This window comes from Melitaea cinxia, chromosome 12 (genome assembly GCF_905220565.1).
Source record: "Melitaea cinxia chromosome 12, ilMelCinx1.1, whole genome shotgun sequence".
Classification (NCBI taxonomy): domain Eukaryota; kingdom Metazoa; phylum Arthropoda; class Insecta; order Lepidoptera; family Nymphalidae; genus Melitaea; species Melitaea cinxia.
In genome coordinates this window covers 13,304,693-13,448,871 of record NC_059405.1, presented here as the reverse complement: position 1 = coordinate 13,448,871, position 144,179 = coordinate 13,304,693, and the positions used below count along the sequence as shown (strand labels likewise).

The window sequence follows — 144,179 nt, the reverse complement described above, 5'->3', positions numbered from 1 at the left end:
AATAATATCGAACACAATCAATTATTTTTTATTACCTCTCATCAGTATTGAGTGCCGATACGGTCATATATTATTTTTATAGCCTTTCACCTAGATTTACGCTCGAAAGCTTTAGTATCCCTAATCCACTTTTAGAAAATAAGTTGTATTAAATTGAGCAGTTACTTTTATAGTTCATTCCTGTCTAACTTAATTACTTGTTTACTGTAAAGTACGGCCGTGAGGCCGTATCTTTAAAAGTCAATTATGAGGAATTAAAGATAATTGGTAATACGCTACGAAAGTCGATCTTTGATACTGTCAAAATATAAATAACATTGTAAAAGTATGAAGTGGAGATGCGTCGCGCCGCTCCGGCGATTTCGTGCACTTTTTCATATGACGAGTCTGATTTCTAAATAATTTAAATACGCGCACGAGATCTCTAATTAAAGCCATTCGGAATTGGACTCGTATCGTCGCGTGATGATTTGTATAGCTCTTATAAACGTCGATATTATTCATTAAATTCGTGTGCAACTGACCTAATAAAGCTTTGAATTCACTTAGTAATTACAAACTCGAAATTTCTTGTTTCACTTTTTATTATTACTTTCATACCTATAAAAAATTGTAAAAATTTATTGAATGCACTTTTTTAAACCAGCCAGTTATTTTATATTTTTAGTCATTGTTATTAACGTTGGTTTTCAATTAATTTCCTTTATAACTTTTTAATATTTATTTAAAAAAAATTAAAAAATAAAACAAACTTTTTTGTTATTTTAAGCCAGCCAATTAGATATTTTTATTCATTGTAAATTATAGTTTTGAATAAAGAACGAATGCAAAAAAAAAAAAAAAGCACATCACTTACGATTTCAATGGCACAGTAACGGAATCCGATATACACACAAAACCATGTCACTACACTGGTCACTGCGACGCGTGCGTGGCGAGTAGGAGCGCGGGCGCAACTGAGCGATGGGACCGCGACCAGCTTTCTGTAAGTGATTGCAATTTTTCTTGTTAGCGTTTAGGGTATTGATGCTATCTTCCGCGCTATAGAAGTGTAAGCACTGGATCTGTGACGTTGGTGTGTTTACCTTTTTTTCTCAAATGTCATTGTACTTTAAACACATATTTGCCTTTAACATTATGTGAGAAATGATTTTTTATCGCATTTTAAAAGTAAGAGAACATTTTTTAGAGCTTCTTTCTTTTATAGTTAAATCAACAAGACCTTTTTTAAATTTAACTTGAGTATTTTGTAGTTGAGTATCATAACATTATTGAAAATGCCAATTATTTCATCTAACTTATTATCCAAATAAGTAAAATTAAAATAGTTTCACTTAATGTCTTTTTTCTATTGTTTTTACCAGTAAATTAAAAAGCTAATTTTTAATCTTGAATACAAATAGATTATCTAGAAATCTATAAATTGGTCTGAAAGATAAGAATATATTTATTTTCTTAAATTATATCTTAATTTTGAAACGTTTACGACAGTTATACTATAATTATACTTATAAAAAATATCAAATAAGTATAACATCATAATAGCGCCATAGTCAATTTCCATTATTATCTGTTTTAATCATAAAGACTTCAACGCGTACGCATGCGCAATAAATACATTTTCATAACAAGTTTACTATATGAATACGTATAATAAATAAATTTAAAAAAAAAATCACTACGTCATGTAGAATACAACTGAAAACACTCAACGAAACACTTATTTCTCACTTCAAATCTATAGTGATTCATTCACAATACACACCTTTAACTGCATTGAATACGTTATCACACTAATCACTTATACGCCACTTATCGAGTAGCAACGTTAGCCGCACAATAATTAAACAATAACAGACTCATTATCTACAAATTATTATCATATTTCGCTTCAGCCGGTATTATTCTACTACTGGGCATTGGCCTCTTTCCCCATGTAGTAGAAGGATCAGAGCTTAATCCACCACGCTGCTCCAATGCGGGTTGGCGGATATATTTTCTACTATGAGTAACGATCGCTATCAGTTGTACGTGATAACAACCGGGATCAACGGCTTAACGTGCTCTCCGAGGCACGGTGGGGAGACCCACAAGGACTGCACAAACACCCAGACCACGGCAAACACCTGTATGGCCAATACAAATGTTTGTCATATGCGGGAATCGAACCCGCAACCGCCAGGCGCAACAAGTACGATCCATGGCTATGACCGTTGCGCCAACGCGGCGTCAATCATATTTATAGGACAACAATCCCGCCAATAGTTTACAAAATGGTGACTTGTCATTTAGAAAATTAGCATTAACTATTCGGAAGATGGTGTCACCATCTTTATGCTCTTCCGGTACTTCAACAAATAACAATTACAGTAAGAACACTACAATCTTATAAAATTACAATCAATACAATCTTATAAAATTCTTAGAAGTATAAAGTTGAATGATAACAGTATTTATTTGGTAACTATCCTGCAAACCAGATATTTTAGATGGCGACTGACTTATCGTAAAATAAGAGTAATATCAATACAAAATCCGAAATTACGAATTTAAATGCCAAAAATCAGATAGATAAATTAAGTGCACAGTAAAAATATAAACATAGTTAAAAACAAAACTTTTTTAAACAATTATATATATATCGAAACAAATACGTTAAAAATACTAACACACACTACACTGTGATTTTTTTAACCTAATTACAACGGAATAACAACGTCACAGAACGTCAAATGAGATACAGAAAAGCGGCACTTTGAAGTCTGTAAGAATCGTAAGTATCACTACAAAACCTCAAGATACTGTTACCGAGGCTAGATTCTCGAGCGCATGATATCGTCGTGAAACCGTTATAGACTCACAATTATAACAATATGTTTTGGTTTACATGAAAGACGCACGACTTTGATTACTAATTTTGTAGTTAATATTTAAATATATCTATTTTTGAAGTTATACTTCTTTTAGCACGTAAGGGAAAATGGGGTTTTCTCGGCATAAATATAGAAACTGTTTGTAACAAAAAGCTAGACAACCTACGCAGGCTCACATTGGCGTTGTGTTGTTCAAATTTGTCGCAGTAGTTATGTTTTATAGATAAAAAGACAATAATACCAGACTGTTTAGGTACTGAGGTAAGGCACAGCAGGAAATTTATTGCTCAAGATATAGAGCAGCCCGACTGGGGTAATACCTCAATCTTAAAGAATATCACAGCAAAATAACTCTGTTTTCAAGCTGTGTTGTGTTCCTGTTGGTGAGTAAGGTCCTGGAGAAAACTTGGAATGGGGTCTGCAACGCGCTTGCGATGCTTCTGGGGGTGCAGACGTCTACCCAACTAGAAAAAAGGTCAGGCTCAACCAAATCATGTATTTGGACCGGATCAGGATAGAATGAGGCATGCCAGATCCGGCAAGCTCTATCAGGACCCGGTCAGGTCCAGACAAGGATAGCCTGATGTAAAATATAATCAAGTATGGTAAGGCATACTGGATCAGGACCCCGTCCGGTCCAAATAAGGACAGCCTGATGTAAAATATAATCTGGTATGGTAAGGCATACTGGATCAGGACCCGGTCCGGTCCGGATCAGGATAGCCTGAAAGAAATTACGCAAACTGAGCCTGAATCGCGCTATTAATATTTTTAAGCGCACTAAGTATATATACAGTTATCAGGACAGTCTAGCAGGACGTCCATTTCTACACAGTGGAGCAGTCGTAAGTAATAGAAAATAGTTAATTATTAGTTAAAGAATGGAAGTTAATAAATAAAATGTAATTAATAATAATAATGATTTAATAACATAAAAATAAATAAAAATAATCAATATTTAAAGTAAAAACATAAATAAATAGCATTATTTATTTATGGTGGAAAAAATAAACGGAAATAAATATCATAATAATTATGTTAAGTAACATATTTATGATATCAATTCGCTTTTTTTTATTAAAAAAATTTGTAATACGCATGTATATAAATCATTATTTAGTAAATAAGCATTATATAAACAAATATTGAATCTATACATCTATACATATAATACAATGGTAAGAAAGTCAAAACTGTACATTGAATATTTTTTTAAAAGAATACTTGGGGTGTGATCTACAATCGATACCGAAGCCAAAAATATAGTTTTTAGAATTTTTGTCTGTTTATCTGTTTGTCTGTATGTATGTCCGGGATAAACTCAAAAGTACCGCATGGATTTACTTCAAATTTGGCACGAATATTATTAAAAAGTCGGGTCAACATATAGGCTACATATTATCATGCTATCACCTACCGGAAACGAGCAGTGAACCTTTATTTCCTCAACGCATTCTGTAACAACGTGTAATCTAACGACGTATATTTGAATGTTATTGTTATTATGTTAATAACCATGCTACATAAGCTAGCTTCACACTATAAAAATCACGCAATATAACTAACTAAGCCAATAAACATAATTAAATGAATATCAGTAGACAAGACAATTTCAAAGCAGCGCCATCTATGAGATTTTTCTGTAGATATGAAATGTCAAGAAGAAACGGGTAATTGAATGTTATTTTAAAGGTATAATCGTAGATATTTTTGGTGCTTTATAGCGTACACGTAGACGACGTCGCGAGCAGCAGCTAGTAATTATAATAAAATGGTAGGAAAGTCAAAACTGTACATTGAATATTTAAAAAAAAATACTCGGGGTGTGATCTACAATCTATACCGAAGCTAAAAATATAGTTTTTAGAATTTTTGTCTGTTTGTCTGTTTGCCTGTATGTATGTCCGGGATAAGCTCAAAAAGTACCGTATGGATTTACTTCAAATTTGCCACGAATATTATTAAGAAGTCGGGTCAACATATAAGCTATATATTATCACGCTGTCACCTACGGGGAACGAGCAGTGAATCTTTATTTCTGCAACGCATTCTGTAACAACGTGTAATCTAACGACGCATATTTGAATGTTATTGTTGTTATGTTAATAACCATGCTATAAGTTAGCTTCCCACTATAAATAAAGACACTCTGTAGTATATTTGGTATCAGCATTGTACCCGTGCGAAGCCGGGGCGTGTCGCTAGTACCAAATAAATTAATAAATAAGTGAAATTTAGTTTAAATTGATAAATATACGATGCTGTCATGTTTTATTGAGATATAAATCCATTGACAGTGTGCGTGCGGTGAAAGTGATACCGGTGATTAGTGCATCTCGCTGGATAGTAAAAAATCATTTGCCTCACTTGTTATCAGAGTGGACAGGTGACACCGTTGATTAACGAGGAAGTGCAGTTAGACAAACGATAAAGCTCTTACAAAACTTAAAGGAAACCAATTGTTTGCAACTATAGTTCGATTGACAACTATAGTTCGAAATATTTTACTTGCTATTACAGGACTATCGATCTGAATACAGTCATGTAATTGTAATCATAATGATACATGAAGTTTTAACAAAAGACACGGCTAAATTAAAGCGCGAATATGTTGTATATTTTAATTTTAAAAAATCTGTTCAAGAAATGAGATAGTTTTAAATATACAGTCAGTGACGGTAAGCGATTACCGTAGCCTCACTTCAGCCTATTGCAGTCCACAGCTGGACATAGGCCTCCACACGATCTCACCAAAAATAGCGGCCTGTGTATTTGAAAGCCAGCAGTTGGATGTTTATCCCGCCATCGGTCCCCTTTATAAGTTCCAAGGTGGTAGTGAAACTGTGTTATCACTTAGTCGCCTCTTATGACACCCACGAGAAGAGAGGGAGTGGCTATATTATTTACTGCCATAACTACACAGCAGACCGTACCGTTTTTACGTGGGGGAAATACATCATGGATACCCTCCGGCGCGAGGGCGCCAGAGGGTTATGTCAGACTCCTACTGACTAAAAACCACCACGTGTGAGCAGTCGTCCGCCTGGGTGGGGCGAGATGGGGTCGCGCTAGTATTCAACACCTCGCCCCGGCGACCCTACCGTAGCCTATGAACGCCTTCTACACCAAGAGCATTACTAGCGCTTTGACAACCCGTGCCATCATTCCTCCTGCTTTGCTAATTAATTATCATAATTCACAGGAACACAAACTTACATTGTAACAGTATTATTTTTAATAGTAAATGTACTTATATATCTCCAGACTCGGAGATGGAATCAAGGCAGTAAGATTGGAGCGGGAACTTTGTTACTACCAAAGGCGACAACGGGCCGATTATAAGCTCCTTCTCCCCTTTATCTTATACATAATTTAGCAGCTCATCTGTAATACGCAGAGTCACTTATTCATTTCTATATAAAATTACCGACCAAATAACATTTTTTTATAACACTTACACAATTTTCAAATCTATTCTATAAATTGATTTCGAACAATTCACACTGAGAAGCATCGATTAATAGCTCGGATCACTTTCACTCGCGCACGCGCACAAGTGACGGTGATTTATCGAAGCCTTCGTGAGTGTAAAGAAAAGCTTAATAGCTTATCCGTTTCGCTACAAGACAAGGTGGGATACGAGCTTGAGCGCTAATAAGCAAATCTTTATACTTCGACATTAATATAATTACACGTTATAGATGATTGTTGGATTTTGTTGCGATTATTGTTAGCGTAAACTTACTAATTAGAAATACTTTAATACTAGCGTTACTTACGAGAAACAATCTTTGTATAGATAATTATCTGAATTTATTAACATTTTACTTCGATACTAATTATTTAAATAAAATTTTACTTTTAATAATAATATTTATAAAGTAACTAAAACTTTAAACAAATCTAAAAGATAAAGTTGTATTGTTTTCTTGATATAGAATTAAGAATTCTATTTTCAAAATTGTTCTAATTACGCATATTGATATTTGAAATAATGGCCCGTTATTGAAGCTGTAAACGTTCAAGATGTGTAATTATTATTAACGAAGAATATAAACGTAAGAATTATGAAAAATGTTTAAAAAAAATTTCTACGTATTGATGCCTTAATTTAGTGTAAGCTACATAAATATTAAAAAAAAGTTCTTTAGCTATCCTGTGGGAAATTACTTTTTTAGAAGATGGGTGTTTTTATTGCTTATCGCAAGAAAGTTAAGCCTTAATAAGGGTAACAATAACAATAAGTGTAATAGTAGTATAGAATCACTAAATACCTAATATTTTTATATTAACAGTTATTTTTTTTAACTTATGACGATATAAGAATTATTTATTACTCAATTGTTTTGATGTTATAGGGATTACTCGTATATATAACTTCAAGATTTAATGGAAATACCTTAGGTGTATTTATAGTAGTATTTGTAAAATTGCGATAACGTGTGTTATGAAATTCTGATGATATCATTTAAATGTTTATTTGTATTATTTTAACGTTAATTTATAATCACTAATATATTATTGATCTAATTCAAGAAGAATTACTAACCAGTAACGTATTTTTGAAAAATAAAAGATATGTGCAACAATTACCTCAAACGTCTTTGAATACAAATCTTTTTTTTTATATCTCAGAGCTCAATACATTGTCACCATATTTTAATTACACAAAAAAAAAAAAATTACGCAAACTTCCGCAGTATTCTGAAGGATAAGCAAAAACATTTTTATAAAAAAAAGGTGTGTGCTTTAGACATCACGACCGAAGTAAAACTTACGAAACGTAACCCCCTCTCTTCCTATCTTCACTAACTTAAATCTCCCTCTCAACTTCCATTCGCCTCGCCCGATCACACTTTTCGTAACGCTGTCGTCACGCATTCACCAGCTTACTCCCCAAGCCAAGCGTGCGTAAGGAAGTTTTGCTTCAAAAATCTCTGTGAGAAATCAATTAAAGCATATTTTAATCATATAGTAAGTACAGTGAATAGCTTCATTAGTATTAATAATGCGTCGATTGATCTGAATTGATTATTTCATTGACAGGTTGATAACGTGCCTCTTCTGTTGAATCGTAATGACGTCAACGAGGCCAATTTCAATTTAAATTTCACTTCACTTGCACAGATACGTTAATGAATTTACAATTTTACGGTTAACTTTTAATTTACTTATTTAATTTAACAAAGCCAATCAATTTTTCTTATGGCTTCGAAAGTTAAAATTAATTTTTGGATTATTTTTGAGTGTTCGCGTTTATTGATCTTTTTGATGCGAATATTGTTTTCTATCAATTAATTTTGCAGTTTTCTTAAGTAAAGTTTATTAGTTAGTTCAGTCTTAAAGAGTAATTAATTAAATAACTTAATTACACACAATTCAATCCAAAAACAAATGAGTAACCCTATATATTATTAAATTTAATATAATAAATAATATTTAGTTTATAGAATAAGTTAAGACAACTAGACACTGATATGCCAACATATGTAAAAATGGTTTTATAGTAAAATGTAAAGATTACTCAACATAAGAAGAAACAAGAGAAATTACTAGATTTCCAAAAATATAAAGGTAGGTAAACAGGGTACTTTATATATGATATGCAGTATACAAATGCATTTATACCTACATATATATAGCTTTTAAATATATTTTTTTATAAAACTATGTCTTTGCAAAAATATTAATGATGTTCATAATAAGTTATCTTGAAGCTTGTTTAGTAAAAATTTATATAGATATATTTTTATTTTTATACCAATAAATTATTTTATTTTATTTTTCTATTAATATATATTATTACGGTAAAATAATGAGGAAGGGCAGTAAAATCATCAAAGCGGTTGATACCACGAACCATCTTGTTTTATAAATTCCACTCAACTAATCGTGTACAACAAAAATTGAAACGCACAAAACTATGAGTTTAAATAAAGCCATAAAATAATAATTGGAGCATCAAATAAATAAAATTATTTATATAATTTACATCATTAGCATAAAGCGTGCTAAATGAGACTAAATCTCTCTGGAATACGAATAAGTTGAGGCAGTGAGGAATATAAGTAACACGCAAACGCCTTCATATTATAGAAATCATACGATGTATTCCTTAATTTACATATCCATTAATATTAATGAAACGCGTTTGATGCTATTTGTGACTATCCCACGTTTATAATGAACAGTAATTATTTCTTTTACATTAATTTTCTATTTTTTTCACTTATTGTATGATCTTTGCAGCTTAATAAATAACTATGTAAGTCAAAAACATATGAAGTAGCAGATGATAATGTCGATAAAGACAAACTCTATTTATATAATATAAGCGATTCTTAGGGACTTACCGCGATTTTAATTTTGAAACTTGAGATATATATTTCGGCGACGATGCAAGAGCCATCGTGGACAATGGAAAAATCGGGAATTCCCGTGGATGAAAATCACTCACTCACTTCAGCCTATTGCAGTCCACTGCTGGACATAGGCCTCTCCAAGTTCGCGCCCAAACATTATGGCGCGAACTCATGACGTGTTTTGCCCATAGTCACCACGCTGGTCAGGTGGGTTGGTGACCACAGGACTGTCTTTTTCGCACCGAAGACGCTACTGCCCGTCTTCAGCCCGTGTATTTGAAAGCCAGCAGTTGGATGGTTATCCCGCCATCGGTCGCCTTCATACGTTCCAAGGTGGTATTGGAACTATGTCATCCTTTAGTCGCCTCTTACGACACCCACGGGAAGAGAGGTGGCTATATTCTTTTCTGCCGTAACCACACAGCATATGATATAATATTAATTTGAAAATAGTTTATAGTAATCCTGAAAATTTAAAAATATATATACTATGTTCGTCTATTTGTTGTGATTTATTAGCTATTTAATAAAATAAATATTATTATAGAATCGAAAATGCATAATAAAATCTATACCTTAGTCAATTCAAAGACGTTTTTAGCGCGGTTCCGTAATGTAAATCATGCACCAACTTTTCTTAAATCGTTATACTCTAAAACGAAAAAACATAGTCAGTAAAATAAGTTATCAGGCTCTCCTTTTGCAAAGTTTATGTCAACTATATTGTATAATTGAAATATTAAATACAAGAACAGGTTTAATGCATACCTCGTAAACATGAAGTATGAATACACTAGCAATTTAATACAATTTACCATTTCCTTTGTCCATGTTTTACAATTCTATTTCTTCCTGTATAATTTACTTTGATTATTATATATTCATGCTGAATTTAAGTTTTATTTTGTATCAAATATGCAAAACTTTAAAATAAATACTTTTTTCTAAATAATTGTGTTTGCTGGCAAACGAAAAAAACCGACTTCAATTACATCGACAAGTAATACAACATAAGTAGACGAAATAATAGTCAAGTAACTACGCATTATCAAAGATTACTCCAAAAGTTGTAATCAGATCTCGATGAAATTTAATTGTGACCACATGATAAATATCGGCTTTCGACTAAATTAAAAATCGGTACACCCAGTAAAAAGTTATGTGGATTTTCAAGTGTTTCCTTCTTTCCCTCGATTTCTGTGAGATTCCATTTTCTAGTTTTCTTATCATGGTACCATACCTGAGATATTTCCTTCCCAACAAAAAAAGAATTATCAAAATTGGTTCATAAACGAGAAAGTTATCCCCGAACATACATAAATATAAATATATATATATATATATATATATATATATATATATATATATATATATATATATAAATATATATATATATATATATATATATATATATATATATATATATATATATATATATATATATATATATATATATATATACGGTCGAATTGAGTAACCTCCTCCTTTATTCAAGTCGGTTTAAAAGAGTTATTTGGAGGAAAACGAATGTTTTAGTCGGATTTTGTTTTGAAAACATAAATTATTAGACAGGAGGTGAACTCCAAATTATGACATGTAACTACAGTTAGTGCATTGTATTGTTTGTATGCTCCTTTGTTTGTATATAGTTCCCAATGACAGGGTATATGAGTATTTTTTTTAATCTAAGTCAGTTACTTGTCTGTAACTAAAAACATAGATAGCTTCCATTTATTTATTTATTTACAGAATAAACATATGTGATAAACATATAATTTACATAATATAATTTATGTGATAAACAGTACAACAAAAACAATTAAAAGTTTAACAGTGCACTGTATTAAATGATAAAAACGCATAGTCCGTCTAGTAATAGTGGCAACCATATAAGTAGCTACAAATATAATATGATGAATAATCACGTCTGGTACGGCTCAAGAAGGAAGAATTAGTTAATTATTAGGAATGCGAAACTTACGCTCCACTTTGAAGAATTCAAACTGACCATAATCAAAACAATTACAAACATCATAATCAGTTTTCGAACTCACTTTGTCACAATCTATAAAGTATTTACGACTTTTATAGTTTTTTGATTATTATTTTTTACATATCGGAAACCGCACCACATATCATTAGTTTTACAGCCACAGAACATTTTGTATCTTAAATATGAAGAAAAAAAACAGGCTTTCAAAAGAAAATTTATCTGGGTATGTTACCTCTTAATCTATTTCTAGTTCACAGGGACTATAAAAATGGATAATTGGTAACCGTCAGTGAGATGCTATAAATCTGCCAAGTTTATCGATATTTTCACTATTCTCTCATTTTATGGGATCGTCGAGAGACAGACAGTTTTTATAGACGTCTGGTAAATAAAAGGCACTTGGTGACAGACGATATAGGTCTAATGAGAATCCCGACTATAAATACATTATTAATAGTTACGACTATTTTTTTATACAACTAGCTCGGTAAATAAATGTAAACGTAGTTAATAAGCGGATGCCAGTTTACAGACATCTACAACACCTGACGCATCGCAAACGCGTTGGCGACCTACTCAAGGAGCTCTGACTACCTTACCATAGGAACACAACAATGCTGAAGAGTAGCATTATTTAGCTGTGATCTTCTGCAAGGTTGAGGTACCTGCCCAGTTGCGCTGCTCCAGATTTTGTGCAGGATATTTCCTATAGTACCTACCTCAGTAATTTATTATAGTGTTTGTTCTTACGTCACTGATTTGTTTTCAAATACAAACGTATGCTTCTGACTCCGCCTGTGATATATTAAAACTGATAAATTCATTGTTCAACGTAACGATTTTCACTTATACCTATGAAATAAAAAATTTAATCCATATTCAAAATAAAAGTGTCAAAGAAATTTAACCATAAAATCAGCGATCAAAAATCATAAGTCACTTTCGGAGTTAAACTCGACCGAACTTTAAAAATATATATATATCTGCTTTACTAACCTTCTCATAAATGAGTATCTGACTTTAGTTATCATCCACAAGTAATAAAACGCAAGTTGTCGAATAACTATTAAATTAAATACGCATGATTAAGAATAGCTCGAAAAGTACTCGTCAAACCTGGATCAAATATAATTAGGCCACATGACAAGCACCAGCTTTCGATTTAGAAAAATAATCATTAAAATCGGTACACCCAGCAAAAAGTTATGACATTCAAACAAACATACGACCCGCATGATGGTAAACGGTTACCGTGGCCTATAGTCACCCGCTACACCAGAAACATCTCAAACGCATCGCCGACCTTACCCCCAATCCATTTCAGGAACTCCGGTAACAATATTCACCGCAGGAACACAACACTAGTGAACTATTATTTAGCTACGATAACGAAAAAAGAACTACGCCAGATTTTCAGCAGAATATATCCTACTGTGATATGATACTTCCATTGTTATTATGTTTATATTACAAATATTTATAGTAACTTTTGTGATTCTTTTTTTCAACTTTTTCTTATAACTTACTCAGAGTCGCCTCTGTTATGCCTTAATTAACCCCGGACTATTTATCACACGCGACATCGCCGCTCTCGCGACTGGTTCTCTATTAAAATGTTATGAGAAATACATTAATCATTTTTATTTTTCATAATTTTTTAATTTTCGGTTTTTTAATTCACAATGTTCTAGAATCATTTGAATTTATTTTAATGTTAATCAATTATAGCTTATTATTACTTTCAAGTGCTTTTATATTTATGTTATCGTAATTGGTGGAAACTTAGCTAGATTTTGTACGATTGTTATTAACTCATTTTTTATTAATATCTATTTGTTTCCCAAACATAAATAAAATATATGGAGTCTGTGACTACTGTTTTAATACAATGTGTCGTAGCGTGGTATTTAATAAACTGTTTTTAGATAATTTAATATTCTAAGAGTGGCTTAAAAGTAATAAATAATAAAACATTCGTTTTTGTTAATATTAATGCCTATGTTTTCGGTAACTTATCGATTGATATTAAATATGTGTGCATACATATATACCCATATTCGAAGTGGGATTCGAAACGACAACACTGGAGTGAAAAGAAGGGTCATTCAATATGCTATATTTTCCAAGATTATTATTAACAACTAACTAACAAACTTATTTACATTAAAATATTATGATAAACCTGCTAGCTTTTTCTCCATGTATAACCACCAGATAACTCCGCCAGCCATGATGTGATATAATTATACATTCTTATTATAAAAAGTATAGTACACTTTAATATTCTTATTATAAAAAGTACATCCACATCCATGTGAAATCCTTAAAAAATATATCTACTCTTAAAGGTCAAAAACATCTGAAATAAGAGCCGTCAAACAAACTAATGATAACAAAAAATAACAAAGTTACTTAAAACTAAATTGAATTGTTTCACTTTAATGTGTTATCATAGATACTACTAACGCTCTGTTTTAAAATGAAACAAAAATACAGTTTATATTTCATTTACAAACACTACACTTGCGAAATCATAAATTTTCATATATCAAATTAAAGTAAATAAAGATGTGTAGTAATTTTGAGAGCATATTAAGTAAAACAGATAGGAATATAAATTTCATCTTACACAGACAGCTGTTATATAAATTTATGTTAAATAAATTCAAGCCAAAAATGGTCCGAAAAATCTTGTATAAAATTATGTTACGTACTCACGTTCAACCAGTGATTCCTTAAGATGTCTAGGACATTTTTTAAATTAAAATTGAAATAAATTATCTTTCTTTTTGTCTTTATTAAAGTATACATTTTGAGTTTAATCCTTTATATAGAAAAAGTATTAAGCCCCCAGCATGAACATTAATCATTCAATAGTTTTAACGCAATTTGCCAGTATATACACGAACAAAAAGCGAAAATTCGTTTTTCCTTAAATATCGCATACACCATGTCCACAAAAAATATTATGAAATACATTTAATGTACAAAAATAGACAACAGTTTTATTACAAATATAGATTATTTTGCCAATGACAGTCATCTTGAAATTCGTTAAATGTAACATCCAACTCTTTACTGTCATAACTATTACAGTAGAATTACCTGTACAAGACACGCGATTCTTATTACGACAATCGTGAAATTTTTTGCCGAAAATCGAAACCTGCAATGCATAGATATAGATGCTAAAAGCTTAAAAATTTCTATCAAGTTGTCTTCTATTAAGAGTTTCCATTAACAAATTAGTTACTAAACTACGGTTCGTTCAGTGATTGGTACAATGGTTTAGTAAAAAGACTAGACTTTGCATCAGAAGCCTAATTAAACAATTCTAACGCTGTGACATATACTAACAAGTTCCAAGATATATGCTCTTAGAACTCGTAGCCTAGGCTCTTACAAAGTAAGGTTGAACAGAATAACAACACAACATTTGCATTAAGCCATCATTATAAAGTTATTCCCAGGCATATAATATCCCACTAATTAACATAATACCAAACGTGTGGCTAAGATGTCTACTTAAATTCTTGTGGTATAATTAAAAATACTTATTTACTCAAGCTCGAAACGAGAGTGTCATGTACATCCACGCATTTTGTTACGTTCGACACTAATAAACTTTTAAAGAGGAATATTTAACAATGCTTAAATTGTTTTCTTCATAAATTATATTTAAAACAACATACAGGCATATCTATATAAATAAAGATAGTTCGTTACTATCGGGACAAGGTTAAAAACAGAATTTATATATCCACGAAAAGAAATAGGGCAGACCAAAGTTTGCCGGGTCAGCTCGTATATACATATGTATCACTGTGATAAAAAAAAAACAAAGCTACTTTGTAACCTACCACTCTCAATAATATATTTTTAGAAATTAAAAATAGTTAAAAAAGTATAACTATTTTATATAACAATGACAGTACATAATACGCAATACCTTTAACGTAACAATACTATGAGCTGAGATTTTAACTTGTGGTCACTAGCCAACCAACCAGTGACCACTTTAATACCGAGTTATGATATACCTATATATGATTAGCTTCAGCTCCATTTAAAATTCTTCGTGCAGTGGGAGACATCAGTTGACGCAAGTGACCTGATTATTATGTGGTTTAATTAACTCTGACGCTCGCGGGATTGCGTACAGAAACTTTTTACTAACTACACGTCACTAATTTAAGGGTTTTAGTAATTCATCTTTTTCGTTACTTTTAACATAATTTTTAGTCATTTCGTATGAAGTTTTTAAAACTCTGTATCAGAGATAGATTATAAAATAACTGTCTATATTGGTGCTAGTTAAAGCCTTTAAATTCAATAAGCAGTCATATAAGATTTTTTTAAATAGCCGCTAGTAACATTTCTAGAAACGTCGAAACATTAATTTTAATCATACATTTATTTAAGAATCCAAAACGGTATCGTCTCTACAAAATCTGACAATTTTGGTACATACTCTCATCTTTTATTTAAATCGCTTAACTTTTCTGCTATCCTATTTAGTATTACAATGCTTTTTATGTAAAATTTCGTACTTAGAAAAACAAGGTTATTCTCAGTTATATATACCATACAGTTTATATATATCAAAATTGTTATATTTTAGACGTATTTGTTTCATGTTGTTTGTTTGTATGGATACAACGGGTAGCCAATTTCTATAAATACTAAACAGATTTAGCTGGAACTACATTTAAATGTAGCACACATCTATCATTAATTTAAGCTATAGAATACCGCATCATGACTTTTTATTATACAAGCTGAGTAGTGATCGTTAACAATTGTGTGGGTAAACCCCGACCGCAACAGCTAATGGGTTAAGCAATATGCACTACAAAATATACACTAACACAAACGCGTGAGTGTATAACGTGTGTGTCATGTGTGTCAAAGTAGATATTAGTTTAGTAAAGAATGGTAATATAGAAAACAAATTTTTCGGATTTTATTACGGTTTATTAAGTTTTTTAGATGGCTGACGTTTCGGATACTTTACAGCAACAATGGTAACGTGAGGACTCAGTCCGGAAAAGTTGTTTCATTATAATGAGGGAAATTCGCGAATATTAGAAAAAAAAAACGTAATAACGCTACGATTTTTGAGATTTTGTAAAAATTTCTAATCTGATAGGTAACTATTACCACGATTTCCAAAAAGTATAGAATCAACGAAGTTTACAAGGTTGAGAACACACGTATATAGTGACGTTTGAATTTACAAAATATAATAATAAAGTCTTTAGCATCTATGTATATTAAAATACCAATGAAAAAGTATTACGTAACGGCGCAGCGGTCACAGCACTGGCTTTTGAGCTGGCGGTTGCGGGTTCGATCCCCGCACATGACAAACATTTGTATTGGCCTTATAGATGTTTGTCGTGGTCTGGGCGTTTGTGCTTGTGTATTGTGTGTGTTGTAATTATAATACTATTCTCAAGTAGTGTTGTGTTCCTGTGGTAAGGTGGCCAGAGATCTTATTATTACTAAACTTATAATTATTAATCTGAAAAAAGTTGCTTATACTAAATATCAGGCGCAAACTCTTTTTAATATAAAATGTATTCATTTAAAATATATAAAAATTTACTTTTAAATCATATACGAGTTATTCATTCATTCATTTATTCTTTCATTCAGATAAATGGCTTTCAATGGTGCCAAATGAGCACAGATGATTTAACCAATATCACGTAGAATGGAGAAGACACGAAGGAGATTTAATTGGTACGGTTAAGAATACGGCATCAATAGACTTTTGAAGATCGTAAAAATATACAAATATCATAGCTAAGGATAAACAGTCAATATAATATTATTATTTTTTATTTATTTAATCATTTAATTCTCTTCTATACCCTTAGCCTTCGGCTTTAATGAAACGTAATGGTGCCAACCATTATACTAGGATAGTCGATAAAATCAATATTAATAGTAAATAAATTTCCAGTTCTAAGGAATTCTAGTAGTTTATTGACGTTACTCATAGTCAACATGTACACGTATGTATGTATTTGTAAGTGAGAGGACTCACAAATCTGACTCATAATTTTAATGGACATTGTAAAACTTTCTATTTCACAAAACGATTTGTTGTAGCTGTTATATCGTGTGTCACCCATATAGAGCCTACTTCGTTACAAAGTATTAGTAAAACTATTTTTTTTAATTAATTTTTTTTTTTTGCCCCCAAACGAAAAAAACTTCAATGTACATCGAAAAGTAGTAAAACGTAGGTAGTCGCAAAAATAGTCAATGAAGTGGGTACTCATTGTACACACAAATAAATAAAAATGGAGTGTCTCTTTGTAATATAGTAAAAAAATCAGATTTTACTAAATGCATTTGGACCTATACACGGCACATATACCAAAATAATATTTTTTACAATTTTTATCTGTCTGTCTGTTTGTTCCAACAAAAGAAATTGTTTCGACTAATCTCAGAAACGGTTGGATCGATTTTGACGGGACTTTCACTGGCAGATAGCTGACGTAATAAGGAGTAACTAAGGCTACTTTTATTTTAGATTTTTTTTCTCTTTATTTTATACTAGCGACCCGCTCCGGCTTCGCACGGGTATAAAATATAATTATAGGCTATGTCATTCACTGAAAAAAATGATTAAAATCGATCCAGTAGTTTTGATTTATTCATTACTGCCCGTGGCCCGCACGCGTTAACTTTAGAGTAAAAGTCGGCCGAAACCGCCGCAAATGCTACGTACCGCAATTTAAATCTGTAATATCTTCGAAAATATTCATTAAAATCATATGCTGTAAAAGGCCATATAGATCTATATTAAATCAACAATGTATTTAAGGTATTTAATTAGATAAGGATTAATGCTGTATTTGTTAAAGTCGCTTCGAAAATTAGCCATTATTTGTTGTAAAAAGTACATGACAAAAAAATGTTATTGTGGGATATCCATAAGAGATAGACATAACATAGCGGAGTTTTCTATAGACCTTTTCAATTTGTACAATACTTAGTACATTATTTTGATAAATCTCGTAGGGTTCAGGCTGCGTTTGCAATGTAAGCGGAAAAAATGTAATTATTTAGGACGTCACATTAGAAACCTCAAAAATAACAGTATTTCTCCACTATTTAATGGATGTTATTAAATATATAAACCTTTCTCTTCAGTCACTCTATCTGTTAAAAAAACCGCATAAAATCCGTTGCGTAGTTTTAAAGATTTAAGCATACATAGGGACATAGGGACATAGGGACAGAGAAAGCGACTTTGTTTTATGCTATGTAGTGAAGTCTGCAAACTGTACAATAATTATTTTGTTAAATCCACACGGACGAAGTCACGGGCACAATACATCAAGCTAGCTCAAAATACTTGTCTAGTTCTTGGCTAGTTCAAAAATACTTGTCAGGATCTTTAAATGTGATCATATGACAAGTACCGTCTATCGATTAAATATCGGTTAACACAGTAGCAAGCTACGCGCTAAAACGCGGCTGTTATTACTCAATAGATAGTCCTCAATGATAACTCAGATTGTATCTATTAATGACTTCAAGTAATGCCAGGGTACATTCTGAAATTAAGCTTTCATCCTTCTATATATAAATATATATAGATCGATTCGAGCTCCTGGGGAATTGGGAATAGGGTCGATAACGCGCTTGCGATGCTTCTGGTGTTGCAGACGTCTATAAGCTACGATAATCGCTTACAATCAGATGAGCCGTACACTTGCTAGCCGACCTGGTTATATAAAAAAAATCTAGCTTATTAGAAATGTAAAATATCTAAGGGTCTTCAACTCCTATCATCTCAAAAATAATAACATTAAAAACCATATAATAGCTTTAGTTGAAGAAAAGATACCAATTTAGTTTGTACTTTTAATATCTATATATCTACATAATACGCACACGGTCGTCTGTTCTTAAAGTAAGCAACTTAATGCTTGTGTTTTTTTTTTTTTTTTTTATGACAAATATTGTGTTATAGGTAACAGCCGACTAGTATGGCTACATTTTTTTATCGATAAACATACTTATAAATAATACATATATAAATAAATAAGCGTCTAAATAAATAAGGTCACCCACCCGCCTGCCCAGCGCGGTGACTATGGGCAAAACACATGAGTTCACGCCATTTTTGACGCGAACTTGTGGAGGCCTATGTCCAGCAGTGGACTGCGATAGGCTAATGTGTGTTGTGTGTGTGTGTGTTTACAGACTATTAACAAGCGTACGGTCTGCCCGTTCTTAAGCAGTAACCGAAGACTTTACGGCTACAACCCCAGAAGTATCACAAGACCAGCATTAAAGACAAGTTGATTCGTTGTACTGTTACAATTATAGAACACAGCCAAAACATTTTCAGTACACGACGTTTTTGTTATTTACCCTTTTTTGTATAAAATACGGATCGTATTTTAAGGCGTGATTTTTTGCATATTTAAATAATGTTCTCTGCAAACTACCGATCACGTATGAGGAAAGGGGGCGTAGGTGTCTCGGCGATCTTCGTGACGTAACTTTTTTTCCGAATAAATTAGCACAATAAACCAATACATATAATAAAAATGTAAAGGTTCGCTGTCTGTACATGGAAGATATGTGAAAAAAAAATATTATTGGGATCTTTATCAACGCATTTGCGTTAATTGAATTTTTATCTGTTTGTCTGTGCGTATGTTCACGTTAATCTCAGAAACGGCTTATCCGATTTAGACGTGGTTTTTACTATTATATTGTGGCAAGCTTTAACATTTACTGCTTGTTTCTTGTCAATCGGTTTATAAATAAAAAAGTTGAGCCAATTTAAAGAATCACGTTGCACACGTAAAGTCCCTATTCCACGCAGCCAAATCGCGAGCACAGCTAGTATAATAAATACCTATTTTTCTTTGAATCTTTAAGATAAATATCTTAAAAATAGAACGGCTTTGTTCCCAAAATTACTTCTGATATTTTAAATACTAAAAATTAAACGAGGTCGCTTAATATCGACCCAAATCTCTCTTTATCTGTAAAACATAAATTATAGAGGCGCAGACGAGACAGCATTCCTGGAATAGAAGCCTTCTAGGTCACGAACGCGTTGCCAGTATTTGTCTAATTCTAAACTTTGGTTATCAGCTATTTTATCTTCTGACAATAGGAATTTCGAACACGCTCAAGAAATTTTTTAGATAGATTTTAAATTAATTATATCAATACTAATACTATTTATTTATAATATAGAAATATTTGTTGAACGTTTGTAATGGATCTCAACTCAACAACTGGATCGATTTTAAAAATTCTTTCATCAGATACGCTGAGTGACATAGACTTTTATATGAGATATTTGTTTTGTAGGAGATAACGGAATAGTCAAAATTATTATATACTATTGACTTATTTTTGATACTCTGAGCGTACAATGTCGAATGCCGGTATGCGGATAAATCAACAATGACTTGTCACACCGTTGAATGCTAATGTTTTTAGTTAAGATTCTTTGTACTTTCAATAAATAAATAAATTAATTTAATCCACGCAGACGGAGCCACTAACGGAAAGCTGCCAATTAATATACAGGGATACTAACATTTCCTTCTTAAATTTAACTTAATGTAGTAATCGAAGTCGAGAACTTTTGTGTGCATTGTATTTATTGAGGTAATATTTTGTGCTATTACGAGCATACGAGTATATGGATAAAGCAATATTATTTTATTTTGGGATTATCTTTGTTCTCTCTGTATAAGCTACATTTACAAATAAGCTTATTATTCAAATCCTTAAATTTGTCTAAAGGCATATCTTAAACATCATACTGAACTTCAGTAGCGTGTTGTTACATCTACGTAGCGACAAATTTATAATTTAAAAAAATAATCTAGAAAAAAATTAAGTTTTTAACATGACGAACTAAAAAAATAAAAAAAAAACTAACTATAATTCAATAAAAGGATGATGAAATCAAAAATAACAGATTGAAATTAATTTATTACAAAGTATCAAGCACACTCTTGTAGTTTAAATAACATGACAAATTTTAAATATTAAAATTAAAATTAGGAACATACAAACTTGTCTAAATTTTAACAAATAAAACGTAATTAAAAAAAGCTATAGCACTAGCTTATCAAAGGTTCGAATTTTTTCTGGCACATGGTTGAAGGTTACAAAAGGTCACTTAGCCGATCATGCTCCAAAGCACCACGTGGTTAAGCGCGCAGCTCCCCACGATTTCTAGCAGCGAAAAACAAGCTTTGCCAACTGCCACAGGGTCGACAACCGGAGGCAGGACGTCTGACATGTAGTTGCAATTCAATGACTTCTCCCCTAGAATGCTGGTCCCTTGGGATGCGATACCGTATTCTTTAATACCGGACGCACCATCAGAACCGGAAATATAGGGGTCGGATGTTACGTTAGCTATTTTGCTAGCGTGTCGCCTAATTTTCTACCAAGATATACGTCTCAAATTGTCGTGTTTATTTTCGTAATTTCTCTCAAAATAGATTTCTTAGCGATTTAGAAAACATTCAATACAATTTGATATGAATATCTAAGCAAATATAATACTGGTAATTTTGTCTGTCATTTAAGAGCTATTTTTAATCCTGACCTTTCCTTTTCTTTTATTGAGGTTCATGACTTTTTTTCGCTTTGTCTTGGTTTATAGTAAATAAAGTTAGACATGTAAAATTTAACCTTTGCTATATATTACAGTAATATTTTCAGATACATCTAAGTCAAAACAAAAAGTGGCAAATAAAACATTAAAAAACTTCTGATGGATTGTCGGATCAAGGGTTGTTGCTTAAGACGCAGTGCGAGCAAGATCAAGGTTAAAGCACGAAACTACTGACGCCCTTAAAAATGTTAACTTTATTAATACTTAAATTTATTTATAATAAATGTTTTATAAAAAAACAATAATCAATTAAATTGAAATAATTAACACTTAAAAAGAAATCATCAACCGTAAATACAAATAACATATATTAACCGTACCACCTATTATGATAAGTAATTTCGAGTGAGTGAAGAGGAAAGCTGGGCATTAGTCGTTATCTTGCTAACGAGCTGGTACCTACCTTCACAATCTGTCTCGAAGATATCATCGGAGTGTTACTATTGTCTTCAATTACATCACCTGTCGAATCGAGATTAATGTGAGAAATGTATTCAAAATGACATATGTCAACTTAATGTCTCACCATAAGAACATCTCCAGAACTAGTGTGAAGAATAAAAGCCTCGAATTATCAAATTCATTAAGTCAAACAACGACCCAGTGAAAAACTTTTAATTGACTACATAAAATGGGTTACTTCCACATTCATTAGATTATAATAAAATAAGATAATATTTACGCAAATTATTTTAAAAAATCATAACAAAATTTTACCATCATAATACTTATAGATTTAAAATTTAAGAATAAAAAGAACAAATAGTAGGAGCAACAGCACGCGAGGCGTTTTCGAGTAAAACCGTCACGCGGTCAAAGCTCGCCGATGCTTTAATTGCTCTAATCAAAACACTATCTAGATTCCTAGCCGCTTGTTAGTGTTAGGACGTGCGAGATATCATCGAGGTTTATTTAATAACGCATTCGTGGTACCGCCATACATACAGACGACTCGTAGAATCGTGTTAATCGAAATAATTTAATGTAATTATATGTTCTCGTTTAATAGCAGTGTTTGTTTGAGATCCGCGTCAAGACAATAGCGCTCTGTTTTAATTACTGACACAGTTTTACAGGTCAAATATTAAAGCAAATAAAAGAAGGCTTATATGTAGTAAATATAAGATTACGTTAATAATAATAGAGAACATTTAAAGTGTATTATGGTCATATTTTTAAATACACATAACTTCTTGTATTATTTACCTATACGCACAATTAAGAATTAGTTAAATACACCGATAAAAATAAATAATAACATTAGCTCTCTCTAAGTAGGCTATGTTGCATTTTGAAACATCATTGCACAATAATCAAAGTAACTACCTTTTTTTAAATGCAGATTATATATATACGAGTATGAAAAGGCATGAAACTCTCTTAAAGATATCGAAAATAAAATTTCTTTAAAACATTAACGTTACGTTCTTTAAATCAGATAAAGTTAGTCATTAAAGTGTGGAATAAAAATATATCTTGATCTTGTTTTATAATGTAATTTTTATTATTTGTAAAACATTTCATACGATCGTAGCAAAATTAGAAAACGCTAGTTATTTGCGAAAAGCGCATTCCATAATCAAAACCGTAACTAATAGTGTCCAAACGAGACGATAAGAGCATTAAAAGATGTTTTCTAAAAATCATTAAATATACAACTTAAACAATATATTTCGTGTAATTTATTATTAAAAACGAATATGAAGCACATATATATCCAAAAGTTATTTAAAATATAGTTAGTCTTTGAACTTTCTTTGTCACTTATGTATATTATGATTTATATGTAATACGAAATACTTACCATATATATATATGTATGTATGTATATGTATATATATATATATATATATATATATATATATATATATATATATATATATATATATATATATACAGATATATATATATATATATATATATATATATATATATATGTATGTATGTATAATAACCCGTGTGAAAAGATGTATATATATATAAAAAAATGATGTATATATATATACAAAAAGTGATATATATATATATATATCACTTTTAATTCCTGATATTTCAACACTATATAGGTTACGGGTGCACTGCAGTGAATTTTACTATAAGCGCATTTTGCATATAAATCATAATGTAATTCGTTTAAAAAAAAAAACGATTAACAAAATTAACTTATTATACGATTACTAACTCGTAATCTATGTATAACTTTTATGAGTCTTAAGATTTCGAAGATTTTGACGAATAGAGAAAATTATAACTATATGTGTAATATAAATCAGTTTATCTAAGATTATTCTATTTTATACTAACTGCTTCACTCCTCGAACTCATAGCATGATTTTTAAAACCTATTTAATAAGTGAACTGCGTAGTACAAAAAGAGTTTTTTTAATAATCTGACGAGTCAACCCTGCAAATAGATGATTTAAAATACTAAATCCCTCGTTTATATTTTAGTAGGGATTTTTCTAAAGACTACACAGTTATTCAAGCCCGGATATTAAAGATTTCAAAGCCCTGCCAATGAAAGGGCATAGCTTGATTCGCAATTTCCCTGGACGCGATAAAACGCTTTAGACACGAGTACCTACATAGCACAGTAAATTAGCGTATGATTTTGTAATTTATGTTAGTTTTATACATCTACTAGCTGACCCCCCAACGTTTTGCCATATATATTATTAACCCCCCCCCCCTCCCCATATAATTTGTGGGTATGAAAAATAGATGCTGGCCGATTCTCAAACCTACCCGATACGCACACAAAATTTCATAAAAATCAGTCGACCCGTTTCAAAGGAGTGTTTTTTAGCCGACTTCAAATAAGAAGGAGGCTACTCAATTCGACCGTATATATATATTTTTTTATGTATGTTCGGGGATAACTTTGTTGTTTATAAACCGATTTTGATAATTCTTTTTTTTTTTTGTTGGAAAGGAGATATCCTAAGTGTGGTACCATAATAAGGAAACCAGGAACTGATGATGGGATCCCAGAAAAATCGAGGGAAACCCTCGAAAATCCACATAACTTTTTACTGGATATACCGATTTTGATGATTTTTAATTTAATCGAAAGCCGATGTTTATCATGTGGTCATATTTAAATTTCATCGAGATCTGATTACAACTTTTGGAGTATCTTTGATAATGCGTGTTTACTCGAATATTTTTTCGTTTACGTACGTTGTATTACTTGTTAATGCAATTGAAGTCGGTTTTTTTTCGTTTGCCAGCAAACACAATTATAACTAACATTGTGACACGAGAATTTTATAAATAAGATTAGAATGAGATGTCTATATTTTAATTATTTAGGATGAGCCTAAATAATTAAATTGTAGTCGCTTCAGCCAGCAGGCTACCTTTTACTTCCTGCTCTGCTGCATTAACAACATATGATCATTTTCATATTATGTTACCAAAATAATAATATCTATACAAATAGCTCTGATGACGACAGCTAATAGCTTAAAATTGGTATTGAAGCATACGAGCACACAATAACAAAGATATATTTTGGTAGGTAGTATTTTGCAAACGAATTTGAATTCGGAAACGAATGTGATACCGTGTGGTTTTAGTGGGTAGACTGCCAAGGAGCCGGCAAGAGTCCCACATACCCCGGTCGCTTCCCCGGCGGCCGGGCATAAGTAACGCATTTCCCAAACGTAAAAAAAAGTACTCGTACTATGATTATGATTTGAACCGGTGTCAAGGTGTTAATTAATTTCATTCATATTATTTGTTTATTTTTTTTTTTTTTAATTTAGACACATTTTCTTCAATCTTTATATTTAAATAATATTTTATTATATTTATGCGGCTCTTATGTCTCATATTAATTTAAACGTTAAGGCTTTCTAGTTACAAATCTTTCCTCTGTATTACGTTATTATAAAATTACAAACTGACGTTTAAACACGAAACTGACATTACAAGTAGTAAAATACTAAGTAATAAATAAGATTATGCAAATTACTATTTAATTGTAGAAAATGATATATTACTTAACATATTATTTATTTAGTTTCGAATTCAAAGGAAAACCACATTTATAATTAGCGGACTAAGAACTACATTTCCTTAAAAATCATTATTAATAAAATGTTACCTACATTTAATGCTTGCTGCTATTATTTTGTTACAGATTGTTAATTTAGAATTACGCTTTCTTCTCTTTTAAGGTGAAAGTGGTTGATTAAAAAAAAACTAGAACTTTTTGTTGACTGTTGCGAGGATTTTGTTATTAAAAGATTGATATCATTTCCGTTTGAATTATTACACAATAATTTAGCGAAAGTATTCTGGAGGTACTTTAAGTAAAGTTTGCAATTCATCAAAACATTTAAATCTAATATTGATTTTGTTGATATCTATAACATACCCACACGGTCGTCTGTTCCGAAGCTAGGCAACTTAATGCTTGTATTATAGGTAACAGCCGGCTGATATAGCTGCATATTTTTTATCGATGAATAGCCATACTGGGATATAAATAATCCTTTTATCTATCGAAACCACAACCCCAAAAAGCAGGGTCACTGCAAACTGCGCCATCGGGCTAATCAATCGAAAATGAAACTGTATTAATATTGTAAATGAGAAAGAATGAGAGGATAAATGTTTGTAAGTTACTCTTTCACGCAAAAACTAATGAATTAATTGTAATAAAAATTGCTATTTATTGTTAATTACCTGGATATTTCAGGGGATCGAAAATGTGTCGTGTAATACCGCGAGGCGTGGTGAGTTATTTACATACATGTTTAAAAGAATATTATTTTATGTGACTACTCAGGAGCAAAACAACACTGCAGCTTGCAATCAATATTATTGTGTGGTTTTTAACAAAATGCCGTTTAAAATTTATTAATGTCGGTATGTATAAGAAACACAAAATTTGTGCTCTAAAATGATATTTATTATTATTTACTAGGTATAAAGTAATATCGCTGCTTTTCCAATGTAGTTGTCTATCGTTACGTGGTTTTAAATAAAATATTTTATTTTTAATTTGTTATTTTTTTTTACTTTTCGGTAGTCTAAATTTACGCATGTGTTACATCTAGGCATAAAGTTCTAGGTCGCATAATTTAATGTTTTTTTTTTTCTTTTTCAAAATATGTATGCTACTAACTAGACTAAGGCCAATAAATTAGATAAACTTTTTTTTAAGTGCTAATTTATGCGTATTATCATTTCGTATCTAGGTAAAGTTTTTAATAAGGAAAGTTAAATTCGTAACTCATAAATTACTAGATTTCTACTTTTTTAATTAGTTCTTTAAGTTCTATTTTTTTTTTATACTAAGTCGACAAGAAATATAATAATATTATACGCTAACATTCCATATCTCTAGTGTGATTATTCGTATAGGCGCCTAAACACAGGTGCCGGCAACGGATATTTGTAAATGTACAAATATTTGTTTCCGGGCCTTGATCCTTGCAATTCCTCCCACCCTGTCTCGAAGAGCATGTAAAGCCGTAGGTCTACGTTGTTATCATCTATACCAGATTATAATCGTTACTCATAGTAGTGAATATATCTGCCAAACCGTAGTGGAGCAGCGTGGTAGATTTAGCTCCAATCCTTCTCTAACATAGAAAAAGAAGACTTTAAATCGTTACAGGCTTAACCAAACAAATATTAAACGAGAGTAGAAGAGTAAAAGTGTTAAGCTAATGTATGGAACACGTGTCTCGTCACTCAACGCCTGTCATATCTTTTTTTTTTTTTTTTGTTAATTATAAAATTTTATAAAAATATGAAAGTAAACATTGCGACCATAATTTCTTCGCCTCAGGCTTAAAATAGCGAATGTTCTTAAATGTCAAACAATAATTTAGTAGAAGTGTTTTTTGACAGCATCGAGAAAGTAAGCGTTATTGAATAATGCAAATCAATCGCCATGCAAATCATGGAACGTGTTTTTACATTTATTTATTAATTTAATATAATAATTAGTTATTGCGCGGCTTTTGTAACTAGCTTGAAACTTTTAGAAATTTTTATTGAGGTAGGGCACGGCACAAATTATCTTGCTTAAAATCTGGAGTAGCCTGATTAAGTGCCTTAGCCTTACAGAAGGTCATAATCAAATAATGTTGCCCTCAAGTAATGTGTGTAGTATTGATTAGATTATTCATCATTACAGCCTATACGGTCCACTGCTGGACATAGACCTCCACAAGTTTACGCCAATAATTGTGTTTGCTCGCAAACGAAAAAAAACCGACTTCAATTACATCGACGAGTAATACAACGTAGATCGACGAAAAAATAGTCAAGTAACTACGCATTATCAAAGATTACTTAAAAATTAGTAATCAAATCTCGATAAAATTTATATGTGACCACATGATAAACATCAGCTTTAGATTAAATTAAAAATTATCAAAATCGGTACACCCAGTAGAAAGTTATTGCGGATTTTTAAGAGTTTCCCTCGATTTCTCTGGGATCCCATCATCAGGTCCTGGTTTCTTTATCATGGTACCAAACCACGGGGATATCCCCTTTCTAACAAAAAAAAAATTATCAAAATCGGTATATCCAGTAGAAAGTTATAAGGTATAATACAACGTAAGTCGACGAAGAAAGCGTCAAGTAAAAACGCATTATTAGATATAGCTCGAAAAGTAGTTGTTAGATTTCAAATAAATTTAAATGGGACCAATAGACACACACCACCTTTCGATTAAAAGAAAATTTGTCGAAATCGCTCCACCCAGTCAAAAGTTCTGAAGTAACATACATAAAAAAAATACAGTCGAATTGAGAACCTCCTCCTTTTTTGGAAGTCGGTTAAAAATAACGTGTACTCATGTGTTTTGCCCAGTGGTGACTACCACGCTGGGCAGGCGGGTTGGTGACCGCAGTTCTGGCTTTGTCGCACCGCAGACGCTGCTGCCCGTCTTCGGCCTGTGTATTTCAAAACCAGCAGTTGGATGGTTATCCCGCCACCGGTCGGCTTTTTAAGTTCCAAGGTGGTAGCGGAACTGTGTTATCCCTTAGTCACCTCTTACGACACCCACGGAAAGAGAGGGGGTGGTTATATTCTTTAGCACCGTAGCAACACAGTACGATTTTATTAATTATTAATTAGATTAAATTTATTGGTGGCCGCTTTAAGAGCAGAGATAGTATGATTAGGAACCTGAAAATAAATGCAAGCTCCGACCTCACGCCAATAAAAGGATTTTTTTTTCCTAACATACACAGAGTATAAGTAAACATTTTGAAATAATCAATTTCCTTTATTTAGGTTCTGGATGATTTGAAGTTAATTAGATCAACGGAATTCGATAGATTTATTGCGGCAATTTTCGACGTTAATTTTTAATTTCTATGATTATATTTTCTCTAGATACGACTAGCTTTTACTAATTAAGCATTTAGAAAAACTAGGCTTATGAACTAACGGAAATCCGATGCTGCGTTGAGAAACCTGTGATACGGCTGCCAGGTTTGTCATCATGGGGCCAATTATACTCACTTTAATTCCCACATTATTTTCTCACCAGTGGCGATAATTTTATAGATATAATTTCACTGATGATGCAAGAATGTATCTAAAAGTTTTTGCACCACGATTACTAAGCTCTTAGTTAACAAAAAAGGAAACAAAAAATTATTAACGTGTAATTTGTCGTTTTATGTCATATATTAATTTAATAATAGTGATTTATGCGACTGTTGTCTAATAACGGTTATTACACACACGATTATGGGTTTATTTATTTTATGGTGAGTGTGATAACAGTATCACATGAGTGTTTTAATAACTTATCATCAACAGTTGCATATAAGACATATTCTACAACCATAATATCAATTATCTATAAAAGATTCTGAAACAACAAAGATGGCGGGTATTCGAATAACCTACTTTTTTTACGGCGCGCCGTGTTCTGGTATTGAAACGCACTTGAATGACAATGTTCTTTTTTTGAAATTCATACAGATACCACGCATCGAGCAGTAAGAATGTGGTTGTCTGTTAAGTAAACTTTGCGCAGAAGGTATCGGGAAAAAAAAACATAGGAGTAATATTATAAAAGTACTTACAACATGGTATCATCCGTTTGGATAATATTTTGGTTATTAGGATATTGGGTATTTTATTGTTGGCAATAAGCTGTTTCAGAATATTTTATAAAGGTTTTAAAGCATGGGAATAGATAAATAATAATAAATATCTTATAACATTCACATTCACACAAAAAAGTCATAATCTGCTTAAAAATTCACATCATAAACAGATAATGAGAAAGTAATCTCGATCCTGTCAATAAAAATATTTCTACGAATTTATAGTTTGATATGTAAGAACATTTGCAAATACGAGCCTGAGGCGAAGAAATTGCAATGGCATGTTTACTTTCATATTTTTATAAAATTTTGTAATGAATAAAAAATTAATGATGTGACAGGTGTCAAATTTTGCATTTTATTCTATAGATCATCTCAGATTCTGCCTTCGAAATTTATATATATCTATCGTTTAGGAATTAAGATTATAGTAAGCGTCACGTGATTCGTATTAGTATAGCACAGAATATTCCAGTTTGAAAATAACGCAAAATAAAAATCCAATTTACCGCGAAATTATTCGGAAACAGCATGACGCCACGTCGTCGGAGTTCTACATATTGATCTATTATATTTCAAACCATCTCTCTCCCGCAGTAACCACAACATATGATATTACATAATATTTGGTCAGTAATTATATCCCTATTAAATATCTAACATTATTGCAAAATAATTTTACTGCAGTTATACAGCATATATAACTTAACAATTATTAGTAGTAGTTGTGTAGTTCTCATGCAAACGAAACTGCGAGTAAAAGTAAGCTATAAAATAAAATGAAGCATGTTACTTTGAAGCCTGTTTATTATTTTTTTTTTTTTTTCTTTTTTGTTTATTCGTTTTTTTTTGTTTTTTTTTTTTGTATAGCACGGGAACCCATTTACGGGTGATCCAGGATGCCCGGATAGGCATTCCTAGACCGTATGTCGGCTTCAGCACTTGGGGGTGCAATACCGACCAAAAACCTCTGCGGGAGCCTTCAGCCGCATTAGTTGGAGGGTCCCGGATCTGCAGGCAACAGGATCCCTCCAGCGACAGGCTGGCCTCGGCGAAAAGACCAGACTTCTCCTCCATTGGGACTGACCGGCTTACCTCTGAACAATCCCGACAACGCCATGTCTAGCAGGACCTGTTTATTCTACATGAAAATCAAACAATCAATCATCATAAAATTTCTTTATTCCAGTATTCTTTTAAAGCACTCTTGAATCGTCATTTCAGGTCAGTATTCGACCATAATTAAAAATTTAAATTCAATAAAACCAAAAAATTATCAAAATAAAAAACCTTTTTTAAAATGTTTCAATTGGGCTACAGAGTTTAATAATCAACAAAAGAGGTATATAGAGAGAGTATATGCTTGTGTGTGTCAAATACATATTAGACCGTGTATTTTTTTTTTTATTGATTTAATATAATTTTATGCATAATTTTAAGAAAATATTAGCATTCTGCACTGCTTCTCCTTATAAACTATAAGTTTACGAAATTTCATACTAGTCCGTCCGCGCAATTTTCGTAAAAAGGGGTACAAAGTTTCTTGTTCACGTATTATATAGATAATATGAAGCTAAAAGGTATAAAGACAAAGAAAGAGTATAAATGTGTGATCACAAGTCATGCATTATATAAGTATGCAGCTTTTATCTGAAATATTTAGCGAACAATGAAAATTCAATGTGCAAATGGCTAATTAGTCGTGATTATTGTCAAAGATGTAATGACTTTGGAAGTGATAGAACCTTAAATTAACAAAATGTTTAATATTCTTTAATTATTTTTTTAATGTGTGTTCGACAAGAATGTAGTCTATAAAATACTATTTACTTAAATTTAAATATAACATTGGGTATCTCCACTAAACTGACCAGTAAAGAAAAATCACTTATGTTAACAATTATCATACGATTTTATACGTAAAATTGAATAGAAGAAATTTTAATTAATGTAAAACTACAACGTAACATCTAAAATAGTTTCTAGAAAGCTGATTTATTATTACACGATGTCCGAAAATATATAAAACACATTCTTTATTATACAACTAGTACCTTAAAATAAATAGCTATTTAGCTTTGCAGGTATATAGAATATTCTTTATAAAAGAGGAAAATAAATAAATAACAAATTTGAAATATAAAAGAAAAAATCAACATAAGAATCGGCAGAAATTATTTTTATTCAAACGTAAGATTTCTAAACTAAAACAAAAATTAAATAATTACTTTAAAATAAAAATTAAATAATTACTTTAGCCACTTCTAGACTCAACTATAGCAGTAAATTCTTATTATCTGAATCGAAATTGCGACTGCGAGTATGGTACCACGCTACTGTGGACTGTTTAGTGCATTTTTGGCTTTATCTTGACATTCGTGTGGAATTTATTACGTAAGATACTCCACTCCTTTAGGAATGTGTTGTTCAGCGCAGTTATTAAAACCTAATTGAATACTTTTAATGTGTTTCCTGATTTACTTTAAATGATAATTAATTTATGATGCCCTAAATTATTTTTCTTAATAACTATTTGCTTAAAAAGTGTATTTTTTTTTTTTTTTTTTTTTTTAAATAAAGTTATGTCCACAGGCTTAAAGTGCCCATGCTTTTGTTATTCCGATTTTTAGTTTTATTACTGATCGTTTACTTGTTACACTACTGCAGCTTACACTAAGAGACCTAATTATTCTATCTTAGTATCCCTAATGCAGACGTGAGTCCACCGACCAAAATTATGCTAAACTTAATTGATATCTTACATGCAAAAAGACATAGAATTATATTACGCCTTACTTTAATTATTGTTGTCACTATTATAAAAATTATTATTATCTATGTTTATATATACACTTACTTGCTATCTATAATATATGTACACTTATTGTCTAGCTAACGTATATGTACACTTATGGCCTACTTGGCCTACTTACAATATACACTTAACCTATGTTATTATTAGTATTTTTTTTTTTTTTTTTTTTTTTTTTTTCTTACTCCTAAGTTTTTTCCTTATACAATTTATTCCTACAAGTAAGGTGTGCTACAATTTTAACATTTCGAGCACACCCTCAATGACGGCGGCATCCCTGTGGTGAATCGCCATCCTGAGGCTGTGCTCGAGGATGTCTTAAAAAGTGTTTAAACCATATAGTAAACCTGGAAAAACACAATAACACTACTCTATAACACTACTCTATACCTTTATTATTTATATTTTAATAGCTGAACCGGTAAATATGTAACACTTAATTTTTTATGTGTATCTAATAATAAATAATTTTCTTTTAAATTTTACCTGAATATCGAACAGAAAAAAAAATTGGTGATGTTCAAACTATATTATGGTGACTCATTTTTATCATCATCTTATCTTATATAAGTATTCCGCTAACATAGTCAAGTATATTTCATTGCTGAGGTATTTTCTCACAAAATAAAAAGTATCGATAAAAGTTGAGCTAACTTCAATTTCTCGGCGATGACGGCATCGATTTCGATTTAGGTATCCTATCCACGATGCAATCTCGACAATTTTAACCCAAGGGGATGAAATATATTCTCGTTTAATTTTAAATTTCATACTTTATTTAAATAAGAATTCAAATGAGCTTCATTATAATTAATCTAGTGTTCCTTTGAGTCTGTACCTTATTTAGGTTGTATAATATTTTTTCTTTATAATAACATTTTCACTAAAGTCGTCTTAAATATTATAGCGTATCATTACATAGTATAAAACAAAGTCGCTTTTCGCTGTCTGTATGCTTAGATCTTTAAAACTACGCAATGGATTTTGATGAGGTTTTCTTTAGTAAACAGAGTGATTCCAGGGAAAAGTTTATATGTATAATACATGCATAATATTGTAGAGGAATACTGATAGTTTTTGCAACCGTGCGAATCTGGGGCAGATTGCTAAATTTGGTCATAAATTCATGCCGTGGAAGACCTAAGAGTCTTTAAAGGAAAGATAAACCATTAGGTAAATAAAAACTGGTATAGGCTATACATGTGCATGATGTGCTTATGTATAACACAGATATAACTTTAAAACAATTTGTGGCTTGTTTTTTTTTCTTGTTTCTTTTATATTTATAACTAGGTCAGCAAACAAGCGTACGGCTCACCTGATGGTAAGCGTACGATTGACGTATAGACGTCTGCAACAGCAGAAGCATCGCAAGCGCGTTACCGACCCTATCCCCAATCCCCCCCCCCTCTCCCAGAAGCTCCGTTCACCTTACTCACCAACAGGAACACAACACTGCTTGAAAGCAGTATTATTTAGCTGTGATCTTTTGTAAGGTCGAAGTAGTACCCCAGTCGGGCTGCTTTTTTTATATTGCTAATATTCGTGTATTTCAAGAACTGTTTAAATCATAGTTTTTTTTTATATATATTCCATCGTTTGCTATTTCTCAATCTTTGTTTTTGGACGTAGTTCGTAAAAAACTGCTATGTATAAATACAAAATGTTCGCATATTAAATTGATTATTAATTTCATTAAGAAAATTCAATGCAAATAAACGTCGATTTTACGATATTCGGTTAAAACCGAGAGGTTTGGAAATGTTCCATCGCAAACATTTTGATTGCTTTTGCAGGAATGCGACAGTTTCCACGTCACAGTTAGGGGAAGTGGACTTTAGTAATTGAAAAGTTTTAGTCGTTTGATCATGAATTTATGTGACTATTTAACAATTCTAGTACTCTTTATTAGTATTAGTAGGTTCTATAAAGCCGCAATGTGCAGTACTATTAGTTTCTAACAATATTATAATTTATGCACCATTTTATATGAACAGATATTATTCGTAATTATAATACTTATACATTTTTTTATTAAAATACTAGCTGACCCCGCAAACTTTGTTTTGCTATATATATAATTAACTTCCTTAATCCCCCCTCCCCTCTTATATCTCAAATATGACCTTATATCTCATAATTATATAAATAGGTATGAAAAATAGATGTTGGCCGATTATCAGACCTACTCCATATGCATGATATTTCATAAAAATCGGTCCAGCCGTTTCGGAGGAGTATGTGAACTGACATTGTGACACGAGAATTTTATATATAAAATAACTATCTTTTACTTATTAATAATTGTGTTTATTCACAAGCGAAAAAAACCGACTTCAATTACGTACATTGACAAGTAATACAACCTAAGTAGGCGAAAAAAATTAACAAATGCACTAGTCGTTACTACGATTTTCGAGAGCTTCCCTCGATTTCTCTGAGATTCCTATATCAGATCCTGGTTTCCTTATCATATTATATTCATCATATCATGGTATCACACTCGGGATATCTTCTTTCCAACAAAAAAAGAATTATCAAAATCGGTACATAAACGACGAAGTTATCCCCGAATATATATAAAAATATATATATATACGGTCGAATGCAGTAACCTTCTTTTTTGAAGTCGGTTTAAAAAGAACGTAAGACTGTATAAACATTTAAATAAGTTTTTATTAAGTACTATGTACTAACATCGTACCTACGATTTCCAGAAGTGCATTTGATGTTGTTATTTTAACCACGCCGATTATTCTGATTCGTGTATTCTCCATACTACATAACATTGGCGAAATCATCTTTGCTGCCTTAGCACTGTTGGAAACTATTAATCTAAATGATTGAATCTACCTATCTATTGGCCTTGGTCCGTCTATTGCAGACAATATAGTCAGTGTCAGACAGACACTGTGTCACCTAGGACACTCTTCAGGAAAACGCAGTGTTGCCTAACCTCTGCACCACCCTCTAGATCTCACTGGCTAGGCCCACAGGAACGACGAGTCGATACGTGTGGAGCCAGTTCGGCTGCAGGAGTCTTTCGCATTTTAGAGCTATGCCACTAATGCTTGACGGAGACTCCATTACGGGTTTCAAACTCAGGACTCTTATGATTTGGATCCAAGTGTATCCCTTGGTCGCCTTCTGACATTACACGGCAAATGATTGAATAATCAATGTTAATTCATTTGTCTTTCAGTGCGAAAAATGTTCCTGACAGTGATATAATCGAAGCTGAACATTTACCTTATTACTATTATCGTTTCAATCTCTTTATTACTGATCAAGGGTACGTAAACAGAGGAAGTAAACCAACAGAGTATACAAACATTCAATATTATTTAATAAAAAATATTTACAAAATTATAATAATCAAAATTTAGAATTCTTTTGTTTTCCGAATTAATTATGTTCATGAATTAATTAGAACAGAGTATTTAACATTGAGCCTTTGCCCCATTCAAATTTAAATTTTAAATGTTGTTTGTTTGAACGTTAATCTCGGTATCTACGGGACCAATTTGAAGCCATAGATATAGTAAAAAAAAGTAGATAATGCGCGGCCTTTGTTGTTAGTGAAGCCACAAAACTCGGCTCCTTCAAGTAAATACACGCGCTCACGCACACATATGCATCAAACTACGCTCATTTTCGTTAGTATGTCACGAGACTTCATACAGTAACTTTGCTTATAAAATGCCGTCTTGTGTGATTAAATGGTGCAAAAACAATACCAAAGTAAACAAAAAATCTGAAGGAATATCGTTTCACACGTAAGTACATATAAAACTTTAAATTTATTGTTATTCCAAAATAATATTGAGGTTATTCGGAACTTATAATTTCAATGTCACGAAATGACGTACCACGGGAGTGTTGCCAGTAGTTCTTTTTTTCAATACCCCAAAATGTGGGTAAGTAAATTGTACGCAATCAGAAAAATAATTAAGTTAAAAGTAGACATAATTATTGTTTTTTTTTTCTCGTGTTATTTTATGTTACATAAATTGAAAATAAAAAAATCAAAATATATTTATGAATTATTAACTCGTTTGTTTTATGTTTTAACTTTTTACAATTTTTGAGTAAACTAGGTACCCATATTTTACTATCAAATTTCATGGTTTTAGGTTTCCAACGAATATTTTAATAAGAGGTGAATGGGTAGCGGCTGTAAGACTGAGAAAATGACCACGATTATGCTGGCCATGCGCATAAAGTCAATTTAATACGATTAGTGATTGAAAAATATTTGAACATAAGACTACATCATATTAGTAAAATGCAAACAATGACGATGACTCTGAGTTCTAAGCGACAAAAATTTAAAAAACTTATACAACATAAAGGATTCTAGGTTTAAGAAAAATAGTTAAAAAAAAACCGACTGCAAACTGAAAACAAATAAACAGAGGGGATAGAAAGTGTCCATTCATACGATTATCTTACGAATATATTTTTTTATTATTCTACCGATTTCTTGTTTTATTTTTAGTAAATTTATTTAAAACTATAAACATGTTTTTATTTTCACATACCCATTTTACCTATATTAAATTAATTGTTTAATAAAAATTTTAGGGACTTTTTTTAAAAGGTGTCAACACTTCACTCACTCACACATCTTTAAAAAAGTGGCTTCAGTTTTCTGTTCTAGGTGCGTTATCTACCTTTTTTTACTTGATCTATGTTTGAAGCATAATAATTATAATTTAAATAGCATATTTATTGCATAGAGTTATATAAACACAAACTTATTTACGTAGGCACAACAGGAATAGTGTTGTTCAAACTTTGGAACATTCCAACTAGGAACTGACATTACAGATCACAGCCGAATAAAACTTTTCTTAGATAGTTTTGTGTTATGTAATGTTGCCTGAGTTTATAGGGAGAAAATTCAGAGACAGTATCAGCAAAATAGTATCTAGTATAAAAAAAAACTCCCAGACTCCGATGAAACCATGCGTGTCATCTAATAAGTAAGTAGTAAAGTGTAATTAAAGTTGTTTTAACATGATGGTAATAATACATACATAATAAAGGTGTGATAATTAAAAAAAAACATCACATCAACAACACACATTAAACACAGACATCTTTTAGTAATTTTTTAGAAACAATGAACTATTAAATACATGAAAAAAAATGTTATAATTCCTTTCGGGTACTAAATGTCAGTATTTATTCGGTACTGACATTCACACAACATAAATCTAGTGTAGTCTCTACCGAGTATTACTCTGTGTTTCTGACACGTTAACACGTTCACCGTAATTGGCGTATCGGCATGTCGGGAAAACGTCCAGCAATGACGTTTAATTACACGTAGCCTAAAAGAATCACGACATATGCGAAAGCAAAGCTTTTTAAAGAATCGTTGAACGACACAAAAAGCTGTGTTTCCACATGTCGCAATGTACCGGCTATAGCCAGTTTTTTGCTGTTAACAATAATTTGCGTATATAAGTATATCCATAGAAATTATTGAAAGTTTTTTATGAAAATCAAATCTGTATTTGTTTTTTGTTTTTTTTTAGAAATAAAATAGTACCTTTTATTTCAGCTGTGAAAAAATTACGAGTAAGCGTTGTTGTATCTATGAACAGGACCTACGTATAGTGTTTACAGTCCGTAAATGACTAGAACGATTTCCAAGGTTTAATACCTTAAAAATTACTAATATTTATGATTAATCAAAATTTTATTTTTAAATTATTACATTGATACAAGTAACGTCATTTCTAATCAAAATAAAACACATAAGTCACTGGCATCAATGTACATAATCGAGATGAGCGCGGCACGTGAGCGTAAATGACAGTTATACAATTTACCCAGCGATGTTACGCAGCTGCGTTTACCCAGCTTAAACTTACGATATTATAATTGAGATGTGTTTTAACAAATTGCATAAAAATTAATACAATATCTTTTCTACAATCGTGATTTTATTAAACTAAGTACTTAAACGAATGTACAATGTACATAGTAAATTATCGCTCTTTTTTTTCATTTCATATTTAATAATTTGTTTGTAAAAACTTGAAATAACACAGATAAGTAGACGCTTATTGCATTATATGTATTTTCGTGTATTAAAAAAAAACAGCTGAATTGAGAATTTCCTTTTTATTTGAAGTCAGTTAAAAATACGTTCTTGCTGCACAAAACTGGGTGAAACTACTTTGTAGACTTATTTTTGTACTGGTGCACCTTTAAAAAACATATACGTAGGACCTATCCATATGATCTACTACTGAGCAAACAAAGCCGAGTAAAGCTCGAAAATTACAATAAATATAATAGTGTAAACTCATATACCGTTATACTTATTAACAAACATTAATCGATGATCAATGTAAAGAAAGCAACTTTTTATTTTTAAGCGTCGAGAGTAACATATTTTCCCTAAAAGACGGTAAAGCACTCGCAACTCATCTAATGTTGGGCGGCGGTAGCCATTTAACATCAGAGGGTTCCACTCGTTTGCAACAATGGGCTGTTATATTAAAAAAATGGTTGTTGTAATCAGCAACCGTTAACCAAAAATAAAAAAAAATGCGTCGAGAGTAACATATTTTCCCTAAAAGACGGTATAGCACCCGCAACTCATCTAATGTTGGGTGGCGGTAGCCATTTAACATCAGAGGATTCCACCCGTTTGCAACAATGGGCTGTTAAATTAAAAAAATTGTTGTTGTAATCAGCAACCGTTAACCAAAAATAAAAAACATTAAATTAATTTAAATTAAATAAATGTGCGCAGTGCCTTAGTCGAAACAGAAATACGAAAATGCTGACTCTGAGCTCCGTTATACGCTGACTGAAAAAGCCTACGTCAATGGAACGCAGAAATGCTGTGTTAGGAGCTATTTCATGCTACAGTTAGCAGATTAAAGCTAAATTAGAATTTTATTTTTAAATCTTAAAGACGCATCATAATTTTGTGAATATAATGTGTTATATGTATTATGTGGATGTACCTATTAAATAAATTTTTTTTCAACCTCGAATTGATATGTTAGGGCACAGCAGGAAATTTCCTGCTCAAAATGTGGATCAGTTCGACTGGGGTAGTAGCTCGACCTTAGAGAAGATCACAGCTAAATAATACTGTTTTCAAGCAGTGTTGTGTTCCTGTTGGTGAGTAAGGTGAGCAGAGCTCCTGGGCTCCTTCTGGTGATGCAGGCGTCTACGAGTATAAGCTACGGTAATCGCTTACCATCAAGTGAGCCGTACGCTTGTTTACCGACCTAATTGTATTAAAAAAATTACCATCGAAACACAATTACACAACACAAATTTCAAAACTTGAATTGACAACTGACTTGTCATTGATGATAAATAATGCACTGTTTTATACTAGATATTATTTTATGAGATTCATATTTCAAACATATAATTGTGTTTGCAGGCATACGAGAAAAAACCGACTTCAATTACATCGACAAGTAATACAACGTAGGTAGACGAAAAATAGTCAAGTAAATACGCATTATCAAACAGTCTAAAAGTTGTAATCAGATCTCGATGATATTAGAATGTGACCTCATGATAAACATCGGCTTATCGATTAAATTAAAAATCATCAAAATCTGTACACCCAGTAAAAAGTTATGTTCTGGAATCCCATCATTAGATCCTGGTTTCCTTATCATGGTACTACACTTTAGGATATGTCCTTTCCAACAAAAAAGAATTATCAAAATCGGTTCATAAACGACGAAGTTATCCTCGAACTACGATCTCCCTCCTTTTTTGAAGTCAGTTAAAAGCAAATAGAAAAGATGTTTTAAAAGACTGGCTAATCACTTAAAAGTCATGTTATGGTCAGTATACGCTATGTCGAGCGAAGGCTTTACACATAATATTTTCTCTTATTTATATTTATAAACATCTGTCTGTTTGTCCATTTAGAAATCGAGGAATGTTTGACGCTTCGTGCTGCTTTCGAAATAGGAAATTGAAATAGGAAACCCAAAGATATAATGTTAAAACATGACAAGAAAAACTTTATTGCTACTTTGTATACCTACGTGACTATTTACTATTATTTTTGTTTTAATTTTTCTTCCTAGTAACTTTTTTTTATACACCTATTTCAACTTCAAAAAATAATGTGGATTCTAATATGGCTATGGGACTTGGTTGGTTTGAAAAAACGAATTTTAATAAAATATTAAAATAAAAACTGCGATAGTAACGAATAACAAAACATTGTGGAAATAAGTTTGTAGTCTTTCGACTAATTGGAAGCTCCTTTTCTATATTTGCAGGGCGCGGGCGTAGGTTATACTCGCACTCTTTACAATATTATGTAGGCAGTACTTAAAAAGATTATAACAAAATTGTTACGTCCACCGAACACGTGGATGCGTGAGCGCTCTTCGGCGTTCCGATCGAGTCTATCGTGTGGCAGAGGGAGTAACTCAGAGCAGTGCCTAGGACTTGCGACCTAGGTGTAGGTTTAAGGAGGCCCCCTTTGAGATACGTATCAACGCTCACCTTCACTACTCCGTTTTGTACACGTCAGAATAACTCGAGTAATATAATAAATGAGGGTAGATGACTATCGAACGATGTGCTAGGTGGCGCGATCGTTACATCCGTTGTTTATAAATTCCTTTCTAATTGCGTATGACAGCGCTAGTGTTGACACGGCCATCCTGCTAGCACACGCCCTCGTGTGATGGTCAGCCTGGCGTAGAAGAAAAAGCTACAACAGTGCCTTGTACCACTCAGTCAAACTCAACGTAAAAGGAAGAACTTTACAATAATCTCAATCATAACTAATCACTACAGATAAATACCATAGCCATGTACCATCAACGTCATCACAACCAATACTATAGACTTCGACAACAAGTTACAACCAAACTTACAGAAATCCCCGAGTAAATACCTCTAACACCACGACTCTCTAGCCGAAGAGCAATCACATTACTCTCTCACAACAACGGTCTCCATAGACCACGACCTCCGCCAGAGTTAAACTCACATCGCTCACCCACGGACCTGAGTCTGACAAGTTACACGTCCTCGTGTTTATCTTTGTGTTGTAATGTGCCCTTCGGAGGTTGAACGCTGCACACGTCCACGCGCCGCTCGCTGCGTGCTGCGCCGGCTTCACTGTCGATACAAACGGTCGACAATACAAGCGGTTTTCGGGCAACATCAACTATGTAACGTCTAAAATAGCTGGCTAAACCCTGACAATCGCACGACCTCGTGCGTCCATGTCGTGCATCCGCCAACTCGGCGTTACTTCTCCCGACATATACAACAGTAACGAGTGACATTAATAACTGTTCGGCCATTCCTGACCAAAACGCTGAGACCGTAATGCACTAGCGGGTCGGGCGTACTGGGCCCCTTCATCCCTTCTTGACATAGCGTGGCCCGGGCGTACGTGGCTCCTTCAACCAGCTTACCAACCGTGGGTCGGGCGTGCTAGGCCCCCTCGCCCCTACTCTATAGCGTGGCCCGGGCGTACAAGGCCCCTTCAACCAGCTTACCAACCGTGGGTCGGGCGTGCTAGGCCCCTTCACCCTCACTCTGTAGCGTGGCCCGGGCGTACAAGGCCCCTTCAACCAGCTAACAACCATGGGTCGGGCGTGCTAGGCCCCTTCACCCTCACTCTGTAGCATGGCCCGGGCGTACAAGGCCCCTTCAACCAGCTAACAACCGTGGGTCGGGCGTGCTAGGCCCCTTCACTCTCACTCTGTAGCGTGGCCCGGGCGTACAAGGCCCCTTCAACCAGCTACCCATGGCCCGGGCATACAAGGCCCCTTCAACCAGCTTACTAACTGATAAGAATACAACAGAACGACCGAAAAGAACTAAAATACCGATGTACCCACTAATAAAAGAAAATAAAACGATGATCGATGTACCCACTAATCACCACCAAATATTGCAACTAACTTGCACACTAGCTAAAAACAGATGTATCGTCAGGAGGTGGGCCTATAACTTCAGCTACTTTATGAAATAGCTTCCATACCGGAAGCGAAGAGAAACATTTCTTCGTTCAATGTAACTAACTGAATTAGTTAGATTTTGAAAGTGGGGGCGGATCTTATCCCACTTCTGATGTAGTCTTTCGACTCTTGGAAGCTCCTTTTCTATATTTGCAGGGCGCGGGCATAGGTTATACTCGCATTCTTTACAATATTATGTAGGTAGTACTTAAAAAGATTATAACAAAATTGTTACGTCCACCGAACACGTGGATGCGTGAGCGCTCTTCGGCGTTCCGATCGAGTTTATCGTGTGGCAGAGGGAGTAACTCAGAGCAGTGCCTAGGACTTGCGACCTATGTGTAGGTTTAAGGAGGCCCCCTTTGAGATACATATCAACGCTCACCTTCACTACTCGAGTTATACGTCCCGCCTAGCCAAATTAATCGTAATAGATAACAATTAATTCGTTTGCATAAATTAATTATTGAATGAGTCTAGGTTAAGCTACTAGCGGGATACAACAAGTGTATCGTACCAAGCCAGAGCCAAGACTGCCTTAGCGGCGGTTGCACCGCTCGTTTTGTATACGTCAGAATAACTCGAGTAATATAATAAATGAGGGTAGATGACTATCGAACGATGTGCTAGGTGGCGCGATCGTTGCATCCGTTGTTTATAAATTCCTTTCTAATTGCGTATGACAGCGCTAGTGTTGACAAGTTTTTCTTAAAGTACGAGTATGTAATTTACAAATATTTGATATTTGCATGGCACAGTAGATTTGGTGGTGAATTTCGCTCGTAACTTGATTTTTTAATAGGAAAAACGGTCATGTTCTATAATAAGACCCATATAGTTTTACTGTATTATTAATTACTCGAAATCATAAATGTAAAAAAAAACGATTAGAAGAAATATTATTTTCTTTCATTTGGAGGCACAATTTCTAACGCCTATAAATTTTACACGGATTTATAATCCCGTTTGTCATTTCCGATAATTAAAATAAAGATATTAGAGCGAACACAATTTCCAAATAAACTAAATCGCATGTAACCAATAAAATCCCTCAGAACTAAATATGAATACAAAAGAGAAATACTAAAAGTGTATGAAAAATGAAATATGCAACGTTTCTATTTCAACGGAAAAGTTTTTATTTGCGCCGGATGCTCGCTGTGTTGTTTTGCTCGAATATTTAAAAAAATACGTAATGTTTTATTTTCACTCAGCGCTGTAAAACCGTATAAACGACGCGACTCGTTTCCATCAAATATTATCTGTGAATTAATATGAGTAAAATAAATTGAAATAGACACTTGGGTCGTTTGGATATTCACAAGAGATTTATATTTGATACAGACACTGACGGTGCCATTTTGTTTCAAATTTCAATAATGATGTAGATTTATAGAAAATCTGTGACGTGAGTAAAAGAGATTACCTAATTCAACAATGAGATGCTATAATTATTTAAGAATAAATATTAATTTAAATAATGATAAATGTATTACTGCTAAAAAATGAAGTTAATACGGAGAAGGAAATGTCAAGATGATGACATCAAATCTAAAATCAATTTGGATGAGGGGTTCTTAGCCAGTGGTCAGCGGACCACTAGTGGTTGGTCTGCGGGGTGCAGAGAAAGTCTCACTAGGGTACTTAGTACCCCAACTACTACTAATTATGGATAACTAAGTAATTTCTCTCTCTCCTTTCCATATCCTTCCTAAAAAATAGTTGGAGGCTCGTGGCAAAATTAAGTTTTGACAAATGGTCCCTCGTCACTAAAAGGTGAACAAGCACTGATTTAGACAATTGTTATTAATTTGAAGCATCAAAACTTTTAAACAGGTCACTGTGGCCTGTTTTATCTCAAGTAATAAATAATAACTTTTGCATTTACAGATTGCGAACAGCAATATTTCTTCTTATTCTTACTATTATTTTTAATTTATTTTCTTTATTGTTATCTGTAGGATATCGTTACACGTCAGATAGTTTTACCAGTAACTGATAAAACAGGTCGTAAAATTAACACATACTTATCACTTCAATTTGTAAACTGATCGAAAAATAAACATTTGACGAAATTCTTATCTAATTAAGCGCGAATAACGCCAAGTAAACAAACGCCGTTCTTTTAGGCACATATCCCCTGTGGAAATCTGAAGCGAACTCATCCACTTCCAAATTAAAGAAGAGAAACACAGATGTGTAAACAGTGGAAATTAAATGGCAAAAGTTGCCATTTCGCGCTAAGAAATATAATCTGTCGGCGCTTAAATCTACTGTGTACTTTTATTTTATTTTTTTGAGACTCTTGTTTTTTTAACGACTACAAAAAAGAGGAAGTCCTTAATTCGACTGTATTTTTTATGTATTATCCACATCATAACTTCTTACTAGGTATACTGATTTTGATGATTATTTTTTTTTTTTTAATTAAAAGCTGCTATTGGTGTTTGTTATGTGATCCCATTTAAACTTGATCGAGATCTAACGAGCACTTTTACTGTCATCCCTAATAGCTGCGTATTTAGTTGAATATTTTTTCTTATATCTACATTGTATTACTTGTCGATGTTACTGTAGTCTGTTCTTTTTCGTTTGCAAACAAACACGATTACGATAATCACAAGTAAATTAAACTGCTTTCAAACTGTGTTGTGTTTCTGTTGAGAGTAAGATCTCCTCGGGGGATTTAGGATATAATAGTTGCTTACCATCAAGTAAGCCGTACGCTTGTTTGCCGAATTACTTGATACTGATAGAAATAAGAAAAACACGTTAGCGCTAGCACTGTTTTTATTAGTCGTTAAAAAGGCATTACTCGTTTGAAATATGAAAATTTTTATTATTCCTCTGATTCATTATTAATAAACATTGTAAGTAACGTTTTTGAAAATCCAACCTAATGAACTCACATGAAGATTAGATTTTCGCAAGCAAAGCGAAAAAAAGTTCTCAAAGTGTGTCTTAATTTATATCGCAACTCAAAAAATGTTTGTAGACAAAATCTGTAACTTACTTTTGGTACATATGAGCTTCAATATTTTCCACGCAGGTACTGTTCTGTGGCAGTTTAATCTCGACATGTTACAAAGAAATACGAAAATGTTCATTAGGTACCGCTCGTTACAAATCGTATTTTTACTATTTGTACATTTTTTAACTGATGTACAATGACTATAAAAGAAAAGTACCAAACGCTTCGCTATAAATTGGCAGAATCATTTCTTAATTTATCTTGCACATGCATATATCATCTGGATATTTTTCTTTATTATCGAATATGAGATCTTTATTTTTCACATCATCACATCAGCCTATAACTGTCCACTGCTGGACGTAAGCAATCCCCAAGTTCACGCCAAACATCTCGGTTCTCAGCGATTTTAATCCAGCCATCGTTTGTTCAGTGGGCCGGAGGATGTCCTACACTGCGTTTACCAACACGCGGTCTTCACTCCAGCATACGTCTGTTCCGGCAGTCATAGGTCCTGCGACACAGGGAACCAGCTCACTCCCACTTCAACTTGCTAATTCTGTAGGCGATGTCTGTTACATTTCTGATCCTATCTTTAGGAGAGATTTAAAACTTGCGGACTAGTCCCTTCGTCAGTGTCCACATCTCGACACCGTATGTTAAAACAGCCAGGACACATCGCTCGAAGACTTTTGTCTTCAGGCATTGCAAAATCTTAGAAATGAAAACTCGACGAAGCCTGGCAAACGCCGCTCAGCCCAACTGAATACTCCTATCAGCTTCCTTCACGTTATTTCGATCTAGTTAGATGGTATGGCCTAGGTAAACATTAATGAAACTTTCGATTTGTCGGGAGGAGTTATTTAGGCCATCCAGCATTTGGCCTAGCTCCTCCAACGTCGTAAAATTGACGATATCATTGGTGAAACGAAGGTGAGAGATATATTCATTGTTGACGATGATGCCTCGTTGTCCCTAAGATCTTAAAAACATCCTCTAGCGCAGTGATAACAGTTTCGGCGACATTACAATCCCCTGTCTTAACCCTCGGCGATCTTTTTCTTTTTTAATCCAAGTAGTAACTCGGCGGTGCTTTCCGCTATTTAAGTTAGAGAACCATCGATTCGCTCATGTTTTTATAAAGCAACGATAAAAAAAACGGTTCGTTTTTTCTCACAAATTATAAATTTCGAATAAAAAAAACAGCATACAAATCGGTACACTGAGTAAGTAATATGAGGATAACACACAAAAAATTCAAATTTTGCCAAAAGTACTTTTTAACCTCCTTTTTGAAGCGAACTTAAATAAAAAAATTCTGATAAACCTGGCATTTTAATTTTTGGTTTTAATTAAAATCGACTTTTGTTTAAAATTTGCTCGTGGAACCGCCGTCATTACGATTGGTCGTCAACTTTCACTTTATTCTAAATGACAATCTGAAATGTGAGACAATAAGTAAGTTTTTTGTGAAGCTGTTTCGTGTTTTCTATAACGAGGTCCAACTAATCACAAAAGTAGGACTCGATTGAAAAGAAAAGACAAAATTCAATGAAAAAATATTTATGTTCGCAATCTACAGTTTGTTTAAAAGAAAGTTTTGCTTTATAAATGGTTATTATTTAGTGTCAATATCAATGCAATCAATCGATTTGAAATCAATTCTATTGAAATGAAAAATAATTTTTAACGACACGATCTTCTAACAGCTCAATATTATTTGAATGATTGTTCTAAATTGATACGATTTATACAGGTCAAAAAGCATTTTAAATAAATATCTATCGCGATACACGCTAGCTATTCTAGATTTCAACAAAAAATCTAGTTAGTTACCATTTGCATTTAAACAGACTAATCGTAAGTTGTCTATTATACAAATAAATAGTTCATTCAAATAAAATATTAAAGTTAATTAACTTTTACCTTGAAAGATATAAAATAGGGAGAAATGTCTTGTAATAATTTTTTCATTAGCAAATTAGTTCTCTTCACTTTTTCCAGATGAATACAAAGTTAATTAAATATTATTAATTAACGAAGAGAAAGAAAAAAAAGAGAACCTTTCGAGTACAATACGCAGTCGATCGACCTTTTTTTTAAGTAAAACTTCGTTAAATTTTATTTTAAATTAACAGTATTGTTCAATTTTTTTTATGTTTATGCGATTTTCACTCATTATAATGAAACAATTTTCGTGACAAGTCGAATTATCGAACTCCGCAAAATAAAATTAAAGAATATGGTAAGTATCCCGTTTTAAACAATTCTTTAGAATTGTTGCATTTTGAAACTCCATGAAACGAAAAATGCGTTACAATAAAGAAAAACACATACATGTACACACACTACAATGTATATGAGAGAATGAGATAGAATAAACGAGCAAACGACGCGTTTTGCATGGAGCTTACGACCTTTTTCGCGAGACCGTAATCATCGTCGATAGAAACAAACACAACGGCCTACCCTCCTAAGACTTTTCAGTAATTTCACTTCTTCCCTGTGTGAGTTACACACACACACACACACACACACACACTTTTTTTCATTTTTTTAACTACGCCTGTGCCTTACACCTAAACCATATAACTAGTTACACTTAATTTTGTACTATTTTTTTATACTACAAAGGTGGCAAAACAAGCCTACGGTCCGCCTGATGGTAAACGGATACCGTAACGTATGAACGCCTGCACCAGACCATGCACATTGCAAGCGCGTTACCCTTTTTTTTACGCTGGAAAATGCATTTACGCACCCCCGTCACCCGAAGGCCACGGTAGTCTGAGACTCCCGGCGGGAAATGCAATGCCGGACTACTCACTAAAAACCAGCGGTGCCCTCGTCGTCCTGGTGGGGCGCCACGGGACCACATAAAAGTATTCGCCATGACGCCCCGGACGGTGGGCCTGCCTGCGGGTGCAGGACAGGCCGCCTCCTGTTGTGGAACACTCTCGGGCACCGAGAGCTCTCCGCATGCGCGTTGCCTAAAGGTACTGACAGACGTGCTCAAAAAAAGCATGCTAATAAGCTTGCTTAAAATTAGCATGCTCTGCAAACTGTTCACATTTGCCAGAAATAAGCATGCTTGATTTAAAGCATACTCCTAAATAGGCATGCTCAAAGCAAACGTACGGACAGACGTGCTATTTGGCACCAGGGTCTCGGCAAAAATGGATGTACAAGTATATAGTGACAGTGCTATCCGTACAGAACTTAATAAAATAATCCTATTGCTTGCAACGGAATTGTGTAAGAACATTTTGTTGAAAAATAAAAAAACAAAAAAAGGAGAATTTGGGTTCGTAATTGGATAAACAGAAGAGAATCACTGGGAGCAAGTAATCGATTGTTGGTTTAATTTTAATTAATTACATCAATTTTATTAATTGCATAAACAGTCGTCCGCCGTAGATTGAGACAAAATGGATAATAGCATGCTAATAAGCAAACATGTTCAGACGTGCTCGGAGCACGCCCCCCACCTACCCGCGCCTCAGGTAGCATGCTCGAAAATCAAACGTCGTTTGATTTTTGAGCACGCTCTAAATAAGCATGCTCATTACATTACACACGTGCTACTAGTGAGCACTTGCTCAATAAAAGCATGCTTTCGTGCTAGTAATGAGCACGTCTGTCCGTACCTTAACTTAAACCGTTAAACTCCCTTTAAGCTTTTGTTACCTTACTCGCCACAAAAACACTACACCACTTGTGGGCAGTCTTACTTAGCTCTGATCTCCTGTAAGGTTGAGGTGCTTCTCCAGTCGGGCTGTTCCAAATTTCGAGCAACATATTTATGACTGTGCCCTCTACAGAAATACTTATATCATAAAGTTAAACCACATTTTTTGAAAAGAAAAAAAATTGTTTACAATCATGAACGAATTATTACCTAAAGTGACTTTCATTCTTCATAACCACACATCATACATTAAAAGCCATGAACATTCACCATTGTTAGACATAAAGAGGAGTGAATGGAATTATACCATGAATATATTCATGAAACGGTTAACGAAGATACCAGCTCACTGAATTGGAATGAACGCTTTATTCAATATGGATTTACGAATGTCTGACAAAATAGGTAGAAACCAATAATGATTTATAGTGCACAAAATGATTTAGCGATTATTGAAATTGTTTTTGAAATTTAAATTACTGATTATAGTAATAAAGTTAGTGGTTTGTGTTTATTGTATTTGATATTAGTAATAATAGTATTTTACTTCGTAATTTTTTGATTTATTTATATTGATTTATGTGTCGACTATCAAGGTACTTCAACCTATCGCAATCCACTGCTCGACATAGGCTTATCCAAGTTCGCACCAAACATAATGGCACAAAACTCATATGTTTTACCCATAGTCACCACGCTGGGCAGGCGTGTTGGTGACCGCAGGGCTGGCTTTGTCGCACCAAACTGTTGACCGAAGGCGCTGCTGCCCGTCTTCGTGTATTTGAAAGCCAGCAGTTGCATGGCTACCCGCCATCTTATAAGTTGTAAGTATAGTATGGTAGTATAACTGTGTTATCCCTTAGTCGCCTTTTACGACTCCCACGGGAAGGGAGGGGGTGGTTATATTCTTTACTGCCGTAACCACAGAGCAAGGTAATAGCTACACAATTTTAAAAAGCATAAGATTAACTTTATAATTTGTGACACATTTTATCACTGTTTTTGTTATTATTAGCATAAGCATGCTTTATATAGGTATATCAACTTAGCAATATAACTGAGGTAGGGCACAGCAGGACCTGCTCAAAATAATATGGGGCAGCCCGACTGGGGTAGTACCTCAACCTTGCAGAAGATCACAGCCAAATAATACTGTCTTCAAGCAGTGTTGTGTCCCTGTTGGTGAGTAAGGTGACCAGAGTTCCTAGGGGAATTGTGGATAAGGTCAGCGTTGCTTCTGGTGTTGTACACGTCTATATACAATAACGATATAAGCAACGATTGTGCTGTGTGGCTACGGCACTAAAGAATTTAGCCAACCCCTCTCTTCCCGTGGGTGTCGTAAGAGGCGACTAAGGGATAACAAGGTTCCACAACAACCTTGGAACTTAAGAAGTCGACCGATGGCGGGATAACCATCCAACTGCTGGCTTTGAAATACACAGGCCGAAGACGGGCAGCAGCGTCTTCGGTGCGACAAAGCCAGTACTGCGGTCACCAACCCGCCTGCCCAGCGTGGTGACTATGGGCAAAACACATGAGTTCACGTTATTTTTGGCGTAAACTTGTGGAGGCCTATGTCCAGCAGTGGACTGTATAGGCTGTAATGATGATAAGCAACGATAATCGCTTACCTTTAGGTGAGACGTACGCTTGCTTGCCGACCTGGTTATATAAAAAAAAAGCAATATGCGAACAAATTTAACAAATTATGAATCTAATGTATGATAATAACTTCGAACTACTCATGCTCTACTTGAACAAAGCTATTGTAAATTTAAAGAAACATGAAAAGCAAATTCACGTTCTATTTTCTGCATTTATCGCTGTTAAAAAACAAAAGGCGCCCTTTGTGTAAATTATTTCTATACATGCAAACGTACTACTGATAAAATACATCCAATAAAAGTCTGGTGAAATTATTTTAACTTAATAAAATAAACTAATTTTCTTTTAAATAAAATTAAATTAAAAACAAATATAACTTTTATTCGACTAATAAGTCATAGATTATAAAATTCACAATACAATTAAAATTAATATCTCAAATATTGAGACATGGAAGATACTATTTTTCAATCTGCAATAAAAATAAAAATAAAAAATAAACGCTTCGCCCTCAACGGCCCCCAGTTGGATTTCTCCTGTGTTTGGAGTCCAGAAACACACACAAGAGACAAACACAAACGCCTAAACACAATCAGCAGACGACAAACATCTATATGGACACTACAAATGTTTGTAGTGAGCGGGGATCGAACCCGCTTCGCCAACGCGTCGTCAAACAATTTCATCGAAGCTCTACTTTACCATGGTAAAATTAACACAGTAGTGTAGGAATTCTTACAAAAGTGTGCTAGACATAATAACAATAAATTTGAAAACTTTCTTTCAAACTCCCAGAGGTTAATTTAATTAAAATTTTCCATAACAGCACGTTCGCCTGTTTAAATAAATTAGTTGTTATGCCCTGAAACTTGTTGCCGACAAACCGAGACAGGCGCCAGCTAGTAAAATATTCACGAACGCTCGGCTTCATTAGTGTAAGTGAATAAATAAAATGCAATAAGATAAACAGGATATAATTCCTTTTTTTTATAAATCAGTTTTTTTAAATATCAATTTTATTATCGTATATATAATTTATTGTTTACTGATGCTTAAAAGACCTTAAAAAGCGTAGGAGAATCCTACTAATAAAAGAGGGTTTTATACTCTAGAAAAAAAATTGATTTATGGCCAGTTTCAATACTCTATCTATCTCTAAATTTGCTTACTAGAGATAGAATTTTGACGTTAACTCCATATAAATTGTGTCAAAAATCTATCGCTAGTAAGCAAATTTAGAGATAGATAGAGTATTGAAACTGGCCATTAGATAGTCTAGTTAGACTAATAATTAAAAATTGTAATGCTTAAAGATTTAAAAAAATATGTATGTGTAAACAAGACGAACTGGACCCTAATCTACCATAATGCCATGTCACTGCATGTTAGATTGGCGAAAATACACGTTTTAGAATTTAATTTGCGGGATAAAATGTCTACATTAAGTTTTTCTTCAACGCGGAATCAAATGTGATTTTATAAATAAATTTAGCGTATGAACATTAAGCAGTAATTTGTGATTTTCTTTACGTGTTATATCCTCTAAGTCTCTAAAAAAGGTTTAGACAAAAGTTTTAAACATACATATATGCGTATGTGTGAATATTTTTTTTTTCATGCTTTGTAGATGTTTTTATTTTAGGCGTTTGACTAAAAAGACTAACTCACTTGACTTATTACTTAAGGGTAGCTCAATGTATAGGTACTATTCTAATACTGTCAATTACGACTATGTTTAACTAAAACCTTACAGATTTTTTCTTCTTCCTGTTTATATATTGACGTAACACTCTTGTTGTACTTCTTAAGGTTATTAGATAAGGCTGAATAAATTGAGCAAAAGGTTGTATATATCTATATATGAAATTCACCTTTTGCTCAATTTATTTTATACAGTTGTAAAAAAACTTTAATAAAAACAAGTAATAATACATTTTTCATGGTTTTCAATTTTTTTCAAAATAAACTAATGTTTCTTATAGATTTCAATTGCATAACGTGTGTTATACGTAGATATATTAAGATAGAAATTATAAAAAAAAACTTTAAAGATTCTGGATATATTTATTTATTTATAAACGCAGGCGAGACAAGAAACGTTACATTGTGAAAAAAACTGCATCACCTTATTTCAATTTTTTTGAGAATGAATTTAGGTGAATCGTACGCACCCAATACTATTTGATCGATAACCTTTGTTTGAGCCCTCGACATATATTTTAGTTTAACAAAACAATGTCGTGAAATCGCCAGATTTGAAACAAGGTTACAAAATAGAGAAATTTAACGGTTGATTATCTATAATTAACTAATTAATTATTAAAATTTTACCTTTTAGTATTATACTTTATTGTGTACTTACTATAAAAGTTTGTTTGTTATTATCTCTGACAAGTTATTATTAATAATTCATAAACATTGTATTGCGTGTAGCGTAAAAGAAAAAGTCAATAACCTCTAATTTCATAAATTACACTGTAGTACAAATCTATTTATTACTTAATCGACATAATTTTCACGATATAAAACTAATAAACTATTTAATAATCTTCGAGAAAAGTATGAGCCATAACGAGTTGCGTAAGCCTACGCCCCACTGCTGACTCTATTGAACTGGAAAGCAAGGTCTCCGGTTAACTTATTGTATTTGACAGTAGCGTTCTCATTAGAGCCAGTTAAAACAATAACTCAGGAAGGAAACGATCAGGCTCTCGAACCGCGTGAAAACTATCACGGCACAAAGCAACTACTTCGTTCCACTGAATTTAACATGACTATAAATGAACGTTGCAAAAGCAAATTATTATTAGTCGATTGCAGTCGGTGACAATTACATCAGTAAGATGTTGACATCAGTTTTTACTCTTATGCTCGCGTTAATAGGAACGCAGGCGATAAAAGTAGAACTATCAGAAGAAAAGACTCCTTACGATTATGTAAAAGAACGATTAGAGACCATTGGAACTGAACCGAAATATGGACTGCCGATATCTAGCTCATACGAAGTAGAAGAAAGTGAAGATTACCCTGAAGAAATAAAAGGAGCGGCATCAAATGTTTTGAATACAGTCGCTGGAGTTGGTGGTATCGGACTAGGACAAGGAATAGGACTCGGTGGCATCAACGGCCTCGGTGGAATTGGGATCGGTCAAGGTTTGGGAACCGGTTATGGTATTGGACTCGGTGGCTTAGGAGTTGGTGGAGCTGGTGGTTTGGGAGGCATCGGTGTTAATGGACTTGGGGGAGTCGGTAATTTGGGAATTGGTGCCGGCGGTGTTGGACTCGCTAACGGCGTGGGACTTGGAAATGGTGTAGGACTTGTCAATCAAGGCTTAGGTGGCATCGGAGTCGGTGGAATTGGTCTAGGAAACGGTCTTTTGTACCATCATCCCCTATTAGGCACTCAAGTTGGAGGTGGATACGTAGACAAGAATGCGTACGATGCTGCTCAGAAGAAAGGAGCCGATGAAAACGTTGAGAAAATAGAAAAAAAAGCGGGTGAAGAAGCTAAACATGGTCAAGAAGGATTTCAACAAGCTGCTGCTGCCGCTAAGGCTGAGAAAGGAGAGTCTAGTTTCTATAAAGATGAAGAAGCGAAAAAAAAGGCAGCTGGAGATGAAAAATTCTATCAAGGAGGCCAAAAAGTTGATAAGCAAGGTGTGTTGATATTATTTTGTCTATCAATACTTTCGGAAAATAGCTTTATTCCATAGACGTAAAAATATGAATATATTACAAATTTATATCTTCTTCCCTTTTAAACGCATTGTTATGTTATCAATCCAAACCAAAAATTTCAGGTGCTAACGAGGAACAATTGAAAAAAGCAAAGAGTCACAAAAAAGGGCACGTCAGCAAGGGTTTTAAGTCTTCGAGTAGCAAAAATGAGGAAGAGAAATCCGAAAGTTTCTATGACGAGGCTCACGATGAATCTGATCATAAGGTTGCTGGTCATAACGCTGGATCATTTGGTGAGAATTCACAGCAAGGATTCAAAGGAGCACATGAAGAAAAGATTCTGGACGCAAATGCGCAAGGAAAGGAAGGACATCACGTGTCTGAACAGAAAATTGATGATACCAAAGCCAATAAGGTAAGCAAATGTTTAGTTTACACATTATTTAATACCGCCTTATGCATTCGAACACTTATAAAAATAAATAAAATATTAACTGTATTAAATATCAAATCATACGATTCCGAAAAGCACTACTTTACTAAGAGAAAACAGCCTGTAATATCCCACTACTGGGCTTAGGCCTATTTTCCCATGTAGGAGACGGATCAGAGCTTAATTCACCACGCTGCTCCAATGCGGGTTGGCGGATATATTCCCTACTATGAGTAACGATCGCTATCAGGCGTACATGATAACATGATAACCGGGACGGAATACTTTACTTATTTATTGTTAAAACTAAAATTTGTTTCATAACAAGATTTTTTGTAAAAATAAAATGAAAAGTTGACTAACAAAATGATGTTATTAAAATCTCGACAAAAAATATTAAATATATCGATAAAACAAACGATAACTAACTACATCCACCGTTAAGTGATAAAGAAATTTGCTTTATTGTTTACAAAGTGTAAAGATTGTATAAAGCTGTTGAAAGTTGACATATAAATCAAATCATAATAAGTAATATTATATACATTATTAAGAGCGTTAACAAAGCATTTGCATAGTTATACTTAACAAAACTTTAATTTTCTTAATATGTTATTCTTTTTAACATGTGCAGGAATTATATATATATATTCGTTTCACAACTGTTGTGCAATAAACACAACTCTCAGTTATGTACATTCGTTTCCGTACAAACTGGCGTTACTGTTATGCCTGTTATCTATTACTTGCACATGACTCAAACACTACAATTACGTAAATTTTGTTTATGGGTTAGCAATCTTGTATGGCAATTTTCACGTGATACTTTCTTACAAAATATAATTAATGAAAAAAATTTATTGTATTGTACAATAATACAAAATATTTTTGGTACTATAGGCAAAAAAAATTGACGACAATTTTTTAATCGGTTTTTTTTTAGTCGACTTGAAAGAATTAAAATTTGACAATTTTTTATTTTTTAGGATATACTTCTTATGATATTTTTTTAAATAGCAATATTTTTATGCATTGGTTTTATAGGTAAATTTCGAGGACAATTCACTACTTTTGATAAAATTAAAAAAAAATCTACCCGGGTTGCAAAAATCAAGGGGTAGATTTTTTGACATTAAAATTAAAATTAAAATAAAATAAATCAAGTCATTTGTCGGTAATTGAAAATATTTAAGGTATTTTTATCTCTAATATAATTCGTCTTTCAGGGTGAATTCCTGCAAAAGGGCTTCAAGGAAGGAACAGAATTGTTGGAGAAATTCAACAATTTGGGAGCGCAGGCCGTCCACGGACATCAAGAAGCAAGCGGTGGCTACCAACAGAACAAAGGGATATTGCCGATTCATTAAAGCGAAAATGTAAATTGCCCATTCACTATTATTAATGACGAAATATACCAAATTAAACGATGTTTTGTTTTTATGTTTATCCTTATCGTAGATAATTGTGTTCGCTTACAAACGAAAAAAAACCGACTTCAATTTCATCGACGAGTAATACAACGTAGATCGACGAAAAAATAGTCAAAATCAGTACACCCAGTAAAAAGTTATTGCGGATTTTCGAGAGTTTCCCTCGATTTCTCTGGGATCCAATCATTAGATCCTGGTTTCCTTATCATGGTACTAAACTAAGGATATCCCCTTTCCAACAAAAAAAGAATTGTCAAAATCGGTACATCCAGTAGTAAGTGATGCGGTATAATACAACGTAGGTCGACGAAAAAAGCGTCAAGTAAAAACGCATTATTAGACATAACTCGAAAAGTAGTTGTTAGATCTCAAATAAATTGAAATGGGACCAATTGACACACACCACCTTTCGATAAAAAAAAAATTGTCGAAATCGGTCCACCCGGTCAAAAGTTCTGATGGAACATACATAAAAAAAAATATATAGTCGAATTGAGAACCTCCTCCTTTTTTGGAAGTCGGTTAACAAAAGAACTCAGACCTAAGAGATTAATAAAGACACCAATTTCTTCATTTTCGATACATAAATATAAATATAAATAGCAATTTTCTTACCATTAAATTTTCATATATTATTAATGTTAGCTCATGATTTAATTCATTTATTTTTCCAAATTGATAGATAATAAGTATAGTATGAGGCTGAAGCACAGCCTTCTGAGATAACTTTAGCAATACTCTACTACAAAAATCTATACTTTGCAACATAAAAGAATATAATTTGAATTATTAATAAAATTTATAATTAAATTTTATTACATATTGTTTACAAACGGCTTGATGAATATTATTAATTTAATAATTCAAATAGATAGCATACTTTTTATTTTAATAATATTTTTTTTTATTTAATAGTTACCCTATGGAAAAAATCTTATAAAACATGGACAAATGCAGACCAAATTCTCATACCGAGCTATGAGAGTCTACGAGACTCTTATGCTCTCATAACTTAGTATAAGAATTTGGTTATGAGAGTCTACGAGAACTCTTTATTAAAATAAAATAACACTTTTTATTTCAAACATTTAATCACTGAAAAAACATCATGCAGAATTATTCAAATTAATTGCCACAGTAAAATTATTTATATGTAAATTTTAAAGAAGCTTAGAGCATTTTTTAAAAGGACATTTGTCCGAATAGCCGTTGCAATACAAAATAACAGGCGATTTCTTCCGAGGACTATTGGACGAGTAACCAGACTCAATGCTATATTGACTCGAAGACAACCTAAAATATTTACGTTACAACATTTTTATTACCATATTTTTATGTAAAAAGAAAACCTTAATAAATATTTCATTTTTAGGGTTCCGTCACCAAATAGTATTTTATAAAATACTAAAGCCTCTCAGTTTGAATATTCATCTGTAACAGAGCTTTATGTTTTAAATTGTAAACCAAATATATCACCACTTTTCAGTGTTTAATAAATACAACAATAACATATAAAAATATGGAGAGGTGGCCTGAAATAAACTAAAAGGGGCAATTCATTATTATCCCAAAAAAAAAAAAAACCTTAAAGCTATAATATTAATAGTTAAATATCAAAATGGTTTGCAAAAAGAAACCGTCATTTTCAGCGCATTTCACTGTTTTTTATTCATGTAAATGCAACGGTAATATTAAGAACCCAAAGTGGTAAAAAGCGATTGTACTTCGATGGTAAATGTAAATGCAAAGGTAATAAAAACTTGTCTTAACAAATATCGATGTCCTTTCTTGACGCTCGAAGCTGTGTGCGTAAAGCTTATATAGACACAATGATCGTCGTTAATTTACATAAAAACACATTCATAATATGTTAAATATGTCCATTACTTGTTTTTCCTTAATTTAAAATAAACGCTACATTTTTTTTTTACTAAGCGAAAAGAATAAATAATGTTCGCAAGACAGATATGATTTTATTATATATAAGTGAACACATACATTCTATCCTACGTAGAGATAAATACATACTTGAATACACAAAATAATATAATAGATAGATAATGATGAGGAAAAGGCGATTGGAATTATTTGACGAAATATTGTTTTAAATAGATGTCACATGTTTATCATAACATGTCAGATAAAACGAGACATTTTTTTTTCTTACGCGAAAATTTATAATTGTTTGGTCTGTCTGTTTTTTAAAGCCCTAAAATTTTTAGGGTTCACCAGACATTAGTGTACGGAGCGGATTAATAGATGGCAGGTAAATTTGATGGCACTGTTTAGTTACGGAACTCTAAAAATGATCAAAAAATATCTAAAAGATTGCGAAAACACGCAGGGAACAAAACAATCACACTTATACAAAACAAAAATCATGTATCAATATAATTTATACGGACAATATACGGGAAACCAAACCTAAAACTGTTAATGTAGGAAACAGTCTACAGTCTAGTCACCTGCGTATAATTAAGACCAATATTAATAAAAATATAGTAGCCATTGAGGTAGGACATATCCTGCAGGTATATCTTTCTCAAAATCTGGAGCAGCCCGACTGGGGCTCCTCCAGATTTTGAGAAAGATTTAGAGGAAGACATTCTTCTGTAAGGTTGAGTGAGTACCCTCAACCTTACAGAAGATCACAGCTAAAAACACTCTCAAGCTGTGTTGTATTTCTGTGGTGAATAAGGTGACCCGAGCTCCTGAGGAGGATCGAGAATAAGGTCGCTTGCGATGCTCCTGGTATTACATGTGTCCTTAGGCTACGGTAACCACTTACCATCAAATGGACAATAACCTATAGACACGTACGCTTGTTTCTCCAAAACCTTACTAAAAATTTATATCTTCTATAATATAAAAATGAGTCGCTGAATGTGTTGCTAAGCGCAAAACTCGAGAACGGTTGGACCGATTTCGCTAAATCTTTTTTTAAAATATTCCTTGAAGTACGAGGAAAATTCAAAAAAAAATTTAAATTTCCTGAAAAAGTCTAAAAATAACACTTTTCTATACTCCCATACAAAAGATTTGTGATAATACTTAAAAGTCAATTTGAACTTTAATACCATACGATAAAGTTTGTGTTAGGCGATACGAAGTTCGCCGGGTCAGCTAGTTGATTGATAAAATTCGCATTAGCTTCGCAGGCTCTATGACTACACTATAAAAATACCGTTAAAGATTCTTTAAAAAGTTGCTGTACCCAACCGAATCTGGTGTGGGGGGAGTGAATACGGTTGAGGATATCTTGTTCGATGTATTGGAGCGCTAAAATAAATAACTACGTATTAATTATTTACTTAGTAATATATAGACGTTTAGTGGCAGATGATATTGAGAGCTAAAGATAAAGAAAGAGATCAGTTCTTATCCATTGACAAGAAGAACACAATTATGACTATGCGTATAAATTGTAAAGTTAGGTATACAAATAAATATATTAGGAAAGTTTTGGAATAATGGGTAATAGTTGGTCTTAGCAGTTTTAATTGTCTTGTCTACATATCTATGACTTAATGTCAGCAGATATTGATGTCTTGACTGTGATTTGATTGTACATTTGCTCGATATTTTAACTAAGGGTTTTTAGATTTATATAGAACATGGAACACACAACAACAACACATACATATAACACACCTATTTATGTTGGAAGAGTTAGCATTACCAATATTTATCAGAGCCAAAATAACATAATAACGCTAATAAAAAACTTTAGTATGCACAAATCTCAAAAATGGCTAACTCACAATATCCCATTAAACAATATTTAATTTTATTTATCATAAAGAATTTTGATATAAAAATGCCATGAAAGTATATAATTACATAAACTTAAGATATGTTTACCGTTTTCACAAAAAATAGAACCTTATTTCATTATTGATTGACTAGCCCGTTGGCGCAGTTTGTAGTGACCCTGCTTTCTGCTCCGCGGGTTGTGGGTTCGATTCCCACCCCGAGTCTGGGTGTAATATAAATATTTATTTATATATTTATATATGTATTATTTATAAGTATGTCTATCGAAAAAAAAAATGTAGCTATATACCAGTCGGCTGTAACCTATAACACAAGCATTCAGTTGCTTACTTTAGGAACAGACGACCGTGTGTGTATTGTGTAAATATTTATTTATTTATTTATTATTATTATTATTATTATTCGGGATTGGCCCAACCAAGTTCAGACAGGTATAATATTTGCGTGACATTCCCATGGAGCGCCTAACGGGGTAGCCCAAAGAGAACCCAAATGGTCTCACACTAAATTTCTCAACTAGTGCCAAATAGGCCATGAGTTTCCCATATCGAACCCAACTTGGCAGCCAAAGGAGAACCTATTGGTCTCACGTTCAAATTTCTAGTCAGGTTTATAGAATTGAGTATATAATACTATGTAGTCTAAAAAATTCACCTTACCTGACTTGAACTGAAGTTTGTTGTTCGTTGCTTACTTATCCGAGTCGGTGTCACGAGGTTAGAATGATATGGTTGCTGGGTAATTAGCAAATACAATTTAAATTATCTTTGTTTTCATTTAATTACATATTATTTTATTACATTTTAACAATGGGAATACCCTAAAACTATTTTATCGAATAGTAAACATTTAATAAATTCCTAGAACGTATATGTTTATGGAAAATGTCAACGTGACACGACGTGTCAACAAGATGATAATCTTATATCAGTATCAATATCACATCTTCATATCTTTAGTTATAAATAACTAATCTTGCTAATAGCTAATAGCTAAAAAACACAAAGAATGTAATATCTAAAAAATATCTTAAACTTGTAAACTAATAGAATGGAAAACTGAAGGTGAACATTACATACTAGTCTTTATAAATGATCTCTATTAAAAAAATAAATTTTACATTATATCCTGATAATTTAAACGATAATTGCTCTTTGCAAATACAGAGTTTGTTGACACCTTATCAAGATTCCAAATACACTTTTATTATAATGAGATGAAAATTTCATATCTTACATTATACGGTGTGCTTTTGGCATTTCTCTTATACGTAGGCGTAGTCTGAATGAAGGTAGGCGATATATTGGTCCCTGGCGATATGGGCACATTGAACGGCGATACTTGCTCTAGAAAAACGTAATTTCTATATATATCGTATCAATTTTTATATTAATGTTATTCTCCTCGCAAAGGTCATATTATTACGTAGTGTTGACATTGATAGATAATAATCAGAGAAATATAATTAGGTGAGGAAAGTTATTATCTTTATACTGGTCACTTTACTACTATCATTATACATGCTATGATATAGAACCTGGGTGACCTAGCTTAGCTCGGTATTTTTAGTAAATCGTGATGAAATATGAATAAAATTTTCCGATTTTACCGACATAATAATAAAAAATATGAACTGGTTATTTAAATAAAAAATCATGACTGCAATTAGAAAAAAAAAAAGAAAAAAAAAATAATCGATCTCAGACATGGGGATTTGAACAGTGATCTCGATCGATCCCGACCGCCCGATTTCCCACCTGAGATATTACAACTTTATTGATAATTGTGAAATTTGCTTTCGTATTCTAACGATATTGTAGCCATTTTTTTATCGCCTAAAAATAGGGATAAAACGACATTTTCTAAAAATGTATCCTAGCTATATCGATTTATCGCCCCCGAGATCCCCTGCATACTAAATTTCATGAAATCGTTGGAGCCGTTTCCGAGATTCAAATTATTGTATATAATATCTAATAAATAAAATTCTCGTGTCACAGTGTTTGTAGTTAAACTCCTCCGAAACGACTTGACCGATTCTCATGAAATTTTTTGCATATAGGGTAGGTCTGAGAATCGAACAACATCTATTTTTTCATCTCCCTAAATGTTAAGGGTAGTCCAACCCTAATTTTTTTTTATTTTTTAGATAAATTATAATACAACCTTTAAAAAATACATACAACTCTAAATTTTAAACCCTCTACGATCAACCCCTATATTTTATTTGTTAATTATAAACTTTAATTTTTTTGGCAAGATTTTTATTTTTATTTTGTCATGATTTAGAATAAAAAAAATTATGTTACTCTTAATTTTCTACCTCTCTACGATCAAGCCCTATTTTTCCATCGCCATTTTTATTTTTTATTATTTTTAATAATTTCCTTTAATTATGATTTTTTTCTCAATTCAATTGGATCTCCTGCCTTCGCCGGTCGATAACTGATCAACTATCAATCGATCAGTTATCCCAGATGTCTACCGTTGTCACCTCTCATCCAGCAAACATCACGGAGTAGGGATGAGAATGATAATTTCTTTGTCTACAACGCTTTCGATTATAAGTAAATCCCCGCACACTTATAGTAGATAGTTTATTGGCAAAACAACGTTTGCCGGGTCAGCTAGTATATATATATATTTAGATATGTATATATGCAGAGAGAATAAAGTTAAAATAATTTTTACCATGAAACAATAATTTTTTAATAATACATAAGAAAATATTATACATTATACTTTTTTTTTATCTCATTGAATGTAAACATCCTTTTTACTATCTGACCCCACAAACATTGTTTTGCCATATATGTTATAAATCCCTGTAACTCCCCCCCCCCCCCCAACTTAGCGGTGTGAAAAATAGATGTCGGCCGAATCTCAGACCTACCCGATACGCACACAAAATTTCATTAGAACGGAAGTTCTAAGTCTTTTATTTATATTTAGAATCTTCTCTTATTATTATTATTAGAATCCTACAATTGATACTTTTAAATGTAGGTAAATTTAGACTTCGAAACTAAATAATCTTTTGAAAATTAAAAAAATCCTTGGCTGGCCTGGCTTTGGCGCGTTCTTGTCCTAATTCTAAAAAAATACTAATAAATAACTGTTGATTGATTGACCGTTCTTCTGATGTAGTACAATGAAAATTTTATTTTTGATAGCAGTTACGACTTCAATACCCGTTCGGAAATTATAAATATCTATACTAATATAATAAAGCTGAGGAGTTTTGTTTATTTGTTTGCTTTGACGTTCTAATCTCAGGAAATGCTGGTCCGTTTTGAAAAATTCCGCTAGTGGTAGATAGCCCATTTATCGAGGAAGGCTAAATAGGCTATATATCATTACGCTAAGACTAATAGGAGCGGAGTACACGCGGACAAAGTTGCGGGCAGAAGCTAGTTTGATATAAATCATAACGTTTGTGTTTGTCACTTCTACCAACTTTAGTATAACCAGAAAGTAAAAAAGAATGTTTGGTCTTTTCCTATACAAGAAAAAAGGCTTTGGCCCAATCAAATACTTATAGTCTAATTCATTTCAGATCAGTAAAACATGCTATGGATATAATATCACAATCCTAATCACTTACCAATACAATTGCTATAGAAAACAACAAATACACTGGAAAATATACAAGGGTTCACTTTCACATAGGCGTGGATCATCGTACCTACGTTTTTGTGTCGCTATATTAAACATAATTATAGGTTGTTTTACATCATATTACGATCACCAAACCCGTGTGCCCAGCGTGATGACTATGGGTAACACACATGAGTTCACGCCATTATTGGCGCGAGCTTATGGAGGCCTGTGTCCAGCAGTGGACTGCAATATGCTGAAGTGATAATGATGATGATGATGACATCATATTACAAGCCTCTACATCCCATCAAATCATCCTCATTTGAATTTTTCCAACCGACTTTTGTGCCGCGGCTTATCATAAAACATTAATTTGTATACGCACAAAGTTCGCTCTCGAGGATAAATTACAAAATACCATTTGGTTAGTTGAAATTTTAATTAAATAGCGTTGAATATTAAATACATGACCCGCGAGTGCTTTTGGCTGGTCGCTTTGAACACGTGAATAAAGATGAGGTACAGATTAGCCAGGCCGGGGTGAAATGAGGACGGACATACTGAGCGGCTTTTATATTATAACTAGCTGTACCCTGCGAGCGTTGCTGCGCTTTTTTTTTTAACTCAGAAACCTTTGTGGGCTCATGCTACAACACTTTTTTTTTATATCACTAGGTCGGCAAACAAGCGTACGGCTCACCTGATGGTAAGAGATTACCGTAGCTTATAGACGCCAGCAATCCCCAATCCCCCCAGGAGCTTGAACTTTGCTGAAGATCATGTCATGATCAAACATTTACGATTCTATTAAGGATATACAGACAAACATTCATTTATATGTATATATATATACTAGCTGACTCAGCAAACGTTGTCTTGCCGCTAAACACTATTTAAAAATAGGGGTTGGTGGTAGAAGGGTGAAAATTTAGGGTTGTATGTATTTTTCAACGCCAAATCATAATAAAATAAAAAATAAATAATTTATCGTAAAATAAAAAAAAATTAGGGGTGGACTACCCTTAACATTTAGGGGGATTAAAAATAGATGTTGTTCGATCCTCAGACCTACCCAATATGCACACAAAATTTCATGAGAATCGGTCTAACCCTTTCGGAGGAGTTTAACTACAAACACCGCGACACGAGAATTTTATATATAGAGAATACACGTCGTTTGGATCAGAGGTTAAATATAATATCGTATATTAAAATATTTATGTATTTTATTGAGGTAGGTACAATAAGGATATATCGTGCTCAAAATCTGGGGAAGTCCATTTGGGGAATTACTTTGACCCAATAAAGGATCATAGCTAACTAATACTACTCTCATGTAGTATTTATATTCCTGTCGGCAACGCGCTCGCGATGGTTCTGGTGTTTCAGGCGTCTATGGCTACAGTTACCTGTAACCATCAGATGAACCGTACGCTTGTTAGCAAAACTAGTCGTATAAAGGCATGATCCTATGTAATATAAGCATTCTAATGTAGTAGTGTTTAGTTATTGCAACGCAGGTGTTCATAGGATCTCCATACACCACGAATGTTTGTATATGTCATACAAATGTTTAACTTTTTTTTTTGATCCTCTTTATTTCTGTCGTGTGATCGGATCTCCGACAAAGTAATCACTCCGTCATACTTAATAATAATTTACAAGGAATGAATCCAAACAACTTCAGTGTTGTGTTGTCTTTCCTTATTTGATTTTTTTCATTGTGATTTATTAAATTTAAGTAGTACATAATTTGTTGTTTTGCTAACCTCTGCCAACATTGATCTCATATCAATGACATTAATATTATTTATTATACGACGAGAAAATGATAAAGGGACTTTTTGATTGAGGAAAATTAAATATTCATTTTAACTTCATCTTTTATCTAATCTAGTTATTGTCACAACTAAAGTAAGCAAATTATAATAAAAAAATTTTAACTGAAAATAAATTTAATTAAATATGACAGGAAGTGTTTGGAGTAATGCTTTATAAGTATTCTTGCAAGTAATAACTTTCAAAGGACACTCTCGACGAGAATGAGATTATCTCCTGGGGATAAGAACGGTCCGGATTACGGGACCAAGTTGTTCTCTGAATTATCAGCGTTAACGAAAAGAGCCTTTTTCGCGTTTTATATACTGCTATGTTTAAAAACTTTCGACTTGACACTTTATATAAAATAAATTCGCGTTTTTTTTAATACAAGAAATCTATCAAACATAAGATTAGAAATCCGTCAATAGAACTGTTAAAACAAGAGTAATAAAAGACCCGTATAAAAAAATATATAATTAACATTGTTAGTATTCTTCCATCTTACGGCCCATTTATAATAATCTATCTATGTCTGGGTTTGCCTAGTAAGGATAGGTTTTTGACACAATTTGCATGAAGTTTACGTCAAAATTATATCTCTAAGTAGTAACCAAAATAAGAGGTAGATAGTTTTGAAACTGGCCGTCAGAGAAATGAAACTTTGAATGAAAAATAAATAAAATAAAATATAGTTGTACTTACTTGGTTGACCTTGTTGCTGAGATTCCAATTTCTTTATGATCTTCTGATATTCTTTTAGTTGCATATGCTGTGTTTTACACAGCTCTGTCATACGCTTTAATTCGCTTCTGGCTTTGTAGAATTTCTTCGTCTGTAAAATAGTTGGCTAATTGAACCAAGACTTTTCGACTAAGAAATAGATTCGCGTAAAAGTATTTTGTTCAAAAATACGTTTTACCAAAACCAGAAGAAGAGAGGCAATAAATTTACCATGAAACATACTCGGTATAAATTTTAGACCAAGCTAAACCAGACCAGCTAAAGCAAAAGCAATGTCGGTTCAAATTTATTTGCAACAAAAAATTCACATAAGACCAGAAACATGTTGATAACGTAGTTGCTTTAGAGTTTTAGACCACTCGAGTGAAGTAAATCTTCTTTAGTTGCCCCCACAGTAATATACGAAACGTAGGTAACTCTTTTTATCTTCACTAACTTATATTTCCCTCTCAATTTGCGTTCGCCTCGCCCGATCACACTTTTCATAACGCTATCTTCACGCATTCACCAGCTTACTCCCCAAGTCGAGCGTGCGTAAAGAACTTTTACTTCAAAAAGCAAAACCGCAGACAGAGGACATAATTAAGATACTTTGAATAGATTTTTACAAATTCGTAAGATACACATTTGTCATTATCTTGGGAAATTTAATGGTCAATAAAATATTTCAACCGTGTAAGGAATGTCATTATGGCAAAGTTATTTAAGTGCTGAGTTGAAACCTGGTGTTTAAGCGTAGTTTATGACTGCGTCACACGCGCTATGTTTAAAAAATATACGAGTATTATATTTTCAATTAAAACAAAAGACTCATATTATAAATATTAATAATATGGGTTACGTTTTAGCCTGTAATATCCCACTACTGGGCACAGGCCTCTTTCCCCAAGTAGGAGAAGGATCAGAGCTTAATTCACCACGCTGCTCCAATGCGGGTTGGCGGATATATTCATAATATGGGTTAAATGAAATTAAATTTTCCACAATGTTTATAGTTTATGCATAAATACTAGCTGACCTGGTGAAATTCGTATCACCATATTCTTTTTTAAATCGCAATAAAAATATCGCGGTCATTAATCGAAATACAATATAGCCTATGTCTTAATTTAGACAAAGTTACATATCTGTGCAAATGGGTTCGAACATTTTTGCATGGAGCCTGGCATATCTAGCCGCAGCCATCTTAATTTTACAAAGGACACTTATACAAACAAAAAATGTTATTTAACATGGTATCGTAAAGTGTCACGTTTCCGAGATATTTGGAAGTAAAGATCGCCATTTGTGTCCAAAGGCGATCATTAAAAATCGAATTATTATGCGTGTGTGAGCACTCCATTGTCTTCAAATATTAGCAGCCCCCCAAGTATATTTAGGTATTAATATGTTTGCAACTACATATAAAAATTTTGATTGTTATAAACAAATCTTCATCTGATTGTATATATAGTTAGAATAAGGTTATGATGGGACTGACATGTACTAGTGTATAAAAGTCCCTAAATAAATTGTTTTAAATTTCCATGGTTGTTAACATTATTTGAATTCGTTTCTTTGGGATTTACACCATGTACCTTTTTATATTTGAGGCTCCGGTGTTCTTCCGTGACCATGGCGCATGCAACCGCGCCGAAATATCGGAGCCTCAAATATAAAAAGGTACATGGTGTAAATCCCGAAGAAACGAATTCAAATAAAGTCCCTAAATAAAATTAAGAAATAAAAAGAAAATCATATAATTGACGTTCAATAAAAAATAAAACCTTTTTCGTTATCTCCTTGTAACAGATTATGAATAAATTAATCGCAAAACGTACCTATCAAGTGAATTGGTATTTTTTTTAATTTTATCATTCCATCTAGGTTCTAGGTAATTTAACAATTGGATAAATTGATCTCTAGTTAGTTAATTTAGCTAAATAGACGGTGAATTAAATAAACGGATGTTGTTTGCTACTTAAGCTACCAATTAAGTAATTTGTACATCAAAGACTAATAAAAGCAACCAAGTATGAGTCAGACTCGCAAATAAAAGAAAAGAACGAATTTTTCTTGAGTAATAAATCGCTAAAAAACTTCGAAAAACATGTTTTCGCGAGAAATCTTTTAACTATTCGCTTATGTTTATTATTCATCGTTAAAACAGACAATCAAACATATTATTATATTTAACCTTAGTTAATATAAATTTAAAATAAATAAATAAAATATTCTGTAAAAATTATCTGATGCCTATTTTTAAGGTTCAGTCGTAATAATAGGGTTACATTTACAGTACCCTACAAACCTTGACCAATAGTTTTGTAATTGACGCGGGACCTTGACATTTATTTCTTTATTTTTTTACTAATCCGTTAACTATAGGTGACACTATTAATTAACCACTTTATGTCGAAAATACCTTACATCATTTAGAAAAAGAGCTGATACTCATCAAACTGCTGGATCTATCGCAAGAAAACTCACTTTCATGTTTAAAAAAATTTGAAAAAACTTATAACACCATTTTTGCGCCAGAGGGAAAACATATTACGAAATTATTCGCGTTGAAGTTTTTCAAGTTATTTATAAACAATGCCCATCAGTTCAGATTTTTATAGAAATTATTTATGTACGCTTTTAAGCTTTCACAGTCAGTTATTACTTTTATTTATACGTCCGATAGCCATGCGACTTCATTGAAAAATAGTTTACCGTACCTACAAAGTTTAAAAAAAAAAGTAAAAAAATGTATCACCAGTTACAAATTTCCGTAACATCATTTTCAGACATTATGTGTATTTTACTAGATTATTAAGGATTATGAATTTATTTATACCGATTGTAACAAATACGACAGTAATCGCCGTCTGTGCTGCCGTTGAAATTGCAAAACTTCGGAACATTTTTTAATTAATTCCTCTGGATCTGTGAAATAATCTTGAATTTCTTGATTCATCTGCAAAAATTAAAAATGAATGTTTAAAGTTTCAAAACATTTTTTAAAACTAGACTTAGTGAATACTTACGTCCGGAACAAGTTTCATTATAGAGCACGGTACTCGGCAAACAAGGCAAGTGCCTTCTTTAACACCTGAAAGATTCAAAATATACAGTTATATACTTATAAAATAAGTAAAGTAAAATCAAAACGTATTATGTCTTTTATAAACGTTAAGTGAAATCGACCATTGTGACAAAACAAAACAAACCATTGTTAAGACAATTATTACAAAACATGTGACCACATGACGTCAAATGAAGAGTAATTCCAGGTTCCAGTTGGTTAAAACAATTGTTACAGTGAATCCAATCCATTTTTCTTAAAACAAAATAACTTTAGCCGTTTATAAGATATTTGACGAGAAAACATTGTTATTCGCAAACCATGTTAATATTTTGATATTCACTGCCGCCATTTTATTATTTTTTTTTAATTAGGTTCTTTATGATGCAGAGTAGTCAATACAAATGCCCAAAAGGTATTTTATAGTAAGCAGCTTTAAACTTTAATTTTATTTAGCGTTCGTTGTTAAAAAGTAATTAATAATTTTATATAGTGACACTATAAATATAAAAAAACTCTAAACAATTTAATTAAAACACTATCGTTATTTCTTTAGCTCGTTTTTAGGTATTCTTTTAAATGTATTATATATCAGTGACATTTTGTTACATATTTGTTTCTAATAAAAGTAAAGCTTGTTCTGTATCAAACAAATTTGACAGTAATCAATTCACACAACACATATATATATATATATATATATATATATATATATATATATATAAGTTGTATTTTCCTGATCAAAAATCGGTACATCGTTGCGATATAAATAATAATCAACAAGATATTCCAGTGAAGTAGTATGGATATATAAAAGAAATCTTACAATACACGTCCAGTCGTGCAAACATACGCGCGTGGTCGAACGCCTGACCATGACTTTGAAATATTTATTAGTTTTGATAGCATTAACTTGCGTAAATGTCAACTGTAAATCTACATGTATGTTTTATTAAATAATTTTACTTTTTTTAAATTATTTGTTGTTTTTAATATTTAGTGTGCGTCTTGGCTCTATGCTAATTATCAGTAGTGTTTTTTTATTATTAACAGTATTATCTATTATCCGGGACGCAGTTAACAGTATAAACGTTTAGTATAATTGTTTTTTTTTTTGACAAATATTGTTTATGTTATGTTATTTATATTAGTGTTCATTATATTATTATAAAAAAATATGTGTAATAGTATTCTTTAAAAGTTTCTTTCATTTTACTAAGTTTTTTTATGTATATCTTGTATATTTTATAAACAACGCCAATTCTAGACAAAATATGCGTGCCGGCGCAGTTCTTGAAGGACTGCGAAGCGATGCTCGAAGTACCTACAAAGAGCAAGGCTGTATTGGAATGCATACCAGCAAGAGATCGGTACGATGGATTAATTTTTTTATAATGTTTTTGTCTGAGGTATTTGTTTTTGTTTTAAAATATATTTTATTGTTTATACCTATAGCTTATCTTATCTCGTTTTTGTTAAAGAGTTGAGTCTCATTAATCATTGTTAAAGAACAAAATTTTCATTCTACAAACAAGCCAGAGATTGCCTCAAAATATTATTTTATTTACATCTCAATATGGCGTCTTTTTAAGGCACCTGGTGTTTTTTGCGCGCTTTTAGTATACAAATTAAATAAAGCTGAAGAGTTTTTTTTTTTTTTTTGAACGCGTTGATATCAGCAACTACTGGTTCCAATTAAAAAATTCTGTTTGTGTTGGATAGTTCATTTATCGAGGAATGCTATAAAATATTTTAGTACTTTTTTTTCAAATTAACGCTGTAGGCTTCTACACTAGCTAGTTTTACATATACGAAAAAAAAAAAAATAGTATCAACGGAATACGCTTTTCTGTCCGACCGTTTGTTAACTCTATCCTAATAAGTACCTAACTATAATTCAATTGTTTGATTTCGGTTTAAACTGTTTTTATTTTTTACTTCTCATGATGTTGCCAACGTAAACATTGAAAATGCTAGAAAAAATTCGTTAAAATTTGTCAACGAAAAACATCGACTAAACGAGAGAGACTGATTTAAGTGTAATTTTTTTTTTTAATTTTAAGCTGAAATTAACGTGACGACACTGAGCTTTATTTCAGTGGCTACGTAAAATTCTTAACTGTGTTATTTTTTATTTTGTTTCAACAGTTTGCTTCTACGAAATTAAAGCATTTATGGTACAAAAATATAACACACTAGCTGTGCCCGGGACTTCGTCCGTGTGAGATTTAACAAAAAAAATTATTGTTCAGTTCGCAGAATTATGAAATAATTAAATTCTAAAATAAAAGTAGCCACAGTTACTCCTTATGACATCAGCTATCTGCCAGTGAAATTCCCGTCAAAATCGGTCTAGCCGTTTCAGAGATTAGCCAAAACAAACAGACAAACAGACAGACAGACAAAAATTGTAACAAAAATGTTATTTTGGTATATGTGCCGTATGTACGTCCATATGCATTTAGTAAAAAGCGGTTATTTTAATATTACAACAGAGACTCCAATTGTATTTATTTGTAATAATGTAAAAAAGAATATCAAATTATTAATGACTCATTCATAATTCAAATACTTTTCTAAACACCCAATCATCTTAACATCAAGTTTTTCATATACCCACAACTCAACATTTTCTTCCTTTTTAATATTAAACAATACATTAAAACCGCTATAAAAGTACAATAAGATTAACATTTTGTACATTAAGACGCGAACTGGATGCTAGAACATCTCGAGAAGCGACGAAAGCAATTTGTCAAAGTGACATTTATTGGGTGCTCACTAACTGCGTTACCTTCGAGATTTGACAAGCGCAAATTCATTTCCCGTCCATTACTCATACCGAAAATTGTTTTTTTATGGAGTACAATGTGGCTTTGTGGAAAATGTATGTGGAATTTTTTCATAGGAATTTAAATTTTGGAAGTGAAATATTTGTTTTTCATTTCCTCTTTAATACATTTATATGAGTTGTTTCAGTTGGGGATAAAATCAGACAGATAAAAACTGTTACTTAAAATATGTTATCTATAATCTAGGTTTTTGTAAAAAAAAAAACATAAAAAATAAATAAAAATAAATAAAAATATAACAAATTAAATTAATAAACATCGCCTTAATACATTGTATTTTAAAGCTGTTACACTATCATTTTGAAGATCAGTTTGTTAGAGACAGTTAACTTATATTAATGTATAACTATAATGATGATAGTGATTTATATTTATGTCAGTAGCTACTTAATCATACCGCTTTTAAATCATCGTACCCCTAATAAGTTCCGCCTTTTATTTGCAGATATTTAAGTGGAACTTATTAAGCAATTAGACATATTTTCAAAAAATAAAATAAAAATCGGAATAAAAAGCAATAAATTTGGTAACTTACTAAACACCGTAAAATCGTATTTGCATATTTTATATATTGACTGCTACGTTATGCACACAGCAAGTGTCAAAATGACTAGCGCGAAGGCAATGAATGGTGTTGCACTTTTGTAATTGGTTACTAGGGAGAGAGCACGCGATATCTGTTTTGATTTAAGTATTCATTTATTGTGGGAAGTTTAAAGAGATGGTCCTTATTTACAAGCAGGCGCGTTTAGACGCACTTACCCTATCTCGTGTGCAAAAAAAAAAATCAGAAACATACCAAGTATACAAATATCACAGTACTGGTTTGTGGCTGTTGCGCTGGCGGTTGCGGGTTCGATCCCCTATTGGCCATCCAGATGTTTGCCGTGGTCTGGGTTTTTGTACAGTCCTTGTGGGTCTCCACACTGTGCCTCGGAGAGCACATTAAACCGTCGCGTCGGTCCCGGTTGTTATCATGACTCATGTACACCTGATAGCGATCGTTACTCATAGTAGGGAATATATCCGCCAACTCGCATTCGTACAGAATGGTGGATTAAGCTCTGATCTTTCTCCTACATGGGGAAAGAGGCCTTTACCCGGCAGTGGGATATTACAGGCTGAAGCGATACGAAAATTCTCTCCGGCATCTGTATTACTAACTTAAATAAGTATTACCTACAAATCAAATAATTGAAATGCTATGGTAAACACTCCTCCCTACTTAACAATAATAAATTTACTAACTTTTGTCCATAAAAACAATTTCCAGTTCAAAATAGACAATAAACTGTAACAATAGACATTGTCGCGAAGCCTACTCACACATCTATAAAACTACGTGATCAGAATTTTCATAGACTACACGTAAACTTCATTTTCACAAAAATATAACTCTTATTTCTATAGCAATAAAGACTCGTAAAGTCTCTCTCATTTATAACATTCATACACAATACACAGCCATATCTAGCAATCAGCGTTGGAAATAAATCCTACTTCATCTCAGTGCCTGTCTTTAGGGGCTTCCGAATGTTCTTATCAATTATCCGAGCAAATTGAAATTTGAAGCCCGCCTCGACGTTTACTTATTTCTCATATTTTAGGCATTTTCATAATTTAAGTATTGTTTTATCGATATAATTGCTGCTGATACTAAAACCAAATTTTAGTAGTTTCAGTATACACATAGATTCTTTAAAACAGTTTATTGTTGTTTAAGGAACTATCAATACTATTTTTTTAAAGATGTAATCTTATATATAAAATTCTCGAGTCACAATGTAACATAATTTCAATACTCCTCCGAAACGGCTGGACCGATTTTTATGTGCATATGAGTTAGATCCGAAAACCGACCAACATCTATTTTTCATACCCCTACATTGTAAGGGGGTTAATAGCGTATATGGCAAAACAACATTTACGGGGTCAGCTAGTAATCTATAATATAATATATAATATAATATATATAAAAGCGAAAGGTCACTCACTCATCACGAAATCTCCGAAACTATAACACCTACAAACTTGAAATTTGGCAGGTAGGCTCCTTATAGGACGTAGACATCCGCTAAGAAAGGATTTTACGAAACTCGACCCCTAAGGGGGTAAAACAGGGGTTGCAAGATTGTATGAAAGTCCTATGTTTTTGAAGTAAGTGACTTGAAATTTAAAATGTATGCTCTATAGATGATGAGAAGGTATCCAAATAATGTATCTTTAGAAATCAACTCCCTTTTGGGGTTAAAACGGGGGATGGTAGGTTGACTCACTCATCACGAAATCTCCGAAAGTATAACAGCTGCAAACTTGAAATTTAGCAGGTAGACTCCTTATAGGGCGTCAATTACCGCTAAAAATGAATTTTACAAAACTCGACCCTGAGGGGATAAAACGGGGGTTGGAAGTTTGTATGAAAGTCCTATGTTTTAGAAGTAAGAGACTTGAAAATTAAAATGTATGATCTATAGATGGTGAGAAGGTGTCCAAATAATGTATCTTTAGAAACCAACTCCCTTTTGGGGTTATAACGAGGGATGGTAGGTTGACTCACTCATCACGAAATCTCCGAAACTATAATACCTACATACTTGAAATTTGGCAAGTAGGTTTTGTATAGGACGTAAACATCCGCTAAGAACGATTTTTACGAAACTCGACACCTAAGAGGATAAAACGGGGGTCGGAAGTTTGTATGAAAGGCCTATGTTTTTAAAGTAAGAGACGAAATTTAAAATGTATGCTCTATAGATGGTGAAAAGGAGTCCAAATAAAACACCGTAATCTATATATATAAAAGAGAAAGGTCACTGACTCACTCATCACGAGAACTCAAAAACCGCTGGATGGTCCATCCATCCAGGATGGACAAAGATGAAATTTAGCAGGGAGGTAGATTATAGTTAGTAAACGTCTGCTTAGAACGGATTTTTTGATATTCCACTGCTAAGGGCGTTTGATTGGGGTTAATAGTTTGTATGAAACATATACAGCAGCTATAAGTTCGCCTGCTAGGTTATGTATACTGCAGCCTGAAAATAAAACTAAAAAAGTGGTGTATAGAGAGGTTTTATAAAAATAACTAACAAATTATACTAAATTGTGCCTTTTAAAAATGACTCAGTGTGATAAGCATTTCAAGTGACTGAAATAAAAAAATAATTTGCTTAAACATCGTGATAGTAATGCATATCTTCATAACCACGCGAACATAGTCGCGGGCAACAGTTAGTGTATTATAACAATAAGTCCCCAAAAGTGTATGTGATCGATTCCCTCAAAATTTACTGAACAGCATTTCATGCGGTTTTTTTACCAATGGAGAGAGGGCTTCAAGAGGAAGGTTTAAGGAACGACTAAGCCGATTTTGATGAGATTTTGAGTTTCACTGGAAGTTTGCCGATAAAACTTTGTGACTCACTGATTTAAACGCGGGCGAAGCCGCGGGCACAGCTAGTATTATATGTAATTATGTTTAGACATTTTATCATGCACGCTTTATTTCTCTTTACATTTTGTGCTTTTTCTTCTTTTTCTTCTGTTCTTAATCTTATCCTAATAAAATTATATATACAAAACACTTTCAAAAGAATTTCCCGTATGTTCATAATATAATTGTTAATCAAGATCTAAAACAAATTGAATAATTAAACCAAATAGAAAATTTAATTATCCATTTCAAGTAACAGAATCTGTAGGCAGAAACGGACCAATTCCGAGACACCCTGATTCAATTTGATCTTTAACACGTCCAATCCCCAATTTAACTAAATTGAATAATACGTCCCCGATAATGCCTCATTCTCTTTGAAGCTCGTACAGGTATAAAGATTTTATTATATTATTCCAGAATATTCTATGAAACATGAAGTAGGTGGGCATATTAAACTCCTATGTAAACAAAATAGTGTATGTGTGTATTTTATTTATTATCTCTTTCTTGAGACGATGCACGAGTCTCAAGTCTCAGCGTCACTCCTTAGCGTTTCTGTTTTACATGATTTCACTTCTCATATTTTTTTCATAGCACGGGCCTTATATCGTTTTTCAAACCAGACCAAAATTATCTAATCAAAAATTAAAGTGAAAACGAAATAAGTAATATAAAAAAATCTTGATATATAATTTTCAATTTCTAGGGTCGAATGTTTGTCGTTCGTCCAGCAGCGTCAGGCTGATTTCGTTCCAGTGGACCCAGAAGACATGTACATGGCTTCCAAAATTCCAAACCAGGATTTTGTCGTCTTCCAAGAGTACAGAACTGATGATGAGCCCGATGGTGAGAAAAAATTATATTATCTATAGATATTTTCCATGAGTGTCTCATTATTAAGCTTTTTAAAATTAAATTGGAAGTTGCTACATTCAAAACAAACAATATTATTTAGTACAAAGTAAATTACAATAAAAATTCAAATTAGGTTGAACTTTAAATTAGGTTCTGCTTACCTACAAAAACTGCCAGACAGTTTTGAGTATCATATCGGCAAAATCAGAACTTTTTAATTATCTAATATATAAAATTCTATTGTCGCGGTGTTTGTAGTTAAACTCCTCCGAAACGGCTTGACCGATTCTCATGAAATTTTGTGTGCCAACCAAAAAACCCAATATGGGTAGATCCGAGAATCGAACACCTATTTTTCATACCCTTAAGTTATAAGGCGGATAGGGGGGGGGGGGTTAAGGGGCTTTATAACATATATAGCAAAACAACGTTTGCGGGGTCAGTTAGTAATATTATATGATTTTAAACTATCATAACTATATCTACATGTACAGTTCAATCAATAATACATATGCATTATAGTTACCAAAACTTTATTATTTCCCAATCGTTACAACAAGTAATCAAACTCAATCTTGTTACCGACATTGATAACCAAACGAACTTAAAACGTCCATTGACCTAACAAGTTACGTAACTAATCGAACATGCTTTGAAACTTAGATAAGCAAATTCGTATGCACGAGATATGTTTAATGAGATATAGGATACTCGGAGCAAGACGGGAGACTGACTTCAAAACTTGTTTGACAAATAGATTTGAATTAATTCCGTATAACTTCCACAATGGCTCTTGTTTGATATCATTTACTGATAAACTCACATAATATCTATTTCATTTTGTTAATTTCTGTTTATACCTGACAGACGTTATCTTTTTTGCAAACTGTCAAAGCGTGAAGATTATATAATCGTTACGTTTTTGAAAATGTTCCAATTTTACTCTAGCCGTTTCCAAGATTTCCGCCTATCAATATATTATGCAATTGCTTTTTATTAATATAAATAACAATGCTTTCACTATAGTAGATAAGAAGACTTTTACTATGGTGGATAAACTTCATAATGATCATTGTCGACTGTATATACTAACTAATTAAATTGAACGGCGAACAATACCAGAATAATACCAAGGATTTCGCCACTTTCGTAAAATGGAGAAGATACTAAGGAGATTAATTGTTGCGGTTGAAATTACAACCTCAATTGATATTCAGTATTACAATGCGTCGAACTATTGTCACAATTGTCAGTTTAGTATAAACATTATTCTCCAATATCAAACAGTGTAACAATTACGAAAATTTTGCATGTGATGTTGATCAGATTGAACACGATTATATTTTTACTTTCTCGTTTCTAATAGAAAACGAATCCGTACATAATAAAAGGTATTACAGATAGTGTACATAGTAATTATATAAAAGAAACATTTCTATGAACAGATACGGTTTAACTTATAGGCAGAAAATCACCCAAACCAAACGTAAGACTACATCACATAAAAAATATAAAAAATGTCTATATGTATATATATATAAAATCGATCAATCGTTTTAATTCGCCGACTTTCTTCAACTAAAATACGAAACTATTATACTATAGGTATATTTATCTTACCTTTACATTTAAATATATTCTCTAAAGGTCAATGCATTTGTTACATAATATGATTATCAACTTTCATCCGTGACGTTTGATCAAGTTGAGTAATTTTAATAAGAGAAAGCGTTGGGAGTATTTTTCTTCTTACTATTCATTTCAATTCATTATCAAATATTTGACACTATCGACTTTTAAACGAAGAAGTGGGCAATAACATTTCCTGACTTCCCATTTACTCTCCCACTTCACTCAATTTATTAATGTATTAAATATTAATACAAATAATATTATAACAAAAATATGTAAACTTCTTCTAAGATTTAGTAAAATCAATATATATATAGAACTTAAGCACTGGCAACATTATCGAGTTTTGTAGCCAGGATAAGTACATTGACCGAGCTAGCTGCCAGCTTTTGTTTCTGTGCTAACCTAAGTCTATAAGACATTTCTTTATATTATATCCTTCAAATTTTCGTACACTTCTGTTATTTACCTTTTTTTTTATTTATTTCCTTTTATAGCGAACTTATGTGAATTAGTCAGTAAATGGTAGGCAGTAACTGCGAGCAATGATGCGAGATTAATTTGCTTCAACATTCTACAGCATGATGAGAAAAGTTTATAAATTAAATGCTTATGATTTACAATCGACACAAACCACGCTCTAAGCGCTGGGGGAGACTCTAAAGGCATTCATAGCGGGTTCAAACATTTGTACAAACTCAAACATGGGCACGAAGCGAGATAGAACCCGTAGTTCCTGGTGTTTTCCCTTTTGTTTTTATACATAGTAATTTTCTGACCTAACTGAATGGATCTCTTTTGATTTAATCCTCATTACGCTTATTTACTTGATTAATCGTCAATCTACGTTGTATTACTTGTCGATGTAATTGAAGTATTTTTTGGTTTGTCTAAAGAGCTAATCTTATATCTTTAGTCCATAAGAAGCAAAGTTCAGGCTACATCCAAAATATCAGGTGGATTAGTTTTATTATTTAATAAGCTGCAAGTATAACTTTATCGCCTTTTATTTGTCTTAAAATTTAAACAATATATCACAGCGGTAGGTAAAATAAGTAACGAGTCACAAAGTAACGATTAAAGTTTATTCGCACACGCGACCATTTAATTTATGTAATCATGGTCCAAAACAAGTTGAATATTCATGTTTCGCAAATGTTACTCACAGACGTAGAACGTGTAAATGACATACATAAGGCATTAGGATTCTAACCGCGATATATAAAGTGCTGGGAGTGAATTTGCCTCCTACTCTCTGAGGTACAATAACGCAGACGACCATTATAGGGTAGATTTTCCTGTGAAAACAGTGATATGTACTTAACAAAAGCAACAACGAAGGCAGCATAAAGCCTAAGAAAATAAGTCTTAAAGCTTACAATTTTGTTTAGGGGCTTATTTGTCCGTATTAATACTATAAATGAGTTAGTTTGTAAGGATGGATAGATTTAATATAAGACCATTCAGCTGAAACAAGATATTGAATTGCATACTCTTAGTTACATATTTTGACTGTTTTATCACAGCGATTTTATTGAGTTCTAATTAAAACTTGCCGAGTAAAATTACGAGCCACAATTAGTACAATATAATCATAATAATTCACCATTAAAAAATTGAATATACTGTCATTTGAAATTAATTTTCTCGGTAAATCTATTAAATTATAGGATAAATTCTTATTATTTTGATTACATAATATAGGTGAAAGTAAAACTTTCTCCATTAAGCCACTATTCTCAACGTATTGTTATTTTTTATGTCATGTAACAGGGGCCCAAACAAAGAGTACGTAATGACAGCTCTACACGTTGGGTCAAGGTGGCACAACATTAACTAAAGCTGACACGTTAATTCTGCGATTGTTAACATACGGCTTGTTATGGGCTTAAAACTTTGTGAACTGAACAATGATTATATTTTCACCTACGTGCTGACAGTCATAGGTCTTACGTTCTTAAAACTCGACATACGATTAAATTAAATTCATATTAATATAAAGGATACCTTAAGGACAATCCCTATGAAAGTAATAAAATCAGGCAATGATTGACTTATATGCCCGAAACTGTTATCTAGGTAATATTATACTTATTGATTATTTATCACGTTTTTTTTTTTGGAAGTCGTATATAGTGTCGTAGTCGCTTTTTCGACCAAGCTTTTTAAAATAAAGATTTTAAAAAAAGTTTTCTTTTTAATTAAACCGAAAGTTAAATAAACAATACCTAAAGTAAGTGATAAATTATAATAAATGTTATATTTATATAGTTAACGACAAAAGTTACATAATATAATAAAAATTTACATATAATTCAAACTACACACTTTCATTCGTTTTATTTTATTTTGAAGTATTTATTGAAAAAAATAGCATATAATTAGCTTGTACTTAAGCCTTTATTATAGGTATATTTAATGGAATGCCATCCTAAAATGTTTCAACCACACATATTTGTATACTCGAAGAATTTCAAGGACTAATAAGATTATTCCACGTAAAATACTTCTGCGACGGCACAAACTTAGGAATTCTTATTTACAGAATTACGGTGAGAAATGAGAAACAGAAAAAGTTTTGACATTAACGAATTAGAATTATTCTCGACAATCCCAAGTTATAATTAAAACATTTTTCTTATTACAAAAATATTTTTTTCGTTTAATTAAAAGTTATTTCATTAAGATAGATAAGTATATTGATACAGTATCAAGAAAAGTTATTTTTAAATACTCAGTAAGTAAATAACAATCAAAGCAAATAACAAAGTTACAATACAAAACATTGATAAATATTTATTGGTACTTGTTTTTATACAATTTATAGCGGTTCATTTAATAATACTTTGAGCTAATATTATTTATTGTATACGCATAAATTCTTATTATAATATGAAATAAATTTTATAAATAAAGGATTATAGTTGATTTTTAAATTCTTTTTGAGATTCATTGATTTTAGGTCCATGTGGATCTTAAAGAATTTTTTTTTTATGTCACAATGTCGGCAAACAAGCGTACAGCTCACCTGATGGTAAGCGATTACCGTAGCTTATAGACGCAACGCAACGACGCAACACCAGAAGCATCGCAAGCGCGTTGCCGACCCAATCCCCAATCCCCCAGGAGCTTTGCCAAAGGTTCATATTCAAGTAGGCGCCAGTAAATTATATAACCTAAAACTCTCACAAGAAGAAAAGAAAGAGTTAAAAAGAAAAAATAAAAGAAAGAATTAGAAATTAATATTTTCTATATATATTTTTAACGTAGGTCAGCTTCCTTAAGGTAAACAACTTAATGACGGTGTTTTAGGGAAATCGCGGCTGATATAGACAAACATTTTTATAAACCTATTCATAAATAACTAATATATTAATAAATACATATTACACTCAGGGCGGGAATCGAACCCACAACCTCTTGAACAGATATCAGGAATACTGTGCAAACGGGCCAGTCAGTCAAGTTTCATATCAATTCATCTCATACCTGTTTTAAGGAAAACCTTGTAAAAAACATACATGTTTCGAATAAAAAAGTTGACACGTTGCACACATAGGTACGAATGTATTTGTAAACAGGTAGTAAAGTAAGTGGTAGGTAGGACTCATAAAAATATATCTTCACTGCTATTGAGGAGCAAGCGAGCTATAATAAGCAGATTAAGTTTCTTTAATACTTTTCACTTTAACACAGAAAAGGATTTTGCCGATGTAGAAAATATATTGTTATTTTCTCTTTCATGTTTTCCTTTTTAACCGACTTCAAAAAAACGAGGAGGTTACTCAATTCGACCGCATATATATATATTTTTTTAATGTATGTTCGGGGACTACTTCGTCGTTTATGAACCGATTTTGATAATTATTTTTTTGTTGGTAAGGGGATATCCCTGGTGTAGTAGCATGATAAAGAAACCAGGACCTGATGATGGGATCCTAAAGAAATCGAGGGAAACTCGAAAATCCGCATAACTTTTCACTGGTTGTACCTATTTTGACGATTTTTAAGTTAATCGGAAGCTGATGTTTATTATGTGGCCACATTTAAATTTTATCGAGATCTGCTGACTATTTTTGGAGTAATCTTTGATAATGCGTATTTACTTGACTATTTTTTCGTCTACCTACTTTGTATTACTTGTCGATATTATTGAAGTCGGTTTTTTTTCGTTTGCCTCCAAACACAATCATTATTTATTATGTTCAATAAAAGTTGAAATAGCTTACATATTAGTAGTTTCATGCGTGTTGATTTATTGAAATAGATTTCTTTGAATTCTGGCATAATTTTTTATACGCTATTTTGAACGACTTGCTAAGTAGGTACTTTAAAAGTTTATCGTCTGCAAAAAAATAAGCAAATATGGAAAATATTTACTAAATAATATAAATGTCAATGAAGTCAATAGTGTGAAATAATGAATACTTATTATTATTATTAACAAAAGCGAATATATTCTAATTAAGCAATAAATACATAGAGAAGTTTATTTTCAATTCGAAATTAAAAAATGGCTAGTAAATCAATTCTTGATGTCACATCGAGAGAGCTTGTACGTTTTTATTCTGAGCTGTCTTCCATTCCTTCTCCTACATGGAGAAAGAGGCCTGTGTCCAGCAAAGGTACTGTACAGGCAATACAATAAATCTGCAAATAACAAATGGTTTTTAAGTTTTGCATTGTAAATATGTATATAATATAAAGCATTAGAATATTAACAATAATGTATAGCTTGTTTAAGTTCGTTGATTTTGTTTTGTACTTTTTAAATATTACTTATTATAAATATAATAGAAAATTAAATTAATTTTGAAATATACCAACGTTACGAAGTTTAATTTAATTTATTGAATAAACACCAAATGGACCCTTAATTAAGCAGCTGTCCTTTATTGTATTGCTTCAAGATAAAAGCGTCCAAGGAAATTGTTTATACCAGCAATGATTAACAGAAGTGAGAATATTGTGGTGTTATAAAATGTATAGATACTATGTTACTTCACGTATTTAAAGCTGTTTTTAATTTACTCCAATACAAGGGATTCACAATTTTACTGTATTTTTTTTTTATTTGAGAGCTGCTGTTTGTCATTTGATACTATTCCATTATCAAATTTTGTGCAGTCCTTTAGAAACTTTGCAAGTAACAACATACATTTCGGTGATTAATTTTTCATCTAGATACGGAAAATACGATGCTTAACCTCAAGATTAAGATTAATTTAAGAGACTATCTTTAAAGTTGTCGGTCATAAAATATTAATTACTACTAGCTGTGCCCGTGACTTCATCCGCGTGGAATTCAACAAAAAAAGTTATTGTTCAGTTCGCAGAGTTATAAACTAAATAAATTTCTAAAATAAAAGTAGCCTTAGTTACTCTTTACTATATCAGCTATCTGCCAGTGAAAAGCTCGTCAAAATCAATCCAGCCGTTTCAGAGATTAGCCGGAACAAACAGACAGACAGACAGATAGACAAACAAAAAATTTTAAAAATGTTATTTTAGTATATGTAGCGTGTACATCCAAATGCATTTAGTAAAAAGGAGTTATTTTAATATTACAAACAGACACTCCAATTTCATTTATTTGTTTAGATTCGGAAAAAAATAACATGAGGCATATAAAGTCCGTTTTAAATAAAAGTCCTTTTTGGTTCCACTTCATTTTAGAATAAATAAACAACGTATAAAATAGCAAAATTACATAGATAACAACAACGGTACATACTTTGACACATTCTTCTTCGTCCGTATAAAACCACAATTTCATATGGAAATACTTAGTATTATTTTATATTACCACCTTTACACACTTCTTTCTTTTCACTTTTTCTCTTTATGTTTAAGTATTAAAATTATCAGAAAATAATTAAAGTTTTTTTTATTTCCTATAGCGGAATTTCGTTACGAAGCAGTCATAGTTGTTCATAAGGATCTCCCATTTAACAACTTGGACCAACTTAAGGGATTAAAGTCTTGCCACACTGGAGTCAACCGAAACGTTGGGTACAAGGTAAGTTATTAATACAATTTCTTCTTTAGTTCAAGATTACGAGGAGCCATTGACTTTAATAACTAAATAGAAAATATTAACATTTTTGTATTTTATTTTTACGTCATAACTGCGTAGTCATTAGGTATTTTTTTTATATACAATTGACGACCACCGTTAGGGTTCCCGTTATTGCAAATTGAATGTTTATTATACGACTTTAGTGTGTATTTATCGTTTTAGTTCTATAAAATCCTAATAGATGGCGGTTTGGCATCAAAGTTGCACAAATATCCGATAGATGGCACCGTATTTCTATTTCTAGATTATAGATGGTGCGTTTGAATGTATTATTTATAATAGCTATTTATGTTTTTATATATTTATTTATATATTGATGTTGTTCATGTGGATCTTCTTACCGCACCTCGGAGAACACACAAAACCAAAATATTGTCATAAGAACCTTCTCATGATCGGTACCTACGAAAATTATCTACCAAACCGTAGTGAAGCATCATGGTAGATAAATCCCATCTACTCTTGCATGTAGCAGAAATGCACTTGCCCGGGAGGAGTGTGACATATCAGGCTATTTTATGTTCATTCAATTTTAGCTGATTAATGTCCAATTATTTTAGTTTTAATTAAGCATTTTTTTTTTTGAAATAACGAATTTTTTTTTTTTTTTTTTTATGTCACTAGGTCAACAAACAAGCGTACGGCTCACCTGATGGTAAGCGATTACCGTAGCTTATAGACGCCTGCAACACCAGAAGCGTCGCAAGCGCGTTGCCGACCCAATCCCCAATCCCCCCAGGAGCTCTGGTCACCTTACTCACCAACAGGAACACAATACTGCTTGAAAACAGTATTATTTTGCTGTGATCTTCTGTAAGGTCGAGGTACTACCCCAGTCGGGCTGCTCCATATTTTGAGCAGGAAATTCCTGCTGTGCCCTACCTCAGTTAAAATGTAAAATTGTACCTCAGTTGAAATGTACCTCAGTTGAAATGTAAAATTTACTGCTAAAATATTTCAAGTATTAATTAATATTAGGCGTAACCGAACATTATCCACAATAGTTTCAAAAGGACCGCGTACCAAAACTATTTCATTTACAAGTTGAAAATATAGTTCCTATAAGTTCACAAACTTGTCTTATTCGGTCAATTTTAATGCTTGAACTTTTAGATCCAATGTATGAACTAGCTAGCAATGTAGTAAATAAACAGAATTTCTTCCATTTTTTTTTAAATCTTAATCATCGAAAAATCGTTGAATCCGTAACAATATTTCAAGCTCCCAAACAAAAAAGTTTATTATAATAGTTATACACTGTTATATGAGAAAGTCTAGCTGAAGTAATATACCAATTTTAAATATCTCATATCATTATATCAATAATTCATTAACTATATATATGTCTATGTATGTCTATTACAACTTTCCATTTATATATGTCATGTACGTACATATACTTTTTTTTCATTATTTATTTGTCTAAATAAATTTTATATGTTTAGGTAAAACTGTACGCCTAAACTATCTACATATAGGTATACAATTTCCTCCGCTCAAAGGTTGCCTGGAAGAGAACGCTCATTGGCGATAAGGCCGCCTTTTGTACTTCTCCTGTTTTTTTTTGTAATTTTGCTCACTCTGTGTGCAATAAAAGAGTTTTTATTATTATTATCTCAAAATATAGGATTCAAACAATATACATTCTTATAGATTCCGCTGACGATGCTAATGAAACGATCTATATTCCCAAAAATGAACGACCGTACTATTTCTCCGAAAGAAAACGAGCTTCGTGCGTTATCCACATTCTTTAAAAAGTCCTGCATCGTCGGTACATGGTCACCAGATCCGAAAACTAATTCAGCTTGGAGTAAGTAAAAAATTCTACATATTTAATTAATAAATCATAAATAATCATAATCAAAATGCATATCATTTAACTAAAATAACATTTTGCATGATTACTGAGCAAAATCAAAAGATCCTTTATAAAAAGAAAATTGTGGCAGCAATTGATATATTTATTTGTTGACATAAATCGATCAATTAATTATAGAATCTGGAATCCATCACAACAATACTCATCATAAAAAACTTAGTATAATTGGTTAACTAAGACTATTTTAAATTTCAAATAATTTATACTTTCACCAGCTCTGTAAGCTGATAAACTTCTATCCTACTGCCTGTATCTAATCAAGTTTATTTGAAATTTAAAAGCTTAAACTTAAGATGAGGCAACAGCTGTTCGTGAAAACCATTACTTTAAAGTTAATTTTGAAATAGGCTTGAAGAAAGCAATAAAATATTTAGAAGTTCCAACAAATTTTGCTTGATTCATTTAGAAAAACTAATGATAGCAGCAATTTATCAAACTTCAAGATGGGTTAGAAGCACCAATAATGCTTCAGTGCCATCGTGTAATATCCTCTCTAAACTAAACTTCAAAAGAAATTAAAACGCCTGAACACAAACAAGTTTACAAGAACCTCATTCATCTTAATTTAAACTTAAAATTTACTTCTAGCTACAAAACATTAACTAGAAAATAAAGGACGTGGCCCAGTTTTTAAAAGTTTTGCTATGAAATCATTTAGAGCCATTCAACGAAAGTTTTAGTTTTTTCCACTTTTAGGAATTTAAAAAGACAAAAGCAACCGAACCTCTTAGTTGTCAGTTTTGAGCAGTAATTTAATTTCACGCTGTAATGTCAAGCAAAACGAAAAATGAACGGTATAAGTATAAAGTAACTTAGCGTGACTTAAAGCCTAGTAGAGATTGATGGTTTAGGGCCGATTAGCGGGTAGTCTCGTGTACTTATAACATTTAAAAAAATTATTCATATGAATTTATTGAGTTCATTTGAAAATAAATGTACACATTTTTTGAATACCTACGCTAATTTTACATGACATTATCCTACGGCTCATAGAGACGGAACAGTAACAAAACTGTTGACATTTGATGCTTCAACAATTTTATAACAATCACCTTCTATACCCAAGCTCCGCATCGGTCACAATTTGTTTCCGGACTGGTAATATGAAACCATTCCTGATTTTATCAAAACTCCACTGTTACTGAAAGTATAAACACCGGCAGTGTTACTTAATCAAGAATATATTACCAACATAAAATTCAAAACATCAAGTCACTTCACCAACTGCTGCCCCTTCAAACGGCGTGACACGGTTATTCAGCTTATTTATGATCTTACTTTTTTTCGATATCAGTATAAAAGTAATTTCTCTGATTGAGTTCTGTAATTACAGAGGGTCAATACAATCAGCTGTGTGCTCTATGCGAGCATCCGGATAAATGCGATTATCCTGATAACTATAGCGGGTACGAAGGAGCTTTGAGATGTCTGGCTCATAATGGTGGTGAAGTAGCCTTCACAAAGGTCATCTACGTACGCAAGTTTTTCGGAGTGAGTAATTACAACCAATTTGTTACTCTTTTACGAAATTAACAACGCAACGTCCAACGTTTGTTGAATTTTCGCTTACTCATTTTAATTTCATAAATTACTTTGTGCTAAATAAAAAATGTATTATTGTTATTAATTTTCAACACGTTCGTACATAATTAAAATTTTTTATAATATTCCTAAAATACGTTTTAAAACTTTAGCTCCCAGTCGGCACTATCCCAGCTAACCAATCATCAGAGAACCCTGACGAGTTCGCATATCTATGCGTGGATGGATCAAAGGTCCCAGTCAGAGAAAAGGCTTGTTCATGGGCTGCAAGGCCTTGGCAAGGGCTTCTTGGACACAACGACGTTTTGGCTAAACTGTCACCCTTAAGAGAAAAGATCAAGCAGTTGGCTGATGCTGGTGAGTTTAATATACCTCTCGTTAAGAATTGTCTTCTATATTTCATTTTCCCATATTTCCTTCATGACTTAACCACTGCTCGATTGCTCGATTTGACCTGAGTATTGTTGTTAAGTATATACCTAGATTAAAAACATCACGCCACGACTCATAGGATCGGACCTATTTTATGAGATTATATGTATTTTCTTTAAAGACACCCTATGATAATACACAAGAGCAAGCATAGATAAATGGTTACTCGTATAAAGACCAAAATGGCAAAATATGTTTCAATGTACCTATTTGTATCTATAATAATCCTTAAAACTGAAAAAAAAAACGATTGTACAAAACGGAACTCTTTCTCTCTTTCATCTTCACTAACTTATATCTCCCTCTCAACTTCGGTTCGCCTCATCCGATCACACTTTTCGTAACGCTCTCGTCACGCATTCACCAACTTATGTTTCAAGTCAAGCGTGCGTAAAGAAGTTTTACCTCAAAAAATAAACCCTGTTTTAAAATATACGCAAAATACCGCTTCGTTTAATTTTATTATACGCGATGATACAATTCCAAGAAATCCAACCAACCATTGAAAACGATACTGCTGGTATTTTACGCAAAACTTTATTAGGTCCCAAAGGAGTACTTACACTAGACAGGGGTCTGAATATACACAGTCGTGATGTATGTTTAATAGTTTATTAAATATTTTCAACACCTAAACATGCAGTCTTGCAAAAAACAAGGCCAAGATATAACACGGTCAATATATTATTCTCGTACTTTGCTAATTATTTTTATATATTATCTTCAGCCACTCTGGTGTAGTGGTGCCTAATAGTCGCCTAAAACACCGACATTATGCGGGTTCGATTCCCGCTTGGGATGGATATTTGTATTCGTACAACTATTTCTTTCCGGATTCGATGTCTATCTTTGTGGATCTCCCCACCGTGCCTCGGAGAACACGTTGAGCCGTCGGCCCCGGTTATTATCATAAGTACCTAATAGCAATCTTTAGATACTAATAGTAAGGAATATATCCGTCAACCCGCATTGGAGCAGCGTGGTGGATTAAGCTCCAATAGTTCTCCTACTTGGAGATAGAGGCCTATGTCCAACAGTGGTATGTTACTCATACAGGCTGAATGCATGCATATCATCTTCAATTCAATATTGTTTGAACACATAAAACGAATTTTGTCAAATATGCATGTATCTACACATATTTATGTATACAAATGCTAAATCCTATCAATAAAAATCAATGGTTGTAAAAAGCTAACCGCTATATCTTTCTCTAACTCAATTTAAAAACCTATCCATTGTGTTGTTTACCAAACTGATAAATTGACCCTGTCCTCCCGCAGTACAGAACCATTTAAAATCTGACCCTTTTACAAATGAAATTCAACTTCTAAACCCGTGACTAAATAATGTTGCGTAAACTTTTCAGGCTGATTTGTTTGCCCAAATAAATGTCCCATTTATGAGGATATTTTCGACAACTTAACAACAATATTCAACACTGAACAATACCTCTATTTTATCCTTTCGAAACAATCTCTCGGCAATTTTAGAGGCAATATGCCGACGGCTATCTATCGATAATTGCAAAATTACAAGAGTTTATCGTTCTACAGAAACTTTCCGGGTATAATTAGTTTTGAGATATCAACGAGGCGGAAAATTTTATGTCAATCTATCCCGAAATGTTTAATTGAAGAATTTCATCTGCAATTAAAAATGAAATACATTTCTACCTACGACCTCAAATTTAAATTTATTTTCATATTTATACTTGCTACAAATACCTACTGCTTGAGAGGCATTTGTCCTCGACTTGACGAATTTGGAGTTATTCACAATTCATGTCCTAACATTATTAACTACTTCAATTAGGTAGGTAAATAAAAAGTTCTGAATAATTCAGCCTAAAATAGGACTCCAAAGTTTGTATGAAAAATACATATTTTCTTAAATAGGTAATAAATGATGAGAGATACACACACTTACACACACACTTCATCCTATTGCAGTCCACTGCTGGATACAGGCCTCCACAAGTTCGTGCTAATAATGGCGTGAACTCATGTGTTTTGCCCATAGTCACCACGCTGAGCTGGCGGGTTGTTGACCGCAGGCTTTGTCGCACCGAAGACGCTGCTGCCCGTCTTCGGCCTGTGTATTTCAAAGCCAGCAGTTGGATGGTTATCCCGCCATCGATCACCTTTTTAAGTTCCAAGGTGGTAGCGGAACTGTGTTATCGCTTAGTCGCCTCTTACGAAACCCCCGGGAAGAGAGGGGATGGCTATATTCTTTGTTGCCGTAGCCACATAGCTTAGAGAAGATACAAAATTAAATGTAATTTTCCCGTATTTTGGAACAAATTACAGTAGATACAATAGAAAATGTTTTGACGATTGAATATTCAAAAATGTTTGTTCATGCTAATGTTAGTAATTCTAAATTGGTAAAATCGCTAATACCTAGCTCGTTGGCGCAGTTTGTAGTTGCCCTGCTTTCTGATCCGCGGGTTACGGGTTAGATTCCCGTCTGAGTGTGGATGTAATATATATATATATATATATATATATATATATATATATATATATATATATATATATATATATAGAAGAAATTGCAGATGTAATAACATTTATCAAAAAAAAAGTGTTTACCTATATCAGCCGGCTGTTACCTATAACACAAGCGTTAAGCTGCTTACCGTCGGAACAGACGACCGTGTGTGTATATGTTATAAGGTATTTATTTATTTATTTATCTAGTATGCATACGTAAATAAACCTCTAAATCTATTCATATTTCAAGGTACCAGTTCTAAACCTAATTGGTTTACAAAAGTCTTGGGTCTTTCCGAAAAGATCCACCACGTTGCAGACAACATACCCATCAAACCGGTCGACTACTTGAAGAAGGCGAACTACACAGAAGTTATTGAAAGAGGTCACGGACCACCGGAACCAGTTGTCAGGTATAATGTATAACCTTCACTACCAATATTTTTTAACTTTTAAAATTTGCTTTTATTTGCCATTTTCAGACAATTATTTAGATAACTATTGTTGAGACAATTACAAAAATATCCCGTATTCGTTTTTTCATTTTTTTTTTTTATATCGTACGATAAAAATTCGTCCCCATAAAAACATAAATACTTGGGCATATTTTATGTATCTGTCTTACGTGATTGAATGTTATTTTCAATAAATAATGAGTAACAAAAAGAATAATTATGATTTTATAAAAGCATATATACCTAATATAACATAATAAGTTTTCTTTTTATGTCTGCGTTGGCTGGAAAAAATGGCTAATTAGTCATAAGTCCGCCCATTGTACTAATTGTTCACTGTCTATAACTATCTTCATGCTTTGTTTGTAATATATTTTGTCGTGTACAATAAAGTATAAAAAAAAATTATAATATCAGGTTGTGCGTAACATCCAACGTTGCTCTTGCGAAGTGTCGTGCGATGGCCGTCTTCGCCTTTAGTCGAGACATTCGTCCCAAACTCGACTGTGTCCATGAATCTTCGGAAGACGATTGTTTGAAAAATGTAAGTGTTTTATTGCTCATTTTAGTTAATAAGACAAGTTTATACCTAAGTTTGTGTTCTGTGTCCTTGCATGGTTGTGTGTATACATTTAAAAAATCGCTTTACTTCAGCCTATCGTCCACCACTTGTTATATTCATAGAAGCAAGCTACAGCAGGAAATGTCCTGCTCCAATTTTGTATCAGCCCGACTGAGGTAGTACCTCGACCTTACAAAAGATCACAGCTAAATAACACTGCTTTCAAGCAGTGTTGTGGTCCTGTGGTGAGTAAGGTAGAGAGCTCCTGGGGAAAATCGGGGGGAGGGTCGGCAACACCCTTCCGATCCTTCCGGTGTTGCAGGCGTCTATATGCCACATACCATCAGATGAGCCATATGCTTGTTTCCCACCTAGTACAAAAAAAAACACATATCTCAGTTAAGGTTAGACATACAATCCTCACGCTACCAGCGATTTTTGCGCAAATCAATTTTCGTTGTATTATTTCATTTCCCGACGCCGCATATCTCACTGTCTTAACATATGTCTAATATGTATCATGTAGTTATGGCGTACCTACAATAAAGTACAAATAAATAAAAAATAACTCTGTACACGCTTTCTGCTTTTTTCACATATTATATCCACGCTGGACTGGAAGAGATCGCTGTTTAGCGATAAGACTTGTTTAGAGATTTCTTTTGTTGAATTGTATTATTAAGTGTAAGCTGTATTTTATAAATATATAAAATATGACTAGCCCGTTGGTGCAGTATGTAGTGGCCCTGCTTTCTGTTCCACGTGTTCGATTCCGGCCTAAGTCTGGCTGTAATATTTGTATTTATACATTTATATATGTATTATGTGTATGTATATTTATAAAAAATATATATTTAGTTATAAAAGTTACCTGTAACACAAGCTTTAAGTTGCTTACTTTGGGAACACGTGACCGTGTGTGTGTATTAAAGATATTTATATTTATTTGTATTCAAATTATTAATAAAAGAATAACTAATAACTAAAGGTACAAGACAATGGGTCTGACCTGGTCTCAGTAGACGACCTCCGTGTCGCGTCTGCCGCACGTCAGTACAACCTTCATCCTGTATTCCATGAAGTGTACGACAACAAACTACCCAACTACGCCGTTGCCGTTATCAAGAAGAACTCGCCCATCAATAACATTGATGATTTGAAAGGAAAATTGTGAGTATAGGTTACCACATTATTATTATCAAATACTAGACAAAAATGGTACATTAGATGATATAAGAGTTGCTTTTAAATGCAATTTACATTACATCCGCTACGAAATATATGAAGATTTAGAATTAGTAGACATTAATAATATTAATGACTTAAAAGAAAAACTGTAGTGTTTCCATAAATAAAAAATAAATAACTTTTGTATAAAGTACCAATTTTTATTTTTAGTAACAAACAAATCGTTCTCGAATATAATTTCCACGTGGAATTCGTAGTATCCTTTGAGGGATGAAGTATTACTCAGGGTCACCAGTTCGTCAGTCAACTTATCATGGGATCGTAGTTTTGTTTATCTTCAGTAACTATTATTACTATAGTTTGTGTGGGTATAATAGGAATAAAAAATATTTACCTAGTAGTTTAGTTTATTTAACTAGTTTTCATATAAGAAATATACTTGTATTTGTTAGCACATATTGATCGATCTAAATTGTACGATTGTTCTGAACGCTGTCCGATTCACTCTTGGCTGTTTTATTATTTTCTATTTATTTTTCCAATATAACAATTTTCCGAACAACTTTTTCAATTTCAGTTTTCCTAAAATTCTTGTTCAGACTATATCAAACTTTTAACAAGGGTGTAGATAATAAGTCTCGAGTGATTCGCTTACCAACGGATAACGTAAATTTTATATATAAAGTTGTTTACTTATGTTTACTTTTTCTTTTGTTAGTAAAACAATTGTTTACTAAATAATAATTGTGTTTGCAGACAAACGAAGAAAAATCGACTTCAATTATATCGGCAAATAATACAACGAGAAAATAGTCAAGTAAATACGCATTATCAAAGATTACTCCAAAAGTTGTAATCAGATCTCGATGAAATTTAAATGTGACCACATGATAAACATCGGCTTTCGATTAAATTAAAAATCATTAAAATCGGTACACGCAGTAAAAATTTATGCGGATTTTCGAGTGTCCCTCGATTTCTCTGGGATCCCATCATCAGATCCAGGTTTCCTTATCATGGTACCAAACGAGGGAATCTCCTTTCCAACAAAAAAAGAATTATCAAAATCGGTTCATAAACGACGCAGTTGTCCCCTAACATACATAAAAAAATATATACATGTATATACGGTCGAATTGAGTAACCTCCTCCTTTTTTGAAGTCGGTTAAAAACGGGTGTGCTTTAGACAACATAAAAGAAGTAAAACTTCGTCAAAACATAACTCCCTCTCTTTCTATCTTCACTAACCTTTCTATCGTCACCCTATCACACTTTTCGTTACGCTTTCATTGTGTATACACCAGCTTACTCCCTTATATAAGCGTGCGGAAAGAACTTCGTACTTCAAAAACCTTTTTTTGGTTTTCTTATTTATATCCGGAAATAGATGAAAAACAAAATGAAAGTAAGCTTACGACTTTGACACTGACAAGGGTTGTGACCGAAGCGACATAAAATTAATTCGTAGGGTTAGTTATGTTTGTCCGGGTTTATAAATACGAACTCAAATCAAACACTCGACAAACGTTCGTATATGTTACAATATTTGTCCCAGCCAAGGCCTTAACCCTCGACTAACTGAGGGTGTGAACATACATATGTACTTTGTAACCTTTGTGATATTTATTCGTACCTACATTTTTTTTCATGAATGTCATGATAAGAATTTTTCACATATACGTACACCCCATAACTAATACCTAATTTTTTGAGGGAAGGTAATAGTTAAATACTTCCGTCCCTTGGTTTAAAAAAAAAAACATTAAAAATAGATAGTCATAGACATAATTGCGTTTACTCGCAAACAAAAAAAAACTGACTTCAATTTTTTATCGACAAGTAATAAAACGTATTATACTTAGATAGACGGTAAAACAGACAAAAAAAAGTCAAAAAGTAATTAATAAAATACGCATATTAAGGATAATTCAAAATTTACTCGTAAATCTCGATTAAATTTAAATTAGACCATATGACAACAGTGGCGTAGCGAGGGAGGGGCAAGAGGGGCATCATGCCCCGGGCGCTACTCACAAAGGGGCCCCAAATGGTCCGGAAAACAAAAAAATTGCTGGATATATTATGGTTTTCGAATAGGGGGAGAAGCGCTAAAAAGGTATTGTGGCCCGAGCGCGAGTTAAGCTCGCTACGTCACTGCATGACAAGCGCCTACTTTCGATTTAAAAAGAATCATTAATGATCGGAACAAACCCTAAAAAGTTGACTTACATACATAACAAAATATAGTTGTATACCTCCTCCATTTTAGAATCGGTTAAAAACAGTTGCATTATTTTTTTATCAGATCCTGTCACAACTCATTCGGCACATTCAGCGGACTCGTAGCACCTTTATACTACCTGATCAACAAAAATAAAATATCATCAGACAATTGTATCAAGAACTTGGGCGACTTCTTCGCGGGATCGTGTTTGCCCGGCGTCGACAAAGCTGAAAATAATCCAAAAGGTAACGTCGCTTCAATATAATATTCAACAATGAGCAAACTAGTCTGGTATCCAGAAACTTCCTGAAACGTAAATCTGAAAAAAAAATGTTCAATCTTATATATATTTTCTAGTTCTTGATTTTTATTTTTTTAATTTTGTTGATTTTTTTTTTTAATTACGTACATAAAGGTATTTAGGAAGTTTAGTATTTTAGAAAATAACAAATACCGTAAAATCTATATAATATATATAAAAGCGAAAGGTCACTCACTCATCACGAAATCTCCGAAACTATAACACCTACAAACTTGAAATTTGGCAGGTAGGTTCCTTATAAGACGTAGACATCCGCTAAGAACGGATTTTACGAAACTCGACTCCTAAGGGGGTAAAACGGGGGTTGGAAGTTTGTATGAAAGTCCTATGTTTTTGAAGTAAGAGACTTAAAATTTAAAATGTAAGCTCTATATATGGTGAAAAGGTGTCCAAATAATGTATCTTTAGAAATTAACCCCTTTTGGGGTTAAAACGGGGGATGGTAGGCTGACTCACTCATCGCGAAATCTCCGAAACTATAATAGCTACAAACTTGAAACTTGGCAGGAAGGCTTTTTATAGGGCGTAGACATCCGCTAAGAACGAATTTTACAAAATTCGACCCTTAAAGGGGTTAAACGGGGGTTGAAAGTTTGTGTGAAAGTCCCATGTTTTTGAAGTAAGAGACTTGAAATTTAAAATGTATGCCATATAGATGATGAGAAGGTGTTCAAATAATGTGTCTTTAGAAATCAACTCCCTTTTGGGGTTCAAACGGGGGATGGTAGGTTTACTCGACCATCACGAAATCTCCGAAACTATATCACCTACAAACTTGAAATTTGGCAAATAGGCTCCTTATAGGGCGTAAGCATTCGTTAAGAACGGGTTTTACGAAATTCGACCCCTAAGGGGGTAAATAGGGGGTTGGAAGTTTGTATGGAAGTTCTATGTTTTTGAAGTAAGAGACTTGAAATTTAAAATGTATGCCATATAGATGATGAGAAGGTGTCCAAATAATGTATCGTAATCTATATATATATAAAGGAGAAAGGTCACTGACTCATTCATCACGAGAACTCAACAACCGCTGGGACCATCCAGTGGTTTTTAATCCATCCAGGATGGACAAAGATGAAATTTGGCAGGTAGGTAGATTATAGTAAGTAGACGTCCGCTAAGAACGGATCTTGCGATATTCCACTGCTGAGAGGGTTTAATTGGGGACGATACTTTGTACGAAACATAAACAGCAGCTATAAGTTTGCCTGATAGGTTATTTATACTGCAGCCTGAAAATAAAGCTAAAAATGTGGTGTATAGAGAGGTTTTATAAAAGTAACTATTAAATTACACTAAATTGTGCCTTTTAAAAAGTTACTCAGTGTGATAAGCATTTCAAGTGACTGAAATAAAAAAATAGTTTGCGTTAAACATCTTCATAACCACGCGAACGTATAGTCGCGGGCAACAGTTAGTGTATTATAAAACAAAGCCCCAAAAGCGTATGTGGTCGATTCCCTCAAAATCTACTGAACGGATTTTCATGCGGTTTCACCAATGGAGAGAGTGCTTCAAGAGGAAGGTTTACGGAATGACTAAGCCGATTTTGGTGAAAGTTTCACTGGAAGTTTGCCGGTAAAACTTTGTGAAACACTGATTTCAACGCGGGCGAAGCCGCGGGCACAGCTAGTAAAATAAATAAAAAAAAAAAAAGATTTTGAGATTTCGTGACAAAATATTTACTAACTAAAATATAGGTACATTTTTTGCAAGCTCCATCTAGAAGTCGAGTTGTCAACGTTAATAATTGTTTTTGCAAACGAAATAAATATCGACTTCAATTACGTCGACAAGTAATACGACGTAGGTAGACGGTAAAACAGTCAACTAAATACTCATTAGAAGGCATAACTCAAAAAGAACTCGTCAGATCTCGAATAAATTTAATGGGACCACACAAGCACCAGCTTTCGAATAAAAGAATAAACATCAAAACTCTATGTAACCAGTAACAAATTATGAGGTCAAGCTCTAAATTATATGAATCACACTTATTACAGGTGAAGATGTATCAAAATTAAAGAAACAATGTTCCGGAAGCAATAGCGCTTCGACTTGCCTCCAACAAGATAAGGGAGATGTAGCATTTGTCTCAAGTAAGTAAATTTAAAACCACACCAAATGGAGATTATAAAACTTATAAGATTTTACAGAAAATTCTTAAACTAAAATGGTTATAAAAATATTTCATGGAATGTTAAGTTTTATTTGTGTTCATAAATTAATTAACTGGAGATGAACATGTAAATTAGTAATTTACAGACAGGAAAATAGTGAAAAATTAATTAAATAAAATTTACTATAGATAGGGTACATAATTATTTAATATTTTGTTTTATTTGTGTTTGCGTGTATATTAACTGTTAAAATTGAAACAATTATTAAATAAAGTAGTAATTGAATTTACTTATTACTAAAATTTCATTAAAAAATTTTAGGTGCCGATCTATCAAACTTCGATAGCTCACAATATGAGCTACTCTGTTTAAATAAAGACAACGGTGGAAGGGATAGTCTCGCTAACTATGCTACTTGTAATATTGTTATGGCTCCTTCAAGAACCTGGCTGTCTGCTAAAGATTTCCTATCTGATGTCTCTATAGCCCACACCCCATTGAGTTTAGCACAGTTACTTGAAGAGAAGCCTGATTTGTTCAACATTTATGGCGAATTTCTCAAGAACAATAATGTCATTTTTAATGTGAGTATATGTTTAATATAAGTTTCTTTTACAATACTAAACCAATTCTCTCACTATTATATTATTATAATGTTATATATAAATGTTTGAAATAAAGTACTAAACTAATTGAAATTTTATCACATCAAACATAACCAACAAAATATTTTAACAGCTTAAATATCAAAACATGTGTAAATTTTTTTTTCAGAATGCTGCCAAAGGTTTGGCTACAACAGAAAAATTAGATTTCGAGAAATTCAAAAGCATCCATGACGTCATGAATAATTGTGGAGTTGTCTAAAATGTACATAACATACATTTATTTTTTATATTTCATATTTTTGTTACAAAAAAATAAGACAACTATTTTGAAACAATAAAACAAAATTGGAATTAATTGTTTAGAATTTATTTCATAGCTTAAAATGAGAACAAATAAATAATACCGAAAAATTCAACAACTTCTATGTTTTTCTATTTCATTTATTTTATATTTATAAGGCAGCGATGAATAGAGTGATGGCCGCTGTTGCTGCAAGCATTGCATATCCCGTATAATATACTTCCTTGATTGTTAGACCTTTAGCCGTATCCCAGTATAAATGTCTGATTCCATTGGCAAAATGATAGCCAAATGGAGCAGCAATGGCTACTTTTGCTAAAAATATGGTGACCGGTGACAAGTTCATACTTTCAATCATTGAAATGTAATGAGACACGTCATTGGGCAGTACAAGTGCTCCGATACCCAGGGCTGTTGCATAGCCACTAAGAATAATTCCTAAAAAAAATAAAGTTCTCATGTCAAAGAATTATTTAACATTTATACTTACTACAGAACTATGTAAAATTGACTTGTTTGTGTATTTGCTACAAAAGTGTCTCAAGATACCAAATTTTTTATCTTTTAGGTTTTAATGATCAATACAATCAATATACAATCAAACAAACATGACAAATAAAATATGCGACTTACCAGCAGTTCTGTGAGTGATGGACAACACGCTTGTCAGTTGAAACTTATAGATAGTAAGATGAGGAGATAAAGGTCTCTTGAGTCGTTCATTTCGAATATCAATATGTTCTACCTGCGGCGGTTCGAATTTCTTAAACGTTATCTTAGGAACAGATGCAGCTTGGGCGTATGACACTGTACCCAATGAACTGCGAAATTTCGCTAAATTTCCTAACATTGAACCATTTGCTAACCTGCAAAGAAAACGCCTTTACAATTTCTAACTCTTATTGCAAAATAACATGTTTTTAATACCTACATTTCCAAATGTATTATAAACATGTTACATAATAATAAAAATGTAAACAAACCTGCTGCAGCAAAATAAAGCCATTTTAGTTTGAGAAGGATAAGGAAATGAAGCTAATATTTTTGTTATCGTTCCAATTAATATAAATATTTAATTTTTGGAACTATTCTGCACCACAAGATTGTTAAAAAGATGTGTCAAGTTGTCAACTGTCTTGTCAACAAATGCTAATAATGTCAAATGTTCCGATATACAGCATTTACGAAGCCTGCATTGTATAATATAATTCACGATATACGACATAAAGTGAATAAAATAGTAGTCAAACAACATTTGTTTATTAAAACTCATTAAATTTTTTTCAGTATATATTGGAAAATAAATATATTTTTTAAAATTACATTAAAAATTAAATTAACCATTCAACTATTTGTAACAATTCGTCAACTAGCCCCGTAAACAGAAAATTTTCGAGAAAATCAGGCAATGTCAATTTTCAAAGCACACAATCTGCTTTTCGTTATTTTTCAATAAATTAATATTAAATGTTACGTTTATTACTTTTAACAGCAATAACTAGCTGTTTCAAAGTCAACCATAGTACAGCCGCTGTGACCATGGCCCTTAAAAGTGTTGATTTTGAAGTCTTTGGACGAGTTCAAGGAGTATTCTTTCGTAAGGTAGCCTTTGCCTTTTATTTTAAATATATAAAATTTTAAATAATGATATCACAGAATAAAAAGTATAGTGTATGGTATATAAATTAATACTAGTACACGGTAAAATTATATACTTAAAGTGATAAATTTAAGGTAATTTTTCAAGTTCTTTACTTGATTCATTATAAATCGATTGTCACAAATAATGATTATCTGCAGTACACAAAGCAACAAGCTGATAAGTTAGATCTTAAGGGATGGTGTCGAAATACTTCCCGTGGAACGGTTGAGGGTCAAATGGAAGGTCCATTGGACAGAGTGGAAGAAATGTAAGTTCTTTACTAATAGCAGTGCATGATGCCAACCTATAAAATGATATGTAATTAATAGTTAAATACTAAACGTTTGAATTTATTGATATAACACTGTAATACTGCACTCTACTAATATATTGCTTCATTCGTAAAAATATATAATGGACACACACACATATATCTTATGCTTATTATTAATTAGGATTAATGGCTTTTATTAGTGCCAAAATAAGGCAGATGATTTTACCAATGCTTCTGTATGTCGCAATATAGGTTTTGCTTAAGCAATATTTATAATTCAGTAAGTAATTGCTGCAGTGTGGCTACGGCAGTAAAGAATATAGCCACCCCCTCTCTTCCCGTGGGTGTTGTAAAAGGTGACTAAGAGATAACACAGTTCCACTACCACCTTGGAACTTAAAAAGCTGAACGATGGCAGGATAACCATCCAACTGCTGGCTTTGAAATAAACAGGCAGAAGACGGGCAGTGTCTTCGGCATGGCAAAGCCAGCCCTACGGTCACCAACCCGCCTGCCCAGCGTGGTTACTATTGGTAAAACACATGAGTTCGCGCCATTTGTGTGCGCAAACCTGTGTAGGCCTAGTAGTGGACTGCGATACGCTGAAGTGATGAAGTTAATTTTCAAAACTACTCAAGTTCACTTTTCCATACTTTATCTTATGACAAGTGAAAGTAAAATCAATGCTTGTAGTATCGGTCCCATGTACCGGCCCATTGTACTTCACAGTCTGTAACTGTCTTTAAATATATTTAATGTTTTCAATGTAGTTGTGGTGTACAATAAAGTATATATAATAATAATAAATAATACATTGAAAGTAGTAAAATTGACTGTAACCCTCAATAGAAGTATCTAAAAAAATTTTTTTGAAATATTAAAATTTGGAGATGGCTATTTTTTAACCGACTTCCAAAAAAGGAGGAGGTTCTCAATTCGACAGTATTTTTTTTTTATGTATGTTACATCAGAACTTTTGACCAGGTGGACCGATTTCGACAATTTTTTTTTTTTAATCGAAAGGTGGTGTGTGTCAATTGGTCCCATTTAAATTTATTTGAGATCTAACAACTACTTTTCGAGTTATATCTAATAATACGTTTTTACTTAACGCTTTTTTCGTCGACCTACGTTGTATTATACCGCTTAACTTTCTACTGGATGTACCGATTTTGATAATTCTTTTTTTGTTGGAAAGGGAATATCCCTAGTTTGGTACCATGATAAGGAAACCAGGATCTGATAATGGGATCCCAGAGAAATCGAGGGAAACTCGAAAATCCGCAATAACTTTTTACTGGGTGTATCGATTTTGATAATTTTTAATTTAATCGAAAGTTGATGTTTATCATGTGGTCACATATAAATTTTATCGAGATCTGATAACTACTTTTTGAGTAATCTTTGATAACGCGTAGTTACTTGACTATTTTTTCGTCGATCTACGTTGTATTACTTTTCGATGTAATTGAAGTCGGTTTTTTTTTTTCGTTTGCGAGCAAACACAATTATTTTACGTTCTTGACGTTTATAATTTTCCATTTTCTCCTTTTTTTACTTGTTTAGCATAGCTAATTATTAGTAAATTTTAAGGGCGAATAGTATCATATAGAGATCGTTAATACTATTCCTCACAGTATTAACATTAAATAAAATATACTAATACTGTATTTTATTATATTCTTTAAATCAGACTAAATCAATCTGGGTCAGATACGCCAATATTTATTAGACAGAGCCTTATTTTTTTAATCACTGGAAATCAATAGTATTGGTGCACTTAATCGCAAAAATCATTATCAGTTATCAGATAAAACCCACTGAACAGGACAAATAATAAAACAATATTATCATTATTGACTGCAACCTTTTGTAAGGTTGAGGTACTTCACTAGTCAGACAGCTCCAGATCTTAAGCAGGACATTTTCTGCTATGTCCTATCTCAACAAAATAGTTTTTTTTTTTTTTTCATCATTTGTTTGTCCCTCCATTTATTTTGAAAATCCTTTCATCTGATATCAAATTCTTTTTACAATTACACTAGGTCGAGTAAAATATATATAATCTGTATAAAAGGCCATTTCCTTTAACTAGATCTGTTGCTTAATGTTATTATAGATTTTACGCCAGTGAACTGCTAATTTATGTAAAGTATGCACTTTGCTTAATTAGAATATAAATGAGATGAGGTGGTATCATCTACTGGAAATTTATTTACATATTGCTGGCCTAATTGTCAGCGTTTGTGACCCCGAAAATCGAAAGTTTTTATTGCCACTGGTTCCTGGTAAACGTTTTATCTAAAAGTGAATTAGAAAAAAAAAACTTTCGTCAACCATTTTGTTCTTGAATTAACTATTATCTATGTATCTATTAGAATACTATTTAATTACTAATTAAAAATGCGCGTAAAATTTAGTAAAATAATTTGAAAATGATAATAATGTGTAATTTTTTACATCAAATTCAAAACCATAACATAATTAAATGAATTTTGGAAGAATAAAATATTATAAGCTTTTTGTTAATTGAATTGAGTACAAATATGTTATAGTAAATCATATGTCATATTTATTATGACATTTATCCTAAAGTTTGCTATTTTTAGGGTTCCGTACCTCAAAAGGAAAAAACGGAACCCTTATAGGATCATTTTGTTGTCCTTCTGTCTGTCAAGACCCTTTTTCAAAGGAACGCGTGAAGGTATCAAGCTGAAATTCATATCAAATACTCAGATCAATTGTCCCTTGGAGCTGTGAAAAAAATCAAACTTCTACGCCAACGCAATAAAAGATACAGGCGTTTATGCTAAGTTTTTGCAAAACTGTCACTCGCAAGGGAATCAAAACCTTCAAGATATTTCCTGTGAACTCAGAATCTTAAAATTTGGTACTAAGTAACGTCTTATAGCACTGATAAAAGAAAAATTGCGAAAAGTATATTTTTTTAGTTAAATCATATAAGTTTTTTTAATAATTTTGATTGTACGGAACCCTCGGTGCGCTAGTCCGACTCGCACTTGACCGCTTTTTTTTTTTACTAAGAACTCTCCTTCGCGTGTTCTCCACTCTACGTGACATTGGCGAAATCAACCGTGTCCCACTAGCACAACTTAAAGCCATTAAACCAGTCAATCAATCTACTAAGAACGTTAAATGATAGGTACTTGATAATCATATAAATATGAGGTAATCACTTCAGCCTATCGCAGTCCACTGCTGGACATAGGCCTCCACAAGTTCGCGCCAAAAATGGCGTGAACTCATTTGTGTTGCCCATAGTCACCACGTTGGACAGGCGGGTTGGTGACCGCAGGGCTGGCTTTATCGCACCGAAAACGCTGCTGCCCGTCTTCGACCTGTGTATTTTAAAGCTGGCAGTGTGATAGTTATCCCGCCATCGGTCGGTTTTTTAAGTTCCAAGGTGATAGTGGAACTGTGTTATCCCTTAGTCACCTCTTACAACACCCAACGGGAAGAGAGGGAGTAGCTATATTATGTAATTTGCCGTATCCACACAACATAATGTGAGTTAATACTTCTGTTAACTCTACTTTGAATAAACAACTTCGCGTACACTAGCCGGATATGATTTTTTTTCCTTTTAATTTTGTGACAGAAAGCCGAAACTTCAAAACGTCACAATCAACGTGGTTTACAACTTTATTTCAGTTCAGTTCAGCTGCTGTTGTTACAATTAAATTACGTTTAATTCAAATTTAGTTAAAAGGATTTGATTTAAAATCTCTATTTTGAGAGGAACGTGGATGAACTATTTACGTTACGTGTAGTTACGTAACGTTTACGGTACCTGATAGTTGAATCCAATTTTTCAATCAAATGCTATCTATAATGTAGGAGGTCCCTGTAATCTCACATGAACATCTACTTACAGTTGTAATTAATCTTTACATACTATACAAATAAATAAAATTGGAATGTCTGTTTGTAATAATAAAGTAACTGCTTTTTACTTAATGCATATGCATTAAAAAAAGTAAAAGTAAAAAGGATGTTTATACAGTACATATACTAAAACTAGCTGTATCTGTGTGTATTTTAGATTTTTATTTTTATTTTATTAGTGCAAAACTGACCAATAAATTTTTTGATAAATTACACGCGAACGAAGTCGCGCGCAGAGCTAGATACAAATAATCTAAGAACGTGTATTTTTGTTCGTGTTACAAATGTAGGATAATCATTACAATTGGATCACTCCTCGTTCAAAGTAAACCATCGCGTGCCTCCTTTGAAATGATGTAACGAACTTGCGAAGATGATATAGGCCTTAATTGCTTTTCATATCTTCGTTCATGTACCTATCTTATTCAGTCATATAATGTATCTTTGTTAATTCTTTCAAAAGAGGATCCATCAGTACACATACTTACGCGAATCAGTCACTGCTAAATGTGTAAACTATTAATTGGTCTTATGTATATTATCTGTAAGTTTTCTTAATCATTACATAGTATAAAACAAAGTCGCTAACCGCTGTCTGTTTTTAATGCGGTTTGCTTTAATAAATAAGAGTGATTTCAGAGGAATAAAAACACACCCGTTTCAGTAACTAGAATTCTTGAGGTAGTTAAAAAAATATTGTTTTTAAATGATGAAATTGTAATTTCTTGAAAAAGCTTCCGTTCTCTCATATCTGGCTTTGCCACAAAAATTTCTTCATGCTATAATCATTAGACTATCTGTTACCTACAAATTATTCAACAACTTTGTATTAGTTGTGAAATAAGAGCAAAAGTACTAAAATAAAAAAATTTAAGCCAATTTAGAAACTGCATTCGTAAAGGGAGCATAAGAGTACTTGTGTTCGAGATTTTATGTTGCTAGCTTTTTAAAACAAGTGCTATCTGCGTCACTGCTATATTCGCTATATTTAGTTTTTATTTTCTTTTCAAATTCAATTGTAAAACAAGTAATTATATTAGAGTATAACTTTACATGTTAAAAAAGTTTTCCTTGATAATCTAATGACTTACATCCGACTGGAAATCATTTTATGAATAATCATAAATCAATGGTGTCTATTTAGTCTTGTTTCAGAGAGAAAACATTTTTGATCTAATTAAAAACGAGATAAAACTATAAACAAGGAGCTCATCTGTTTATACCGCTTTAGAAAAAAAATGCATCTTTTAATGATAAGTTTAAAATTGTACTCTCGCAGCGTAAATGCGCTCAAAGCGTTCCATTTTTCGCAAAAACTATTAATGATAATTGCAATCTATAGCAACCCTCGCTTTAAAGTGAAATAAGATGTATAATTGTTTAGTTGAACGAAAATACTTCATTAATATATTCGCTTCAGCCTGTAATATCCCACTGCTGGACATAGAGCTCTTTACCCATGAAGGAGAAGGATCAGAGCTTAATCCACCACGCTGCTCCAATGCGGGTTGGCGGATATATTACTGGTATATATTTTATGGCGGTATATATTACCTACTATAAGTAACGATCGCTATTAGGTGTACATCATAACAACCGGGACCGACGGCTTAACCTGCTCTCCAAGGCGCGGTGGGGAGACCCACAAGGACTGTACAAAACCCCCAGACCACGCCAAACATCTGCATGGCCAATACAAATGTTTGTCATGTACGGGGATCGAACCTGCAACCGCCAGCGCAACACCCATTAATATATTTATTGATAGAAATTTTGAAAAACATAATCCTAAAAGAATTACAGTATTAGTTGCACGCCATATGTTACGCTTTCAAAGGGAATAAATTTTCTCCCATTTAAACAACATTTTTCATTGATCTCTTCTATTTATAGCCTGATGCTATGTAGCGTATAGATTTCTTCAATGAAAGCGCTATTCAATAATCAAAGAAATTTTTTATTCGAATAGATTGTTCTGGAGATTAGCTTGTTGTATTTATGTACATTATTTATCTCTTAAGTTTTAATAACTTGACTTGAGTTTATAATTTAATTACTATAAGACTAAATAAGAAAATTTAATTGTAGTATTAAAGCATATTTCGTCTTCGTGTGTCATAATCAGTTTTTGGCAACATTCCATAAGTAAATATGTGTTGTAGCAACAAAGCTTTAAACTTTTTACAAGATATTGTTCCTTTGCCAATTTCGGCATTGTAAAATTGCTGGTATTTCTTGCTGCTTAGTTATAAATTCGTGTTTTCGTAATACGTATGCTATTTGGTACAAATACCTTCGTATTAATTTAAAATTGACTAATTTATAACCAAAAAATGTATTCTCAACCATTCCATATAAAGTTCAGTTTTTATTACGTCCGAATACTTTTCGTAGACTCAAATGTGTTTATACTAGAAACTTAGCTAATGTTCGTAACTTCGTAACAAATTTTAAATAAAATTTTTCTCCACTAATTAAAAATGCACATTGTTTAGTACATCCCTATTTAAAAAGAAGACGCTTAAGTATACGTTTTAATTCTGAATATTTTTCCCGACTATCTTTTACTGCAAGAAAACGTCCGAAACTCATCAAAATAAAAATCCTTGATCAAGTTTTCTCACACATAAATTAGATAAAAGTATTTTCTGCGCCACCCTCGTCCTCTTTCATTATAAAAAAGCATTAATAGCGAACATTAAGCTCTAACTCTCAAGGCTGATTAAAGAAAACTTCGCACGAATATTCGCTTTTTTATTATTTGGGAAGTAGGATGAAGTTGTCCAAATCAAATCGCTTTTTATTGTAATTTGCAGAATTCATACATAATTAAAACTCTTGAATTCCTTTGATTTCATTTAGATTATAGAATTTATATTTATTAGATTCTTAACTGACCCGACAGACAGTTTAAATAGAAAAAAAAAAATACTCTTGACACTTCAGACGGCCAATCAACTGCCAGTGTAAAATATAGGTTCTACCTATTTTCTAATTTATACAATTGTCTATAAAAAACTCGGTCAAGCTGTTTCGGAGGAGTGCGACCAGAAACACCGTGACACGAAATTTTTATACTTAGATTAAGTATATTAGATTAGAAGAAGAAGAAGAATATATAGGCTAATTAGATTAGAAGTAGGTTTTTCGTTTTAAAGGTTTTTGTTTCTTTCAGGAGGCACTGGCTTAAAAATACTGGCAGCCCGAGCAGTAGAATTGACAAAGCCGAATTTAAAAACGATAAAGATATATCCGAATATACCTTCAGCAGTTTCGACATACGACGCGACAATTAGATCTTATTTTTTAGTTGCTTAGTAATTTATTATAGCTTTAAATATGCCCATGTGATATAATACCTGCATAGGCTTATCCAGCAGTACTCAACTCTATATGAATATAGAACGTTAAATTACAAAAATGTTTTATTTCCACATTTGCATGAAAAAGGAAAGGTTTTTATGTCATCCACTCTATCCTACAGAGAGAAATTTAAAACGCAACTTTATTTCCCAAGGCCGTAATAAAAGGCTCGCGTACCGTACGTAATGAACATGTAAAAAATCTGACACACTGATGCCCATTACGAAATCCTAGCAATACATGCGACAAAATTCGTGCAATCACTAATAAAAACACTAGTGCATAAAATTTATTCACAGATCAATTCACATAAACGAGCGAATGATTTGCATTAAATCAGAATTTTGCACATCATAATTTTAAATAATTTTAAAATCCAAACAGTATCTCACACCCATAAAAACAATATTTTAATTTGATTTAAAATCACACATATACACATAAGTAAATCGGTGTCTTGATTTTTTTTCATTTGCTTGTGTTATGCTACTTTCTTTAAAGGTTGATAAATAGTTTTCTCGTAATTGCAAAATACCACCAAGTAACTTAAATGATTAATTACTTGCTTGAACTGATAGAGTTTTCGAAAGTAAACTTTGGATCAGAATCAACCTATATATTTCGTTCATGGTATTTTAGCGAATTCGTTTGAATAAAATTTTTTTCTTTTTAAATTATTGACTTACCTTTAAGTATAACAAAAATTCATTAACAATAGTCCTTGAAATAAGTTCACGTACAGTAATTGCAAATTTTTTACATTGCATAATAAGATTAAATAATTATGGCTTCTTTGTTTAAACAAATGAAGATTTTTCAACAACTTTGAGGTGATTAGTTGTAACTATTATTAAATTAATATTAAATTAATTATTCGAAAACAGTAAGGAGACGGTTCGGACATGCAAAATGTTTAAATGTAAATAGTAATAAAAGGAAATAAACCATCTGTTAGTTGACAATAGGCAACGACCTTGAAGATTTTGCGAAGAGTCCGACTCGAAGGGGTAGGAAATGATTACGTCCAAGTCAGTAACCCGGGCGTGTGTTATTGATGGGAGAGGGCGCGGGGGAGGGGGCGCGGAAAGTGGGTCAGGAGGGGCGCGCAGTCGCGCGGCACTGCGCCCTCAGCCTCCAGCCATGGCGGACGCTCCGCCTGAAGTCCTCGAGCTAAACGTAGGCGGCGTGCACTATGCCACTACACGCGACACGCTGTTGCGCGAGCCGGACTCGCTACCAGCCGCCGCGTTGAACGATCCGGATCATCCGCGTGACGCGCGTGGTCGTATTTTCTTCGACCGTGACGGTGTTCTTTTTCGCTACGTTCTCGACTACCTCCGAGACGGCGGCCTAGTCTTGCCCGAATGCTTTCGCGAACACAAGCGTCTGGCGCGCGAAGCCAAGCACTACAGATTAGCGGGCTTGGAGCATGCAGTTCGAGACGCTGATCCGCGACCGCCGAACCGGGAACGGGGATGCATCACCGTCGGGTACCGAGGCAGCTTCGCTTTTGGTCGAGACGGTCTCGCCGATGTTAAGTTCCGCAAGCTTTCGCGTATTCTGGTCTGTGGTAAAGTAACACTATGCCGAGACGTTTTCGGAGAGACGCTGAACGAATCCCGGGATCCAGACCACGGGCTTGCGGATAGATACACTTCGCGATTCTTCCTTAAACATTCCTTTATCGAGCAAGCTTTCGACATGTTGCAAGAGCAAGGGTTCAAGCTAACGGCCAGCTGCGGGAGCGGTACGGCCGGCGGCGCAGCGGAGCTGAAACCAGGAGTTGATTCCGAGGAGAACCGTTGGAACCACTACAACGAATTTGTGTTCGTTCGCGAGTAACATCTCTCACAATTGTGATATTGAATCTCCTTACATTGTTTGGGGCACGATGCTTCCGTGGCTCGGCCACAGGTTTTATAGAGACGTTTAAATTATTCACAGGTAATTACTGACCATATAAATATAACCATACTGAATACTCTTACTTTAACTTACACTATGATAATGTCATCCTTACATTATAAACGTCTTAATTTAATACTGATTACTATAATAGTTTAACATTGTTTTACGATACATTGACACATTAGTCATTAAATAAAATACAGACAATTATTATATTTAAGTATATCGTTCTAGAGGTACTATAAATATTTGAAAACTTAAATTAAAAACATGTTTACATAGATAATAGATATGTAGATAAAGCGAACTTAACTGTATTTATGGATTAAATAAGTAGCTAAATGTAAAAGAATAAATGTATAAATATTAAATGTAGAAGTTATCTACCTTTTAGAACTAAACTTGTTTACTGTAATAGACCTATTTCTGATGTATCCTCTATTTTTTAAATAATTTAATCTTATTATATATTTTGGAATTGTGTAATGTTTTCGAATAAAATTTTAAATTTGTATGAAACTTCTGTAAAATATAAATTCTCGAAATATTTTTTTCTATACCTTAATTTTGTAAAAAAATATTCTTTTACAAAAGTTAATTGTATGCTAACCAACAAACCCTATATACCTAAGTACTGACCGATGCGTTGTGATCAATCCACTTTTCTACACTGTAGTCGTTTATAAAACTTTATAGTATAAGGAATTTTCGTTTAATTAAGAGAATTGATTTTGAAATTTTTATAAAAAGCGCGAAAAAGAGTACCTAACTAATGATAGTAATCAAATGCAGTTGATACTGCCCCGTAGACCGTAATGTTAAACTTCTGTAAGAGAGATAAGAATCCTATTAAGACTTGTCAAGTTTTAAGTTGAAACGGGCGAAAAAAGTTTTGTATGTCGATCTCACCCCGCAAACTTTCATCTTTAGATAAAATTCGTATAACAACTTCGTAGCGTCTTTCCGTAACTTTTTAAATACCTTTTTTATCCATTACTTGCATAGGCGCGAAGCCAACTTCGAATTTACAATCGTAGCCATATCATTAGAATACAAAATAATTTAGGCTTGCAGTTTAGCAAAACATTAAAGATTTTTTTTCTATCTCTTAATATAAAGCAAACAAGCTTTTATGGATTGTGTCAAAATATTGATTTAAAATGTGATAGAGGCCAAATAATTACGTTTATTTGAAGTAGTTGGAACATTGCAATCCTTTGTTTGTAATGTTCAGGGTTATATTTTTAACAAAAGAATTTAATACAAAGGAAAATACGCTTCAAATATATATTTTTGAACTATTTCTATACTATTGTGGAAGCAAATTTATAACATCCAAGTTCTACCAATAATTTATTTTTCGTTGATCGAAATATTTGCTTATTGAAAAGCAATATTAGTAAAAACCTTAATAATATAAATGAAAAATATTTTAGACATAGATAAACAATTACAGATTCTCATAGGTGATATGTCTTCATAGTCTTAACAATATTACTAAATAAACATTTCGGATGCAAAATATCGGAAGGAAATATATTCGAAGCTTCGTTCACGACACACTTGCAACATGCCTTCGTCAGAAATTCCTTTGCTAATAGGTAAATAGTGTCTACCTTATATTATTAGGAGAAAGGCTACTTGATATAATATATTATGAAAATAAGTAAATTACGTGTGATATTCTAAAATCTCAAATTGTTTTCATATTAATTTATCATACATTTTAAACGACTGTCATTTTTACGCGTATACTTTTTAAAAATATGGGTTTATCTAAAATTACTTATTTAGTTTATAACTGTCTTCAGGAACGATTATGTAAATTTATTTATGATTGTATATTTCCATATAAGTGATAATGTAATAGTAGTAATTAGATATATAACAACTTAATTATATTCTTGTATGACTCTCCTATAACGGTCAGTGGTATTTAGGGATTATTAATTTTATATAACTACCCAAGTAATACTCAGCGTTCCTGGTATAAAATTCATCTCTATTTAAATAGCCAATTTCATTTTTTATTACAAACTTTTGTAAATTTTGTAATCATATTATTATAAGTTAAAAACAATGTGTAATAATGTATGAATTCATTTAACAAAAGACACATAATAGAACGTGACACAACTTACAAAACTGTTCGAAAGCTAGGCGTATGCTTTATGCCTTATTTGAATATATGAGAAGTATGTATTTCAGTAAGTTAAACTTCAGGTTTATGATCAATGTATGCATATAAATTCTGTTCACTATAACGTTTTAAAAACAAAACTAATATTTCCTATTATTATTAATAAACAAATTATTTATGTATCTATATATTGATTAGTAAAATTATATAAATTTTCGTGTTAGTAATGCGAGAAATATTTTATTGTTAAAAACTAATGTAAATTTTATTTATATCTTCTGATGTGTTGTAACTAGAACCAAAAAAATTGGAGCTGACCTTATATGTCGTAGGATTTTTAAATGATTGTTTCAGGAATAAATTTAAGTAGTTAAAAATGTTTTGTTTCATTTATCTTAAATAACGCTGATTTCCATCCATTCGTACTTTTCAATCATAGGCAGTAGGTGCTGCCACTTAATGTCTTTTTTTATTGTTAGAGGTCTAACACACCCTACAAGAAGGATCTACGCTTCAGCCTATAATGTCCCACTACTCCATAGGCCTCTTTACCTATGTAGGAGAAGGATCAGAGCTTAATCCACCACGCTGCTTCAATGCGGGTTGGCGGATATATTCCCTACTATGAGTAACGATCGCTATCAGGTGTAACTGATAACAACCGGGACCGACGGCTTAACGTGCTCTCCGAGGCACGGTGGGGAACAAGAACACGGACTGCACAAATACCAAGACCACGGCAGACACCTGTATGGCCAATACAAATGTTTGTCATGTGCGCGAATCGAACCCGCAACCGCCAGCGCAACGGGTACAATCCCTGGCTGTGACCGTTGCGCCAACGCGGCGTCATCTCATCGTCATCAGGATCTAATAAAGTATTATTCCGTTTGATAAAAATGCGAGCATATCAATAAAATGATTTGCTTGTGTCTAAAAAGTTACACCTGCTTTTCTTATATAACTAGGTTGGTTAACAAGAGCACGGCCCACCTGATGTTAAGCGATTACCGTAGCCTATACGAGTAGAAGCCTGCACTGCAACACCAGAAGCATATCAAGCGCTTTGTCGTTCCTACCCTCCTAGGAGCTATGCCTACCTTACTCTCCACAAGAATATAACTTTAATCTAGAACAGTACAATTTGTTTATATTTCTTCTGTAAGGTTGCTGTACTTCTCCAAACAGGCTGCTCCATATTTTAATCATACCGGGTAGCTTATACCCTGCTGTACCCAACCTCAATGTCTAACATTTTCTGCCTTAATACATGAGTAGAAGCCTTGTGTGATGCAAAATATTTAATAGAAGTCGATCTGTAACTATGGGCAAAACACATGAATTGACGCCGTTTTTGGTGCGAAATTATGGAGGCCTAATGTCCAGCCGTGGACTGTAAGTGGCTGATGTGTGTGATCTGTAACGTCGTGAACTTTATTTGTAGGTACTTAGATTACATTGGCAGCGTTGGCATTATAAACGAACAAGCGCAAACGCTCATATTTCACTTATATTTACTATGATATTATTATATATATATATATATATATATATATTACTATTTAAAATAAGTGACCCCGGTTTGGACTCACTATCAGATGAATTACTGATTTTTCTTATTTAACATATTGGAAAAGTAAACGTGTTTTTTTGTGCTGGTACTTTCATACGTAAACTTTAAATTTGGATTACTAATATGACAAATTCTATTTGATTTACTGTTAGGTAATTATTAGATATTATATATATAATACATATTTAGTTCTGCATTTACAACAGCGCTAGGCCCCTTATCATTTTCTGCGTACATCGGTGGTGTACCTAAATGTTATGAAGAAAAGTGCGAACATCAATCAAAACATCTTCGCATCTGATGATATAAAAATATATTATCAGATGTAATACGATGATACAAAAATACTCAAATTATTTTTAGATAAATATGTCGCAGAGTATGAATACGGAACGTCAAGTGTTTGACTTGGGTGTATTCAGATAATGTCAGTTGTCAATTATTAGCTGTTAGAGTAGTGGGGTGATCGACGCGCCACCTAGCACATCGTTCGATAGTCACCTACCCTCAGTTATTATATTACTCGAATTGTTCTGACGTGTATAAAACGAACGGTGTCACCTCGGCTAAGGCAGTCTGGGCTCTGGCTTGGCACGATACACTTGTTGTATCCTGCTAGTAGCTTAACCTAGACTCATTCAATAATTAATTTGTGCAATCGAATTAATTATTACCTATTACGATTAATTTGGCTAGGCGGGACGTATAACTCGAGCAGTGAAGGTGAACGTTGATGCGCATTGCAAAGGGGGCCTCCTTAAACCTACACCTGGGTCGCAAGTCCTAGGCACTGCTCTGAGTTACTCTCTCTGCCACACGATGGACTCGGTACCCGCTCGGTGAACCGTGAATCCATCGAATGCTAAGAAGTTAGTCTTCGCCCCCTTAACTAATAACTACCCGCCTTCCGTACTGCGTTACCTTTCTGTTAACTGATTCCTGTGTTATAATAATTTGGTGATATCATTAATTGTGTTTACTTGTGTCAACATTACCCACTTATGCCCACAGTAGACTGAGTGAGTACTCTGAGATCATGAGAAAGAGAAATATACCTTCAAGCCGAAAAGTATACCTTCCTCCTTCTTAATATCTGACATCAGAAGTGGGATCAGATCCAAACCCACTTTCAAAAAATTAATTAATTTAGTTAGTTACATTTAACGAACAAATGTCTCTCTTCGCTTCCGGTATGGAAGCTATTATTCAGAAAATATGTGAAGTTATAGGCCTACCCCCTGACAATACATCTGTTTTTAGCAAGTGTGCGAGTTAGTTACAATATTTTGTGGTGATTGGTGGGTACATCGATATTTTAGTTCTTTTCGGTCGTTCTGTTGTATTCTTATCGGTGTGTAAGTGGTTTTTGTTCAGTGTTCGATTACGTTATTCGATTTACTATATATCGTCACTCGATGGAGGTGGCAAGGTTATCGTCACTCGCTGAGTGGCATGAGCTGCTGTCGCTCGATTTAGGTGACAGTGGCGACTCTTGATTACGGTTATCGTCACTCGATGGAGGTGGCAAGGTTATCGTCACTCGCTGAGTGGCATGAGCTACTGTCGCTCGATTTAGGTGACAGTAGCGACTCTTTCAATTACGGTTATCGTCACTCTCTGAGTGGCATGAGTTACTGTCGCTCGATTTAGGTGACAGTAACGACTCTTTACGGTTATCGTCACTCTCTGAGTGGCATGAGCTACTGTCGCTCGATTTAGGTGACAGTAGCGACTCTTTCAAATACGGTTATCGTCACTCTCTGAGTGGCATGAGTTACTGTCGCTCGATTTAGGTGACAGTAACGACTCTTTACGGTTATCGTCACTCTCTGAGTGGCATGAGTTACTGTCGCTCGATTTAGGTGACAGTAACGACTCTTTTAATTAAGGTTATCGTCACTCTCTGAGTGGCATGAGCTGCTGTCGCTCGATTTAGGTGACAGTGGCGACTTTCTTCTTAGTCGTTCACTCTTGACAGAGTGGTCATGGTTGACGACGATTCATTGGCTAAAGTAGCCCCCGCTATACGTCTCCACTTGATGCGGTTTTCGGCGTCTCGAGAACTCTGGACTATGGAGGTCTGTGTCGCAACTTTGATAAGGTCTGTCCAGCGCGTAGGTGATCGGCCGCGTGACCGCTTGCCTTCTACCTGCCCTTGGACAACGAGTCGCTCTATGGATTGTTCGTTTCGAACAATGTGTCCGAAATATTTCAGGATTCGAGTTTGCACAGTCGACGACAATCTCTGCTTGATTTTTAATTCTTGTACGATCGAAATATTGGTCCTAAACGCTGTCCAAGGGATCCGCAGCAGTCGCTGCCAGCACCATATCTCGAGTGCGTCGATTTTGCGTCGGTCTTTGAGTCTAACCGTCCACGTTTCTGCGCCATAAAGGAATATCGGGAAGGTTAAGCTTCTCATTAGGCGGACTTTCGTGGATCTGGTGATATTACGGTTGCACCAGACTCTTTTTAACTTGCCAACGGCAGATCTTGTAATAGCACATCTCCTTCGAATCTCGTCTTCGCATCCTCCGGTGTTTGCAATAGTGAAACCAAGGTACACATAAGATTGGACAACCTCACAGTTGCCAATCATAGAGATGTCAGGATGGTTTAGTTCGGCTCGATCCACTATCATCATTTTGGTCTTATCTCTGTTGATCGTAAGTCCAAAGGAGAGGCTTGTTGTCTCTAGAAGTGTCAGCAGGTGTTCCATGTCCTCTTTTGTTTGAGTGAGAAGAGTAGTATCATCGGCATACTTCAAGTTAGATATTTTTTTACGTCCCACTGAAATCAGCCTGTAGCGACTTTATGTAGAACTAATAATGGAGTCCTGTTCATACCAATCGGGATTGGTTAATTTTGATTTAATGATAGTTTCGCGTATGGTTGTATGGTGTGTTATCATAAGTGGTTGTACTATCACTTTATCCTTGATTAAGTGTGAATCAGGATAGGCCGAGATGAGACTTTGATACCGCAGTACCTTTTTCCTTTTTACAGCATCACACGAGGACGTGTGACTTGTCAAGATGGCCGTGTCGCAGAGTATGAATACGGAACGTCAAGTGTTTGACTTGGGTGTATTCAGATAATGTCAGTTGTCAATTATTAGCTGTTAGAGTAGTGGGGTGATCGACGCGCCACCTAGCACATCGTTCGATAGTCACCTACCCTCAGTTATTATATTACTCGAATTGTTCTGACGTGTATAAAACGAACGGTGTCACCTCGGCTAAGGCAGTCTGGGCTCTGGCTTGGCACGATACACTTGTTGTATCCTGCTAGTAGCTTAACCTAGACTCATTCAATAATTAATTTGTGCAATCGAATTAATTATTACCTATTACGATTAATTTGGCTAGGCGGGACGTATAACTCGAGCAGTGAAGGTGAGCGTTGATGCGCATTGCAAAGGGGGCCTCCTTAAACCTACACCTGGGTCGCAAGTCCTAGGCACTGCTCTGAGTTACTCCCTCTGCCACACGATGGACTCGGTACCCGCTCGGTGAACCGTGAATCCATCGAATGCTAAGAAGTTAGTCTTCGCCCCCTTAACTAATAACTACCCGCCTTCCGTACTGCGTTACCTTTCTGTTAACTGATTCCTGTGTTATAATAATTTGGTGATATCATTAATTGTGTTTACTTGTGTCAACATTACCCACTTATGCCCACAGTAGACTGAGTGAGTACTCTGAGATCATGAGAAAGAGAAATATACCTTCAAGCCGAAAAGTATACCTTCTCCTTTTTAATATCTGACAAATATATATTTTCGGTATAGTCACCATTCATTATTTACTTAGGAGATGTTATATAAATATATAAACACTTTAATTTGACAAAACAGTCATCATCTGTAACTGAAGTCTGAATTAGTATTATAACACTTTAGGTATATTTGTGGATATTTATGAATTAAATCATGGCAACTTTCAGAATTAAATTTAACACGATATTCAACATTTAGCTTTCTTTTGTCGATAGTCAAAACATATATTTCTAAAGAAATTCTGGGCATATGTCTTATTTCTTTTACTTCTACACTTAGCTCCACTGCCGCTGTTATAGATGTAGTTTCATGTCTTGTGTTTATAATAACAACTAGCTGTGCCCGCGGCATTGCCCGCGTTGAAATCAGTGTGTCACAAAGTTTTCCCGGCACACTTCCAGTTAAACTCTCATTATAATCGGCTTAGCCGTTCCGTAAACCTTCCTCTTGAACCGCATGAAAATCCGTTCAGTAGATTTTGAGGAAATCGATCACATACACTTTTGGGGACTTTGTTTTATAATACACTAACTGTTGCCCGCGACTACATCCGCGTGGTTATGAAGATATACATTACTATTAAGATGTTTAACGCATTTTTTTTTATTTCAGTCACTTGAAATGCTTATCACACTGAGTAACTTTTTAAAAGGCACAATTTAGTATAATTTAATACTTGTTTTTATAAAACCTCTCTATACACCACATTTTTAGTTTTATTTTCAGGCTGCAGTATAAATTACCTATCGACGAATTTATATAACTGCTGTATATGTTTCATACAAACTATCAACCCCAATTAAACCCCCTTAGTGGTGGAATATCGCTAAATTTCTCTACTCTACTACTATTATCTACTAACTATAATCTACCTCCCTGCCAAATTTCATCTTTATCCATCCTAGATGGATGGACCTTCCAGCTGTTTTTGGGTTCTCGTGATGAGTGAGTCAGTGACCTTTCTCTTTTATATATATAGATTACGATGTATTATTTGGACAGCTCCTCACCATCTATAGAGCATATATTTTAAATTTCAAGTCTCTTACTTCAAAGACATAGAACTTTCATACAAATTTCCAACCCCCGTTTTAGCCCCTTAGGGGTCAAGTTTCGTAAAATCCGTTCTTAGCGGGTGTCTACGCCCTATAAGAAACCAACCTGCCAAATGTCAAATTTGTAGCTGTTATAGTTTCGGAGATTTCGTGATGAGTGAGTCAATCTACCATCCCCGTTTCAACCCTAAAAGGGAGGTTATTTTTAAAGATAAATTATTTGTACACTTTCTCATCATCTATAGAGCATACATTTTAAATTTCAAGTCTCTTACTTCAAAAACATAGGACTTTCATACAAACTTCCAACCCCCGTTTTACCCCTTTAAGGGTCGAGTTTCGTAAAATCAGTTCTTAGTAGATGTCTACGCCTTATAAGGAACCTACTTGTCAAATATCAAATTTGTAGCTCTTATAGTTTCGGAGATTTTGTGATGAATGAGTCAATCTACCATCCCCTGTTTTAACCCCAAAATAGAATTTATTTCTAAAGATACATTATTTGGATACCTCTTCACCATCTATAGAGTATACATTTTAAATTTCAAGTAGCTTACTTCAAAAACATAGGACTTTCATACAAACTTCCAACCCCCGTTTTACTCCCTTAGGGGTTGAGTTTCATAAAATTCGTTCTTAGCGGATGTCTACGATCTATAAGGAGCCTACCTGCTAAATTTCAAGTTTGTAAGTGTTATAGTTTTGGAAATTTCGTGATCAGTGAGTCAACCTACGAACCCCCGTTTTAACCCCAAAAAGGAGTTGATTTCTAAATATACATTATTTGGACACCTCCTCACCATCTATAGAGCATACACTTTAAATTTCAAGTCTCTTACTTCAAAAACATAGGACTTTCGTACAAACTTCCAACCCCCGTTTTATCCCCTTAGGGGTCGAGTTTCATAAAATTTGTTCTTAGCGGATGTTTACGCTCTATAAGGAATATATCTATCAAACGTCAAATTTGTAGCTGTTATAGTTTCGGAGATTTCGTGATGAATGAGTCAATGTACCATCCCCCGTTTTAACCCCGAAAGGGAGTTGATTTCTAAAGATACATTGTTTAGAGACCTCCTCACCATCTATGGAGCATACATTTTAAATTTCAAGTCGTTTACTTCAAAAACATAGGACTTTCATACAAACTTCCAACCCCCGTTTTACCCCTCTAGGGTTCGAATTTCGTAAAACCCGTTCTTAGCGAATGTTTACGCCCTCTAAGGAGCCTATCTGCCAAATTTCAAGTTTTTAGGTGTTATAGTATCGGAGATTTCGTGATGAGTGAGTCAACCTACCATCCCCCGATTCAACCCCAAAAGGGAGTTGATTTCTAAAGATATATTATTTGAGCACCTTCTCATCATCTATAGAGCATACATTTTAAATTTCAAGTCTCTTACTTCAAAATCATAGGACGTTCATACAAACTTGCAACCCCCATTTCACCCCCTTAGGGGTCGAGTTTCGTAAAATCCGTTCTTAGCGGATGCCTACGTCTTATAAGGAGCCTACCTGCCAAATTTCAAGTTCGTAGGTGTTATACTTTTGGAGATTTCGTGATGAATGACCTTTCGCGTTTATATATATTACTAGCTGTGCCCGCGGCTTCGCCCGCGTTGAAATTAGTGTGTCACAAAGTTTTGCCGGCAAACTTCCAGTGAAACTCTCATCAAAATCGGCTTAGCCGTTCCGTAAACCTTCCTCTTGCCAATGGTGGAGCCCTCTACAATGGTGAAACCGCATGAAAATCCGTTCCGTAAATTTTGAGCGAATCGATCACATACATTTTTGGGGACTTTGTTTATAATACACTAACTGTTGCCCGCGATTACGTCCTCGTGGTTATGAAGATATGTATTACTATTAAGATGTTTAACGCAAATTATTTTTTTATTTCAGTCACTTGAAATGCTTATCAAACTGAGTAACTTTTTAAAAGGCACAATTTAGTATAATTTAATAGTTATTTTTATAAAACCTCTCTATACACCACATTTTTAGTTTTATTTTCAGGCTGCAGGATAAATAATCTATCAGGCGAACTTATAGCTGCTGTATATGTTTCATACAAACTATCAACCCCAATTAAACCCCCTTAGCGATGGAATATCGTAAAATCCGTTCTTAGCGGACGTCTACTAACTATAATCTACCTCCCTGCTAAATTTCATCTTTGTCCATCGTAGATGGATAGACCATCCAGCGGTTTTTGAGTTCTCGTGATGAGTGAGTCAGTGACTTTTCTCTTATATATATATAGATTACGATGCATTATTTGGTCATCTTTCTACCATCTATAGAGCATACATTTTAAATTTCAAGTCTCTTACTTCAAAAACATAGGACTTTCATACAAACTTCCAACCCCCGTTTTATCCTTTTAAGGGTCGAGTTTCATAAAATCAGCTCTTAGCGGATGTTTACGCCCTATAAGGAAGCTACCTGCCAAATTTCAAGTTTTTAGCTGTTATAGTTTCGGAGATTTCGTAATGATCGAGTCAACCTACCATTCCCTGTTTTAACCCCAAAAAGGAGTTGACTTCTAAAGATACATTATTTGGACACCTTCTCACTATCTAAAGAGCGTACATTTTAAATTTCAAGTCTCTTACTTCAAAAACATAGGACTTTCATACAAACTTCCAACCCCCTTTTTACCCCCTTAGGGGTCGAATTTCGTAAAACCCATTCTTAGCGAATGTTTACTCTCTAAAACGAGCCTATTTGCCAAATTTCAAGTTTGTAGGTGATATAGTTTCGGAGATTTCCTGATGAGTGAGTAAACCTACCATCCCCCGTTTGAACCCCAAAAAGGAGTTGATTTCTAAAGACACATTATTTGAACACCTTCTCATCATCTATTTGGCATACATTTTAAATTTCAAGGCTCTTACTTCAAAAACATGGGACTTTCACACAAACTTTCAACCCCCTTTTTACCCCCTTAGGGGTTGAATTTCGTAAAACCCATTCTTAGCGAATGTTTACTCTCTAAAAGGAGCCTATTTGCCAAATTTCAAGTTTGTAGGTGATATAGTTTCGGAGATTTCCTGATGAGTGAGTCAGCCTACCATCCCCCGTTTTAACCCCAAAAGGGAGTTAATTTCTAAAGATACATTATTTGGACACTTTTTCACCATCTATAGAGCTTACATTTTAAATTTCAAGTCTCTTACTTCAAAAACATAGGACTTTCATACAAACTTCCAACCCCCGTTTTACCCTCTTAGGGGTCGAATTTCATAAAACCCATTCTTAGCGAATGTTTACTCCCTAAAAGGAGACTATTTGCCAAATTTCAAGTTTGTAGGTGATATAGTTTCGGAGATTTCGTGATGAGTGAGTAAACCTACCATCCCCCATTTGAACCGCAAAAGGGAGTTGATTTCTAAAGACACATTATTTGGACACCTTCTCATCATCTATATGGCATACATTTTAAATTTCAAGTCTCTTACTTCAAAAACATGGGACTTTCACACAAACTTTCAACCCCCGTTTAACCCCTTTAAGGGTCGAATTTTGTAAAATCCGTTCTTAGCGGATGTCTACGCCCTATAAGGAGCCTTCCTGCCAAGTTTCAAGTTTGTAGCTATTATAGTTTCGGAGATTTCGCGATGAGTGAGTCAGCCTACCATCCCCCGTTTTAACCCCAAAAGGGAGTTAATTTCTAAAGATACATTATTTGGACACCTTTTCACCATCTATAGAGCTTACATTTTAAATTTCAAGTCTCTTACTTCAAAAACATAGGACTTTCATACAAACTTCCAACCCCCGTTTTACCCCCTTAGGGGTCGAGTTTCGTAAAATCCGTTCTTAGCGGATGCCTACGTTTTATAAGGAACCTACCTGCCAAATTTCAAGTTTGTAGGTGTTATAGTTTCGGAGATTTCGTGATGAGTGAGTGACCTTTCGCTTTTATATATATTATAGATATAGATTATAGATTGAGACGGCTGTACCTGATTTCCTGTGCAAATTGGACAAGGCCATAAAAAAATCACTATGCCAGAAAAAAGTATTTGTACAGATAGCTACAAATAACCGTTTCGAGTATTTCGAACCTACTCTCTGCTTTAATAGAACTTTCGTCACCACTACCCCAGGGAGCTTTAAAACAATATCTACATAAGGTTCTGCAAAGAATACCAATGGAACATAATATGAGTAACAACTGTGCAAACATGAAGACATCTGCAGCCGATATGTAAACGTGTATACGACAGTTTAAAATATAGAGATAAAATAAGGTAAATAGTAGATACGGTAATAACATATCACTGAGTTTTCGAAACCTAAGTTGTATCTTCTTAAAAAATTCTCTTAATAATCTCAAGCCATCAGAATAGTAATTTAGGCTTCAGCACTAATTTTCACAACAATATGTGTTTACACTTCCTGTAAGTGTAAACAACACATATTCTATAGCACTTACATGTACATATAAGTACTGTGCTTGCATGCGTTAGAAAAAATATAAGGCACCTACCTAAGTGTGCTTCACACCCTTCTTCCTTCACCCTTTTAAGAATAGGTAATAATAAAAAGATTAGACGACATACACAGTAATTATGACCTTTTACAAAATATACTGAGAAATGTTATTAATTGTAACTGTTACATCGTGTGTCAGTGGCACACGAAGTAATGCCACCTAATTAAATAAAAAAATATATAGTATATATATATATATATATATATATATATATATATAACCCCTTATTAATAATTACAACCCCCTATTCCCCCAGGAGCTCTGGTCACTTTACTCACCAACAGGAACACAACAGTGCTTGAAAGCAGTATTATTTACCTGTTATCTTCTGTAAGGTCGAGGTACTACCCGGTCGGGCTGCTCCATATTATGAGTAGGAAATTTTCTACTGTTCCTTACCAACCGCCAACCCGCAGTAGGGCAGCGTGGTGGATTAAGTTCCAACCGCTCCCCTACGTGGAGAACGAAGCCTATGCCCAGCAGTGGGATGATACAGGTTGGATGCATGTATGCATATCGGTGAGAAATTTATTTCTACCCTGATTTAATGTTTTCCCAGTGTTATACGTATTAAAGAGAACGTAGAACAATAAGCGATGAATAATTCCTTAAGCTGCAAATCTTTTGTTCTCATGATGCGATCTCAGGTGCTGACAAACAGTAAAGACAAAAGCGCCTTCAGTTCAGCCTAATGACTAAACGAGAACAGAAAATTTAAATGTTTACGTTATAAAATATCATTGTTCTGTATGTATTAAGAATAGTCATTATTAGTATTATATATGTACAGTTGTAGTAAGTAGGTACCTATTAAATTATACGTTGGTTAATCTATATCCATACGGGTTAAGGAGCTTAAAAACGTGTACTCATTGTAATATGAGCGTTATTGTGTATACAAAATTATTATTATATTTAGTAGGCTAAGATTCTAAGCTATTTGCCTAGTTGATATCAATATTTCCTCTATAGGTTTGTCTGTAAGAAATCACTTACTAATAAGACCGACTGTGCACTTTGTTAAATTAAAATACATATTGTTATTTTCTTTGGTGTAATTCAAAAAGGGTGATTCTCGATTACAATTATGCATTTCGAAATCCATCAGTGTATTATAGAGACAATCTTTTAGCGATGGAGACAGATAAGTATATTTCAAACATTTAGAAAACAGTGTTTTTTGTCCGTATTGAAATCTGCTTGTACAGACAACCTTCTATCATCTTATTGTATATGCAGATGACCTAACGAATAGTTGCTGGGTCAAGTCTGCACCAGCTCAGTTAAGTTTTCGTGTACCTAGTAGTGACAAATTTTATAAGCTGTTCATCATCATCATTTCAGCCTATCACAGTCCACTGCTGGACATAGGACTAAGTTCACTCCACGTTCTCGTGTGTTTTGCTCATAGTCACCACGTGCACGTGCAGGTTCAGGTGCAAGGCAGGCGGGTTGGTGACTGCAGGGCTGGCTTTGTCGCACCGAAGACTGTAATAAAGTGTGTATAAACTGATACAGAATCATATCTTATTGAAGCAGAAAGAAGTTAGTAGTTAACAATTGAATAACTCTTACTTTTAAATATAAACAGTTTAAAAGTACAGAATTATTTAAAAGACTTATTGTTTACAAAAATACCACTAGCTATTTGTGTGTGCTAATGTCTTCTTTATACTTTTTTCGCAAAAATAGTCTACCGCTCCACAAGTTAATATTCATTGGCCTGTATAAACTCAGTGGTCTCTAATAATAAAATGCTTTGATCGTGAGCGAACACATTCATCAATCTCTACAGCTTCGTCAGATAAACAAACTTTGAATTTATATTTCATCGTACGTTTCATCACTATACATTTTTCTAAATATTAATATCAATAAAAACTAATTTTACCATACAATAAATAGAATAAACTCTTCATTTGTTTTAATTGATCTATCTGGGAATCTACGCCAAACAGCCAAAAATGTGGAATACAATACCTACGCAACACAATCGCAATGTGACTGAGGACGGTAGCAGAAAGCAGACAATAAATGAAAATCAGTCTGAGAATCATCCAAATCTACGTTAGGTATTTTTTGATGCGTGACAATAGGGTAGCTAGCTACTGAGAATTTTATAGGAAAAGATTGGCAGTTCGTCGAACTGAACTGAAAAAAATATTCGGCGGCTGATGGGTGTTAAGATACTGCAAAAGAACACAGCTTTTACTGACTATATTATACTAAAATTGTCCACAGCAGGAAATATCCTACTCAAATCTGGATTAGCTCGACAGGGTAAGTACATCGACTCGACTATACAGAAGATCACAGCGATCACACCTAGTTGTTTAAAAAAAACATTGTAAAATGCTACTTTATTAAACTGCAACCACAGAAGTACGAAACAAATAATTTTCAACATGTGTCAAATCTCACATACCATTTATCGTATTTTTTATATTCACTTCGGCCTATCGCAGTCCATTGCTGGACATAGGCCTCTACAAGTTCGCGCCATAGATGGCGTGAACTCATGTCTGTTGCCCATAGTCACCACGCAGAGTTGGCTGCTTCGTGACCGCAAGGCTGGCTTTGTCGCACCAAAGACGCTGCTGCCCGTCTCTTCGTCGTTTTGTATATTAAAAGAGTTCAACTGAGATCTGAACTATAAATTAAAAAGGTAAAAACTGTTAGGAAAAAAAAAACAACATTCAAAATATAATTGTAGTCATTTATTATAAAAAGCAATAAATTTGTTAATTAAAAAATATTTTTAAAACCCTCTTTATCCTAGGGATAAGGTGAAATAGTGATTTTTTTTACAAGATATTTTATACAGAGCTTTTTGAAAAAAAAAATAAGTGAATAAAAGACATATTTTTAATAATATCAAAATTGTATTATTAAATTAATATTTTTAAAATTTCAATAATTTGTTCCTTAATTATTTTCTTTCTACCATGTTGGTAGCTTGTGTTAGGTAATTTTTTCTACTTAACATAATTATTATACTCATTATCCTTATTACTTAAATATATTTTCTTTGTAATACTTTATTTCTTCTATACTTTCTTTAATATCATTTAAACACCTATGTTGAAAGGTTTTTGGAGGTAGTCTTGAATACTCTCTTTGATACCATCTTTTAGCCAACTCTTTAATTGTACTCACATCTATTATTCTATAATGCAAATAGTCATTGAACTTAGGCATGTACTTCCTTAAAAATAGTCTATCCATATAGACGCTGTTTCCCCCCAGGGGACACTTTTTTTCAGGAACATGTGACTTTACAAAGTTTAATATTTGTTTTTCAGCATCTGCGACAGAAATGTTCGATTTTCGGCTAGCCTCCGTCAATCCACTCTGAATTAAAAAAGAAAATTATTGGAATTTTTTAGTTGTTGTTTTATTATTTATAACATGATTCAACCTGTAACATCTCACAGCTGGGCATTAACCTCTTTCTCCATGTAGAAGAAGGGTCGGAACTTAATCTACCGGTCTGCACCACGGGGCGTTGGCGGATATATTCCCTAAAATGAGGAGCGGTTGTTATCAATTGTAAATGATAACAACCGAGACCGACAGCTTAACTTGCTCTCTGGGATACGGTGGGGAGATCTACAAGGACAAACGTCCATTCGAGAAAGAAATATTTGTACGAATACAAATACCCATCCCAAGCGAGAAATGGAACCCGCAATCCACCAGTGTTTAGGCACGTATGTAGCACACATTTAATAAAAGTTAGGTCATATTTTATTTCCCAGATTATGGTATGAACATTGGACATATGATTGGATTTGACACACTGTCTTAAATATATATATAGGATCTATACCTAAAGGCAAAAAAAAATTGTTTTTTTCATTCTTTTTCAGTCAAAAGATCAAATGAAAGAGGCTATAATAGAAGAATGGCAGAATATTCTACAGCATAGCCTCAAAAACATAGTAGAAAGTGAGCAAAATCACAAACAGCAGAAATGCAAGCTTGCGGAGGCAATGCAAAATACTAAAATGCATGAACACGGCATATCTGTAACCAATCTACATTCATGAAAATACTGGATAAAATACACATTTTTATTTATTTTACACTTGTTAAAAATTAAAAGTTAGAATTAATTCTTTTTAACCGACTTCCAAAAAAGGAGGAGGTTCTCAATTCGACTGTATTTTTTTTTTTTTTTTTTTTTTTTTTTTTTATGTATGTTACATCAGAACTTTTGACTGGGTGGAGCGATTTCGACAAATTTTCATTTAATCGAAAGGTGGTGTGTGCCGATTGGTCCCATTTAAATTTATTTGAGATCTAACAACTACTTTTCGAGCTATATCTAATAATGCGTTTTTACTTGACGCTTTTTTCGTCGACCTACGTTGTATTATACCGCATAACTTTCTATTGGATGTAGTGATTTTGATAATTCTTTTTTTGTTAGAAAGGAGATATCCCAAGTTTAGTACCATGATAAGGAAACCAGGATCTGATGATGGGATCCCAGAGAAATCGAGGGAACTTCTTGAAAATCCGCAATAACTTTTAATTAGGTGTGCCGATTTAAATGATTTTTAATTTAATCGAAAGCCGATGTTTATCATGTGGTCACATTTAAATTTCTTCGAGATCTGATAACTACTTTTTGAGTAATCTTTGATAATGCGTTGTTACTTGACTATTTTTCGTCGATCTACGTTGTATTACTTGTCGATGTAATTGAAGTCGGTTTTTTTTTCGTTTGCGAGCAAACACAATTATTTTCAACTTTTATTTAAGCACATTAAAATATTCTTTAATTTAGTCTTTAAAAAGTTAGTTCGGGTACTTTTGAAGATATTGAAGTTCTCTAACTGACCTTTTTTTCTTTGCAGTCAAGTTTATGAATCACATGTAAATTGTTACCATTCATAAAAGAATTAATTTTTCAGTTTTGAGAGAAACCGTTGATATTCAATCAAGTTTATACAAATTAATTCTAAATAAAGATTTTTTTAATAGAGTTTGTAAGAATAAGAATAATAAATAAGAAGTAAAACAATTCTAATACCTCACCATGTTGAGTAATGCACCACTCATTCATCCCGCTGAGGATTTCATTAGGTTGATGAATTATTATATTAGGTCCCTCTGCTATCACGTTAAGGTTACCATCAGTAACCAAACATGCTATCTCAAGGATATGGTCCTTGTTAATATCAAGACCTGTCATTTCTAAGTCGACCCAAACAATTCTTTTCGCTCCACATTTCAGTTCACTTGAATTAAAACTCATTTTTGTCTGTAGACAGACTGTAAGTTTAAAATATTTAAATAATCTGCCCTGCAAAGAACACGGTTTTTATTATTTTTCTAAAACTTACTGTTCGGCTTCAATAAAATATTTAAAAAATATCTTGTACGTGAAGTCAAAGATTGCTGAAGAAAATTCATTTCCAATAACTCAAAAAATGCAATATTTAATAATTTTATTATTACAATGTATTCAATTTTTATATAGGTATAAAAAATTCACTTCATCACTTGATTGGTTGTAAATTAGTCTTGGGTAGCACATGTACGATGTACTAAAAGGTTACGTTACTTAGTAACTACTAACTAGTAAGGTACGAAATATAATAGTACCAAACGTCAATCGCTAATCGGACCTAATCGGACTAATCGTACACTGCAACAGTACTATCAACTGTATAATCTATGTTACTTGAACTACGTTCCCCGCGGTCCGAGGAGTTTGTATTGTACGACTATGGGTCCGAGCAAAGAGTATATAAGTATATGGGTCCGAGTATCGGACTGTCCGATTGTTGTCCGACTGTCCGAGATGATGTTATTCGTATCTTCGTACGACGTTCGTTAGCTCTTAAAGTGAAACAGAGCTATACAGCAGGAGGATACGAACGATTTATGTTGAATGTGTTAAGACCGTACGAGTTACATCACGTCGCGCATTCTTTTCGCGTTTTAATGTCCTCTTTTTAATCAAAGTTTTATGAACATAACGTATACTAATTCCTTTTACGTAAAATTTAAATTGTTTTTGTTACAGTTTTTATTTAGCGTAGGTAAGTAAAAATTGAGAAATTTAGTGATTTAAAAAACCTTTTAAATATACTTTTACGTAAAACGAATTTGTTTAGGTTATGTTTATAAAACTTTATTCTTTCTTAATTTAGGTTTGTTTGTGTGTGTGTGTGTTTTTTTTTTTACTGCGGTAATGGACGCTTTCTTTTTGAAAAATAATTTAACCTGAACTAAATTTATATTTATAGTGCTTTGCGATAAAGACGCTTTTTGAGACACTGTGTGCATGTTGCATGTGTTTGTGTTAATTTAAGTACTAATTTTTATATAATATTGTGTATTAAGTACTAAGTTACTGCTTATTAATTTGACTAAAAATGCCGCCTGTAAGAGCTAAACGTAGCCTTCTTTGGTTACATTACAAAGAAGGAGTAGACGAAGCAACATGTAATAACTAATAAACACCCGACTGTATCACTGAATATAGAACGGCAACCAGCAACAATAAGCCTCCAAAATACGGAAACGCCAGCTCAACCATCCACTTCAGCTGTACCAGCGTCGTTGGTAATGCCATCATCTAGTAGCTTAATAACTAATTTTATTCGCAAACCACCATCTACGCGTAAAATGGAGCAAATCTATCGACAAGTCGTTAAAATGGTAACCAAGGGTCACCATTCATTTACATTAGTAGACGAGCCAGAGTTCAGAAAACTATTAGATATGGTATCTACATGTCTCGGATACAACCTTCCCACTAGAAAAACTCTTTCGAACACGCTCATTCCAAAATACTATACAGAAGTGTTTGAAACTATTCTGCAGAAAGTAAAGGAGTCGTTCGACGTGTGTTTGTGCACCGATGCTTGGACATCCAGCAATACGCAATTTTATATAGCAGTAACAGCGCATTATATAGATCACAATACGGAAATGCAGTCCATTCTCTTGGGCTGTTTAAATTATAACGACCGACACACGAGTGAAAATTTAGTTGCCTTTTTACGCCAAATGATGCAAGACTGGCAAATCACGCACAAGGTCAGATGTGTTGTCATTGACAATGCAGCGAATATCCAAGCGGCTATAAGATTAGGTGACTGGCGTTCTGTTGGCTGTTTTCGTCATGGTCTTAATTTATGTGTACAAAATGCATTAAAGTCCATTGCAGATGTACTTGAAAAAGTAAAAGCGATAGTAGAACACTTCAAACGAAGCTATACAGCCCAAAGCAAGCTAGAAGCTATTTTGAAGCAAATGGACTTACCAGTTTTAAAATTAAAGCAAGAATGTCCTACTCGCTGGAATTCCTGCTACGAAATGTTGCTTAGAATGATTAAAATTAAACATGCTATAATAAGCACGTTGGCTCTAATTAGGAGTGATCTTAGTCTCCAAAATGCAGAATGGGATTTGATCGAAAAAGTGATTCCAATTTTAAAACCTTTTTACGAAATAACCCAAGAAATAAGCACAGAAAAGTACGTAAGTCTTTCTAAAGCTTTAGTATTTACAAATTTAATGTGCAAACATGTAGCTAAAGAAATTTTAAGTCAAAATAACGCAAAAATAAAGATATTACTAGAAAAACTTCAAAACCAATTATTGACCAGATTCCATGACTTAGAATCGAATGTACTATATTCTAATTCCTGCATCCTTGATCCTCGATTTAAGAAAAGGGGATTTAGGACCCCAGAAGCCTTTGAACGTGCTTTGGGAGGATTAAAGCGCAGGATAGGGCACATACGAATTATAAATATAGAAGAGCCAACTGTACAAAAAATGGAACCACCCCAGAACCTTGCTGAGCCGAGTATTTGGGATGAGTTTGATGCAGCAGATGCACAAGTGACTCGTCCATTAAACGCAACTGCCGCAGGCATTCGTGAACTTGATAAATATGTGGAACAGGATAATTTGAATAGGAAGAAAAATCCTTTAAAGTGGTGGCATGCACGAAAAGATATATACCCGCATCTATATCAATTGATGTTAAAAAGATTGTGCATTCAAGCTACGTCCGTGTCCTGTGAGAGTTTTTTTTCTGGGGCGGGCTTGCTGATTAACGACAGAAGAAAATAATTGAAACCCTAAAAACTCTCCGAAGTCCTGTTTCTGCATGGGAATATGTGATTAAAAACCTCTTTGAAATATTATTAAAAGACTTTAAAAAAGTAAAAAAAAACGAAAAAAAAAACAAAAGGAAGTAAAAACAAAAACAAAAAAAAAATAAAAAAATATATTCAAAACATTATCCAATAAATCGTTGTACATATTTGATTTTTAAATTCGCCATTCTTTTAATAATAGAATGACAGTCCTAAGCCTGTTGAAGTATGAAGGGAAATCAAATAATGTGTATAATGAGGTTTGCAATCGTATCTTTAGTGCTAAAAGACACTTAATATTATCAAAATTATGAAAAAAAAAAACTTTAAAAAATCTAGGTACTACTAAGTACTAATAGTACTAATAAGGTGTGCTAGTACATTTTTCGAATTGTACGAATAGAGTGCGCACCTAACAACGTCCGATTAATCCCAAGGTTATTGTAAATTGATTTCAGTGTTGCCGTTCTACAAAATTTTGTTTCTATTTTTGACAATTATATTTATATATTTTCTTAAAAATCTGCTAGATGTCACTAAGCCTCTCTATGAAAAACTTAATGGCTAGTGGGCCAATATCTTTTAAGCAAGTTATTTTACTCTTTGATCATAATTAAACTAACGTGTGGAGGGTATAGTGGTGTCGATTGGCTTATGGTATGGTGGACTACTACGCCATTTAAACGTTGATTTGATCCATCATAATCGCCCATTGTTTTTGTCACTTTGATTTAAAAAAATTACTACTGCGTAAATTTATGGAAATTAAAGTGATCATCACCGAGCTGCGTTTATAGCTATTTCGCCTTTAAATTTATATATTATTCTATAACTTAAATTGTTACACAATTATAAAATGTTCACAAGAAGAAGTCTACCCAGTAAAAATTTCTGAAGTAAAACCCACATAAAAATAAAATATACATTCGAATTCGAATGAAGAACCTCCTCCTTTTTTAAGTCAGTTAAAGGCATAATTATGTATTTTACGGGTTTACTGGTTTACCTGTTCTTTTTTAATTCAAATTTTCACTTTTAATTATCCCGTTAGCGCAATTTGCAGTGAATCTGCTTTCGGCTCTGAGGATTGTGAGTTTGATTCACGTTTTGAGTCTGAGTCTAGTATATGTCAAAAAGTGTATCTACACCAGTCAACTATACCCTAAAAATTGAAATGATCGAGTTTAAGAATAAACGACTGTTTTGTGTGTTTTCAGTTTTACTTTACAAAATAGTTTATCAATAGTAATAAGTGACGACCACTCTGGTGTAATGGTACGTGTGCCGTGTCGGCGGTGCCTAAAAACCGACAATCGCGATATTCATGTTTATACAAATTTTTATTTCCGTTTTGGTTGTTTGTCCTTATGACTCTCCCTACCGTGCCTCGGAGATCACGTTAAGCTGTCGGTCTCGGTTGTTATCGTATACACCTGATAGCAATTGTTACTCGGACTAAGGAATATATCAGTAAACTCGCATTGTATGAGAGCGGTGGATTAAGATCTGATCCTTTTCCTTCATGGAGAAAAAGGCCTATGCCCAGCTGTGGAATAATACGAGCTGAAGCAAATAAGTGTTAACGAAAACGTCGCAAGGGCCCCCTGTATTAGGTGGTGTAGTATTAACGGGTACCCCGCTCACCTTCCGACGTTTACAATTTTAATTTAAATCTGATGATAAATATATATAATTTTGTGCATATGTTTGTGGATGTGATTAAATTTTGAACGTTAATTGTAATTAATAACCTAAACTACGTCAATACTACTACTTTCTTTATTAAAACAAAAATATAAAGTTAATTTAATTACATTAATAAAAAAATTGTTGTAATGTATTTACTTATATTATCAAATCATGTAGAGTTTATCTTTATTTATCATTCATCAAGAGTAAAAATTTCGTTATTCAATGCTTTCCACAGAGTATAAATAAAATATTCCTCTAGATTGTCATGGTGCCTAAAGGTTGATTTTGTTTTTAAGTTTCATAATTTTCCATTGAACGATCCATTAAATAAGAAAAATGAACAGAATAGTTTTAAACCGTTGTCGGTGTTTAAAAAAATCTAGTAAGTAACAGAATATTGTGTAAACGTAGTTAAAAACATCTTTTATGTCGCTATAACCTTACGTACCATTTGATTGATTATGTTATGACTTCATCAATGTATATATTTTCTTTTTCAAATAAATTAAATTATCTAAGTCTTGATTGTATGTAAAAAATTGTATTAAATATGTACTCGAACTTTTGCAGATGTAAATTTAATTTTTCTTTTAGAATATTTATTAGCGTCCATTGTGTACCTATTTATTTTTCCTTTTCGTAAAAAAATCACATGGTTCCTTAACTGTATTCCGCGATTAATATTTTACTGCATATATTTTTATTATTTCCTTTAAGTTTTAAATATTTCGTCATATTTGGTAAAATACCGCGCATGGAACTCTGGAAAACGACCAATAAGATTTTTATTTAAATATATTGTATAAGTTATAATATAAATATATATAACTTTATTGCAGCCTTACTATGGGAGACCCGACAGTATCAAAACTTTCCGTATATCACTCATTCAAGGTCATTATCCTATTACACAACCCAACCCGTTGGGTTGCAGCATGATGTAAGTCAGAAACCTTTAAACGGAAAAGTATTCTGTCCTGTTTATGTCAGGACAATATCAACAAGTAAATATTGTTATGAAAAAGAACCACTAAAACCATCCTCGAAAGTTGAAGCAACAGTGGTGACAATAAAGAAAGAAATTGAAGAAAAGGAAAAACTTCCAAAGAAGGTGGAAAAAAAGAAAAGCATTAAAGAGAGAATTATGGATGAATTGAGGCATTATTACCATGGTTTCAGGCTACTTTTCATTGAAGTAAGAATATCAACATCATTGTTATTCAAAATATTGAAAGGTCAATCTCTAACACGAAGGGAGCACAGATTGTTAGTTACGACAATAGGTGACTTGTTCAGGATGGTTCCATTTATTGTTTTTATTCTGGTTCCATTTTTAGAATTTGCCTTACCTTTTGTCATAAAATTTTTTCCCGGTATGTTACCATCAACATTTGAAAGTAAAAGTCAAAAAGAGGCAGTATTAAAACAACACTTAAAAGTGAAGTTGGAAATGGCCAAATTCTTCCAAGAGACCTTAGATCAAATGGCCCCACAAGCAAAAAATAGGCATTCAGAGCTAGCCAAAGAGTTTTCAGTTTTCTTCAATAAAATCAGAACTTCAGGAGACGTGGCAACAAGTGAAGAAATAATGAAATTTTCAAAACTTTTTGAGGATGAAATCACACTGGATTCTCTTCAGAGACCGCATTTAGTTGCATTGTGTAAAGTTTTAAATGTATCTACTATTGGAATGAGTGCTTTGTTACGGTTTAACTTGAAAATGAAACTAAGGTCGTTGGCTGCTGATGACAAGATGATTGCTAAAGAAGGTGTGGATAGTTTAAATTTCAGTGAGTTGCAGCAAGCTTGTAGAGCTAGAGGCATGAGAGCATATGGTGTATCAGAAGAGAGGTTACGGAAAGAGTTAAAGAACTGGCTAGACTTGTCGTTAAATGAAAAGGTTCCACCCTCCTTACTACTATTGTCAAGAGCCTTGATGGTACCAGAACATGTGCCAACGACATATAAATTGAAAGCAACAATATCTGCGTTGCCAGAACAAGTTGCTACACAAACAAAGGCTGCAATTGGTGAAAAAGAAGGCAGACTTGACTTCAAGGTAAATATGAATTTGATAATAATGAATTCTTTAGCAATGAAATATATTAAATTAAAAAACATACAAAAATTAAAAATACAAAATATAGTTTTGGTTAATTAAAATCTATTTGTAATGATTTTGGAATTAAAAAATTAGAAAAACGTAAATAAGCAACCTGAAATTTTTGTTAATGTGACATTCAAAGGGGTCTCTTAACTTACATCACGGCAGGCCCTGAGGTCACAAAATAAAACAATCCATTTCATCACACTATAAATGTTTTAATGTTCTAAAAAAACTTTTCAGACTAAAGCAGAAGCGATTAGATTGGAAGAGGAGAGGATTAAAGAAGAGAATAAAGAGATGCAAGAGGCAGAGAAAGAAAAAGAGATGCTCGAGGCAAAGAAGAGAGAGAAAGAAGAACTCAAGGACAAAGCTCCGATCCTGGATGAAGAGAGTACTCCAGTCTTGGTCGATCCTGCCCCAGTTATAGCCGTCGACCCTCCCAAACCTAAGTCAGATGAAGGCTTATCGTCCACAGATGTTGAAGTGATTGAGGATGCTTTAGAAAAATTAGGTACAGTATAAAAATCATTTATTTATTTGTCTTCATATGTTTGTAGGTGTAGTATAATTACATTTTATTTAGTCATGACCGTACTATCCTGAATGGATATAAAGAAATTGGCAATTTGCCATGATTTTTCTTTCAAGTTCAATGTTCTCAGATACTTTTCTGAAAATCACAGTGTTTTTGTATTCATCTTGATATTTTTAAACATATATAACAATTGTTTTTTTTTTTAAGTATTCTTAACGTATCTATGGAATATATATAACTATTTTTATTTTCTAAAAATAACTATGTTTATTCTACCATAAGTAAATTCCTAATTATTTCATTAAATCATATTAGTTTTATCTACTTATGTATAATGTAGCAAATTTTGATTTTACATATTACTTTAAGAAAAATTTAGCTCTACCCACAAAGTTTAACTTAAATATCTGTATGCAATTTTATTTTATTTTTTTCTTATTTCACTTATTATTTTTTGCAGCTGAACAAAAGAAATCACTGCTTCTTGAAAAGGAAAGTATTCAAGAGCTTAAAGCAGAACTTCTCGATTACAGTGAAGATGTAGAAGAAATGCATGAGATTGTGAAGAGCAAACAGGCTGATATTAAATTGACTAAGGGAGCTAGAAGGTTTGCATATTTCTTAATAATTATTTATCATACTTGAACACATCATATACACACAAATTCAAATATTATATCAAGAACACGAGACATACTAGAAACACTATCAACACAATGCGCTTAGACAAATATTTGTATTTTAGTTGAGTATAAATTTTTTATAGTGACTATCACACTGTAAAAAAATTGAAAAACAGGAATCATAATGCTATTAATAAATATATAAACTTTTATAAAAGTTACTTTGTATTTTTGAATGATGATGATTTACCATGAAACAAGAAACTACTTATTTAAAGAGATCTATAGAAATAAAAAAGGATCGCCGAAGTGAATTACTTCCGATCGACTACAACGATTTGGATTTATATTATTTTCGCGGGACCAGTTGTATTAATATGAAAATTTAAAAAAATATATATGGCGGTACAAAGTTGCCAGGTCAGCTCAGCGTAATTTATAGTTAGAAAATTTCCTCAATACTTTTATACTGTTTTATGTTAACGGAAAAACGTCATTTATAGCATTAATAACAGGATAATAAAATAAATACAATAAATAAAAACATTAGTATTGTTAAAAAGGTTTATATTTAGACTTCACATAGTCTAATAAGTTGAAATTGCCTACGATGGAATGAAAAATCAATCATATATAACAACCGTTATCAATGACCTTGATCATTTTTATTGATCAGTTTTAGAAAAAATGACTTATCTTATAAACAGTACATATTTAGTGATGTGTTTTTGAATCATTGAGAAACAAAGTATACTTTTGTTTCCGTTTTGATGTTTTTTCTCTCTCTGTACGTAAATTACGTCGTATCAAAACTATATAGACTCACGATATAGTATTACATGTAGATAAGGATTATGGTAATTTTTTTTTTTTTTTTTTTTAATTTAGAAAAGTTATTTATGGAAACAAGAATTACTTATATCTTAGAGATTTATACAGATTATTGAAATCTGTACACGAAAGAGTAAATATAGGTTATCTACTAAGGAACAGCTGGCGCTGATAACATCTGCCAAATTATCGTTAATTACGTTAGATAAACCTACTCAAATATAATTTACATAAAGCATTAAAATATGCAAAGATTAATTTAACTAGGTCGATAATATATATTTTTCATTTATTTATTTATTTTTACCGTTGCGTTTGCAGTCATAGATTCGATTTCCAATTCCAAATTGTATTACTTCCAAGTGTTAATTACACACAAATAGTGACGATTTGTATTAATTAGTAATGTTATAGATGCTGTGTGTTAATTTGTTAATTAACTAAATGTTATATATTTTTAATTATTTCTGTATAAATAATTACTAAAAAATGTATAGAACCCGAAAAATAATAACTGAAAAATATTCTTAATTCTCTTCCAGATTATATCGAGCCGTAAATAACATGATCAGCAAATTAGACTCAGCGCTTCTCGAACTGGAAAATAAAGAGAAAGCTTTACTAACGACAATCGAACAGACAAAATCGGAGCCTGAAAAAGCGAAAGAGCATTTGATCCAAATCGACGAACTAATGCATTCCATTAAGAGTCTACAAAAAGTTCCGGATGAGGCGAAGTTAAAACTAATTCAGGATGTACTCGGCAGGTTGGATGATGATTTTGATGGACAGCTGAAGATTGATGATGTCTTGAAGGTAACGTTTTGTTGATCTAGATCATGTTATGGCACAGTGTGTTTGTATATTTAATTCATATCAAACACAATATCGTAATAATGAAACGCAACATATTTTTTTAACACAAGAATAGAAAAAAAAAATCTTATTATGCTATGGTTGAAAATTACATATATTGACATTCTACCTTTTAAGTTTTTAAATTTCGTAGTCACTATGAACATTTTTTACTCTGTAGGACTTACCGCGATTTTTATTTTAAAAAACCTCGATATTTCGGATATTCCCGGTTATGGAGCTTGATCCAGTTATTCGTGTCTGTTTATAATAGAGCTCCGCTGTCGCCGACTTGTTGGTGTCCCTGCTCTAGACCGTAGCTATGTGCTCCTTGACCCGTTGAGATACGGACTTCTTGGTTTATCCTATATAGGAGCCTCTACAGCTACAGTCAATTTTTAACCGACTTCCAAAAAAGGAGGAGGTTTTCAATTCGATTGTATTATTTTACGTATGTTAACCTTCTGACTGGGTGGACTGATTTCGATGATTTTTATTTTAATCGTAAGGTCGTGCGTGTCTTGTGATCCCATTTAAATTAAATTGAGATATGACAAGGACTTTTATACTTACATCTAATATAGTGTATTTACTTAACTATTTTTTTGTTGGCCTGCGTTGTATTAGACCGCATAACTATTCACTGGGTGAACCGATTTTCATGATTCTTGTTTCAATCGAAAGCTGATGCTTTTATTGTGGTCTCGTATACATTTGATCAAGATCTGATTACTACTTTTTGAGTAGTCTTTGATAACGCGTATTTACTTGTATTTTTTTTTCGTCTACTTGTGTTAATTGTGTCTGTAATTGACGTCGGTCTTTTTTCGTTTGCGAGCAAACGCAATTATTTTGTAACCCTTCCTGCATTTTCGAAAGAGATAATAGTTTGCCAATTTTGTCGGTTTCGCTTCACAGATGATAAATATGCCGGTTGCTTGTCTAACATTGATGTTCGCCTCAGTGTAAGGTCTTGATTCTTTCTTATGATTTTCGATTTTACCAAATTTTCACATACAAATACAATCACGCCTCTTTCCCGTAGGGGTAGGCAGAGACTACTTCTTTCCACTTGCTACGATCCTTACACACTTCTTTCGCTTCGTCCACTTTCATTATTCCCTTTATAAATGCTGTGTTAAGGGTACTCTTGACCTGGCCTTTTTTCAAGACGTCCTTTATTTGGTCTCGAAACGTCCGCCTAGGTCTACCCCTTCCATCCCTTCCATTCACACTCACCTTATACACTTTTTTCGTCAATCGTTCTTCACTCATTCTCTCGAAATAGCCAAACCATCTCAGCATTTCTTTCTTAATTTTTGTCACTACATCTTCTTTCAGACCACAACGTTTCCTTATCTCACTATTTCTTATCCTGTCACTCAGTTTAACTCCTATCATACTTCTTAACGCTCTCATCTCAACTGCATTTATTCTGCTTTCATGTTTCTTCTGCCATACCCAACTTTCACTCCCGTACATGAGTGTCGGAACTAACATCCCCTCATGCACAGCCAAACGAGCCTTGTTAGACATCTTCCGACTGATCATAGAGGAGTGCAAAGCTCCATTTACCCTGTTTCTTGCATTCACTCTTCTTTCAATATCACTCTCACATTTTCCATCTCTTGTAAACTTTGAACCCAGATACACAAACTCATTCACCTGTTCAATTTGTTCATCTCCAATCACGATATTGCAGTCTGTCATTGCCTCATCTCTTTCAAACACCATCACTTTCGTCTTCTTAACATTCATCTTCATTCCCTTTCTTACAAAAACACCACTCATAGCACTTATCATCTCCTGCAACTCCTCGGCCGAAGACGCAAGTAATACTTGGTTATCAGCATAGAGAAGACATTTGACGAGTAACTCATTCATTCTCAACACTAATATGAAATAATGATTGTAATATTATCATATATGCAAATTAAAATATTCATTTGCTTTTTATTACATACATTGACAAGCTGTGAATGTTGTAATTTTTGATTACAGATGCTAGAAATAATAGGTAACGAAAACGTGAATCTATCAGAGAAGCAAATGGCTGAGCTGGTGGAGTTGCTAGACAAGGAAGAGATCTTAGAAGTCGAGAGTAAAATACAAAAGGCTCTGGAAAAAGCAGCCAAGGAACAGGCTAAGACTAGCGAATCTGATGGAAAGGTATGTATATAATACTATATGCTTTTATATATATCATACACGGTTTTCCCAGCATTAAAATATTCTCGTTGTTTTGCTTCCTTGATTCGCAATGTGACCTCTTATAATGGGATAGACAAATTCAAATATGAGTGTTTTTTTTTTTTGCAAACAGATACACTCTTTCGCACTTATTATATAATTTTATAGAATATCTTAATTTAATAAAAGGTTATATTTTATATGGTATAATTATATATTTTAACAAAGGAACTGTATAATTAGTGGAAGACAAATTTTTGTTACTTAATTCCGTATAACAAAAGACATTAGACATACTTTATCTGTAGTATTAAATTTTTCTTTTTAACCGACTTCAGAAAAGGAGGAGGTTACTCAATTCGACCGTATATATATATATATATATATATATTTTTTTATGTATGTTCGGGGATATCTCCGTCGTTTATGAACCGATTTTGATAATTCTTTTTTTGTTGGAAAGGAGACATCCCTAGTTTGGTACCATGATAAGGAAATCAGGATCTGATGATGGGATCCCAGAAAAATCAAGGGAAACTTTCGAAAATCAGCATAACTTTTTACTGGATGTACCGATTTTAATGATCTTTAATTTAATCGAAAACTGATATTTATCATGTGGTGGACATTTAAATTTCATCGAGATCTGATTACAACGTTTGGAGTAATCTTTGATAATGCGTATTTACTTGACTATTTTTTCGTCTACCTACGTTGTATTACTTGTCGATATAATTGAAGTCGGTTTTTCTTCGTTTGCCTGCAAACAAAATTATCTAATTTAATTTCTAAATCAGCGATTTATTTTAATTTTTTTAAGAAACAACATTTTGTATTCAAAAATAAAATTTCAGGGTCTATACGATCTGATCCGAGAAGCTCAGAAACGGAGAGAAATGAAGAAAGCAGAAGAAAAGATTGGAGAGAAACCTAATATGCCCAAGAGTGAAGATATAGTCACGAAGCAAGACAGCACTAAACGACCAGAGAGGCACTAAACCTTGACTCATACTGTTTAGCCTCACTGCACGTTGTAAAACATTTCTGTTGATAAAATTAACCCGGTCCCAACCCCAAACTGACCAGCTTCTACTGAAGCTATATATATTTTAAGAATAATTTTTTTAACAAGCTAAATATGGCTTGTTTTAAAGATAATTCATTCTGGATCAGAAAATTTTCTATACTAGGATAAATGTGATAGGTTGTTGGTTCTGAAATGGCCATCAGCCCAATCGCAGTTTTGTTCGTAGAAATATTTTACAATGTACGATGAGCTAAAACATTTATTTGTTGTGAATGTAAATATGTTATGTCAATAGATCTAGCGTTAATGCTATCCTGCCATTTTGCTGAGGCAAATTTGCATGGATGTTGTTTAGAGCTGTTAATATGGTATTTGACTATTCATTTATACCTAGTGTTGATTTATCTGTAAGATTATCAATTTAAGGTGATAAACATAAGTATATTATATGTAAGAAATAATTCTTAATTTGTATTCAAAAATAATCATTGATTTTATAGGTGAAATGTTTTAACAACGTAAATGAAAGATACAATTTTATTTATTATAACGTACTTAAAAATGAGGCGAAAATTAGTATGTGCAAAAGATTTAGCTATTAAAATGTCAGGTGAACTATATTGAAATAAGCAACAAATAGTCAAATGCCATATTTTATTTTGTTCTTGTCGAGACAAAGGAAAGGCGCGTTGAATGTCTTCAGTAAAGTATAAATGTGTTACCCTAATGACAATAAGCATTTTTGTATTTAAAAAAACAATCACTTCAATGTGTACATATATAAAAATTATAATTCCACACTGTACAAAGTTGCTGTTTGTATACATTTAGTCTTGTATTTATGTTTCTGTTTATTTTGGTTTGTCAGAGAATTATTGTTATTATTTATGCATTTCTGTGATCAGTAAGTTTATTTTAATTCTATTTAGTTTAAAAGTATTAGCACAAATTTTTTCTTTGAAAATGAATCCATTAAAATCTGGATTCTATTCATCCATAAAATGTTCATCGTGTTCTCTTATAAGACCGCATAGTCTTTAGCATTAGAATCCTAATGTCACTGAACTCTCATTGTTATTTCTATTAACGTTGGTTTATTTAATATTTGTAAAAAATAATTTAATTTGAATTAAATAAATTAAATGAGATGAATTTAATTTTTCTCTAAATGCTTTAAAGTTTTTGTGCTATATTTATTACCATAGTATTATAACTGGAATGGATGGTTGATATATCTTAAAACTTAAACGATTAATCCTTAAACTTATAATTTTGTAGTCCGTTCAAATGTCCTTCTTTTTGTTTTACTTCAACTGTAAAACAAATAATTATGTGTTAAGAACATGAATGTTGGGTAAATAATTTTTAATATAAAAGATAAAATTTTAAAGTAACTTAAACAATATTTGCATATAATGCAAAACAACTTTCGTTACATTTCCCAAAAAATATGTATATATATCAGTGTCTATATAAAGCAGAAAAGTTTGTTTGTTAAAACGCGCTAGTCTCAGAAACTACTGTTTCAAAATAAAATAATAAAATATTTTTGTGCCTACTTACTGAAGAAGGCTATAGGCTATTTTGTTCCTCAAATAATGCGTGTAAAACCATGGGGCACAGCTAGTTTATATATAAAGGAGAAGTGTAAAAGCGATGTAAAAATTAATTTCATTTTGGATAGATGTGCTAACATACTATAAAATGTTACGATAATACAAACGTCTTAAGGTAACATGTTGTTTTTATTTTTTATGTTCCTTTATCTATAATCTATAATATATATAAAAGCGAAAGGTCACTCACTCAACACCAAAATTCCGAAACTATAACACCTACAAACTTGAAATTTGGCAGGTAGGTTCCTTATAAAACGTAGGCATCCGCTAAGAACGGATTTTACGAAACTCGACCCCTAAGGGGGTAAAACGGGGGTTGGAAGTTTGTATGAAAGTCCTATGTTTTTGAAGTAAGAGACTTGAAATTTAAAATGTAAGCTCTATAGATGGTGAAAAGGTGTCCAAATAATGTATCTTTAGAAATTAACTCCCTTTTGGGGTTAAAACGGGGGATGGTAGGCTGACTCACTCATCGCGAAATCTCCGAAACTATAATAGCTACAAACTTGAAACTTGGCAGGAAGGCTCCTTATAGGGCGTAGACATCTGCTAAGAACGGATTTTACAAAATTCGACCCTTAAAGGGGTTAAACGGGGGTTGAAAGTTTGTGTGAAAGTCCCATGTTTTTGAAGTAAGAGACTTGAAATTTAAAATGTATGCCATATAGATGATGAGAAGGTGTCCAAATAATGTGTCTTTAGAAATCAACTCCCTTTTGGGGTTCAAACGGGGGATGGTAGGTTTACTCACTCATCACGAAATCTCCGAAACTATATCACCTACAAACTTGAAATTTGGCAAATAGTCTCCTTTTAGGGAGTAAACATTCGCTAAGAATGGGTTTTATGAAATTCGACCCCTAAGAGGGTAAAACGGGGGTTGGAAGTTTGTATGAAAGTCCTATGTTTTTGGAGTAAGAGACTTGAAATTTAAAATGTAAGCTCTATAGATGGTGAAAAAGTGTCCAAATAATGTATCTTTAGAAATTAACTCCCTTTTGGGGTTAAAACGGGGGATGGTAGGCTGACTCACTCATGAGGAAATCTCCGAAACTATATCACCTACAAACTTGAAATTTGGCAAATAGGCTCCTTTTAGAGAGTAAACATTCGCTAAGAATGGGTTTTACGAAATTCAACCCCTAAGGGGGTAAAAAGGGGGTTGAAAGTTTGTGTGAAAGTCCCATGTTTTTGAAGTAAGAGACTTGAAATTTAAAATGTATGCCAAATAGATGATGAGAAGGTGTTCAAATAATGTGTCTTTAGAAATCAACTCCTTTTTGGGGTTCAAACGGGGGATGGTAGGTTTACTCACTCATCAGGAAATCTCCGAAACTATATCACCTACAAACTTGAAATTTGGCAAATAGGCTCCTTTTAGAGAGTAAACATTCGCTAAGAATGGGTTTTACGAAATTCGACCCCTAAGGGGGTAAAAAGGGGGTTGGAAGTTTGTATGAAAGTCCTATGTTTTTGAAGTAAGAGACTTGAAATTTAAAATGTACGCTCTTTAGATAGTGAGAAGGTGTCCAAATAATGTATCTTTAGAAGTCAACTCCTTTTTGGGGTTAAAACAGGGAATGGTAGGTTGACTCGATCATTACGAAATCTCCGAAATTATAACAGCTAAAAACTTGAAATTTGGCAGGTAGCTTCCTTATAGGGCGTAAACATCCGCTAAGAGCTGATTTTATGAAACTCGACCCTTAAAAGGATAAAACGGGGGTTGGAAGTTTGTATGAAAGTCCTATGTTTTTGAAGTAAGAGACTTGAAATTTAAAATGTATGCTCTATAGATGGTAGAAAGATGATCAAATAATGCATCGTAATCTATATATATATAAGAGAAAAGTC

The 144,179-nt window shown here is 33.1% G+C and overlaps 9 protein-coding genes across 10 annotated transcripts; 6 read left to right on the top strand and 3 right to left on the bottom strand.

Annotated features, from left to right (window-relative positions):
• Window positions 1–53,911: 53,911 nt before the first annotated feature.
• Window positions 53,912–56,608, top strand: LOC123658269. Its single transcript, XM_045593707.1, has 3 exons — window positions 53,912–54,725; window positions 54,869–55,161; window positions 56,406–56,608. Exons 1-3 carry the CDS (start codon window positions 53,912–53,914, stop codon window positions 56,544–56,546), a joined length of 1,248 nt encoding a protein of 415 aa, XP_045449663.1. The 3' UTR covers window positions 56,547–56,608.
• A 1,073-nt stretch (window positions 56,609–57,681) lies between these two features.
• On the bottom strand, window positions 57,682–69,845 carry LOC123658268. Its single transcript, XM_045593706.1, is given in 8 exon segments — window positions 57,682–57,902; window positions 59,794–59,888; window positions 61,043–61,113; window positions 61,613–61,746; window positions 66,389–66,636; window positions 69,367–69,486; window positions 69,557–69,621; window positions 69,740–69,845. Coding segments are annotated over 8 exon segments (972 nt in total). The 3' UTR covers window positions 57,682–57,769.
• A 592-nt stretch (window positions 69,846–70,437) lies between these two features.
• On the top strand, window positions 70,438–98,704 carry LOC123658451 (transferrin). Its single transcript, XM_045593873.1, has 14 exons — window positions 70,438–70,536; window positions 70,862–70,964; window positions 76,589–76,728; window positions 84,270–84,388; window positions 86,102–86,261; window positions 87,664–87,821; window positions 88,025–88,229; window positions 91,050–91,212; window positions 91,672–91,798; window positions 92,805–92,986; window positions 95,311–95,474; window positions 97,555–97,650; window positions 97,993–98,255; window positions 98,446–98,704. Exons 1-14 carry the CDS (start codon window positions 70,470–70,472, stop codon window positions 98,536–98,538), a joined length of 2,040 nt encoding a protein of 679 aa, XP_045449829.1. The 5' UTR covers window positions 70,438–70,469; the 3' UTR covers window positions 98,539–98,704.
• LOC123658449 (succinate dehydrogenase cytochrome b560 subunit, mitochondrial-like) lies at window positions 98,629–99,748 on the bottom strand. Its single transcript, XM_045593871.1, has 3 exons — window positions 99,564–99,748; window positions 99,214–99,446; window positions 98,629–99,018 (listed from the first exon to the last, which is right to left on the bottom strand). Exons 1-3 carry the CDS (start codon window positions 99,584–99,586, stop codon window positions 98,732–98,734), a joined length of 543 nt encoding a protein of 180 aa, XP_045449827.1. The 5' UTR covers window positions 99,587–99,748; the 3' UTR covers window positions 98,629–98,731.
• A 201-nt stretch (window positions 99,749–99,949) lies between these two features.
• LOC123658450 (acylphosphatase-2-like) lies at window positions 99,950–107,823 on the top strand. The gene is made up of 3 exons (XM_045593872.1): window positions 99,950–100,182; window positions 100,381–100,490; window positions 107,578–107,823. The coding sequence occupies exons 1-3, from the start codon at window positions 100,048–100,050 to the stop codon at window positions 107,696–107,698; spliced, it is 366 nt and encodes a 121-aa protein (XP_045449828.1). The 5' UTR covers window positions 99,950–100,047; the 3' UTR covers window positions 107,699–107,823.
• A 956-nt stretch (window positions 107,824–108,779) lies between these two features.
• LOC123658653 (BTB/POZ domain-containing protein KCTD16) lies at window positions 108,780–110,074 on the top strand. The gene has a single exon (XM_045594016.1). It carries the CDS (start codon window positions 108,780–108,782, stop codon window positions 109,605–109,607), a length of 828 nt encoding a protein of 275 aa, XP_045449972.1. The 3' UTR covers window positions 109,608–110,074.
• A 15,348-nt stretch (window positions 110,075–125,422) lies between these two features.
• On the bottom strand, window positions 125,423–128,275 carry LOC123658410 (oligoribonuclease, mitochondrial). Its single transcript, XM_045593836.1, has 3 exons — window positions 128,072–128,275; window positions 127,759–128,000; window positions 125,423–126,071 (listed from the first exon to the last, which is right to left on the bottom strand). Exons 1-3 carry the CDS (start codon window positions 128,139–128,141, stop codon window positions 125,730–125,732), a joined length of 654 nt encoding a protein of 217 aa, XP_045449792.1. The 5' UTR covers window positions 128,142–128,275; the 3' UTR covers window positions 125,423–125,729.
• Window positions 128,276–129,392: 1,117 nt separating this feature from the next.
• LOC123658267 (E3 SUMO-protein ligase ZBED1-like) lies at window positions 129,393–130,820 on the top strand. The gene has a single exon (XM_045593705.1). The coding sequence runs from the start codon at window positions 129,393–129,395 to the stop codon at window positions 130,818–130,820; it is 1,428 nt and encodes a 475-aa protein (XP_045449661.1).
• Window positions 130,821–132,765: 1,945 nt separating this feature from the next.
• On the top strand, window positions 132,766–140,677 carry LOC123658314 (mitochondrial proton/calcium exchanger protein). 2 transcript variants are annotated; one of them, XM_045593751.1, is made up of 7 exons: window positions 132,766–132,920; window positions 133,378–134,597; window positions 134,886–135,156; window positions 135,641–135,788; window positions 137,177–137,450; window positions 139,491–139,658; window positions 140,534–140,677. In XM_045593751.1, the coding sequence occupies exons 1-7, from the start codon at window positions 132,875–132,877 to the stop codon at window positions 140,675–140,677; spliced, it is 2,271 nt and encodes a 756-aa protein (XP_045449707.1). In that variant the 5' UTR covers window positions 132,766–132,874. The 2 variants fall into 2 exon arrangements, with proteins under 2 accessions (XP_045449707.1, XP_045449708.1); XM_045593752.1 differs by lacking the exons at window positions 132,766–132,920; window positions 139,491–139,658; window positions 140,534–140,677 and adding an exon at window positions 132,994–133,065 and having other exon boundaries at window positions 137,177–137,553.
• The last annotated feature ends 3,502 nt before the right edge of the window (window positions 140,678–144,179 follow it).

Bases quoted from the DNA above. Each gene is read 5' to 3' on its own strand.
- LOC123658269 (XM_045593707.1), top strand. From the start codon at position 53,912: ATGTTGACATCAGTTTTTACTCTTATGCTCGCGTTAATAGGAACGCAG. The intron at 54,726-54,868 runs GTGTGTTGATAT...CAAAAATTTCAG, and splicing joins CCAAAAAGTTGATAAGCAAG to GTGCTAACGAGGAACAATTG. The intron at 55,162-56,405 runs GTAAGCAAATGT...TTCGTCTTTCAG, and splicing joins ATGATACCAAAGCCAATAAG to GGTGAATTCCTGCAAAAGGG.
- LOC123658451 (XM_045593873.1), top strand. From the start codon at position 70,470: ATGACTTTGAAATATTTATTAGTTTTGATAGCATTAACTTGCGTAAAT. The intron at 84,389-86,101 runs GTAAGTTATTAA...ACATTCTTATAG, and splicing joins ACCGAAACGTTGGGTACAAG to ATTCCGCTGACGATGCTAAT. The intron at 88,230-91,049 runs GTGAGTTTAATA...TCATATTTCAAG, and splicing joins CAAGCAGTTGGCTGATGCTG to GTACCAGTTCTAAACCTAAT.
- LOC123658449 (XM_045593871.1), bottom strand. From the start codon at position 99,586: ATGGCTTTATTTTGCTGCAGCAG. The intron at 99,447-99,563 runs GTTTGTTTACAT...TTTTCTTTGCAG, and splicing joins GCTTTATTTTGCTGCAGCAG to GTTAGCAAATGGTTCAATGT. The intron at 99,019-99,213 runs GTAAGTCGCATA...TATTTTTTTTAG, and splicing joins CATCACTCACAGAACTGCTG to GAATTATTCTTAGTGGCTAT.
- LOC123658450 (XM_045593872.1), top strand. From the start codon at position 100,048: ATGTTACGTTTATTACTTTTAACAGCAATAACTAGCTGTTTCAAAGTC. The intron at 100,183-100,380 runs GTAGCCTTTGCC...GATTATCTGCAG, and splicing joins AAGGAGTATTCTTTCGTAAG to TACACAAAGCAACAAGCTGA. The intron at 100,491-107,577 runs GTAAGTTCTTTA...TGTTTCTTTCAG, and splicing joins TTGGACAGAGTGGAAGAAAT to GAGGCACTGGCTTAAAAATA.
- LOC123658653 (XM_045594016.1), top strand. From the start codon at position 108,780: ATGATTACGTCCAAGTCAGTAACCCGGGCGTGTGTTATTGATGGGAGA.
- LOC123658410 (XM_045593836.1), bottom strand. From the start codon at position 128,141: ATGAATTTTCTTCAGCAATCTTTGACTTCACGTACAAGATATTTTTTA. The intron at 128,001-128,071 runs GTAAGTTTTAGA...TTAAACTTACAG, and splicing joins TATTTTATTGAAGCCGAACA to TCTGTCTACAGACAAAAATG. The intron at 126,072-127,758 runs GTATTAGAATTG...TTTTTAATTCAG, and splicing joins GCATTACTCAACATGGTGAG to AGTGGATTGACGGAGGCTAG.
- LOC123658267 (XM_045593705.1), top strand. From the start codon at position 129,393: ATGGTAACCAAGGGTCACCATTCATTTACATTAGTAGACGAGCCAGAG.
- LOC123658314 (XM_045593751.1), top strand. From the start codon at position 132,875: ATGAACAGAATAGTTTTAAACCGTTGTCGGTGTTTAAAAAAATCTA. The intron at 132,921-133,377 runs GTAAGTAACAGA...ACTTTATTGCAG, and splicing joins TCGGTGTTTAAAAAAATCTA to CCTTACTATGGGAGACCCGA. The intron at 135,157-135,640 runs GTACAGTATAAA...TATTTTTTGCAG, and splicing joins GGATGCTTTAGAAAAATTAG to CTGAACAAAAGAAATCACTG.